Here is a 121,896-nt window from a genome sequence, read left to right on the forward strand (position 1 = left end):
AATTTCCCACCCACACACACACACACACACACATGCGCGTCTGGCATGGTTGACCTTTAATGCAGCTGCAGTTGCTAAAAGTCACAGAACACTATTAAAAGGTCAGAGAGTACCGGGGATTGGAGGAGGTTCCACGGCTGTTCCAAGGATGTACAGACGTCACGTGTTTTGGCTGAGCTGGTGTTAAAAGTTGCGATCCCGTCACCGATTCCCGCGGAGGCTGACTAACGGGCGCTGATGCAAAAGAGCTGGCTCGCCAGCGCTACGCGATTTTCCGTCAGAGCCATCAGAAATTTATTGTTTTACGAGAAAATGTATTTTTGAGTTTAGAGTGCGTGTGGGTGCATGTGCTATGAGACCACAGTCTCTGAAATTACGGGGGAGGGGGGGCAGGGGGTCGAACCACAGACTGCACACACTGAAACCCACAGACTCCATTCCCTGATCCATCTATCGCTCCAACCCTATCTCTGTTTTCTCGCATTTCCGCTCCACAGGGCAACTAGCGGGGTCACGGACCGCAATCTCTCCATCCATTTACCCATTCACTTCACCCTCCACTAGTATCCTTCCATCCATCCTCCTTCACATGACCTACGGCACCTCCCTCCCCATCAGTCTTTGTCAGACGCTCACCATCTGCGTTTGGTACACACATTTACGATTTTCATGCCGCGTCAACCTCAGCCGACTCTGGTTAAAACTATTATCTGCTCTGGTACCTCTCGTCTTTATCTAGTGGGGCCCCTAACCCCCCACGGAACAGGACATCCAACTCTGCCTATTTTCCCTAAATGTTCGCCAGTTCCTTCTCCCTCCTCCTGTCTCCAAACCTCAGACCGCAGAGTTTTAATGGGAGGGTTAAGAGGTAATTCCTATCACACTGCCATCATTTAATACCTAACTGAGGCTGACAGAGAGGAAGGTTACGAACCCAAACTCAAAGCCACCACCAACCCCCCGTCTCCTCTCCCTTCCCCTCCTGCTGTTACTCCCTCTTTAATGCTTCCAGGCGTTTCTGCTGTCATTCTACCTGCGTTCTTCCTCCTCTGACACACTTTCTCTTATTTTAATGCCTTGCTATTTACATTCCCACCACTCCCTTAATTGCCAGAAAAGTACAGCATGGACAGCGCCGAAAAAGAGCTGAAATTTGAAGAAAAAAAATAACAGGAAAAGTGAAAAATAGAGGGGAAAATAAAGAGCAGGATGAAACTGCAGACACTGTAATTTAGATTGTGCTGATGGGAAAGCAGGGATATGAAGAAAATGAGATTTATAATGTTAAGTTTGGATCACAGTCACCTTTTCCACTCTATTTTTGAGTTCTTTAAGAGCTCCAAGAGATCCGTATTTAACCAGTAATAAATAAAAGCTATCGAGACCAATTAGAGGTTTTATGGAATAGTAAGCCAGCTAGTGGAAGTAATAAGACTGTCACTCATGAAAAGCAGGACAAAGTCTGAGAAATATGACTAAATATGGTCGGAAAGCGTGTGTGCACGTGTGACTGAGCGCGCGTGTGTGTGCATCCGTCACTGTGGGTGTCCCCGCCGTTCACCAGGGGTTTCTGACTGCGTGTGATCCAGGAAGCCACAGTTGATGTAAATGACAATTTGCTTCCAGCCGTAAAATTTTTCTGTCATCTGCGCAGCAGTATATCACCCATCACCATGACCGAAACACGCCCTTCTTTTATTCATACGTAGAAATGGAAGTTTTTACAATCCCATCTTGGGAAAAGCTCAAAACAAAACCTACATCTCCACACACAGCATGCATTACCGGTAAATGCAATTAATCCACCAGTCGGCAATCAGTTTAAAATCAATTTGATTCAATTAATGCTTTGTACATTTAAGACTTTTTTAAACAACATAATGTGTGCCTCTTATTTGAAATGTAGGCTGGAAAAAGTGAGAAAAGTGAGAAGTTTAATGTGCAGAAGCCCTGTCCAAGCGTGTCCCAATACCCTCAGATCACTTATATCAATAAGGTCCAGGCACAACTGCTCTTATAGATTAAACATATACGTGCACAAGAATGCACACTATTGCAGTCGCAAGCGGTCAAATGAAAGCATTGGACTTGAAGGCAGCCCAATGAAAACAGCTATAAAATGTAGGTGTTTCAACCTTCAACCTCAGCTGGCTGGGATTCTCCGAGGATAAAACAAATAGAAAACCTGAGAGGGAAGAAGAAAGAAACGAGGGAGAGAGGAAAGAGAGTGAAAAGAGCAAGTGGGAGTCTTCTCTCCATCAGCATGACCTGCTCTTACACTATGGGAAACTTGTGTTTCTGAATAAAAATTCCTCACGGGTCCAAGCAAAACACTCACTCCAGGCGCCCTTTCACCTCTTAAAAATCGGGCGCAGCGATGCTGACACGCACTCTTTTTCACCTCCCCGCAGCAGCATAGAGCAGCACTGTGTCACCACGGCGAGGGATTTGAACCCTCAACCCCGATAAAAGTTCTGACACAGCACCGTGGCCGTGCATTCGGATGGATCACGTAACACATCAGAGGAGATGGAAAGTGGCAGGGAGAGTGAGAGCTCTGGATGGAAGGATGGAAATATAAGAAAGGTGTACTCACAGCCGTCCCAGTTTGGGGTTGGACTGGAAGAGAAGCTCTGGGAGGACCTGGAGTTTGTTCCTGTTCAGACGACTGTGGGGAAGAAACACGGGAAGAAAAGACACTTAAATCATCTCAGTAAACATGGCACACACACACACACTCAAACAGTGGTCAAATTTGTCCATTTGTGCTGACTCAGCTATCACAAAGAGGCAACAGCGCCACTTTCTGAGGTCAGCAGATCCACGGATCAAAAGGTAAGCCTCAAGCCGGCCTGGCTCCCTGATCATGTGACCTGCAGGTCATCCCGCTGTGTTTGCTCTGTGCGTGAGTCACAGGTTATCACACTCTGAGCTCGCTGAAGCCAGCTATCACTCTTATCCCTGCATGGGATTCGACCAGGGGAACAAGTTTGGGATCTTAATGTCCTCCTGTAATCCCCAGTGACAGACGTTCTCAGCAAGATAAATATTTTTCCAGTGCAATTCACTTTTCTTCCCTTTTTAGCTGCTCTGCTACCCAATGAAATTACTGTTCCATGATGGTTTTTAGAAGTGCGTAACCCTATTTTTACAAATAAAAAGTGCACAAAATGCAAATTTGCTTTTAATAAGGTTCACATCTTATAAAAACAGTCGGTGAGTTGAAACCACGATAGGTTCCATTAGCAATATTATTTACTCAAACATCAGACTATTTGTCCCTCGTCACACTTCCATCAGCTCAATAAAATGAGGTTTGGTGTGACCCTAATGGGTCAGACGTGATCCAGTTAATGGGAAAACCCCCCGAATGGTTCCTAACTGCGGTATCACAGTGGTTACACCCTTTATTTCACAAAGAAGCACAATACCACATTAGATATGACGCTCAATGGTAACACTGATGCTCTCATGCCTGAAAAGTGACATCAGTTATGAAGATTAAGGGAGCTTGTCTGAGTTATATATGTCAAACAAACATTATAAACATTACATTCTAGCCCACTGATCATTCATGTTTCTAGATTTTAACGCAAGCCTGTAATGCCATATTGAAAAATTCTTAAGGATTGAGAGGCAGAAGAGGATGGACAGGGGGAAAGATGGTGTTGACCAACAGCTACATGTGAGGGTAAGCTGATATACAGGGTGTGTGTGGGGGAACTGCAGCACAGATAGACGCAGACAGCCTGATCGGAGGGAGTGAACTTATCGTCAGGCAACCAAAGTGTTTGGCAGCTTGAGAGGAAAAACGAGAAGTAAAGGATGGGCGGAGGGTCGGGTGGGTCATAAAGTTGAATTTATGCTGGAGAGGACACAGATACCCACCTTTTCACCCCCGTGATAATGATAATAAGACCCTGACTCACTCCTGGGTGCACCAATGGAAACAGAGCTGCAGTCCAAAAAGAGTCATCCACCATTTGAAATAATTGACCCCTGCTCCTCCAAAATAACTGCTGCTACGTAAGTAAAGCGCACGATCAGCTACTACCGAAGCTGTGACTCATTACAGAGCATGCACTGACTAAACAGTTTTGGCTTTTAGCAGCAACGTCCTTTGTTTACTTTCAAATCATGATGATTTTATGCCATCAGGGGCCTCTGAAATATTGGAACACAAGCAAGGGGCACCTAAACATTACTTTTAGCTGACTCCGGCCCTCTACAACATGTCCAAAAAGTCCTTATAACTCACTCCCTTGACATGGACGAACGCCCTAAGCAGAGCAGATAACCGCACAAGCTGCACGTTTTTCACATTGAAACCCCATAAATCACACAGACTCAGCACCGCGACCTCTTCACCCCAAACTTTAAACCTGACAGGTAGGACATCAGAGAAGCTGTCAACGAAAGCATGTTCAATAAAAAAGCAAAAGGTTCCCAAACAAAACAGTCAAAAAGACAGTGTGGGTATCACCTGAATGCAGGTCACATCAATTAACATGAAAGTGCGCGTCAGTGCTGACCTTCGTGCAAACCCCGCCCCTTTTAAAGCAACCAATGAATGCTCCAGTGTGAGATTTGACACAGAACCATGTTGCCCCCTGCCTTCCCCTCACCCAGGACCTCTGACCTCCCCCTGACACGCATGTTACAGACACTTTTAGCACAAAAAGAACCCATCGCCTCTCACTTTCCCTCCTGGTTGTGGGGTCTCATGGTAGGAGATACAGATGCTGCTGTCACTCAGCACCCTAAGCTGCTAAATGTCCACATCTGTGTTAATATTCCTTCCATTTGGTTTGTTATGTTCATTCAGTCAAAGTCTATTTACCCGACGTTACATCATCAGAAAAGTTTTTTCCAGATTTACTTCACGCCCGTCATAAACACCACGCTCAGCAGAAATGTGGAAGCGCTTCCTCCTCCAGGCCTGTCCGCCTGTCATCCCTGCAGCTCACAGTCATAAACATGCAGGTGTGTGTGTGGGAAGTGTTGCTCGGCGCACTGACACCTCCATCCTGTTGACTGGAGCCTCAGCGTGAGATGACGGGAGCGCACACTCGGACGAGGCCGAGCGAGGGAATACTTGTGAGAGATTCCAAGGATGGGTGTGAAATGGACGCGTCTTGTGCATGTTTCCTTCAAAAATAAAATCCAAAATGTGCTGAAAATGTGAGTCAGTCATATTTTTGAGGCGGGGGAAAGTTTTTTTTTTGCAGACCTGCGTGAATGGGGTTGTATTTTAAATGCATTATGTTGCACTGGGGCAGTTTCACGCAGCGTTGAGGTGAAGACGGGGTACTTACAGTCTCTCCAGGAGGCGGAGGTCTTGAAAGGCTCCCCGCTCCACGACGCTGATTTGATTGTCCTCCAGATGACTGTGGCGGCGGGACAGAGAGAGAAAGACGCACAGAAGCATGTTATTAAATATCATAACTAAAAAAAAAAACAACAACGTAGGAGCAAAATCAGCAGAAACGTTTCAGAGGGACAGCAGAGACCAAACCGCAGGCGAAATAAATGAAAGATTAAAATGTCTGACGGCGGCTGAGGTCGAGAAATTCGCTTTCTCCACCAGACAGAAATGACAGTTTTAAACACGGAGGCAAACGCTGACTCTCCTAAAAACCAAAACAAAAAAAAACAAAAAAATCATTTATATAATCAAGAAATTAGAGCTGTGAGCAAAAAAAAGAAAAGCTGTCCTGAGGCAAAATGTCAGAAATTTTAAGACCTTTAGTATTTCATAAATGCAACTGTAGTGAGCCAAAACAGCTACTAAAACTGGATAAATCCCGTCTGTCTCGCCCATAATTTCAGTAGTGCTTGTAGCCCAACACCTATTCATCTTCCTGTCCTTCCACTCATACGTCTTGTGTCATGTTTTGGGGCCAATTTAAGGGTTTCCAGATGAGGCCGAATATTCGTATGGGTGTTTATGGATCCTGTCTGCCGATGTTGATCACCGGCGTCTCCTACAAGAGCCGGGACGAGATCTATGGAGCAGGAGAGGACAGAGGGGGGACGTCCACAGAAGACAGGAAGACGAATGAAGTAGAATCAATGATATACGGAATACGCAAAGAAAATGAGGAATTCTAAATAAGCAACGTCCAGAAAATGTCGGGCCTTCTGTGACAACTTTTAATTGTTTTGGCGTGACCCTACAGCGAATAACCAAAATATTTAGACACGCCGCTGGATTACGGCGATTAATCTGCGCTCCATCATATCGGCCTGTCACACAAAGACTGTGGTACTGGAATCAGCCGTTGGTGAGGCAGACAGAGAAGAAGCAGACCTGTGGTGTGTTTGGACAGCATGGTATCAAATTTAACCAAAAAAAAGGGAGCATTTTAAAGCATCAACAAAAAAAATTAAATATTTAAAACTTCTTTCTGATTAAAGTTTGGTTTTTAAGCTCAAACCAACGCATTGACGTGTGGATAATTTACATTAGTTTCATTTATTTCGATTAATTGCTTCATGTTTGAGGGAAATATCAAACTCATCATTATGATTTGTTTGTTTTCAAGGTATGAATTTATCTCTTTAGTATGAGCATAAAACTTGTAAAAATAGAGATAAAAGAAGATAAAACCGATGCCCAGATAGAGTTGTGATTCCACACATAGTTTTTCAGTCATGTCAACATGAAGTCAGGGTGTTTTTCCCCAGTTCACCTGCACTTTCTCACATCTGATCTCAAACTTCACTTGTAAACGCAGGAAAAAGTTACACCAAGACATGACTTTGAATACCTATCAGATTTTATTTGTCCAAATAGTGGGAAAAACCACATGTTTCATCGTTGTTTCATTCAAAGAGCTGAAGAAAGCGAGCGATCTGAAGCCAACACATGGCGTGGGGAGTCAGCGCTGGCATGTTGTTCAGATGAGGTATTGTTTTTTTATTCATCTGTATCAGGCATTACTCATCGACAAGGAGAGTCGGCGGGAAGAGAGAAAACATGTGTTGATATCATCTGTGGGGAGGATGGTGTGAAAAGTATAATTTAAAGGCAAACTCGGAGCACTTGGCCTCTGCAGGACAGAAACACTCCAGGGAATATTAACTTCGCTTGTTTAGCCACAGCGCGAGCGTGAGACCACTTGAACTTTCCCCGAAATGGTTGACGCGAACGTAAGACTTTAATTTGTGTGTCAGTTTGTTTAGGATTACTTAAATTCATCACAAAAATGGTGGAAGCTGACGCTGCCAAAGCTATTATGGAGCGCTGCACTTGTACAGCGAACTGGGTGGGTGAGCAGATCAGGGGGTTTCTGATTAAGCACAAAATTCAATGTTTGAGCAGATTCAAAGTGCAACCCATTAACAATAAACTTCCGAAATCAAAGTATCATCCTCTCCATTCCATCAATGCTAGCATAAATGCTAACGTGATATTAGCATGTTCCTGGGACTTGCAAAGCCTGTGCTATCTCACCTACCTTTTAAAGCTTATGGGATTCATTATGTTTGATTTACGTTGGTTCTGTTTTCTGTTAATCCGCCACGTGCCTGGTGCAGGATCTCTTTATAGGCCTTCGGCCTGCAGAATTGGACTTGCCACCTCCAGCAGCTCCGATCAGCCGTCCGGGGCCGTGTGCTGCGGATCATCAAAATGGAGGCCGATAGATGCGAGTGTGTGAAAACCTCTGACTTCACCCTGCGCTCTTATCTAAAAAAGATGTTTGAGGCATGTGGACTGGTGTGTGTGCGTGTGTGCGTGTGTGTGTGTGCTAACATGTGTCGAGGCGAGCGTGCACTTTCTCAGACGGTCTCCTTTCCCAAAGCCATCTCGCCCCTATTACTTTAAGAGATTTAGAGTGGTGAAATGTCACAGCAGTTTATCACCGACCACATTAAACAAGCTGCTGGGCAGCCACACCAAACACACATGCTCTCTTATTCACATATGCACATGCTATGGGCGTGCGCACACACACACACACACACACACACATGCACGACATGGCCTCTTTTACTTTTCTCAGCCGGTTTCATAAATATTTGTCTCTCTCTTCTCTCACACTTCATCATCCTTCGTTAATTCTAAAACACACAGACGTAAAGCCTGAAACATTATCTGGCGGAAGTATTAAAACCTCACCAAGAGCATAAGAAGTGAATGAACATATAGTTGAAGGGCTCACAAAAGCAAACACACAAACGCTCATCCATATTTCCACATCTCGGGCCCGAGTTTGTGCTGGGAGTGTATTTTTAACTGCCAGTCTTCTTAAAAAAGAGTGAAGAGGGAAGCTGCATGCAGCCAACAGTGATTATAGTTATTATAGGCCCAACACACACACACACACACATATACGCCCCTACATGCACACACATTTGGGCCCATTTGAAGCAGTGAGAGAGCTCTTAAAGTCAATTAAGACAGCTGAAAGTAGACGGGGAAGGTCACACTTCAAGTGCAGCCATTTAGATCCAGCGAGCAAGACGAGAGGAAGGAAGGCAAGCAGAAACCCGACGCTGTCAGCGGATTTATTTAAAAAGCCGTAACATAACAAAAGGTTAATGATTTGGAAAGGGGGGGGGGGGTGTTTACTGACAGCATCTACATGTTTAGTCTGTAGTCGCAGTCTTTGGGAGTCATTTTTCTTTGAAATGGAGCGGCTCAGCTCAGTTGCAGCCACCTTTAAAGGGCCCCTCGAATAATTACTGAACAGATAATGAGTTAGAGTGGCCGGAATTACCAGTTATGACACATCATTTAGTTTGGGCCGAACACACTACACGCTTTTGTACACAGTGTGGCCAGTGTGCGCAGCAGAAACGCAGGGGGAAGTGCACAGCATATGTTAATACACGCATGTGAGCAGACTTGTGAAAGACTTAAAGGTCGTGTTGTTTTGGTTTCGTATCCTAAATCGTATTCTTACCCAAAGGAGCACCAGCGTTTGCATGTTGGCGAGTTTAGGCTTCTCGTGTGGCTCTGCTGATTTCGCCACCATCAGATGTTCACGTACAGCACGTGGACATTTGCCTCATTCGGCTCTGCATCCATCTCGCCACCATCACTGTACATCAGCTCATAATTACACTTATTAGTTAACCTCGTAAATATTCAGCAATTGCCAAAATTGACTCCTTAAATAGATCGCTTGTGTTCTGTCCTGCTCTGACATCGCTCATTAGGATGGGAACGTATTTTATGGAGAGCTGTTTCCCCTATAGGCACATACGGGCCTGTTTGGGTAAATATAACATTTGTGTAATTACTCCGGCATGGAGCTGTTTGCTTTAATAAGCGTCCTCGTAAAGGAAACAAAATACGGGTCACAACAAGTGAAACCAAAGGTAGAAGCGGCACGAACGAGCATATCTGATATCAGACCGGTTTGATAATAACGACGTATTGAGTGTTTTCTGGTGTGTGAGAAGCTGACGTACGGTGATGTTTACACAAGGAAAACTATTAGGGTGAGGTCAGGAAAATATAACCCCTGTTAAAAGAGAGCGCTCACAGCTCTACGGACACCGCCGCAGTCTGGAGAGAAATGTTTCGTCCTGAACACTTTTGACATGAGCATTTCGAATGTTTAATTTAAAAAAAACCCAAACAAGATACCGTCCTCTAACATGCACTTAAGCCGCTTTTTTTTAATTGACTGTGACTCATCAAAGCAAACCTCAAAACACGAAACATGAGGTTGGAGGACCAGAATATCACGACGCCTTTGACGTCAGCTGAAAATCCTGACTCATCCAGTCACAATGGGACCGTTTTAGCAGAAACATTTGAGGAGAAAACTGAAAAATTAAAAGAGTGAGCCACGCTTACAGAATCCTGAGGTTCTTGAGGCCGGAGAAGTCCACTTTGGTGATTCTGGTGATGTTGTTTCGGTTCAAATCCCTGCAGAGAGAGAGAGAAACGGTTAGGAGATTGATTAGAAAAGAAATTTAATTCATCATATACGTGAATGCAGACAACGAACACTCCTACTGTATCGGTGCTGGGAGAATTCTGCACACACTCATACACACACACACACTGCTGCTATGAATTATAGCCATTTATCTAGCAAAGAAAACAAAATGGGATGAGTTTTTTTTTCCTTCCATCATCAGAGATTAAATGCTTATTGTATTTCCTGGCCGTCATTCAATCTGTTTTAGCCGTGCTATACTGTACACGCATGTCAGCCGCCCGTGTGTACGTAGAGCCGGTCCTCTTATACGGGTGTGCTGTTTATTGAAACGCTGTCGCGGTGGAGGAACTGGAGCGAGAACAAAAGAGATAAGCGAGCACAGGCAAACAACTAATTTTTCTCTCTTGTTTCACACACGACTCTCCTGAGCCACTTTGTAAGCTTTCACATGCACAGACACACACTAAGCCCGCTTTGGCTGAGGCGGCCCGCATGTGTGTTTTTCATAAAACACCTAAACATTTATAAATCTGATTTAAGACCATATTAGGTTTCAAAAGGCTTCTCAAAGCGTCCATGGCCAAGCACTGCTAATAGGAGCCATACCCTGGCCTGAGAGCAGGGAGGGCCCGATGCTGGTGAGGGCAGGTCTTCCCGAATATGGGCCCAGGTCTGAGAGCCCTACTTTAAAGGCTTCTTGGGTAATAAAATCACCTTTAAATAACTCATCTGATACAACAGGGGGTCACATAAAACGACTGCTGATCAAAGATTACCACCCACTACAGTGGAGACATAAATCTGAAACAACAGCAAACGACCCCAGATGGAGAAGAGAGAGAAAGGAGAGGAGAGGAGAGGAGAGGAGAGGAGAGGAGAGGAGAGGAGAGGAGAGGAGAGGAGAGGAGAGGAGAGGAGAGGAGAGGAGAGGGGAGGGGAGGGGAGGAGAGGAGAGGGGGGAGAAGAGAGGAGAGGAGAGGAGAGGAGAGGAGAGGAGAGGAGAGGAGAGGAGAGGAGAGGGGGGGAGGAGAGGAGAGAGAGAGAGGAGAGGAGAGGAGAGGAGAGGAGAGGAGAGGAGAGGAGAGGAGAGGGGGGGAGGAGAGGAGAGGAGAGGTGGGAAGGGGAGGAGAGGAGAGGAGAGGAGAGGAGAGGAGAGGAGAGGAGAGGAGAGGACAGGACAGGAGAGGAGAGGAGAGGAGAGGAGAGGAGAGGAGAGGAGAGGAGAGGAGAGGAGAGGAGAGGAGAGGAGAGGAGAGGAGAGGACAGGACAGGACAGGACAGGAGAGGAGAGGAGGAGAGGAGGATGGAATTGTGGTGACAAATTGACACTGTCAATTATGAGACTGTTTTTAAGCATCTGTTGCCACTCGCTAACACCAATAAATGCTAACTGTCATTAAGATTAAAATTAACATGCTGTAGATATGTCTATAATCCTCACCGGCTGACAAAATGTTATAATATTTTCTTTCCTTTCATTGGCTTCATTGTTGTTTTCTCAGCCCCTGCAATGTAGTCAACAGAGAACCGTTATGAAAAACAGCCGTTGTGCGTGTTGCATCGCAACAGCGGCACCTAACATCGCCATAACAACCAGCTGTGCAGACGGGGTCCTGAAACAAGAGCTTTGCATCCAGTCTGCTAACTGCTGCTGCTTGTCAGAGGTTTTCAGCATGGTTCCATCGTTTGAAAAAAACTGGTTGTCATTTTTCTTTTTCTTCTTTTTTAATTTCACGGGTAATTTTGAAACATCTCGTCTCTGGACCTCTGTTCCCCACCAGTCAGTTTGGATTTTCTTCCCTTTCCATCTCACATTTGGCTACAATCATTGAGGACTTTCCCCCCCTGCATCCTTTCATCTGTTCCACATCATCGTCATCACGTTTAACCCTCAGTTCCCAGCCTCCTCCTATTCTTTTTTCTTTTTAATCTGACTCTATTACAGCAGCTATGATTCCCTCAATCTCTTCCTTTCTTATCTTTCACAGTTGACTAAACACCTTTTCTTTGCTGTTTTCTCCTCTAATCTCCCCTCTTTTATCTCAATCTTTTACAGTTGGCTACATTTTTTCCAGTGCTTCTTTTTTCCCCTCTTGCCATCGTTGCTAATCTCTCCCTCCTTATCTCCATCATTCTCTTGTTCACAGTGGAATGCTCAGCCCTCACCAGGGAAACTAGCAAACAAACAGGCATGGGGATGTGGGCCCAGGTGGATGGCAGCGGCACTTTATTGGCCATATGGAGGAACTGTTATTTGTGAAAAATCATCAAAACAGAAGAGAAAGAAAAAATAAATGATGATATATTGGCGTAACCCAAGCTTGGCTGCCTACACCCTTAGATATCTATGATTCTTTCAGCCTTGACTAGTTCACAGGACAACAAGGCCTCTGTTCTAGAAATTCTTGAAAAATGTAAGAGGCGCCATTAGAGACCATTAGAATTGTTTATTTTTGTTTTTTTATTTTAATTGTTTCTTTGGCGCAGCAGGGTGGTGAAACAATTTAGAATCTGCAGACGCACCGCTTTTATGTACCTGATTTTCCTAAGTGCATGTCCACCCCACCCTGTAGTAAAGCTCAGCTTAGCTTTAAACTTAACTGACCAGCTGGCAGACAGACAAATAACAAGCGGTTCCAGGACAAAAGCTCCCAACACTGTTTGCTCCTCTTGCAGCCTGTCGTACGGTGTGCATGTGCCTTTTTGACAATGGGATAAGGCAAGAATGCAAACAGCAGGTGTTCCAGGTTTTAATATACAACGGTGAGGCACAGACAGCAGCCGCCCCAGACCACTGAAACCAGTGAACCGTACAGTCTGGTAGCCTTGAGCTTGAGTACCGGTCACCTTTAGACACAGAGGTCTGCTGTGTTCAGGGCTGATTCTTTTATGGCTCAGCTTTATTGGTGGCCTGAATTACCAAGAAATGTAAAAATGAAACGTTAGATGAACCACTTCAAAAATAACAACTTAATTACTTGACAGGAAGGGCCACGGGTCACATTTGGACCATTAACAGCATGCACCTTCTTTGCAGCTCAACAGTTTTTGGCCTCTCCTTGTGTCGCCCTCACAGGTTTGGTTCTGCAGCCTTATCTTTGGCTCCCTCCATCCACTCCCTTTCATCCTCTGCTGGTCTCTGTCTGACGCTTCATTTCCAAACGCTTCCTGTCCTCATTTCCAGTTATTATCCACAAAGCTCTTGTAGTTCTTAACTTTCTCTTTCATCCATTTTTGTTCTTCATCCCTCTTGCTTTTGGAGATAGGTATGCTCAATTTCACTCTCTAAATCTCTGTTACGTGAGGAATTCTAATTGCCTTCTTCCCTTTCCTGTGAGCTCCACGGTACATCTGTCACCAGAAGCAGAAGGCAGGCGTCAAGCTGCAGCAAAATTAGCCCTTGATATGACTGCAATCAATTCCACCCAAAAATTGTTGGACATGACATGTAACAATGCCTTCTGAGTCCATATCTGTCATTTTAATTGCTCAGAAAAGAAGGCTTAAAGGAAGTTCACCAAAGACAAGGAGGCTGATGGTGGGTAAAGGGTTTTAGTCAACAACAGCACCAAAAAACATTGATAGCTGGTTGTCATAGCTCTCCAATATCAGAGTAATCGTTTCTCATCCAAACGGATTCTTCTGTTCTAGTACTAAGTCCAACAGCCTTGAAATTTAAAGTAAAGGATATCCGTCGCTTGTCTGCGTCCCCACCCAAGAACCAGGCCTTGGGCAGGACACATGGGTCCAGCCAAAAACTGTAGGCAGCATAGCCTCATAGCAAGAAGTCCTCTGGTTTCTGGACTTTCCATGTGTAGTTTGCCTGTTTGCCATCAACGTGTATTCCGGTTTCCCCACATAGTCCCACAACACAAACATCAGGTTGAGTGGAGACTTAAAATTGTCCCTAGGTGGGAGTGAATGGTGTGTGTCCCAGATGGACTAAAGACCTGTCCGCGCTGCATTCCTTCCTCTCACCCAGCGAATCCTATGATAGACCCCAACACCCCTGTGTCTCTGACTAGCAGCAGAGAAAAGAGACGAAGGGATGGAAGTTACCTCATGTTTTGCAATGCGACATTGCTGTTGTGTAAAGAAAGGCTGACATATTAAAGTAATCCACCTAATTGCATGTTATTGTAAAACCCGATTAAGGATTAATTCTAAAATTCATCGCTCATGGAATCGTGGACAACGTTCAAAAGAAAAATGTGGAGTTCAGCCCAGTCCACCGCCGCTGTTTACAAACCAAGTATTGTCTGTGAGTTTTGGAAAATTTCTGCGCTTTCGATGCCGTTATGAGCCTCTGTCGCGGGGATGGTGGGAGGCAGTGAACGCTCCAGTTACAGACATGCTCTCACACAACAATCATCACAAGGAAGTCCGGGGCAAATCAAACACACACGAGAAAGTCGGTATTATGTTGAGTCAGGATCCTCAATCGAGTCGAACGTAAATAAAAGTATAGAGTGTGTCGCCATCAGGTTTATTCAGCACAGTGTGGCAAAAGCTTTGAAACATCATTTAGATGCTTCAGACACTGAAGTATCCACATGCAGAAACGCTGTTTACTGACGCACTTTGAAACCCTGCAATTTAGCAGTCACGGTTCAAAAGGAAACCTTGCTTGATTTTCATCCTGCTTTTATCATTACAATGTGGGCAGGGTATGCAAATCAACAATACTAAACTCTGTTTCCCCTGCACCCAGACCACCCACTCATTTGACAGAAGAAGGGTTTCGTAAGACTTTTGAGATGGCGTGTGCGCACGTTTACGCCGACCCCGAGTGAGTCCAGAAAGAGAGCTGCCCTCCAGGTCTGTCAGAATGAGACAAGGGTAGCAAACTAACAAACCCCGCGCTCGTGAAACGATGCCTGTTTCCAGCCTATTGGCCTGCTTTCTCACATATGTCAGACTATGAACAATGGCAGCTGAAAATATTCAAGTAATTCAGTGAGGATGGCCTGAAGATTTAGGAAGAGCATTATTAGGATGGCAACATTTGCTCCGACCCTTCAAAGTGTGACTATTCTCTTCATCCCAACATTTGTACAGCAACGCATCTGTTGTTCTCTGGTTTCTCAAACCGCCAGACTGAGAGTCAAAGCACTTGCATGTCAAGCCCAGGATTTATGATAAAAATACGTACAAAATCTCAAGTTTGTGGCTGAAACCCTGCAGCGTTGGCATCATAACAGAGCAAACAAAGCATGTGCAAGAACACTCATGCAAGAATGTCTGCTTTTCTACTTCTTTACTTTGGTACTGCTTTCTGGAGTCTGTATTGATTACAACTATCTAATTATCAGCAGTGAATAATTGCAGGGGGAAACATCTAAATTATTCAGGCCAGGTATTCACAGATCTGTTGGTAAAAGTAGAATTTAGACAGTAAAAGCAAATATTTGCCAGTGCAACCGAGGGAAACCTCTGCAGATAACAATGGATTGGGTTTATAGCCACGCCTGTAAAACACTGACCCCACTGTTGGAGATGATTTCTCGTGTAGGCTCTGAATGCTCCTCAGAAACATTCTGACACTTGACATTTAACATTTCACGTGGCCAAAGTTCCTCGCCACACATTGTACACAATGGGCGAGAACCCTTGGCTTATCACACACTTGCAATGCCCACAATGCCAAAAATGCTATGAGTAACCAAGAAATTCTGTCTCCAAAAGTGAGAAGAATAGGGTGAGGAAGAAGAGCGATGACAGCCCTGATAAAGGAGCCATTAGTCAGTGAAAAATCTGCCCTGCAGCACACCAACACTTTCACTCCATAAAGGGAAATCCTGATTGAATGATAAGCTGTGGAGCTCCTTCTTTTTCTTCCTGCTTCTTAAACAAAACTATTGTCTAAACTATATCCTCACACATTGTTTTATAAGGCTTTAACAACTGCTGTTTATAGCTCAGCCTTTAAAAAAGCTCAGCTGTTAATATTTTTAATCACTCAACATCCCAGACAAGTCAGACTCCTTTGAAATCTGGGAGAGTAATGTGTCGTCTGTCTAAACGTCGCCCTCTCAGTCTCCCTTCAATGGAGATGCCGCTCGACCCCAGGAAATGGTGTCACTGTTAACCACGCGGGCTTGACCACATTAGGGAGCAGTCTGCAAGTGTCCTTTTCCCTCAGAGCCATTGGCCAAAAGGGTTATAAAGCCAGCGCTGTATTTGGTTAGTTCTTTACTTTGCTGGAGTTTACAGGGCAGCATTTCTTTTGTCTGGATTTATTACCCCGCCGCTGTAAGTAAATGGGAGGGAGTAGAGGTGGAGGGGTAATTTGGCTGCCGAGGGTCTACTTGACAAGCACAAGGACTGCTGCTTCCTCTACCAGGAGCCAAGACTGAGAAAAATGAGACTTCAGCACATGAGAGAAGGGAAGAAGAGATGTAAAGATGGTTGACAGCAAGAGAGAACAGAGAGGTGGGAAACACAATCTGGGCCAGGCAGTAACAATCGGTCACTTATTCATCACTCGATTTAGATGAATAGCTGCTCAAATTGTGATTACACACAGATCAGTGGCTGTAGGACACAGTTCTGATGGAAGCCCGAGGAATAAGCTAACATTTCAGACAGGCAGAAACCAAATGAACGTTTAAATCCAATGTCATGCTTTTTATGCTATATATTCATCCACTTCCAATATTCATAAAAAGATAAATGGTACGAGAGTGCTCCGAAAACTAAGGATCCAAAGTGGTGATGGGCAGCATTATAGGTCACTCACAGCTTCGTGGCAGCGTCCGAAAAGTCCCAGGATGCTTTGACATGACATGTTGCTTTGGCGACAGTGGCCCCCAAAAAAACATTGACAAAATAAGTTAACATCAAACGACTCCTGCGCAGAGTAGGAGCATTTAGAGGGGACACAAACACACACACACACACACGCACACACAAACTCTGTGAAGTCATCCGGGGCTGACCACCTCTGCATCAGGTTTGTTTCTATCTCCCAGTCACATGTCATCATTTCCAATTACTAATAACTGCGTACTGAAGCCAGTACAAACACAAGAATGTGATTACTGTGTGTGTATTTGGGACCTAATAAGCAGTGTGCACTGAATAAATTATCCTATGTGTTTACATGCATGCTGATGTGTTTCGGTTGGAGGAAGAAATACGGAATACATTGAAATCCCTGTATGGGTGTTTTATCTGTTCTGGTTCCACGTTGAGTTCTTTGTGACAATCCATTTTTGGACCACGAGTGAGGATATTTTGGGAAAAGTGGGGAAAATTTGGTCATTGCTACTTCAAAGCAGTGTTTGAAGACTGCAAGAAATTCCTACATTAATACAAGGTAGGGCTCTATTTCAGTAGTTTTGACCTTCAAACCACCATTCCCGTCTGCGACGTAATTACTAAGACCTTCCAACGCGTTGCCATCGCCATATAAATGGTAACGCACACAGGCCATTTGACAATCACACAGGTTGTTTTAGCTAACCTCCGGGTTAGAAAAACTTACTTTGAAGAGAAAATGAGGCAAACTTTAAAGCAATCGCCAAAATTATTCGCTGCAAACATCAATTATGGTTAAGATGATTCCTCTGTGGTCCAGCTGTGACCTGATGGTACACAAAATGTTTCTGTGTGCGCTAAATAAAATGGTTTTGATTATTTGGTGTCGAGGGTTGGTTTGTTTACAGCCTCTCTGATTCTCTGATGCCTAATTTCACGTGCCTCTAAAGAGCGATTCCAGATTGAAGTCGTTACTCCAGTAAAACCTAATGTGATAAGTGGAATGTCGAGGAACACTGACAAAAACTGCATAACAACACCAAGTCTGTAACAGACTGTCATTTCCCGTGAAAGTTAAAAGCAGGTTTGTGTGTGTGTGTGTGTGTCGGCTCTCTGAAAGCCAAACCCACTGTCGGTGCCAGCGGGCTGACTGGTCAGTTTACGAAATGGTCAACTGACTGAAAGGATATCACCCACTGACCTAGAACTGCAGCCTACACACTGGTTACCCTCACTTGTGTCATTTGGAATCAAACATAGTTGGAAGGCACGCCGTGGTTACCGCAAGATGGCCGCAGATGACAGAAGTGACATCAAGAGTCTGTCGGAGAACAGCAAGTTCATTGTGGGTTTTTCTTTTTGCTTCTTAATTTAGATTTGTCTGCTAAAGCAATAAGACTTGGCTGCTCCTCAAACATATTACATCACCGCCATACCCATGATAATGCTACAGAACAGTCTTCGTCGAATGGCGGCCATCAGTCAAGGGTTATTAAAGTGTGTGAGGTTCCCTCAAAGAAGTTTACATTCAAGAAAATACCACAAGACAAAATATGTCAGTCAAGTACTTGACCAGGAGCATTATTGCATGTAAATACCAGCTATTTTACACTAAATTTTACAGAGAAGTCCAGTGTTGCAGTGTTGAGCAGTGGCTCATTGCAGCGAGAAGGTTGTGGCTTCAAGTCCCAGCCTGGTCTGTGACGGTTCCCACAACTTAAAGGGATGTGGGGAAACTGGTTACATGAAACTCCCCATTTAAACTGGTCTGACAGTAAGTGTGCATCAGCTTCCTCGATTGCTTCACTTCCATTAAGCAGACCAGTTCAGCTCATCGTGGTACGTCGCGGCTATAATGAGGAACATGACATCAGAGCAGTGCAACACGCCTACAAATTCAATGAAGAAGAGCATGAAGTGGAAGATCTCCCTGGGTCATCCATCCGTCAGTGTTGACAGTCTCTCTCTCTGTTGTATCCCACAAATTACAGCCTAAAGTTTGCAGTGTTGCATAGAGGTGATGATTTCTGTCGACAAATCTTTCGACGACAATGTGTACAAGTGCACCGGCTCTGTGCCTGAACATCCGTGTTCTTGGTGCCCCAATGGAAAAGTGCCAAAACATGAGGCTCAACATTGACTGTCATTTCCAATTTAAAAAAAAAAAAAAAGGGAATGCAGAAAAATAAATACCAGATTGAGCTGAACCGAGCTGAACTGAAGCACTTGGACGCACAGTTTATGTGTTAGCCCTTTGAGCCAGTTGAAGTTGGAGCTCCAGGCTTCTTGCCCTCACTTGCCCTCAGTAAAAAAAACGAATCAATACCCAACTGGAAAGCTATTTAACGTGCCACCTCCACCCAGATTTATGCAGCATATTATTCACATGTCATACACGTACAGGCCAAAAAGCAGCATCACTGTGAAATGCCCTGCAGATTGAGGGTGTGGTGGTTCCAGCAAGTATTGACCAATCAAAGCCAAGCTTTGATAAGCACCAGAAGCAGGAGCGTGGACATGAATGTGTGTGTGTGTGTGTGTGTGTTTCCATCCTACACACAGTGTGACAGCACTGTATTGTTGTGTGCTCTGTGGTAGGTTGGCCCACTGAGGGGAAATGGGAGCTGTGAAAACTCTGCTGGAGAAACGCTGCTGGCAAACTGAAGGTGTGTGAAAATGTGCTGGAGAAGGTGGAGATCAGAGGAGGAGGCGAGGGACAAGTAGAGAATGTGCGCTGAAACGAGTGCAAGAAAAAGAAAGGGGGGAAAGCACGGGGAAAGTCAAAAAGGCAAAAGATGAGGGGAGAGACGTCGCTGCGATGAGAGGATGAGAGGGAAAATAAAAGGAAGTAACAGAGGAAAAAGAACCATACGGTTCTGGAGAAAGCAGAGAAGGTGTCGCTCGTAAAAAAAATGGCCAAAAACTTGCCTTTAACGTGCTGTTAGCGGGGGGAAGAAGAAAATCGCCTTTTAAAATCAAAATTAGCTTGTGTAAAGTTGGCTCTGGCAGCAAGCTGCTCCGAGCGGTGAACTCACTCATAGGTCGATGCACACATGCGATAAATACTATGATGCACGCAGACACGCATAAGCAAAACCACGTGCACTCACACTGGTGGTGCAGAATGCAGCTCAATCAATTCAACAGCCACCTGGTGGATCTGCTGATTAATTTTACCCCATTTCTGCAGTCAAGGCACCCAAGAAATCATCACTCCAGGGGATGTGTGTGTGTGCGCGAGTGTGTGTGTGAGTGCTCAGCCTCTGCAGGGCAGGTGTGATTTAGACACAGGAGAGCTTCCAATTCATTTTCCCTGCCATTGTTAAGTCTGTTAAGCCTCCCTTTGAAACCCTCCACTCAAATTAGATGCAAATGAGGTCTCAAGTGGCTTCCCAAGGAGGACATTACGGCACTGACTGGCCTGCGGTAATCTGTGAGGCTGCCTGTTGGTGTATGCGTGTGTGAACAGATGAGGCCACCGGTGTTTTTCTCTCGTTAACCTTTCCACATACCCTGTTTACAATGGCGAGGGAAACTTGGCTTTTTGCACGGATTCATCCCACAGTTATGACAGGTGGGCTTTGGTTCGGGTTTTGGCTCACACCCGTCACTCCCAGAGTGGCAGAAACAAATTCTTCGGACTAATTAATTAACAGTGGGGATTTTTCTCTTTTCCATTTCGGTCAATTTCCTTTAATCTAGGCAGCTGCTCAATGGAGTATTTTCCATTGAACACATTTTCGATCATATACATCACTGTGTCCCAAAGTTATTTCATCGTGGACTTTCTTCTTGTGCCAAACTTCCCTCAGAGTGTGTCATGTACTTCTTCTTAACAGAGATTTTTCTACATGTGTTTTCAGTCATATTCTCAGAGCCTGTCTGAATTTGTTTAGATTTTGTTCATGTGGCTGGAGATTTTCTGCCCGAGATAAGGCAAGAGTCGTGTCCCTAACTCAAGCGTTGCATGTGCTGCGGTTTCGGTGCACAGAACTCTGACACTGAAAACTCTATCAACCCTTGTTGATGGATTTCTACATCAGTTTGGCTGTCAGTCATCCAATGTTTCCCACAAAAATGGATGCATAGAGACATGACAGACCACAATGTCAACGTCATTTTGCTGCATTTAATGAACTTGTAATGGTCCTTCCCTTTACAATGGTAAATGAAGCAGTCCTGACTGCCCCCCCTTAGACTTGTAATTGTCTGAATTTTACTGAATCGAGTTTTAAATAGGTTTCAATGGGAAAGAAGGCTGCAAACAGACCAAGGCCTTGGTATTTAAAGCATATTCTTTTGTGTCATATTCTGCCAAATGTCTTCCATGCCAGTGTCTGGAACACTGATCCTCAATGTTTACACTGCCAGGGTTTACAGGATTATTATACTGTTCATCTCTGACCCCTTACGAAACGTTTGTTTGCAGTCTAGGCTATTTAAAATGGTGACTGATAAAGTTAAAGAACCCAAAAAGAACAACTGCTCTGCAGAGCGAAGCACCTGGCTCGAGGCAGAATGCACACAAATTCTTCACTTGTAACTGTTTCAACTGGAATTCCATCCATTTTAATGTCCGCCATCGCTGACTCCCTTAAATGTATCTTCAGAGAACGAGAGAGGGAAAGATGAAGAGATGGAGGGGGGAGCGACTGTGGGCCGGCTGAAACACTGACCTGGATAAATCAGGGAAACATAAACACAGTTTCTGGAATGAAGTGGTGGGAGGGGGCGCTGCTACCCCAAATATTCCACCCTCGGGACCCCAGCGAGAGGCAAGGGACCCCCTTATCCTGCCTCCCCATCACAGCCTGCTCTAATTATTTATTTTCCTAGGGTGTAAATGTCTTGAGGGGATTGCTGTGTAAAAGCCAACAGGTCCTGAGAGGTCATAATACTCCTGTGGGATAGAAGGTTTGGGGTTCCCTGTTCGAACAAACGTTTACACTGATACACCGAGGCGCACATGTTTAACACCGTTATAAGTGTAATGATACACACAAATGCTGAACACCTTCCAAATCCCCAAACACAGTGACAGATTTCCGTCTGCACCCTGTGCTGATTGTGTTTGCTGTCTCAGGGTCAGGTCTGTTGTTGATCCCCTGCAGAGCTGTTGGCCGCTCTGCTATCAGGTTTTTAATGGCTTCCATGCCTTGAAAGCATAGGTGTGTGCTTGTGAAAAGCATGCATGTGTGTGTGGCTGCGGGAGAGCGTATGTGTCAAGATCGGGGTAGAGGTGGCACCGCCATCTGTCAGAGGTCCGTCTCTGCCTCAGGAATGAATCTCATTTCTGTCATCAAGTTCAAATCAACCACTAAAGCCAGCTCTCTGAGTAAAGTCGGGCTTTGGAGCGTGGACTGAGCGAGCCTGTCCAGGCTGAAGAACCTGGGACAAACCTTGGAAGGCAGCGTGAACTAATCTGAAAAGTTTGGAGACCCTTGTTGCTTTTCCTCACATTCCATCTTGGCCTGATTACAACTCGCAGCCCCGCTCACAAGCGCATTTTCCTCCAACACTTCTGTGCACTGAGGTCATCGCAGACTTGTTTTCTTGTTTATTTGCCCTGTTGACTAGAGACTACAGCAGCTACAGAGTTCAGTTCATCACAACCCAAGTTATTTCAACCATTTAAAAAAAAAAAAAAAGTTTTTAAAAGTTTAGGAGTATAAATTGATGCAAAGTTGACCAGGAACATTTTACACAGATCGAGAATTTATCTAAAAAATAATTAAATAAGTGTCTGGATTGAAGGGACGTTTGACATGCATGGATACACTATACAATGCGGCTTATTTATAAGGGCGTAAACAGCCTTGAATATACAGCCTTAGAATAACTGATTTCCATCAGAAACAGACAAAGAGAAGTTTTCTGCTCTCATATACGTCCATTATTATAATATAATTCCAACGCGATTTGACTTGCAAGGCTGTCATTTAGACAGCGCGCACCATCGGGGTATTTGGGCATCATGTGATCACTTAAAATAGATTTAAAACAAAGTTGCATGAAGTGAAAACTAAGTCATTTCACTTACAGGCGCTCGGCATTCCTCGGTATTCCTTTAGGCACCGTCTTTAAACCCAGACCCTGGCAGTCCACATGTGATCCGGAGCAGCTGCATTTATGCGGGCATCCACTGACCGAAGCAGCGCACACCAGGAGCGCGGAAACCAGAGCCAACCCTCGGCAAAGCGCAGCATGCTTCCCCGGCCCGCTCGGACGCATGGTATCCAGGAGCAATTACTTCCAAAGCGAGAGTGATTGAAAAGATGTTGCAGTTTCAACAAGTCGTGATGGAAGCAGAGATCCCGATACTGGCCAAAGATGCCGTTGAAGTTAGTAGGGGGGAAAGGAACAAAAAATCAGTAAAGTTGAGCAAAGTTTGTGTTTAAATGCTCAGCAAGTAGGAATCTCCTTTAAACGACCTCTTTCTCTCCATTGAACAGTCGGGAATAGAACGCTGGTCTGAATGTGACAGCAAAGTTTTCTCTTAAAACATCTCCCTCTGCGCGTCACTCAACTCGATGCGTAATCGTCTCCCCAGCGTCCGCCACCATTCACAAACTCTCGGACAAGTTCCGACACACAGACTCCCAAACTTCCCCGAGTGGCAAAGTTCAGCCCCTTCCAGAGAACATCCCTCCGCGGATCGAGAGTTGGAACCAGGAAAAAAGTTGAGAGGCAGACGCGCAACAGTCTGGTGCGGCTGGAGAGTGAGAGGCAGAGCGATCTGAACTCCGGTTTCCCCCAAAAGTCTCTCTCTCCACGTCTCTCTCTCCCCCTCTCTCTCTCTCTCTGTCTCTCTCTCTAACTTTCACTCCTCTTATCTCTCACAAACCGTCTGTTGTATAAACTCTGACACTTTCCCACACAGAGGAATAAAAACTGCGCAGCCTGCCACGCAGCCCTCTCTAGCGCATAAATTTCATACATTTCTTCAGCTGATTTTCCCAGAAACTCTTCCTTATGTCCGGCCCCTGCATCAACTCTGCGATCATATATCGCTGGTGACTGGAGGCATTTACGAGCCTTCTCTCCGATGGATCATCATTAGAGAGTTTTGGTGTCACGCTAAATGCTGGATGCTTCAGCTACACATGACATTACAAGAGAAACTGTCTGAGAAAGACTTTGATTTCACAGAGTAATTGAACTGGGTCTCGTCCCGTTATGGCATTGATGAGTTTTACTGTTTTCATTTTCTCTCAAGGCTCTTGTTGTAATTTAAATGTCGACTTGTATCTATACTGCCTGGGACGCTGTTAATGAACCTTCCAATAATATAGGATACTTTCACAACCCCTACTAACATTTGAAGCATTATTTTACTACAGCTTCCTGCCTGTGGTCATTAAACTACACATTTGCTCCCTTTGAGACTCGGACTTTAGTGCAACAGTGATGTGCACAGAACATTAGTGACTTTGTTAACGTGCACCTTCTGCAGGCTGCCACTGTGATGCCGCCCTCTATTGGTCGCTCGGGGAACCTTCATGAAATCTCAACTCGGGGATTAATTACTTGAATTTCTGCATCTGATTCTTCGGACTAAAACATTCGATGGCTGCACAGAATTGGCGCGTTGGTTGGGAAACCACCTATAGAATCATTCTAGCCTTTTTTTCCTGCAAATTTATCAATTATTGTAACATACTTTGCAGCTTTATAGTTGTCATCACGACTGGTTTGCGTATTCATAACTGGGAGTTGCTGTAGCCTCATGTGCAGCTTTCATCCATATAAATACATTTGCTCCCCACATGTACCGACTTTTTTAATCTAACAAAAAAAGGGCTTATTGAAAACATCCCTCGTGCCTTCTTTTTAAATAGCAACTGAATCCAGCTCCTCCTGGGGTTCTCCCCCGCTGCCCCCTGAATTACAGGGAAATAAAATCCGCCTTGAGGTTCTGGAATCTGCCCTGAGGTTTCATACCTGCTAGTCATGCCCAAAGAGGCCTGAGGAGAGAGTCCTTCGTGGAAAACAACCCTCACTCATCAGCCAGTGCTAGACCGTCTGGATTTGGATCATCCAGCAACCACCATTCAGCGATAGCAGTCGAGGCATGAAACAAATGTAGATGCACACCCCCGAGACAAATCCAGACCATTAATATTGATTCCTACTCCTTCTGTGGCTCTGAAACGGGTTGAGCTATGCTAACAAGACCACAAAGAGGGGACTTTCGGGGAATTAAAGTGGATCATGTTCTTATCTTATAGATACAGCAGTTCATTCAGTTTACATCAAACGGTGCTTTTGTAGTTCGTCTTATCTCTCTGCAGAGCAAATCGGTATAAACTCAATCAATCAATCCAGACTTTCCCAGGAAAACCTGTGTGAGTGCAACGATATGATACGTCTGAAAATTATGAGAGCGCTGCTGGAAGGAAAGCACCAATTTAAAAAGAGAAAACTACTGTATATTCTATAAGATGGACTCCTGATATAAGAGAATGCTATTACCATTACTGGTTCACTGGTAGAGGTGCATGGCGTGGGAGCTGAGCCCAAACTGGTGTGATAATGCTGACAGCGAGGTGGAATAAGCCCCTCACACATGGACTTGTTTTAAATGACAGTTGGTCCAAACGGAGAGCAATTATTTTTCCATCATAATTTGGAATATTTCAATTTACCGCCAAGCTCTGCTGATGTTTTGGTCGTAAATTGAAAGTTACGTCTCAATTGCGCTGTTTGGGCTGCACACAGTTGCTTATGCCAAATGTATATGTTTGAATTTAGTCCAGTAAAAGAAGTGTTGTCTATCAAAACTGTATAACTGTTTTATAGATGTTGTTGGGTTTGGGTTTTTTATCCCAGGTGGATACAAACACTCAATAAAAAAAAAAACTGCTTTTATTAAAACATTATGGGATCCCTTTGCTTAAGGAGGATAGAATCTGACATTGGTAATGAAACTTGAAAACAAACTTGTTGTTTATTTACACCTTCAGGGGAGCAAAAATATGCTAAAGTTACACTATAGACATATAATTAACTATTTAATTTATCATTACAAAAGCTGCATTCTAATGAGTAAACCTAGTGGGTTTGGTGAAATTAAATGACTTTTCTGGCACTTCTGATGATTTTTTCGGCTCGTGCTGTGGTCCTTTTAATTCCAAGTAGGTGAACGGAAATGTGCCTGTTCATAATAACTGGCATATTAAAAGCAAATATTTTAGTTTTCTGTCTTTAAAAATAGATAAAGTGAACCAAATTTAACATGACTGGAATAAAACAGTCGCCCTGCTCCTATTTGCTCTCTAGATTATTGTAATTTTGGGCTGTCTACAACTGACTCATTTCACCATCGCTCATTTTGTTTAGGCAGTCACCTCTGAAGTGGTCGAAATGACCTCAGCACGCAGTGACTTGACATTCATCTTTTTTCCTTGTTGATATATTTTCGTCATTCCATTGTTTTGTTCCATTAGTCTGTAACACAAGATCATATTTATAGAATAAATGGTGTCTCATTTTGCAGCTGAAGTCTGACAAACCCGACAGTTTCGCTGCCTTAATAGAACAATTTGCGGGAACTTGGGGGAAAGCCGAGTGTAAAAGTCTGAATGAAGCATGAATGTAGCCATTCGCTTTCGGGCGATATCAAATGTTGCAAGGTTTGCATTGGCAGAGGTCTATAGAATCAAAATAGTGACTAATTCAAGCATGAGACCCCATCTTGAAACCAAAAAACAAGGCCATATAAAAAAAGTTCCATCCCTGAGCAATGAAAGTTTGGGCAAACAAGTAATGAAAATTGCACCGCCACAAAAATAAGAGAGTGAAAGGCCTAAATTGGAGGAGTCATCATGCTTTTCCCTGAGACAAACCACAGCTTATGGAACCGCTCTTCGACGGCTTTGTTTGGGCTCACTGGGATAAGATGCATGTCATTAAGTTTTGAGGGTGAGGGTTTGAAACCCTGGTCTGGGCCTTTGATTCCTGATCCCTCCTCCGGCCTTTTCTCCCAGCGTCTCCGTCGTGCTTTTGGAAAAACCAAAAGCATGCGGCGCTTTACAGCCCGACACATGAAGCGATTGTGAGCGGAGTTGGCGACAGCGGGATTTCTCCCAGCGCATGGCTCCTTTCCTCACTCCTTCCTCGTGCCCTCCCACGGGTGCCCTTGTTAACGTCTCACTCTTTCTCCTTATTTCAACATCTCCCCTTCTCTTCCTCCCTCTCATCAGTGTCTTTTCTCTCTTCCATTCTCCCGTTGCCATCCGTTCTCTCGACACCATTGTTCCACTTTTATGAGCTGACAGACAGCGTGCAACTAATTACCGTCATTATATGATGAACGGCTGAACAAAGTGACGACTCGACGCTTCATGGCTGCGAACCGCACCAGTTTCCTCCTTTCTGATGAGTCAAAGCTTAATTCACTCCAGTTTTTTAATTATTTGCATGTATATTGGCTGACAATAGGAAACAGATTAGCATCCATCCCGTATGTGGATCCGGATGTGTGGACGGAAAGTTTGGTGGATAATAATTCACATGCCATTGAATCGACGTGGATGTTGTTATAGTACAATTATCTGCTTAAAGTGTCTGCGGTAATTAATGAGGTGATTACTATTAACTGTGACGCGTTTACAGACACTAGGGCACAAGTTTCTGGAATTTCTTGTCATAGTTGGCTCTGTTTTTGGCTCCATTCCTCATTTATTTACCTATCGATATCTTTTCTGTACATCTTCGGCAATATTACCAGAATTTCTGCTCTATGACTCAGAGATCGCTCTAAATCCTCTGATGCAATTGATACATGAAAAGAGGAATATGTTGTGATATCTCTTTATTATATTGTTAGTTTCTGCAGGAATGCAGCCACCAAACTCAGAGGATCTCTGGAACTGCAGCCTTTTTCACTTCTATTACATGATTAATGGCATTATATTTCATTCTGACAGTAAGGAAAACACATTTGTGTTTGTATTTTTGCTTTCTTCTTCTTCCTTTCGTCTGCACCACAACTAGGTCACAATAACTGGAGAGCTCATCCATCTGAAGTATCTGCAGATGCATTTATGCTCTGTCTGCTGGTAAATTGAGGTTTTATTCTGTTATTAATCTGTCTAATTTTTATAGTTTTTAAGGGACAGATTATGCACACATGAGCGATCAAACGTATCCTTTACCCGGACAGATCTTTGGCTGGGCACAATTGGATCGCACAGATCCACTTTAAAAGGAGAGAGAGGAAACCTCGAGAGGAGGTTCCTAAGATGGATCTCATGACAACCATATGTCACATTAAACACGCATAATTATATAAAGTGATGATGAACGACCACATTTAAGGCACATTTCTGTGGGAAAACACTTCAGAATGAAGACCAAAAAAAATGTAAACGTGATTTTCATTTTAAAAATGTGACATTTTGCAACATCTAAAGGACAAAAACACGAACAGAAATATTTTTAAATGGAATTTATTCGCTCTGACGTCGCCAATACCTGCAAAAGGAGATATAATTATCAAAGAAATGCAGAGAACTCAAAAACGTGTGTAGAATGTGAAGCAGAGTTGATGTTTAAAATGAACGTGCTTGTATACAGCTCAACATTATTGCTGTCCAGACACACAAACGGGGCTATAGGTCTGGAGGTTTACATGATGACGACACACACGTTTCTAAAATGGTACATAAATAATGCCACATGTTGCTGCAGCGTTTCTGTTTCGATGTTAGGACTTTGCTGCTACCCATGTCGTGTTTGATTGATGGCCTAATTTCCAAGAAAATCACACGGAGGCACACACACAGACACGCACGCACACACACACACCACAACCTGACAGCGTGGAGGTGTGATCAAAGTCTTATTCTGCTTTGACGGGGCCAAATATCCGTGGACAGGCCCAGTTACTGGTTTTATAGATTCGGGTTCTGGAAAAAAGCTGCAATCGCTGGTAACATTAATAAAAAATGAGCAAACAGAATTTTCTTTTATTGTCATAACTGATCCAGATCACTGAGAGCAATGTTGTCGTTAGCTGCTTAATGTGTGGTTTCCTTAGATTCTAAAGTGCTTGTTATTCGCTCTGTGAAGAGTTTTGTCTCTCTGAACGGGTCAACAGCAGCGCAGTCCAGTAAAAGAACGGCTAATTTAATGCATCTATGATTCAGCTTCTTTTCTATTAGATTAGAACATTATTTACTAGCTTGAACAAAAATAGAACCAGTGGCTTTGGAATATGACTTAGAAAGCATCAGTATGATTTAGTTCAAAGGTGTTCATCAAGGCCATCACACACACACACACATACACACACACACACATTCCCTGCAGCTCCTGATTATACTTGCACACAATGTTTCATCAGTTTCTTCTTAATGTAAAATCCTGATGCCTTAATGAAAACTGTATGAACTTCTGTCACAGTAAAAGATCTATTGATGTAGGTAAGAATATGGAGAACATAAATTCTAGAATTTAATACCACTGTTCACTGGCCTCAATTAACCCAAAACACAAGGTTCAATTAGAGTGGAGTGAATTTGTACGAATGTGTGTGTCGTCATCTGTTTTTAAAGTCAATTTAAAGTTGAAGCTAATTATATGCATTGAGATTTGCAGAACGGTGAGGAACGGTGTGTGTGTGTGTGTGTGTGTGTGTTCAGCTCAGAGGTTAACCTTTTCCTTTTCCTCCCTAACAAGGAAAGGTCAAAGGTTGTGATACAAATGGAGGGAGAGGAGGAAAGAAGGATGAAAGGATAAGCTGTCAAAGGAAGCAGGAAAGGAGACTGGAGACTGATTGGAGGCCAGATGTGTAATGAGGTCTATAAATAACCTGGTACCAGCTGACAGAGGACCGCTCTGACTGGGCCAGACAACTGCCAGCGTTTACAGTTTGTGTCCTTTTGTTTCATAGTTTCATGTTTAATTACTTTAGAAATAGAGTGCCGGCATCTGGAACGAATCCGGGTTTGAGCAAGATAAATCTACACGGACACAAATGAGACAGATTTAAGACAGGTTAAATCTACACTAAATGTAAAATGAAAATAATGTTAACTTATTGTCCAATTCTCGTTATTTACCAATATATGTGCCTTCTAATTGGTCTTTACCATCTGCTCTCTCCCTCTTCTTTGTTCTTGGCTACTTTGTTCTTGCCTGCCTGCCTGTCTGTCTGTCTGTCTGTCTGCCTGTCTGTCTGTCTGCCTGTCTGTCTGTCTGTCTGCCTGTCTGTCTGCCTGCCTGCCTGTCTGTCTGTCTGTCTGTCTGTCCGTCTTCCTCTTGTGAACATTCTCTTTTTCTGCATCGAAGAAATGTTATCAGTGAGGAGGTGCTGAATACTGAGCACCTCTGTAACAACAACACATTCCTCTTTTGCCTGTGTGTGTGCATGCATGTGCATGTGCGTGTGTGTGTGTGTGTGTGTGAGTAATTTATACAGGCAAGCAAAGTCAATGGATGTGTTTTGCTCTCAAAGAAAAGAGGCTCCGTCTTTATCACGGTCCAGGTGTGTGTTTCTGGAGATATGAAAGTGATGCAAATTTAAATAAATACCTCTGTTTCTGTGTGTGTGTGTTTGTGAGTGTGTGTGTCTTTGTGAGTGTGTGTTTGTGTCTGATGCGAATAAATTCCTCCTCGCCACCTCCAAACTCCACCGACTCTGCTGTGAAGGCCAACCAAAACAGACATAAATCACGCCCCAATAGAAGAGCCATGCCAAAGCAAAGAAGGCTGCTGGCATTCATGCACGTGCGCATGCATACGTGCGCATGTTCCAGCGTGCATGAATGCCTCAAACTAAAATATGGCTCACTCTATCTGATGTAGCGGAAATATTTATGCGCAGTTTAGCGTTAATCTCATTTCCATATTTAGTCTTTAACATTTTAACATAGACTTTAACTTATTTTTAACATTTCAGATCTGCATCAGAGCCAAAAATTTGCTGCTGCACAGAAAGATTGATCGTTAATGGGCATTTGTTCGACGCTTTGACGTAAATTCAAGCGGGCTTTATCCTGTTAAGCTGTCACGATGCATCTCGGCTTGGTTTTCAGGACGTTAGCTGATCCAGCCTTCACAGGTGTGTGTGTGTGTGTGTGTGTGTGTGTGTGTGGTGTGTGTGTGTGTGTGTGTGTGTGTGTGTGTGTGTAATCTTATCATCTCACAGTCCTCTCATTTCTCCCCTTGCTGTGTGATGCTATCAACCCATTTATGAGAAATGCTTTATTATAATCATGCAGGCTCTCAGCTATGATTTGCATTTTTTCTGAAATACAAAACAAAACTTGTATTTTTTTCCTCATTTGAAAGTAAATCAACATTACGGGGAGCAAAAACTTTGCAGTTAGACTGTATCTGTAGGTCCGAATACAAACATCCTGAGTCACATGACTATCCTTCTGTCATAAACCAACCATGTGCTGCTTCTCCCTCAGAAAAGTCCTGCAGCCCTGAATATTCAGGGGACCTGCTTCATGGTCAGCTCTAAAATATTGCTCTTGAACTGGGCAGCTCCCGAACAAGAACTGGATATATGGTCCTTGTTCCTCTGCGCTCGTCCCTCCGGCATTTCCTGTGGGAGCCCAAGGGCAGACCGGGAGTCAGGGTTCTGCTGCCGGACAGACATCAGACCGATTTTCTCCACATCTGTGTGTTCTTGGTGAACTGTAGCATGTAGAATCCGGATAGAAATTTATATTTTTCCTTTACGTTTGACCATCTATTGACATGGCCTTTGCTACAAAGCTAACTAAATTAGCATTCTATGTTTGGCCACGTTTATCATGGACAATAGGACTCATTGCTGCCTCAAAGCTGCTGTATGAGCTGCTTGTTAATGGATTTTCCAATGTGATGGGTTAAAGATAACACAGTTTTGTCCACAGGTGACAATAAAGCGATGAACTTTTGAGTGTGAGGTGTGCACTCTAATCCCCTAGAAGGGATTAGAGTCCTCCTTGGCACTGCAGTTAGAACAGCAGATGTAGTTTGGGCATCTTGCAAGGATTCCAATCCCTTCTAAGCTCTTCTGCACACTGGGAGAACGATATCCCGATAGACCCAACTCTCAATGAAGGAAAGTTGGTAGGGGAGGGCCTGGAGATCCCCCAGGTGGAGCTGGAACGTGCTGCTGTGGAGAGAGACGTCTGGAACATCCTGCTGCGCTCATGAGCAAACACAGAGCAACACCAAGGAGTTGCCTTTTTAAATAAGTTTACTACACAACCCAATATCCTTAATATATATCCCAGCAACTGTTTTTAATGTTCTAAACAAGCTCAAGTAACTCCCTTTGTAGCTCTGGATAATGTAAAATTAGATGTGTTGCATGACTGCAGTTTCTTTTGTTGCTGTACCAACCATGTCAGAGTTTCTACAATGAGAGTCAATCGGAGCCAAGCTGAGCTGAGGTTGGAGCTTAATAAATGCTATTGTGCTCTGTGAGTGTCAATAGAGCTCAGTGAAGACGATCAGGTCGCAATCATCGTGATAGACGCGGGACTCAGTGCATCTCCAGAGCGGCTGAAACCAGTCAGACAGAAATAAAACAAAACAAAAAACACTTAAGCCGTGACTTGGACCTGGCTGCCAGGGGATTTAAGTTCCAGTAATAAAGTTACTCAATCTCCAGGATTTCAGATTTGACTGGAGCCACAGTTTTGCTTTTTTTTTTTTTTTTTTTTTTCAGCTTTCACGGTAAAGCGAGGCACAGAGGGTTTTTATTACCGGGTTATCAACCCCGCCTCAAATTCAGCCTCATTGAAATCTTTATAAGATTGACTTGGCTTTAATAGAATAAATAGCTGTAATTTCTACTGTTTTTCCTGCAGAAGTCCTGATACATCAAAGGCACCGGCCCGCTGGTAAGAGGAGACTCTGTCTCGCCGGGAGTCGAGCTCCCATGGCAGGACGCATGCACAAGTGAACACGCCGGGCTCCACGCTGCTAGCTTATCTCTGATCCACCATCTCCCTTCCTGTGGTTTAGATCTGATGGAGCCATTTCACTTCAAAGTTTGTGTGAGTGCACATACTTTCTGCGCATGTGTGTGCACGTCGATGTAATAGAAAGCACCTGCTCTCGTCGAGGAGGGGGAAAGTTTAGTGTGAAACGCGAAGGGGATGCGGGTGCATGAGATGCAGAGGTGGAGGGAACGGTTGAGGGAACAATGGTTCCTTCAAATGTGGTTTGGTTTTAGCTGTGTACAGCAGCTTTATCGATTTATGACCAGTACAGGAAATTCTTGGTAACCTCACCAACTGAACAAATCACACAGCGACCATGTTAAGAAGTACTTCACCCGACACATCGTACTTGCTAACACTAGTCAGTGCCTAATTTAGCAAGGCAGGCGACTTTTTGCAGAAAAAGCTGTTATTAGAGTTTTAAAATGATTGGAACCCCCCCAAAAATTCCTTCTGGGAAAAGATGTCAAGTGTGGAGTTCAGTGGTATACAAGGATCTATTGTGTTGAACAACAAACATGAGTCTTCCAACAACTTTTTACTGTCAAATATGTTCAGAGAGGAGCTGAAATCCAAAGAAGACGAGGCCAGTTGGTTTCATCCAACAACCGGTATTTTTCTTCCATGCGTTCCATTTTTGGCCTCAAAATTGGGCATATCGAAATTTCTTTTATGTGCACCATAATATCATTTGAATTAAAGTATATTGTGCTTGAGTCTGCCTTTTGTTCGACACACAGTTAAGGTTTAATGGGACTATGAGAGGGAAATGCAACTTTCATGGAAATTTTCATTTCATGGTCGGAGAACGGGGAGTTCTAACAATGAATCTACAAGGTGAAAGAGGTTGAATTAGAAACGAGACATATGATTGAAAGCGTGGATGGAGAGAGGAGGAGATAGAGGAGATTTGACGAGGGATGGCGGCGATCAGATAAAGCCAAATAAAGATGAAATTATGGAGTGTAGAGGGAAAGAATAAGAAAGAGAGGATTTGAAGCTTTTGAGATGATCCTACACCCACGGGGTTGGATGAGGGGATAGATGGGGGATGAGGAGAGTAGAGCTCAGCTGAGAAGGTAAACCAGACAGTGGGTGAAGCCGATTTCGACCGTTCCTGGAGATTTAAAGGGTCTTGGAGCAGTTTGAAAGAGTTTGATGTATAGGGATAAAGCAGCACTCTTTCATGGCCAATTCTCTTTGTTGTTGTTATCTTACAGGATCGAGACAGGAAATATTGAGGAATGAGAGAGTCAGCTTTGTGTCAAAGCCCGAAAAGCCGGAATATTGGAACTGAATGACATGTGCCAGCGCGCAGAAACCACCAATAAAATCTTAATGAGGTTAAGCAGTTGATCTGTTTATGATCAGGAACGTGCCACAGTTGCTTTATTAGGCTCTGACAGAGGCTACTGTCCTTGTCAAGTCTTGAAGCACCAACACTGCCTGAAGTTTATCCATTTATATATATTGTTATATGTTTTTGCCATTTGGATAAAAAAGTCAACCTACAATGGAGGCTGTAAACGGAGGCTGGTGTTTTGGCCACAGTGATTTGTTCAGTGTCTCTATTAGCTGCATGATTAGCCGTATTTTAACAGGTAAAACAAACAACATAAACGAGATAAAATGTGACCCTACCAACATTAATCTGTGCATTTAGCTTTGTTTTAACTCGCGTTTGATTGTGCCATCATTCTTGGCATCACGAATATCAATAATTCTCTTTCTAACAGTTTTGAATACCATCAACCAAAAGCTGCGTCTACACAAGTCGGCCTTCTTAACTCGTGTTTTTCGAGCTGTATGCGTGTTTGTATTAGAGATAAACTGCTCTGTCATAAAAACTGATATATGAGAATCCCTTTGACAAGCTTTTTAATCAGGGTGGAAACACATTAAGTCACACTTGGATTTTAACCTTTTTAACAAGGGGTCGGCGGAAGGAAGGCCTTGTGTTTAATTGGGTGGCGTTGATGGGAGCTTTTCCCTACATCCCAGGAAGGGATGCGTTTCGTTCCCAAACGAGTCCCTGTTGGACAGAACCCTCCACTTGGAGGTAAATCATGACCGGAGTGTTGAGCACCGAGAGGGTTCAGACCCAATAATGAATTTCTGGAGATAATAACAGTTTAGAATAAATCTAAATATGTACACGCTCCTTCGGGTTCCTGGAAGGAAACGCGGCGTTTTTCAATGTGCAAGCGATTAGGAAAGCAAAGCTGCGTAATAACAGAGTCTCTTCTTGTCGTGCCAGAACGAGATGACTGATAACCCTGAAACATCAATAGCACCCTGTGAGTCACACACTCAATTAATGGCCCCGATGACATGCGCGAACATCCAGGCAGTGTTTTCCTGGGGGTTGTTGGGGTGTTTGTTTAAGAGAGGGAGAGTGAAAGACATACGGAAAAGGAATGAGCACGCAAGAGGAGTGCAAATGCTCTCCAAAAGTGAGCAGCAAAGCCAAATAACAAGCGTCCAGTTGACGGAGCAGAGAGGCCCTTTTTTAAAGAGGCCTATTAGATTTTACCGTACTTTGCTGCGAAAAAGAGCCAAGAGTTTTGGGACGAAATTATACGTTTCCGAGCGCACTTAGCGAGAAATTCTGCCACGGGTAGCAAAAGTGAACACGCTTGTCTCGAGTGCGGAGCAGCCGGCTATTAATTTTGAGGGGAAAAGCCACGTAGTTTGCTGCTTTGCCCAACACAATGTGAAGTAAATTACCGGTTGTAACACAATGCACAGCTCACATTGATAACAAGGCCATTCAGATACATAAGCTAGAGTCAAAGGGTTGGCCTGGGCCCATTTGTGCTCGCACAAGTCATTATCAAACGCACACAAACACACACACTCACTCACAACAACGTCAAGTTTAAGACCCCCATAAATCTGGCTACTAACGTCTGCTGAGGCCAGATTTAATGATAATAGTTACATTGGTTCAGCGTGGGGGCCCAATCTTTACTGTCTGACTTCATGTTTGGGGTAATAATGATCATCTGAGCGAGGGCACGGCGCTCTGTTGGCTCCATCTGAACATTTAGGTATTAAACGTATCAGCAGATATTTGATTGATTGCATTGAAAATGAAAGAATCTTGTAATTTCTTGCCGCTTGAAGCAGAAAGAACTTTATTGGTCATGAAAAGTAAAAAACAGAGTAAAAACAGAGACCTGTATCTCTAATTTGCTAACTTGCTTATCATAGTTTGTTAACTATTCACTCAGTGTTTCGATTGCAATCAAAGTAAAGTATCCATCATGTATATATAACTTATCTGGCAATATCAGGATTAGGTGGTAAAAATGGCGGGAAAACAGCTCACACCGCTCTGCTCCAGCCTTTGAATTCCTTTCCCAGGATATTAATGAGGAAATGACACATACTTGTACAGAAAGAGAGAAAAGAAGGAAGGAGGGAGTGAGGGATGTAGGTTTCAGAGGGGTAAAGGTTGGTGATTAATCCCGCTTTGAGCCGTCTCCACCGGGAATTCCATCAAACGGACACGGAAAAGGGGATTTTAATTGCCGCTCTGTCCGCAGTTCCCGAAACGCTTACCTTCCCTTTACCCCCACCAACACTACTTTCCCTTCACCTTTCCTTATGTTGTTGGTGGCGGTGGTGGTGGGAGGGGGGTCCTGGCAGGCCTCTCACTGCACACACACACACACACACATAGACCCACACACACACAGAAGGGGAATTAGTTTCAGATGGGGGGGTGAAAGCAAAGGTAGGTGCACCGCCCTCTGAGTGCAACTCCTCATCTCTGGGTCTAAACGTATGTTTATCTTGCTGTCACACGTGAAATCACGCTGGAGAAAAAAATCCCACCTGTATTCAGTCACGGCCTAATCCGGGATCCTGGTAGAACATAACCATCAGCCCCGCGCTGTGTGTTGGTAACCTAACACAATGGATTGACCCTGGAATGGCTGCGAGATTCATCTGCAGGGATAAAAGCATCTGTCGAGTGCGTTGCTGCCACATCTGGTGGATGTGTTTCATCCCTCTGCTGCCGTGAGTGGAGACAGGGGACCCATCTGAGGTCCCCGCAGATCCCCTATAAAAATGACGAATCATCTCATTTCGGTATTGTTTTAGCTAAAATGTAGCTGCACCTGAAAATACGACTGTACCAAGCAGCTACTGTACCTGTCCTCCACTTGAAATTTACAGACCCTCCACTCCCTGCGGGTGGATGGTTCCCCGTTAAATATCCGGAATTTATGATCGTCCATACATTCCTGAAATAATGCTGAAAGGCCGTCCACATATTTTACTCTTTATGTTCAGTGACAAACCCTCTGAAACCAAATGCCCGTGGAGCTCTTGAGCTCTCCGAGGTCTGAAAAAATAGGCGGGCGACTTTATCTTTGGGTTGGAAATCGACAATTTATGGAAACAAATATCAGGGTCACCGTCCACAAATAGCTGTATTAAACTGTGACTGATTTAACTGTGTCACTAAAACTTTCTTCTATTGTCTGTCATACCATCAGGCCTTCATGTTGCTCGTTGTTGCTTGTTTTTTCTTCCTGCTAAATGATTTGATGGTTTCGAATTTCTGCTGTGATAAAGCTGAAGGACAGGACGGAAAAAAAACTGTAATAAATCTGTACTGCATTAAAAACTAAACAAACTGTAACTTTTAATATTATTTTCACCAAAAACTGCCTTTGTGCAGCGTAAAGCCAATAGGGAATTGTTGTTTTTATTCTTTTAAATTGTATCAAGCAGTTACAGAGAAAATTACTGAAAAACCTGATTAGAAAGAACAAATTATGGGAGTATTTTTATTTGAGTACATTTTTGGAGCAACATGTTTAAAAAATTTCCCTTAATCAGTCAATCCCTTAATCAATGAACGGACTCACGACGACAGCCTGTTAAGTGTGAAATATGAACTACTTTAGTCACCGGTGCTCTTTATTAGTGGATTATACATGAGTGGATCGAGTGTCCCATCATCGTCTTTTCACCTCCTCCCACTTTACCTGCACAGATCAAACGGGATCAAAGCAAACAGGTCGGGGACGGAGGGCTCTTTAAGGGGAGATAAGATGGGGGGTGTTTGATTACAACCTCAGCTAGAGGCCTGACTGTTTATGTCATGGATAAATGGCTTTAACAAAGTTTGGTCTGAAGAAACCACCAGGCAGAAGGCCCCCCCCCCTCCCACACACACACACACCACACACACACACACACCCCTTCCCCCGCTGCATCATATGGCCTTGGTTAGAGATAAGGAGACGCCTGAATCCGTTGTGAAGCTGGAGACAACTTGACATCAGCTGCACACCGACCTGTTTGTCATTCCTGTGAGAACCAACGATCTAAATCCAGTTTTCCACCAGGAAGCCCTGCACCCTGTGCAAGAAAGAAAGGGACCATTTCAGATCTTACGAGCACAATTTTGAGGGAAAGCACATATATGTCATGGTTTTGTTTTTCATACCACGACTCTGAGGTGTGGAGGAGGGCACTGTAGGAGTACTGAATCCCAACTGTCTCGGTCTCTTTCCACTTTAAGACCTTGGCATACTTGTCCGTTTTAAATGTTTTAGCTCTACTCTGTTTTGTTCGTTGTTAATCTTGTCTGATATTTGGTGGTTCTGAATGGAAGCTCAAAACAGAGGAGACTGAAAATGGGTCACAGGAGACCTTATTAAACCTTGTTGCTACTCCTTATATGAACGTAGGGGTCCGCTGAGTCCAGTTCTTCTTGAGTTGAGATAAACACAGCCGTAAATTTCTTTCTTTTCTCCCTCAATTCTTGTTTTTTTTCCCTCATTGTTTTACATCATCAGGCCCCGAAGCCTTGAGCCACAGTAAGAACATCTATTAAAACAGTGGCAAGTCCAGTAAATATCCCACGTCCAACCGCAAATATTTGTTTTCAGAATTCTGCCATTGTTGAAAGTTTTATCTCCACATTTACAATCCAGACATGAGCTTTTCTGTCCGTTTGGAAGAAAGGCAGATGTTTTACACAAACAATTCCTTTAAGTCCATATTGTTAGTGAGGCCTTCAATTTCGTCAAAAATATAATGTGAACTTCTCCTTTCAACCAGTTTTATGTGGGACAGCATGGAAAAATGGACGGGGAAGGTTAGTGTGATGGTTTTAGTGCTGAGACAATAAGGTTAACTACATTGTTCTAGTTGGAGATGAGTTACATTATGATTATATATGAGTTACACTTCTGGGTATGTTTGTGTGTCAGTTGTCTGTATGAGACCTATAGAATTATTGCATCAGACTGACTAAAAAAGGGCGTTAAAAGTCAGTGTAAACACGTATCAAAACGTCACCAGAGAAGCCTCACAGAAGCTTCCAGAAAACACGGCGAAAACATCTCAGCTGCATAAAAAGTTAGCGCAAATTTGTAAGTTGCTCATTGTGGAGCCATTTGATCTTAGAGTTGCTAGCTCGCTAGCTCTCTACCGACTGCTGTTGTGCTCGTCAGAGAAATGGCCCGAGACTGCAACTAGTGCAGCCAATGCAACTTGATTTCATGAATTGATTAATCAAAAGACAAATAAATAAAATTGGTTGTAAAATATTTTCTCTCAGTTGTGCGCGGGTCCAAAAAAAAAAAAGATGGAAACAGCATCCAAACAACTCATTATATCCTCGGTTTATGTATGTGGCAGCAGAAAAGCCCACAGTTACCAAGATTACTTTTGCCTTATTTATAATGAAAAGCGCATGTGGAAAATAAAAACAGCATTCATTTCCTTGCAAAGAAACTCCAGAGTGTTGCGTGTTATCGCTGTGGCTGCTGGAAAGTGATAGCAGACACCCCCCACACCCACCCACACCCACCCCCCCCATCAGAAACAGAGCACGCATGTTCACATGACGCCATGTAGCACCCGAAACATAATCATGGAGACGTGGGGAACAATGTGGAGACATGTCTAATTAGAAATAACCACAAATTAACGCCGTCAATCATGGGATTAAGTGAGATTTCACAACCAGACCTCCAACATCACAGCGCCCACCCGACAGCAGGAAAGAATGCGCCGGCCCCGATTTATGTCGAAAATATTTAATCTTTCATAGTTTATTTGCTTTTGTTGCTCGACTTTAATCACCATGCCAACAGCAACCATTGTTAAAAAAAACTGAGAGGCTTTAAATCTTGTGTGGTCCACGACGTCGCCCTTTATGAACTGATGGCATTGAAAAGACAAGTGTAACTGGGGCCCCGGATGAATGTGTTGTTGTTGGACTCGCTCCTCCGCATCAGGAATGCTTCTAGTTAGCAGCCGACAAGAGTGTCAGATCATAATCAACAAGACACCTGCTGGGACTACCCAGAAGGCCCTGCTCATATGGGCCGCATTACCGGTCTCTTTAATTGGCTGGATCCCCTGCGAGAGCCAAGAGTTCTGCGCTGGGATTGGTGGAGACGCAGTCTTCCAGTCTGTTTAAACACGCATACACGAGCACTGCGCCGTCCATTTCCCCCGCGTGTTTTTGCATTTAATGTGGACGCGGGGGCCTTTTCACTCACGGAAAACCAAAAGACAGGGCTGCGTGCAGGACAACCCTCCTCCATAATGTAATAAATGCACTCCAGCCACGAGCATGTGGGGCCGCAAATGCAAACTGGAGCCATCATGTGTTTCCACAATGGCTTCGCACCCTCGGATGAGGGTTGGAATGATCTCCGTAACGTCTCGCAGTGCCAGTCCCACGATCCTCCGGGAAACGTTCTGTCCGTCCCTCCAACAATGGCCACTCTTTGGGTACATATTTTACAACCAAGTGGTGTGATGTGCATGACACAATGCCAGCGCGTACACGGAAGCACATATGCGCTGTTTCCACACATGCACACAAGGATAAAAACACAATAAAAGTCAATAAAAGTGTTTTAGGATGCTCTGGAGAGCCGCATTTTAAGACTCTCTTCCTGCTTTCGCTCCTGGATATGCAACATTTAGGATTGCAATTCTATTTTCTGCCTTTTATTTTCTGTGTGTGTGTGTGTGTGTGTGTGTGTGTGTGTGTGTGTGTGTGTGTGTGTGTGTGCATGTATGTCCTCCGGCTGTGCTTTTGAGTCAAGAGCACAATTAACGACCTCTGTTCTCTGGTAGCCAGCAGCCAAGGTGGAATGGTTCGAGTTAAGAGGAGAAATGGCGTGAAAAGAAAGAGTTTAAGAAAGAAAAGAAAAGCTAAATGCGCACTGGCTCCATGGTAGTCTCCTGTCACAGCAGAGGCTAACGCTCCTGTAAGCACAATTTCCACCCCACTTAGTCCCAGAATTTAACGCAACGCTTGGGATAAAGTGATTTTTGTGGGGTTTTTTTTTTTTTTTTTCAACAACTTGTACAAACACTAAAAGCATGCAGACACAAGCCCCTTTTAAAATGTTGTACCTGTATCTTTGGAGCCATGTGAGAAAAAATGTGAATATATATCTGTTTTCACGTAACGTTAGCATCATGCTGCTAACCAGAGCAAAGCTAAGCCGTTGATGTAATCAAAATTAGCCCAGTTTAGCTCATGTGATTAACATAAAAATCTATGTTTGATGAATGGAAACTTCAGATCTTTCAGAATCAAATGGGGTTCATCAAGCAAAATGCCGAGTTCCTGCGAAAACATGCGTGTGAACAGAATTAGCTGCAGCAGCCGCGCAGTCCGACCCTGACCGCAGTCGGCACGCTGCCGCAAACTGTGTTAAATGCACTTTCTATTAACTTTTACTGGTCACACACATACGAAGGCGTTTAATTGAGTAGAATGCGAATGATTTGGGGCTATTTGTTTTAGCTTTGGCCTGCGTCCATCGAAACCAGCTGCATCTGTTAAACCTGGATGCGGTTTGTATGGGACTTCATTTCAAAAAGGAATGTTTAGTTATATATATTTGATCCTCGGATATTCAAGCAATGTTTGCCAAAACCTTTTTTTAAATATTAGACATTAATCCAGAAAAAACAAATGATCATTTGAATTGATTTTAAATCCCACAGGAAAAGATCGACGAGGTTTTACAACTGTTTTCGCTGTAGGGAGACAAGAATGTCGACCCCCCACTGCAACTCATAAATCTGGTAAAAGTAAGAACGAGAGATCGTCCTGTAAATCCCACAGCCTCAGAGCACGAGAGGTTGAGAAATTAGCCAATCAAGGATCAAAAACACGATTCCAAAATCCGCAGACCTGCGAGATGGCGACAGGAAGTGAAAATAAGACTCATTTGAGGCCGACAAAGAACAGAAAGAAGGAAAACTGCTCATAACAAGATTAATGAGTAAAGGACGAGGCCGGAGAGCGTTCCTGTGAGTCTGGAATTAGCAGGAATCATAACAGTCATACATTCACATCAGCCGACACACACACACACACACTCCGCCGTCACCGATAAACTGGACACGTTGATCACTAGTTGCAAAGTGAAAAACAGGTTCACATCCAGCTGGTGATTTATTCTGCAGGGTTCAGCACACGTTTTGCCTTCATTATACGTGAATGATGCAGGGGAAAGTCAAGCTCCTGCTATTTCTGGACCAACACTGCTGCTAAAAAAAGAGCATGAAAGCTTGAATAGAGCTTGAACTGACTAAGGATCATTTTCGGCCAGGTCCCGAGCGGCGGGGCCTAGCTAATGCTAGGAGAATGTAGGCGGTTTGGAGCTGAAAGGCATATGAATACTTAATTTTCACCCAGTGCTACGTTTTAGATGAAAATCTAGTTAAGTATAAAACATTTAGAACGTGGCTTAATGTATTTCCACTGCGGATTTATACGTCGATCACAGGCTTTGAAAGTAACGCTTGTTTTTTGGCCCCGCTTTCTTTGGAGCCCCTTCAGTTATTGTTTCAACACTGGCGTTCTCACTGCTGCTGCGAAGCTCCGCAGTATGAATGAAACCACTGACCACATAATGACACCGAGCAACTTGTGTTTCAACTTAAGCCTCCACAATAAATTCTCTTAAGAGGATCCTGACGTGTATTTGGTGTTGGTGGAGCTCCTCTTTGGGCCTGTCTGTGTCAGTGTTCCTCCGCCGCTTCTCGCTTTTACTCCGCTTCCTGTTGCCAAAACAGCAATCGGTGATGTTGTGCAAAGAAAAAAAGGTGGAAAGAAAAAACGAAGGGGGCTGTTTGTTTGTCTTTCTCTGCGCCATCTCTCTTTAGATGATTTATTTGACTGCGTTGCAGCGCTCGGCTCTGGTTTCGGGCAGTTCAGCCAACGTAAACCCTGTCACAACTCCGAATTCCTGACCAGGCAACAGCTTCCAGGCCGAGCTGCAGCGGATCAGGATAAATACACGAGATAAGCTGAGCATAGCTGGCGTGTTTTATCTGACGGAATGGCCAGTCTAAAGTGCCCATCCTGCCAGAACAGGGCGGCACCCAACCGCACCAATACGCCCAAATATAATTTACCGACATCATGTATTCTGCTAGGGGTGCTTCTATTTATGTGGCTTTGTCTGTTTTACACATGCAAGGATACAAGTTGATGTCAGCACGCCAACCCCAGCCCTCACCCTAATGTAGCGTACCTGCCCTCACCTGAGTCTGGGACTGAGGTCCCACACAGAGACGCATTAATGGGTTTAGGTTGGACGGTTGGTCGTGATTCATCAGGTTCCCCCACGCTGTCCTCGTTCACCTCCACTGTAGCAGCAGCATAAATCTGTAAATAAGGATGTCAAAGGTTCTGGCTTGGTTTCTAAGAATCTGCGGTTCTGTGAAAAGCTTCCGCTGCTGTGCGACGTTAGCTTATACGTTATTAAGGAACCCTTTTTCTGTAATTTATACGAAGGTTCTTTCAAACAATTGTTGAATTATTCCTGGATAGCCTTACCCTTTGGAACATCAGCTCAATCCGGGGACTCTGCCAAAGTTTCCAATGACCCTTGAAACCCCAAAAGGGTTTTTTTTTTTTTTTTTTTTGGTTTTTCAACAAACTGGGACAGAGGCTCAAAAATGAGCCGGCTTCCATATTTTACCAAACAAGCCATAAATGTACAGGAAGCACATATTTGTAAATCAGTGGTGCCAAGTTAGCCAGTAGGCCAGGAAAATCTGAATATTCCAGAATTGGGAGAGTTTCATCCTTTTCCAAGAAGAACAAGCGCCGTGTTTCAGAACGAGCTCTATTTTCACGCTCAGCCGAACCACACGGGTCAATATTGCTGCAGAGAAAAATCGCTGCACGGTTATTGCATAAATATTTTTACAAGGTCTGAGAGTTTGTGCAACAGAGATTTAGAAGGTTGTGGATTGTTGGCAGAAACCGGCGGGACAGAAATCATCTTCTAACTCATAGCGCTCACTTGCCGAGGAGAAGTAGCGGGAATAACCGCAAGTCAAGTTTGTGCTAACTTGATAACTATTAGTCATGCTCGCGTGGACCACCCTCGTGGTGCATTCATAATTCTTTGGCTGTTCCCGATCTGCCGTCGCCGCTCACTGTTGCACTTCTGACTTATCTGCACTTTAATTGGTTGAGACGCGGAGATTATCGGGTTAGACAGGCGCTGTCATAACCTCATCGCCGCGGAGACGGACGGTCGATCTCAGCATCCCGGTCCGCGTCAGTATTTCACAGCATGTCATTTAGGATGCGGCCGAGCGTGGCTGCTGCAGCGTTCCAGTGTCCGTCACCTTGTCAGTCAAGGCCGTTCCCAATAATACATCATTTGTGCCGAAGCCGCTGGGAGTTATTTGTCGTGGTTTGTCGTTTCTGATGAATTTCCATGGCGCAACAAGCCCGGTGTAATCCGATCTGACCTGAACGCTGATGTCAGGGGAAGGAAGAACCAAGTTATGGATGCAGGACGGTCCTGCACTGCACGGTTAGGAAGACCGAGAGTGATCAGGAATTCATGTGTTTGGCTTATTTTCACCTAAATAGTGTAAAAACAGGTCAAGATGTGCACGTACAGCAGCCTGGCTGAGTGTTATTAAAGTGTTATAACTGCATATTATGAAGGAATTATGAAAATAAGATGGAGGACAATGTTGCTGCTGGTTAAGGCTTGTGGAGGACTTGGCCTTGACCTGTGTTACCAAGACATTTTAGAACGGAACAGATCAGAACAGAACAGATCAGAACAGAACAGAATAGAACAGATCAGAACAGAACAGATCTGAACAGAACAGAACGGAACAGACTAGAACAGAACAGAATAGATCAGAACAGAACAGAACAGAACAGATCAGAACAGAACAGAATAGATCAGAACAGATAGAACAGATCAGATCAGAACAGAATAGAACAGAACAGATCAGATAAGAACAGAACAGATCAGAATAGAATAGAACAGAATATAACAGAACGGAACAGAATAGAACAGAACGGAACAGAATAGAACAGAACAGAATAGAACAGATCAGAACAGAATAGATCAGAACAGATCAGATAAGAACAGAACGGAACAGACTTGCATCGTGGAACTATTGTGCAGAGTATTGTGTAATTTTTCTGCCTGGCTTTGACGGGATCACTGTTGGGATCGGACAGATGAAGCTTCTGACAGGCTGACAGGCAGCAGTCAAACCGGGATTCAAGGGGAAACCGGGGGACAACGGTGTGTGTTCATCCATGCACGAGTGTGGGTGCACGTAGACTGTTTTGAATTGAACGCACGGGAGCACCTGATGCATACCTGAAATAACAGTGTGTGTGTGTGTGTTGTGTGTGTGTGTGTGTGAGGCCTGAAAGCTCCCACTTTGTTTTCCTTCCACCGTTTGATAGAGCTGACAGGAGAGCATTGTTCCGGGCTGCCTGGTTACGAACGAGCGCCTCTGGCAGGAAATCTGCATTTCTGAGCACTAGATACACAAACGATCGTTGGGATGAGGCCTTCCATTGTTTGTCGTTCCCTGGCCTGATCAAGTCACACACCTGTGATAACCTTTATTATTTAGAGCCCAACGCTAAAGTTGTTACCGTTACACCACGTGACAGAAACTTTAGCGTTCATAAAGAAGGGGGAAGATTCAGAAAGCTCAGAGGAAAATGAATTTGATCACTTGTCTACGGCTCCAACTTTTATGACTTAATGTCTTTTCACTGATGCGGAACCATGAAAGTCATTTGCTTTAGCTGAAGGGAGCAGACGTGAGAAGGCGTGACAGTAAACCGGCGATTTAAAGAAGGGCTTCCACGTTAAACGTGGGTTTTCTTACCTCACCGAGCCGTCGGCAGCATGAACGTGGCTTCACTCACCCTAAATAGTGCACTAAATTCCTGCTTCCATGTGTCCTCTTGCTTGAGATATGTCATTTGCACACGGGAACACATATTTATGTCAAATTATAATGAGTTTCATATGCGGTCTGTGCATTTATCCCATAAAACCATAATGTTTCTCAAATGTGTAACTTGTAACTCGTCAGTCTTCTTTTTGATTTAATTGTAATTTTTTGAAATTTATGGAAAACACGCCATGTACATTGCTTGAAAATGTGATGTATCTTCACAGTCTGCTGAATTAGTTGTCATGGAAACCCAAAATCTGTGACTGAGAAACGCCATCTGATTAAAGGACAGCCAATATCCCCAAGTTGCTGGTTGCCACGGTAGCAAACTGTCACAAACTGGCCTGGGATCATGGAAGTCACGCTAATCACACAAAGTGCTCTCAATCAAGTCCTCAGATTACCTGGTGCCACAGCCGGTTTGGGTTTTTCCTCCATTTCTCTTGTTTTTCCCACCCTCACATCCGTCTCCCGGCCCCCAACTCATCCCCTCCTCACCCTTTTCGAGTAATCCGTTTAATTTTGTTTCTCTCACACTTATTGTTACACTGACCATTTTCAGTGTTACCCAGAAGAATTGAGTTTAGTGATTTTGGGGGTGGGTTTGTTTCCTTTTTTAAAACAGATGAGAGACGACTCGAGTTGAGAGGAAGTGAAACCTGAAACGACGCTAGCTTTGCAGATGATGAATGAACAACAAAGATCCATAACGGGATTTAAATCAAGTTTGTGTTTTGTTAAAAAGAGATAACCCTTGGTATTATTTCAGGACATTCAGCGTTCTGAAATACAGAATCTCCTCGTATGGCGTGGACCAAACTGGTGGGAGTTTGGCCTGACAGACGCTCTTTCCTTTGGGCAAAACCACATACGTGTCGACTCAAGATGGAGGTCAGCAGGTCATGTGGTTTTAGGTTCTGAATCAATACGAATCAGTCAGAAATGACGTTCATATCACTTATTGAACACCCACAATGAATCAGCAACATAAGGAATACATTTCCTGGAGTTTAGCTTTGTTCTTAGTACAACCAAGAGTCCGATTACTTCCACAAATATCGACAGGGTCAGTGTAGCGATAAGAGTATGTAAAGTCCACATCGCCTCACTGGGCCTAAAAACATGAAAGAAGAAGTGACAAAGGATGGACAAACTACAAAATGAAGATATCAGGGGTGATAAATGTGTGAGAAAAGAGCAAAAAAGGTGAAAATGTCAGGAGGGAGATTAAAGCCAGGCAGATCAAAGCTGCTGTGATTTGTGTCCCTTTGTTTTAGGTCCCTTTGTGGAAATGACGTGAGTGTCATAACATTTACGCAAGAAGGGGTTCTTAAGAGCGACGACTCAGCTCTAAAATTAATCCGCACTGTTGTCTGGATGACCGATGATGTTTCCACCGCGGCTCAGCTTTCTTCATGTGCTTCAGTTCATGTTGCTTTCAGCTTTATCACCACACTGTATATACATGATGTGGAAAAGGGAGTCGTTCACTCTCACGTGTTTAAACCCAGCGCACGCCTCATCCTGCATGCACGTTGTCTCCGTGTGAAGCCGTGTCGGATTCCCTGTAGGATGAGTGATACGGACCACATAGGAAGGGAATGTTTCTACTTTACATCCTTTTTAAATAATGAAAAGTCAAACCCAAAGTCTACACTAAACACCTGCCAACGCCCTACACACACACACACGCACACACACACACACACACACAGTTTTACAGAAAGATAACAGCCTCACTCATACGAAGCTCGTTCTGACCACCCACCACTCACACTTTTGCCAGACCATCCCGCTAATGGCAATTAAATCCAGTGTTCCACGCAGTGTTCAATCAGCCACTTCTCAAAGACGATCCTAATCAAAATATTGTCTGAAGCTTAAAGGTTTCCATTTAAAGGATTGTTTTACTAGCTAAGAGTCCTAATTTTTCCCAGGAAGTTTCAAGGAAAATGTGCCAGAGGCGATTAAAAGTTGCTAAATTCAGACGCAGCGAATGAAAGAATAAGCAAAGATGCGCTGGAATGTCGATTGCGGAATGTTAGATGAGTTTAAAAATCTCACCTCACATGAAGGTTTTTCCACTGAAACCTTGTTCCAAAAAGGCAATTTTTTGGTTCCAAACACATAAAAGGAGGGATAAAGCGGTCCCCACGCATTAACAATGTACGTAAACATCTCAAAGCATCTGCTTTGTGTTAAGATTTGTCATTTTTCATCTGAAAACAAAAACGTGTGTCAAAGAATCGCTATTTCACTGTAAACAGGTGTTATGTGGAGACAGTGACACGCTGATGTCATGGAAATGTGTTTGCATGTGTAAGATGCACGGCTGCTGCATGGGCGGAGGAGCATTCTCTATATTCAGATTCCATCTAATCAGGGCTTCGTTTCACGTGTTTCCTGTTGCTTTTGCTGCCATCAAAGACAGAAAATGTTCCAGATATTGTTCTTTGCACAGAGGAGTTCGCCAAACACACAAATTCATTTCCTTTCCTCCCCCTCCTCCTTTTCCCTTTGTCTAATTCTCTTTCTGGATAAATGTTTCCCCCTTTTTAATGGAAAAAACAGAACAAAAAATAAAGAAGAACAGAGATTTTTTTTTACCTAATATAGCGCCGTTTGTGTGCAACACTCCGTATTTCCTGCTTCTTTCCATCATGTCCTGGTTCCTCTCTCAGGTTTCATCATTCCACTGATTATCCTCATCAAAGAAAAACTAACAGATTACACCCAGATGTAAGAACTCCAGAGTTCAAGAGGCTGGGTGGCTGCACGTTAAAGGATTCTGGGCAGATTTACCCCCACTTACAGAAACACAAATAACATAAATCCAAGCGCACGTCATTGTTGTTCCTCGGAGGGCCGACTAATCCAAAAAAATGCATTCGAGGGTAACAATTAGACTCATTAGTTAGGGAAATCTTGCAGGCTCCGTTAGCGCTGATGTAATCCAAACAAATAGCTCATGAAATATCCCCCATTTACATTCTGATCCAGTTCAAATGCACAGCTGCACCCAGGACAACTGTCGGTGGTGTTGAGCTGCCAAAGGGACATAGGGGCCTAAATTAACGTAAGAAAACTACCAAAATGGCCGACACTGTACGTGGTCAATTCATCGAAAATAGATGCTGACACAGAAGAAAAAGTAGAGCAGGAAAACAAGGTGGGGGGGTGGGGGCGGGGGGCTCCTGTAATCCAGGACATGGCCAACAGCCTCAGGTATCTGCCTGGAAGCGCCGTGGATAAATATTTAGCTTAAAAATGACAAGAAAACAAGCTATTTTATGGGTAATGTTTATCAAGCTCATATTTCAGCCTCACAGAAACAGCTGCTGCAGGATTCCTCACATGGTTTCATTTTGAAGAGAAATGTGTGCGGACTCACCTGAAGACGAGAGCGGCGAGAGGCGGGGAGCATCACTCAGAGTTTGTATTTGGGCTCCCCCGGTGCCTCGCTGGAGATCACAGGCACATCCACATGATTAAGTGAATTGCGGCGCATTTACTTCTCCAGCTATGGCGCATATGGCTTTGGTTGTTGGGACTGTTTGGGTCTGCAGCTTCCAACTGCAGGCACACTTTTATTCAATCACAGAGAGTTGTTTAGAAGCTGCGAGGCCACTGGCCGGACCACAGTTTCAGGTTTGTTGCTGTCAAAAGCAAAGAAAACAGAGGTTTGTCATGAGGTGTGCTGAGTTTAAAAAGGCTTTTTCTACTAGAAAAGTGCTTCCTTGGTTGATTTGACTTGCAGTGTTTCAGGAAGTCTGGAGAACCGCTGTTGGAATGGATAAAAAGGTACAGCAGGGAAGAGGCCATTTAACGTGAAGGGTTGGTGTAGTACGTTTGCAAAAAAGCTATTTTTTTGCCTGGACATAGTCTTATTGGTATTGAGCAAATCTAAGCTTAAATATTTGCGATAATAAGAGGTGGTTTCCCACTATTTCTATACAAACAGCCCCATCTTGTGGTCAGCCTCAATGCCGGAAATCTCTGAAAAGCTAATCTGCCTCATCTATCTAGCTCCCGTAATAGTTCCTCTTTGTGTTTTGCTTTCTCTTGGATTAAAATCCTCGTCTGGTTCTCAGCTCTGGCACTTTGGGAGAACGGCAGCGGGACATCCTTCAAACTTACACAGGACAAACAAAGCCCCATTTCTGGAAGGGAACATGAAATGAGTCCGGGGTTAAATGACCCTCATCGGCATCATTAAGGACAATCAACAGGTCACCATTTAACCTGCGCACGCTTAAGCCCTGTTTACCTTATACACACGTAATTACACGTCCGCTGTGTTTGCATGTGCAGCATGATGCATGAGTCCGTTCCTCTCCTCTTTGTCCTTTGCTCCTGCCCTGGTCCCGCTCAAGGTTTCTTCCTGCCAGTATTGCTTGTTCAGACTGAATCCTTTCTCTAGTTTTGCAACCTCACGGCCAGTAACCAAAGTGGCTTCTGATAATATAATAATCAAGAGATGATCACACAACTGTTTAAGCAGAATGTTTATTCCCTTTTGATCCTTTTTCACCGTTGTTCCCAGAACAAAGCTCGGACCTTGTAAATGAGACCTGCAGCACTCTTGTGGCGTCTTTCAGAGTTTCAGGACGGACATCTGTGTGGTTTCTTGGCAATTGGATCTTTGCTGTCACTGAGATCCACAGAATGAAATACAAGACACTGGTGAAACGCTGCTTATACTCAGCACCACCAAGAAACTTCAGATTCCTCAGCCTGCATTTCAGAACTGTAAATGTCTTCTATCTGATTTTTTTTCTCTGTTACACCACACTTGTGCATCAACTTCCTCGTTTTCTACGCGTCATTCATATCAACAATAGAACCCGACATATGAAGTCATTAAATGAAGAGATCGTGTGATCACTTTCACTTTCACTCCCTTGAACATTGGTTGTTGTGCTGAGGTCCTACTAATTTGGTTTTAATTGGTTTGCTTCAAACTGTGTCAGTTAAATCCACAATTTCATCATTCCATCATTATTGCTAATTAATAGTGTATTTCTAAGTAGACCGCTGAATTCAGATACGTCTCTGATTGAAGTCAGACAGTCTAACAAAGATGGTGCAATTGGAATGAAAGTTTCCAAAGAAACTTTCACATGACGCTTCAGAAAGGGTCCGCCGTGTCTCTCAGCTTGTCTCCACCTCATGTTGAACCTCTTGCTGTTGGATTATTACTATAGAAAGACACTCTTCCCATCTTTGAACCCACTGGTTCATATTGTCTTTGGATTAAAATCATAGTTTCTCTCACATGAGAATGAGACCACGTCTCCATGACAAAGAAACTATCTCATCAAAACACTCCAGCAGCTGTGCAGCCATATTTCGCATCATTGTCCTGTCCTTCCCCAGCTGGCCTTTGTTTCCGAAATGGCTCTATTATGAATGATAGCCTGGTTTTTGCTAGGTTGTTTTTTTTCCTTTTGTCCCTTGAGTACTGATCTAATACAACTGAAAATTGGAAAAAACGTCTTACAGTCGTTCCAGAAATTTATGTTGTGTGATGTGGATCCCAGGATTCTCATTATGAATGCAAGAAACTTGACATATCATTTGAAAAATGTTACTATTTACCTCTAAAGTATTAAATTCTAAAGGGAAACATGGGCGAGGTGCAGAATCTGATTGCGTTTTCAATTTCCTGCCAGAAAAATCCTGTTTTTGCATCTGGAGAAAGAGGTAAATATCTCTAAAAGTTTCATTATCCACAGACCAATGTTGTTTTTAATGTGAAACAGAAATCAGTCAAAGAAATGAATGAATTATGGAGCATATTATATGAAATAAAACACAGGACTCCAAATGCTTTCATACATTTGCGTGTGCACACCCACACACATATCCTCATCTTTCTATCTTTCAGAGACATTAGACATTTCCCAACTCGCCCTAGTAACCATAACCATCCTAACCCCGACTCCAAACCTAACCTAAATCCAACTCTATCCTTACTTTAAACCATGTCATAACATGTCCTTTGAAGTTGTGGGGACCAGCCAAAATGGCCCTACACAAAGGTCCTTGATTTGCAAGTAGAATGAGTATTTGGGTGCTCAATATATAGCAGATACAAGCACACACACACATGCACGTAAAGATGTTTTCAATACCTTGTCTGCTTGTCACTTGCAGGAACAAACAGGAGCTCTTTTGTGAGAGGTGTGGCATAAAGGAAGCCGATCCTGGATTAAATCATCAGACAAGAGATGCTCATCAAGACGCACAACAGGGTCTTTGCATGTGCGATACACTTGGGAGGGAGGGGTGACAGGAAGCGTTTGTTGTCTTTGCATCTCCCTGAGTTTGAAAGGGGAAGGTGGTGCGTTTGTTTGCACATGGGATTGTGTATTTGTGAAGAGGAGCTGAGGTGGAAAAAAGAGATTGGGCCTGTTTCGTCTTATCATTCAGCAGTTACGCCATGTTGTTCCCAGAGTTACCACCATAAAGGCCCTCTCGTCTAGATAAGAATAAACAGCTGAGCATGCGGAAACTAGATTTTCCTCCACTGTCCAGGATAAGGATAAGTTGAGATCTTTGCATTCACACAGTTATGTTGTTTTCCACAAAAATCCCCTACATTTTAACTTTATCTGTATAATTGTACCCCTTCCGCAGGATCTTTTCCCATAACTTCTCTAATGAGTGACCCAAGACTGCAATAGCACCCCTTCTGGTAGCAGAAGGCATTGCACAGGTAAATTTTGCTGCAGTGCAGGGTCACTGAGGGTTATGGGCTGTTTGGCAGCACCTCTGGTGTCAACAGCTGAATCTTCACATTGTTTTTAACCTCTTCTTACCCTGCCTACCACAGCAGCAACATTTATACATGCTCACTTTCTGATACTAACTTATTTGAGGTAAAAGGCTGTTTGTTCTCTTATCTAGAGTCAGAGCTGTTGCGCGCTAATAAGCTTCTGTTATAAAGAGAGCCATTAGAGATTAGCATTTAGCTTTTACTACAAAACAGCAGGCAATGAATAGCTGCTTGCACAAAGACACCATTAACTATTATTTTGTAATTGGAGTCAATGGGTTGTTGTTTTCTTTACAACTAGGTTTTTTATATTAATGTGCGATAATTTAAAATTTATCTGGATATGCTAATTAGCACCATGACTCATCAGCAGCAGTTATTGCCAATTTGTCGTCTATCAAAAGAACTGAAAGGAAAGTGGTTGTATTAAAATTGTTTAAAGCAGAGAAACACCATGGGGGGAAGAGTTTACTTGAAAAGATCCTGAGCCAACAAATCAAACTTAAACAGAAGGCCTCCTCCAGTATAAAAACAGAATGTTAAAGTACTAGAACCTTGGAAATCATCTAATCTTTGCAGAAATTCCTCAGATTCCACAGCCAATAAATACGGTTGCTCATCCCAGCTGATAACAGTGACACGGGACCCTGGTGGATCTGCCAGATTGAATCTGAACAAAACGTGTAAGCAAAACACAATAAACCAGTTTTCATCAGTGGAATAATGTCCATGGATGAGATGAGCTCCCTTTGCCAAAGAGAAAGACATGATTGCAATGTTTGCATTCTTTTTACTGTTTAGACGTGTGCTGAGGAGGACGGACGTATCGGTGGAAGGATGCTGAGCTTGGAGGCCCAGAGGAGGACCAGAGAGAAGATTTATGGATGTAGCAAGAGAAGGTCAGGTTAGAAGTTCTGCTGAGAGGATTCTTTCTTTTTAAAAGGAAAATCATTCATTCTGCGATGCGTTGTGTTGATTTTTAACGCGATTATTTGAACATTTTTAAAAGTCAAAGAAAATTATTCTTCCACCCATTGAGGAAATCCCTAAAATCTACTTTTGTTATTTTGTTCTTTTTACTTTTGCTTCACATTTTAGCTGCAGAAGGGTTGTGGGATATTCACTGTTGCTATTTCGCTTTCATGAACTAAAAACTACCAGTTGAAATGTTTAAAGGAAGCTAAGCTATGCTTTAAAGTTCGAGTGACGTTAACTCTACCTTTACAATGTGTGTTATGACACTTTAAGGATCTTTTCTGATATTGTGAAATGCCACAACTTGAAGCATCGCTAACCTGCTGCAGCAGAGGGTGAATCATTGCTTCACCTGTGGGGAGATGAACACTCAGGCATCTGGAGATGTTCCTGGCTGCAGAGCCGGCGGGACACACAGGTAGAAATGTAATATTTCCTCTCTGAGAGCTGGAGTTTTTAAAAGTGGGAGAAGTTCGGACGGTGAGATGTTTTACTTTCACTCGTGCTGAATGATTCACTGCAGCTTTTCCACATCGGCGCTTCCCTCCTGAACTCCGGTTCAGACAGTTTTCTGGCGTTTCCTGGCAGACTTTGTGTATCCTCCACGGCGAGATTTCACTGCAGGTTGTCAAATATCGCCTCTGCGCTCTCCAGCTCACAACTTTCTAAGACCTTTAATGTTAAACAGCAGCGCGAACAGACGTCGCTCTCGTCCTCCCGTCTCGTAGATGATGGCTTTTCATAAACGCTCGTAACATTCGGATGCTGAGGGCCACTGAGGAGACCGTGCTAAATGCCAAGGAACATTATAAAACGGGGATATTTGACAGCTGGCTCCAACGTGCCCGGGTGTCTTGGCTTCACAAACCCCAACTGTTGCTGCACAAGTGTTTGTAAACTCCAACCATGAGCAAGAAGGTGTGAGAGAAGTGTGAATCCAAATGATTTAACAGATTTGTACAAATGAATTGCAGGAATCTTATTTCACTGTGTGCAATTTGTTTATTGTGTGATAAATACGCCCTCCTGCTGTGTTGACGTCCCTGTTATAGCATTTCTAGAACTATAAGAGCATCTGCACTCATTTTAAATAGTCAGGAACTAAAAACAGACCATATTCTGTTGCTTTTCTTCCCAGTCTGATTGTTCCCTGACCCGAGGTCAGCCCCCGATAGCCTGCACCCCTGTCGCTGCTACCTAAAGTCACATTAACCACCAGCGCTCGCCAGTTTTGTTCTCTCATGTAGCGTTTCATGCTTGCACAGCTGTTCACGTCGCATTAGGCTTCCTATGTTCCCAGCCTGAAGGCCAGAACTCTCCCGTTAGCTTAATGGGCCCCCGCGGTCACCTGAACCGAGATGTGTTCGTATAGACTGGATACGTGCACGAGCTAATGTGCTTGTGTTAACTTGCTGCAGGGGGTCAGACTACCTGTCATCCAGATGTGGAAAACGTTCTGTGAAAAGGGATTTATTTTTTATTTGTATTTAAAAGTAAATATTGCATGCTTTTACTTTGAAGCTTACAATGATTGTATTTAAAGGGTGGATATTTGGAGATAAATGGAGATAAATGGATTGCTTGTTCCACCTGCTAACAAACAAATGAAACCGTCCAAACAGCGAACTAACAGGCAGAAAAAGCAGAGAATGCTTTTGGGGTTTCTGCCTTGAGGTTGTCGCCATGGTGATCGATGCCTTCCTCTTTAACTTTAATGTATGGAGCGCTCACCTTTTATGTGCAGTTTTCCATCCTGTCCTCACCGTCCAGAATCTGTCTTCCAAGTGTAGCACCGACATGATAATGTGAAACATCCCAGAAGTGAAGAAAAGGAAAAATATCTTTGAAAAATGGGAAGTGATTCCAAAGGCTGTCAAGTCTCCCTCTCTCTTCCTCTCTCTCTCGCTCTCTCTCTCTCTCTCTTTCCCTCTCTCTTTCTCTCTCTTTCTCTCCCCCCCTCCCCCCCCCGCAGCCGTTTTCCATTATCAGTGCCCAAACCAGCTTGTTAAAAAGAGCAAAACTCAAACCGCAGTTTTCAAAATTACAGAATTCCATCATAAATGCCCAACTCTCCCTGCGGCTATACTGGGTTCAGGCTTGAGGTGAGACCAACATACTACAACTCAAACACACAACCACACACACACAACCACACACATGCTATATGCTATACGCCAGCAGAAACACCAAAAGGTCAACGCAGCGAACCAATTGCTGCAGAGTGCGTTATTGGACGCTTCAAACGTGCACACATTTGTCATAGGAACACCACGGGGTTATACATTCTGTGTAAACATGCAACCTATATTCGCACACGTGCACGCAAGGGTGCCGTCATAATCCTGTGGCTATATTGCCCTCTTCTCCTCAAAGAGCCACTGCCTGCATCAGCCAAGGCTGCTGCATAGCAACCGGTCAGACGGCCTTAGCAACGTCAACACTGTGTTGAAAATGGCAACAAGTTCGACATCAAAATGTTTGTTTTATTCGCCACTTAGATGCCGAAAATGTCGTGCGCTTCAGAACTGCTTTGGTCGTCTGCAGATCCGCGTCAGAGGCTGAACCGGGCCACACCGAGGGCCCGAATCAGCTACCGAATTAATGAGGTTTCCTGCGTCCGTTCACCGGTGCGAGGCCTCACCCTCACCTCACCTTCTCCAAAATTCTGTAATTGTTCTGGTCTGTTCCTTCATGTTGGTGAGCGTCCACGTTCAGTGGGCACTGGAACACGGAGCCGTGGGCCGGCGGGCTGGTTTTCCAGGGGCAGCTAATGCTGAGATGAAGCATCTGACACAAGGCTGAAGAGTTAGAAAAACAGCAATCCACAAAACCCCTCACAAACACACACACACACACACAGTGGAGTTTTATCCTCCATGAGTAATTCTATGTTTTGCTTTAAGGGAAATTGGGGCACTTTGGCCGTAATTGTTCCAAAACTGCCAGCTAATTACGACCTTCTTGAAAACAAAGCGAGCAGATTGGATGTGACGTTCTGCTGCGCCTGCAGAATATAAACACCCTGTCGCACTGGCTGAATCCCAGTAAAACCTAATAACAAAAATAACCGCGTCAGGAGCGGTGCCCCAACGGAGCGGGAAGCCGCGATCACAGATACGTGACTGCTGACCTCCAGCGCGGGGAGGCTCGGGTTTGTCTTTGGCAGCACCAGATTTCAAACCTGGTTCAGTTCAATTCGACTCCAGTCACCTCAAGGTCACCACAAAACCACAATAATGGAAAAATATGAGAGAACTGTTTGATATGTCCTCCCAAAATGCCCTGATGTAGACACAAAGCTGCATCGGGATGATATAGTGATGAATTTACAATATTGAAGGAAAAAAATTATGTGAAATCTCGATTTATTATTGTAAAAAAAATTAGAATTCACCTGGAGGTCAGTGCTGGTTTTCAGCAATTCTACAAATTTATAGATTTCTGGAACTATTTGATATTTGAGGTTTGGGGTGCAAACACCTGGGAGGAAAGGTTTTGGTCCAACAGCTCAGATTTAGTTCGTAAAAAAAAATACAAAAATAAAAAAAAGCTATTTTTGGAAGGAGGAAAAAAAATGATGTGATGAGTTTGAAAGTATCTGATTGCGAAATAAGTGCAGTTTGAGAAAGGCAGCCTCCTTCCAGTGAGGGATGTTACATGGCAGGTTCTCAGCGGCTGTCTGACGTCCAGAGAACATGCAGGACGCACCTTCTGACTGATGATGTTGCCTCCTCTCAGAGGAGCTGGCAGCCGCCCTCGTTGTTGTTGGCTGACCAGAGCCGAACGTCTCTGCTGACTGGAAACAAACGCTCCTCTGCCCTCAGCTGAGCCATTTCAGGGCCCGCGTTACAACGTAAGTGAATTAGCGAAGTGAAATTCACTTCTCACTAAGTACTAGTCGTCGGATTAGTGAACATTTTGTAATTTAAAGTGGATTTTCTTCTAAACCGCAGCGTCAAACTAGCCAAGGAGGAAAAGATGATAATAACAGATTTTTTTTTCTTGATTGTTTTGAGAGTTACCAAGAGTCACAAACAAGGTGGAAAAGATGGAAATGTATGATTAAATTGGCTTAAAAACTCCAAATTGGAATATTTAACAGGGTGCATGGAGATGGCTAATAACAAATAGCGACAGTCAGGGAGACTTCATAACATTTACCCTGAGCAGCCTTTGTGGGAGGCCAGTGTGGTTCACCAGAGTAAAATATGTTAAGACTGTGTGTTTTTCCAGCCGTGCATGCGGAGCTGGAAATTTCACATGTACAGCATTACATAAGCGTTCGAGGAAAATGTATTTCAAGTATTATGGCATCCGTCAGACAATCAGCTGCTGGCAAAAAGGACAGAAATGGAAAACCATTAACCAAGCAGGAATTAATGAATGTGTAGAGGGGGGAGGGGGGGGGGGGGGGGGGTAGAGAGTACAGCATCAGAATCAGCTCCAGCCTGTCACAGTACATGGATTTCAATGGAGCATACTCACCCATATTCCCACTATCTGTCATGATGATTTGAGAAGAATGGCAACTACAGCTGCCTGAAACAAAATCCCTCATCGCTCACTTGTCCTCTGCTTCCATCTACTGAAGAAAATGTGGAATTAAACTGTCAGAAAGTGATTAATTACCATTACCATTAAAGGAAGCAAATATGGAGTGACATGGATCGCGAGTATCATTTTGTTATTTGAGATATTTATAGTATTAGTGGGTCTTCTCTGCAGCAATGATCTTTTTAAGGTTGATAATTAAAAGTCATTAAGATCATTTGTCCATGTAGACCATTTATGAACAGTCACGGTGCATAAAACAGTAATCTTCTGCTTACTTTTTGCTTTGTTTTCAGATTTTTAACTTGACCGTCAAAGTTCCACAACACTACTGGCTTTAAAAACACCCCTCTGTTGGAATTACAAGGACAAATATGACGCATCATCCAAAATATTTTCAATAACACATTGACATTGAATCTCTTGACTATATAAACTATCTTTCTGTCTTTAAACGTCGCACTGACTTCACTGTAAATTCTATTTTTACCAATAGAGGTCACTGTTGTTTCAAAGTGATGATTTTGTCATTACTGTTGTTAGAATTGTTTTGGTTTATTTTACTTGTCTTTTTCCATTATTTACATTTAACCCGTTAACCCAAAATTTCAAAACCTAAAAATAATTTATACTTGGTAGTAAGAGATGTGCAATTTATTTGGCTGATTAAACCTATTAATGTTAAGAGAACAGGACCCGAACACAGGCCAGGACACAATGGTGGAGTGGTCAGACAGCTTTATTTACAGGGGGGGAGAAGCACACAAAGAACACGAAGGCAGCCCTCCAGGCCTGCATGGCACCCAGGGCACGGGCGCAGCCCACCTGGGCACAGGGAGCAGGAGCGGCCCTCCAGGAAACACAGAAACATCAGGGGACCGAAGCGTCCTCTCGGACCGCCGGCGTCTGCCCTTCCCAGGTCTACCCGTGAGTCCTCCTGGACTGCAGAGAACTCGGGAGTCCGGCGCGGCACGCTCGCCCGTCCAGCAAACGGTATGAAGACCCCAAACGTGCCCAAGAGACACGGAAGGCAGGAGCAGCTCCCCACAACTGCAGGAAACTCAACACACGACAAGGGAACCCGAACAAACACCCACACAAGACAAACAGACACCCTGGCACCGACAGGCAGGCACAACCTGCTTAAATAGGCAGCAGATTTAAATTGCCTACAGGTGCCCCTGCCCGCAGTGCCAGCTGCCACCAATTGTGCTCCATTCCAACCCCTGCAGGACAAAGCCAGACACAACCCAAAAACCCCAACAATTAAAATGTATAGAAATGTATTATGTCAGTGATCTATATAGAGGGACATATTATAAAATGTAATATAATTATGATGTTCAAATAAATTACCTATTAAAAGAAATAACGCGTTCGTCGATGCAAAGTGCTGTAATAACACGTAAACACCGCGAGGTGGCAGTGTTGGCTCATAAAGTCCAGATGAGCAAAGCGATTCGTACCGCAATACGTCCGAAACTAAAATGAAATGAAATAACAAATAAAAGAAATGTTATTACATTTTTTACTTATTAATTTATTTTACTAATAACTTATTAAGCAGCTCTCGCATCCTCTCTACATTTTTTTACTACCACTTTAAAGAATTTGTCAGTATTTCTCATAGTACCAGTATTAACAATAGTAGTTGCTTCTTAACTGCATCTGCTGTAAAACATTAGTTTTATTATCATGCTGTATAATATGATTTATTAAAAAATGTTGTTATGGATACCATTTTTATTATTGTTGTTATCATTATAATATCGGTGTGGGTTTTTAATAATTGAGTTCTTATGATTTTAGTTCCTCTCCCCCAAAAAAAACCGCTCCAAATTTGTCCGCCACCCTCCCGCTCGCTGATTGGTCGGTTCGCTGATTGGCCTCTCTTCTGATTGGCTGAAAGTTTCCTCCTCGCGCTCCGCGTCGAGCCCTCCGCTGTTGTTTCGCCTGCGGCTGAAATGTTGGACGGCGACGCCGCTGCGGGCTGCGCCTTCGGAGCGGTGATTTAGCGGATAATTGCGCGGCGAGTCGGCGGAAAACACGCGCTGTTGTTCGGAGCTGCGCGTCCTCGTCCTCAGCCGGAGCCTTTTCCACGCGGCTGTCATTCACAAATACTACAGCCTGACTTCTGCCCGCTCACGTGTTTGACCTCACCGACGTGTTTTCCACCTTTTCCACTCCATTTTCCTTCATTTGCATTTATTACGCATTTTTACTCTGTGGAGATATTTTTTATTTTTTATTTTTTTGAGTCCCGCGGTTGCAGACTCGCCTCCTCGCGGTTTTTAGATTAATTATCTTTTAAGAATTATCTCAATCTTGTGAAGTTGTGGTGTAGGTGCACGGGTGCAGATAACCGGATTCATCATCAGGGCTGGGAATAGTTACAGTAAGTGAACCAGCTTTATAATTATGTCACAAGTGTGCAGATTTATACTGTTTCAGCGGTTGTAACTTCATATTAAGAGAAAAATGACGTGGTTGCAATGCTTCATTAACGTCAGGGGATTTAGATTCATTGTGTGTGGATTCCTTTTCAATTGGGATTCAGTTAAATTGAGTCAAGAAACCTGCCTCTCGTGATTATTGCGTTTGTGGGAAGAAAAACAACAAAAAGAATAAGATCACTTGTCAATTCTAAAGAATCTATTGATTTTGAGCAGCACTGGACTCTTTCCTGTCAGGTCTGAGATTGACAGACAGCAGTCAGAGATAGAGGAGAAGTCTCAGTAGGATCAGATTTATGTGGTGGATTTGAGATTTAAACCACTGAGCAGGTGGATGGAGTCAAGCTTTAAGGAAAACAGCGGGGCTGGTAGCACCCCTGGACTCCTGGACTCCTATTTTCGATCGCAATCTGCAAATATCCTAATTTCTTCACCCTCCCCTGCGACGCATGTTGCTGCGTCTGTGCTCTCCAGCTGTCAGACAGTCGACAATTAATTATGCTGTAATCTCATCAAGCTGGAATCAGTTTTGACAGCAGTTCAAGGAGACGGACACGAGCGGAGCTGCTGGATGTGAAGGCTGGAAAAAAAACTAATCAGATTTGGCCAAAACAGCTCCTTTTATTTCCTGCTGCAAATAAGTAATTGAGCTGATTTGTGTGGAAATCTCTGAGTCAAGCATAAAACTGTGATGTGTCCTTTCAGGTTAAACCGACTGAGGTTTGTCCCTAAAAGTGGAACCAGGATGGAGCTTTTCCTGGTGTTTGCGCTGCTGGAGATGGTTCTGATGTCCGCCGGTGCGAGGGGTGAGTAGCAGTACGGCGGGATGCGCTGTGGGGAAGCCTTTCCAGGAAAATGACCCGATAGAGGTGCATGTCCGGCTGTGTCGCTCCTAGAACCCATCGGAGTTCATTTGATTCTCAGGTTGAAAAGTCCAAACCCAAACGAGGGCTGACGGCTTCACGCTGTCGTGTGACCAAATCTCTAGTTTAATGGGGAAAATCAACAGACCGTCGGGAACCTGAATCAACATCTGATTTGTTCTGGGAGGCTGAACGAGGCCGTCAGAACCTTCGGTGGGTTCTCTCTCCTCTGAAAGCATCGCAGCTCGCTGGGAGCCGAGCTGCTGGGGGCCCAACGCGGTGGGCTGCACTTCAACGACGCCTTCAGATCGTCCGTGAACTTTTGACTTTGACAGGTTATTCAGTTACTGTCAGGCATCCACCAACCTGCCAGGCGGCCGTGTGCTTTTCCGCTCCTTGGTTACTTTGCTGGCTGATGGGTTTCTTTCATCCCGGTCTAAATCAAAGCGGCGGAGCCCCCGTTGGCCCCCGTCAGGCCCCCCGTCGCCTCAGCGGCGGAGAAAACGGGGCGCCGGCATGTGAATGAGAGGCCGCTCCAGCCGGCGGACGGTCGTGGGGTTGGCGCCCGCTCCAGACATCACACCAAGGACGGGTTCGCAGCGGGAACAAAGCAGCATTGAGCAGAGCAGGACCGGCCGGCGCGCAGACACGGGCCTGAAAGTAAACACAGGCCCACAGACTGCAGAGATGAGATTAGATTAGCCTATTAGGGATGTTTGCTGTGCTGGGCCACAGCATCCCCCCCCCACACACACACACCTCCCCCACGCTCCTGCAGCCCGTCAGTGTAACCAGAGCCTGCTGGGGGGGGCGGGGGTGCAGGAGCAGAAAAAGAGCCCTCCAGAATTATGATAAAAGAGGAGGACAAACAGGGATGGGGGGGATTCTGGACCACATGACTGCGTGTTTGTGCCGGCCGTCCGCTGGGAAACACATTTTGTAGCTGTGATGCTGTCGGGGGGGGGGGGGGGGGGGGGAACGGCGCCCCGTCGCCACCGCGGGGTGTTTGGGTCAGACGGCGATAAGAGCTTTACAAGCGAGGTGATGTAACTAGCTTAGCAGATGGCAGTAAAGGTGAGGGTGGTGCATGTGACGGGGACGGAACGCTTTATTCATACAGGCGGAGGCACCAAAGGGGCCAAATCCTCTCTTTATTTATAAAATCGATGGATGATCCGACACCAGGAGCAGGAAAAATATTCCCTTTAAATGACACGCAGTTGATACATTTGCCTTTTTGCAGCGTTGTGTGTTTTTTTGCGTGTGTGATACCGATTAGGACCCAAACAAGCAGCTGAAAGAGATCAAGTGCGTGTGTGGATGCGACGGATGCTCGCTCGGGTTTTGGTTCTGGCCTGAGGTTTGCACCGTGCAATTATACACTTGTGGTTTCAAATTTGCCTGTTGTGAGCCCTCAGCGTCTCTCTCATCTCCGCCACGTTTATAGCACGTCGGCTAATTAGTGGCAGCTTCACATTCCTGCCATTTTTAAAGCACGATATGTGAAGACTCACATTTATGTCCCAGACAAATGCGGATACCGAAAATATGCGGTAACAGTAAGAAGTTTTTAAAAAAAAGGAAAGATGCTTTGTACAGGGTGATCTGAGGATCTCCTAAGTGGTCCTGTAGGGGGGTTCCAGCGAAACATGGGACGTGGTTTCTCTCTAATTTCATCCATACGTAAAAAGGACGGCGACCAAACATCTAAATTATTATCATATGTGGGGGTCCCTGTGGCAAAATCTTATCATATTGGGGTCTAATTTGTCAGTTAAAGGATATTTGATGGGTGAGAAGTTCAGGGAGCTGCTGAATTTTTAGGTTTGGGATTGAAAACATGAAACTTTTGTCTCTGCTGTTGTGCACGGTCGAATTAAAGACCCAAACAGGCAACGGCACCAGCGCACAGCCTTTACTATCATCAGTGTGTTGAGCAGCCGTCCAGGATTGTGAAATTAGATCTTGTAGCATGCACCATCGATTGAGCCATGATTTGCATCAGTGCTATTTTTAGAAGCTAAGTAGAGAGTTTTTTTTTAAAAATGAAGTCACTGAAAAGGAAAATTCAGTCACATTGTGTGAAGTGTAAACAGCCGCATGCAACGGGGAGACGCTAGTGAGCGTGCACACACATTCTTGCGTCCCACACATTCATTACCGTGGAAGGTAATTAGCACGCTAACGCCAGCAGAGATATGCAAGAGAGAATCACAGGCACACAAATGCAACAGTTCACGCACAAACAGCTCCAAACAGCCTTTTTTTACAATGTCTTTAATCCCTTTGCATAAAGACAACTGATGATTATTTTATGTGAAATGTGTCAATATCATTTTAATTAGATCACTGACGTAAACTGCATTTTTTTTTTAAAAGTATAGTCATGACAACGAATGCAGTGGCAGCCCAAATCAAAAAAAAATAAATAAATGAAGGAATGAAGACGATTTAAATGCATTCTTTACCCCTTGAGTAAATAATTAAAACTCAGAAATCACCATAAGTGTGACAGATGACGCACTAATGCCTGGAGGTCATATTCATCAGGTGAATTTCACACTGATTTTCATGTCATCAGTGATTACAGCATTTTTTTTTGTTAATAATAAAAGCGTCCGGCGCGGCTCGGGACAGGAAGAGCTCTGTGTCCTGATGGGGAGAGCAGGCACCTTCCTCTTGCTTAAGTAAACAGCTGCATACCACAGACAGATGCAACTTTACCTCATTGTAAACACACAGTCATCGTCTCACATCGGTGACCCCCCCACCCCCACCCCCCCGTCCCTGATGCGTAAGCATGCAGAGCGTCCTAAGTCGCAGCTTACCATCGTAAATACCATTTGACATGCTGACGAGCATTATATGGACTGATGGCGCTGGCTAGCATCTGTCCGTCAGCCTCGGTCGGCAGCTGAACCCACACCACAGGAGAGAGACGGTGTATTTCAATGTTTAAAAACGATACTTTCCCTCTGGAAGAAATGGGGGAAATTAGGGCAGGAATTTTTTTTAAAAGGGCACTGAAGCCTGATTTGACTCTTAATGAATGAAGATGCCTTTTGGGGTGTTTTGGGGACATGCGGCGACCATCAGCCCTTCCGTGGAAGCGTGTCATTGGTAATTACATACAGATTAACAGACAAAAGGCCTCTTCAAAGGGCACATATGACTCTAGGAGTTCCTCTTGTTAAATCCTAATGTCAGGGCCAAATGTTGCCTTGTCAGGTGTTTGGAAAAAGTGCACTTTAGCTGAAAGGTTTTTGACGAATATCAGACATATTTGTAGGCTCGTTATCATTTTTCCTGTCTTCCGCCTGTGTTTTTCAACGAAAATATGATAAAAGGACTTTTCAGATGCAGGCCGCCCGTGTGTCTGGGTTTGGGGCTTCCAAATATAACCCAGGGAATGTTGGGCTGTGAGGGTCAACCTTTCTCCCTGGCACCCTGCTGTGCTCCCAGAGTTTTACACAGCCCGCTAATGCTAAAGGTTATTAGCCCGCACGCAGATAAACTCAGTGTTTGCTTTGGCTCTCCTAACGGTGGGGCAGTAATGGGGCTGTATTGACGCTCTCTGTGGGGGTGGTCAATGTGTCACGGGGATGTGAAGTTGAGTGTGTGTGTGTGTGTGTGTGGGTGGATGCAGCAGGTTAACAAGATAAGGTAGAAACAGGCACTTTAGGTTTACAATAGAAGAGGAAATAGTGACTTTTTACTGTGACAAAATCAGTTAATGGCCGTTAAGGCTGGATAATAAACCCCCCCCCATCTTTCTTTGTCTCTCAGCGTTGGGTTGGCCGTGGCGCCACGGTGCCATATTGTGGTTTCAGTGGGATTTGGGGGGTATGTTTGGTGTGTTACAGCGCTGGGGGTCAGAGGTCAACCTGTGGACCACGGAGGGGGTCAGAGGGACCGTGTGCTTGTCTGCGGTTCTCCTCCGGGTCTCCCGGACCGCGGAGCAAATTGCCGAGCATCACTTCAAACATTCCGGTCCTTCCCACAGGATATCTTAAATTTAATGCCCCGATAAAATGAGGAGGTTGGAAAATCACTGATGACATTAGAAGCACAGAGCAGGTTTCTGTGAAGGGGCGATAAGATGGATGGGTTCTCCTAAAAAGGAGTGAAAGGTAGTGTGTCACCCCACTAATTATCTGTTCTTCATCACCCCTGCTTCTATCTCTGCACGGCCTCTTGTGCCTGTCACTGTTTTTATCTGAGCTTTTAATTCCTCTGCCACTTTCTTTGTCTCCGCTGCTTCTTTATCTCCCTCCTGTCCTGTAAGCAGAGCCTTTCCAGCTATTTTATCCCCCACCTACCCCCCCCCCCCACACACACACACACACACACACACACACACACACAGAGTCTCCAGCTGTTTTTTCACTGGTGGCGTTACAAATGAGATGTTGAAAAGTGATCGCTGGGACAAGAGACACAGACCCTTGTTGAGCTTTTTTTTGGGGGGGGGGGGTTGAGCAGGGCCGCGTCTGTCTGTGTCTGTCTGTCTACTAAAAAAGGAGCAGCATTCTGACTTCAGTATGAAATGTGATTGACGTGTGATTGCGTTTTGGACAGTCAGCAGCCTCTCTCTCTCTCTCTCTGTGTGTCTCTCTGTCTCTCTCTCTCCCATGTTGTTTTTAGACATGCAGATGACCTTTGATCCCGGGAAGTGGAGGCTGATCGGGGCAGGATGTTAAAGGGGACAGCTTTTGGAAATACTTTTCCCAGCTCTGATAACTTTTAGCTGTGGCAGGTTGAGCTTGTGTTGCAGCCAATTCTTTAATGTGAGAGGGTTGTGCTGCTCTATCTGATCCTGTTCTATCCTAACACACCCCGGAGTGACTTTTGCTGGGTTACGTCATCAATGGAAACGCATAGAATGTCGGGCTCGGTGGGAAGTTCTCCGATTTTGTCACATATTGCGCTCCTTTATTGCTGACTTCTAAACTAAAAAAAGTTGCCAGATCTTTCAAAAGTGGTAGTTCTCAGTGCGTTAAGCTCCTCGGAGGAACGTTTTGACCCGTAAGTTTTGACTTCATTCATCAACATGACTTGACTCAACTCTGAAATGTATTAAATGCCCATGTGTGTCTACACCGCACAAGAACTCCCCACAGATGAAAGCCAGAAGTTCACAACCTCGAGTCTTAGCTGGCGTGTTGTGACACAGTGTTACTCAACTATTTCTGATCAGCACATGAAACCAAAGCGGACGCTTCGTCCCGCGCCGGTTAATCGTTTGCAAAGCTGCTGGGGTTTTTTCCACAAATTTCACCCATTCTGTGTGTAATAACATAAACACTCTTCCTACATTAGTGCGAGTGTAATAACCCTGATGGTGCAGCGCTGGTGCGTGGCTGCTAAGCCAGGTTTCCCACTACGCGGCCCGTCCCCACACCGCTCCTCTCCAGCGTGGGTATTATCCACGCTAATCCCTCTATTGTGCTGGCACCATTAACGCGCCGGGACACAACGGGCCCATTCTTCCACATGTAATTAACAAAGGTACTTATGGTCTGCTTTCTGGGATTCGCCAGCAGTGTTGGTGGAGCTTTAAAGAACCCAGCAGGGCAGGGGGGGGGGGGGGGGGGGGGGGGCTGGGCCTTCCACATCCCCTGGTGCTGTGGAGGAAGCTTGGTGATGTAGCCAAGCAGCTAAACTGGATTTTTTTTCTTTAAGTGCTGTTTTTGATGCTTTTTGCGCATGAATGTGCAACTAAATTAACTGTGTCGAACTTCGGAATGCTCCCCAAACGCTCGTGAAAAACGTCCTAAAGTTACACGTGGTGTAAAATTGAAGCAAGGGAGGATTTCTTTTATTTCCCTCACTCTCTGCTTTCACTTCCTTTGCCATGGTGGGCGTTTGGGTGCACGCAAGCGTCACAAAATCAAGGATTGACCTTAAACGTATCGGAGATTGAACCATTCGTGAACAGGGTGATTACGGAGCGGAAGAGCCGACTCAACCTGAACGGATCAGAGCGGTTTCACTTTCACTTCTGTCATCAGCACCATAAATCACGCCGCTGGTCACCGGGGCTGCTTCCTGATTGGACACCCTCATTCCATTTCTAGATTTGAGGAGCAAAACAGGACCTTGGTTCGACCCACACACCTTTGCACACATGTGCTCTCTCCTAACGTCCCATTCAGACCCGTTTCTGGTACCGGGGGTTAAGGTTTGGTGGATTTCAGGGTCACGGTTCGGGGCTGCGTTGTGGATTTTCTGTGCACGGTGATTTACTCACTTTATCAGTAGTGATGATGGAACAAAGATTTTCCGGTTGGGAGTGCTGCAACGATTGTTTAGTGTTTTGTGTGTCCACACACCTCCGTTTAAAATCTAAGAAACGGAGCGAAGGGAAACAGGAGAGAGGCCGACAGAGCGATTAGCCCGGGGTGACAGCTACAAGTGACATGATGACTGAGAGAGTTCAGGTGTGTGTGTGTGTGTGTGTGTGTGTGGGGGGGGGGGGGGGGGGGGTGTTCAGAGTGTCCACTATCAATCAGCACCTCTCAAGCTCCGTACTTGCTCAGCCTGTGCGTCATGGCAAATACTCCTTGTGCCTGAACACACACTCACACACTCCCGCTCTCACACAGCCGCGACACAAACGTCTTTTTTTTTTTTTTCCTCCAACTCGCTGAAATAATATGTGCGATTCTCTTCCAGCATGCGTGTCGTGCGTGCAGGTCTGAAACTCTGCGTGTAACGGGATCTGTACGTCGGAGCAGCAGCTTTGATTTTCTTCGCCACACTTTGTCCGGGTAGTTTTCCCTTCCCAGCGTTCGTTCCCTCGAAGGAAAATTTGAATAACGAAAGTGGTGGTTGTGCACAGAGTCCAGGCCAAGAGGAGACAGTGACCTGAGCTGAATAAATGGACTTAGTCACGGCTGAAGATTGGTGTGGAATGTTGGGGGGGGTTACATTGTGTGTGCACGGTGTGTGCTTGGTGTTGTGATATGTGCATGCTTGGAATGTCTGCCTCCCCACCCAGTGAACCAGAAAACACACAGGTGGGGAGGAAGGAGGAAATGTAGTGAAGATGAGAAGGAAATCCAGGAGGAGACGTGACCGTTGTTGTTTATTTTAGCGGAGCCCAGATGGTGGCACCCGGATCAATATTTGGGAATCATTCCATGTTCTTGTGAATGTATCATTCACGGAAGTAGCCCGTAAACGTATCGCACCAGCCAGTACCGAAAGACCTTGTATTGGATTCATCTGGACGGATAAAACCGATAAATCCTGTTCTCTAACCCCGGCTTTAAACAGAGTTTATCTTTAGAAAACGCTCTGGAGCACAAACGCATCGGTGTTCCTTGTTTTCCAGGGTCACCTACATGCAAAATCAAGCTGATTTATGACACACAGCCTGTTTACCTTCACATTACCACGTTTACATGAGCGCTGGAACGGTCGGTCTGCTTATTGGTCTTCTGTTCATTTGTACTGTCAATATGGAAGGCCCCATTACAACATATTTATCTCTGAAGCCGCCCACAGCAGGTGTGTGTGTGTGTGTGTGTGTGGTGTGTGTGTGTGTGTGTGGGGGGGGGGGGGGGGGTGTTCAGAGTGTCCACTATCAATCAGCACCTCTCAAGCTCCGTACTTGCTCAGCCTGTGCGTCATGGCAAATACTCCTTGTGCCTGAACACACACTCACACACTCCCGCTCTCACACAGCCGCGACACAAACTTCTTTTTTTTTTTCCTCCAACTCGCTGAAATAATATGTGCGATTCTCTTCCCAGCATGCGTGTCGTGCGTGCAGGTCTGAAATTCTGCGTGTAACGGGATCTGTACGTCGGAGCAGCAGCTTTGATTTTCTTCGCCACAGTTTGTCCGGGTAGTTTTCCCTTCCCAGCGTTCGTTCCCTCGAAGGAAAATTTGAATAACGAAAGTGGTGGTTGTGCACAGAGTCCAGGCCAAGAGGAGACAGTGACCTGAGCTGAATAAATGGACTTAGTCACGGCTGAAGATTGGTGTGGAATGTTGGGGGGGGGTACATTGTGTGTGCACGGTGTGTGCTTGGGTGTTGTGATATGTGCATGCTTGGAATGTCTGCCTCCCCACCCAGTGAACCAGAAAACACACAGGTGGGGAGGAAGGAGGAAATGTAGTGAAGATGAGAAGGAAATCCAGGAGGAGACGTGACCGTTGTTGTTTATTTTAGCGGAGCCCAGATGGTGGCACCCGGATCAATATTTGGGAATCATTCCATGTTCTTGTGAATGTATCATTCACGGAAGTAGCCCGTAAACGTATCGCACCAGCCAGTACCGAAAGACCTTGTATTGGATTCATCTGGACGGATAAAACCGATAAATCCTGTTCACTAACCCCGGCTTTAAACAGAGTTTATCTTTAGAAAACGCTCTGGAGCACAAACGCATCGGTGTTCCTTGTTTTCCAGGGTCACCTACATGCAAAATCAAGCTGATTTATGACACAGCCTGTTTACCTTCACATTACCACGTTTACATGAGCGCTGGAACGGTCGGTCTGCTTATTGGTCTTCTGTTCATTTGTACTGTCAATATGGAAGGCCCCATTACAACATATTTATCTCTGAAGCCGCCCACAGCAGGTGTGTGTGTGTGTGTGTGGTGTGTGTGTGTGTGTGTGTGTGTGTGTGTGTGTGTGTGTGTGTGTGTACTGTAGTTAATGAGTAACAGTTTCTGTCTCCTAAAAACTGATAAACGTCAGAACGAGGACGCTTGCACGCTCATGTTTTTCGTCGCTTTAGTGAGTGTCATAACTAAACCTCCCCCCCCTTTTGGACCACTTTAACTTAGCGGAAACACACTAAATAATAAGTAATAAAAAAAGCCATGCCATGTTCTGATGGTAGTGCATGGAGAGCACTTCCCAACAGAAATGGATCAGTAATGAGAAATGGAATGAGTCTCTATGTTGATGGCTGTAATTAGCATCTGTGGAGCAGCCTTTCATATGCTACAGCTCCCTATAGGTGGGGCAGACTGGGGTCAAATACAAGGAAACCAAAGGAGAAACCATTTGTGATCTGCAGCCAGCCCAGGAGAGAGTCTCCTTCTCGCCGAGGCTCACCACCGAGCGCTCAGCGTGTCACGCCAAAAGAGCGATAAGTTCCCACAAGGAAACGTTTCTTCAACTTTCCATTTCTGCTTAGGTTCATGTGAAGCTGTGGCGTCGGGGCCACAGCAGGCTCGGGCTCAATACTGTCGCCATGCTGTAGATCACAGGATTAAGACCTGACCTTTGGCCTGCCAGCATGGAGTCATGCTCATGGTGAGGTGGAAACATGCTGGTCTGGCCTGCTGTAAATCCCACTGTTTGGGTCACTTGGAGGTATTTGGTTTGCTTTAGGATTTAAACCCGCAACCACATAAAATAATGGTTGATTTTTTTCATTGACTGACGTCCCGCCTCATCCACACGACTCGAGGAGACAAAGACAGTTCGCGCCGTTAAGCTTCTATAATTAGGGACGTGTTTATGAAGCCATTTTTAGATCAATGTAGTTACCGTAAAGACGTTTACTGTGAGGGTCCGTTGAGAAGTTCACAGTTGGTGACTGTAACCAGACAGTGACAGAATAAATCAGTCAATCGACCTGACCTCAGATTCCTCACATTCACACACACACACACACACTCACACACACACACAGCACCTGCTGCCGCCCGCTCTGACGACACTCTCACAATAAAGCGGTTTAAGCCTCGTTTTGCGTGTTGAACTGTGAGTGAGTGAGAGGGACATGAAGCCGGATTCACTGTATCCTCTGATATGAACGCCCCTGCCGGGGGGGCAGTGATGACACACAGTAGGATCGATGCATTTCTAACGGCACCACACTGTAAAACACACAGTACTGTGCATGCAGTGTTGTATTACCACCCACCTGCCTCCCTGCCCCTCCCCCCCCCGCAGCAAGTGCTTTAATGCTGATTAAAATCTAATACCTGATTTACTAGTCTTGTAAGGAGGCCCAAACTTCCTGTTAGGTCTTTGTTTTTGACGGATCAGATTTCAACAAGTCCCAACTGCGAGTTCTTTTTTTTTCTCCTGACGCTTTTGCTGTTTTTATTTATTTACCACCCCCCCCCCTCCCCCTACAGGATGTAAACCTAATACTCAGGCAATGAAAGTAAAGCAGGCTGTTGTGGTTTTTTATCCAGAGTGCTCATTAAAATGTCACTTTCTTACATCTTCAGTATTTTCTCTGGAATTCCTGGAGTAGCAGGTAGTTGTTTGTGCGGATTAGGGCCCATCTCTTTATCCTTCCGGACTCCATCCCTTAATTCTGGATATATTTGTGTTGTCGTCTTGCCCTCATCAGTCTTTTAGTGCTTTTTTTTCTTTTTTTCTCTCCCACCACTTTAGCCATCTCGCTTTCCCTAATCTGCATTTATACAATCAGACTAAGTTGTTACGCACGCTCACACAAGGGCAGATCTGTGCATGATGTGGTTTCCGTAAAGCTCTTTATAAGCGTTAGAAGAATGTTGTTCAGGCTGCCCTCAAGTTCTTGGTGGTTTTCGGGACTTTGAGTTCTCTTTCCTAGTTTCCTTAAAGCCTCAGTCCCATTTTTTCCGGACTTCCCTTAATGAAGCTACCACAGTGTTTATTTTGGGTGTGCCAAGCGCAGGTTTCACAGGACGTCTTGACATTTTTATGGGGTTTCACAATTTAACAGAAATTCACAAATTCTCCAAGCTTTTTCTGCAGATTTCTGATTGAAACCCCAGCGGAGGAGAAACGCTTGTGTTTGAACTTTGGAAAGTGTTATAAACCAACCTGAGGAGATTTCTACAGTGCTCGGGGGTAGTTGTTTCACAGCTCTTAGCCTTAATCTTGGGCTGCCTAGCATGTTTTTAAACCCTGTCTTTGTCTTTGTTGAACCGAATGAAAGAACGGTGAAGAGCAGGAGAACAGGCAGAAAAAGTGTGCGTTTGTGTCTGTGTGTGTCTGTGTGTGTCTGTGTGTGTCTGCGTGTGTGAGATCCAAAGAGGATCAAATTGCTTTTTGACCCATTCAGCAGATTCCTCAAATCTTTTCTGGTTGCTGATTGTTTTTCTTTGTGCTGGTTTGTCAGTCGTAGACTTCAGGTAGGTGTGTGTGTGTGTGTGTGTGTGTGTGTGTGTGTGTGTGTGTGTGTGTGTGTGTGTGTGTGTGTGTGTGTGTGTGTGGTTTTCTAAACCAATTCCAAAGTTCAAATTTTCCTTCATTCGTTTCGTAAACTCTAATAAAAGTGCAAAAAAGGCAGAGATTAATGTTGGTTTTGTAACTGATCCCGCAACAATGGTGACCCCCCCTGACCCGCGTTGTCTGCCAGTGGAGCACAACTCACAGCCCAGCGTATGCACGTGCGCACACGCGTACGTCTACCTTATGCAGTATATCACGCCGCCCGCTGCTAAACGCTCTCCATCAAAAGCATTCCTCCGCCTCTGCCCCCCTCCCTCGCTGCAGTCTTGCTCCCGTGCCAACAACAACGTGCAGTTGGACTCTGCAGATCTGTCAGAATCTGAAACCAGTGTGAACGTCGAGGGCACGAAAAGGCCTAAATCTCCATCCAAGTTATCGGGTCCACACAAATGGGAGAGGATTTCTACAGTAAGCGCTCGTGTTCTCCTTCTATGGTAAAACGAATCACAAATCCATCTTTCTCAGCTGGTAGACGAGTTAGCGTTTCTTTTTTTCCCGTCTTGGCGGAAACGAACGAGGGAAATGGCACCCGCCATATCAACTGACGGCGGCCTCGGCTGTATACGGAGCCGAGCTCCAAAGAAAACCCGCCGAATTTTATCAGCCTTACAGCGCGTCGGCCGTGGTTGGCGTGTGAAAACGCAAAGGTCCGCTAGCAGTGTTTGTTAGCCGAAGCCAGAAAAACAAAGCCTGCGCTTGTGGATCACTCGGAGGAGCCTGACAAATCTGCAAAACCCCATCCTCGATGAGACGAGTGGATTGTGTTGTGGCCGGTGTGAAATGACCTCCTTCCTCACAGATGTGGATGTGAAGGCTCTGCCTCTGTGTTAGGCGCCTGTGTGTCTGACATGACAGGCAGAACGCCACACGTGCATATATAAGCTACCTACACACTCCCTGTGGATACACAAGAGTGGAAAAGGGTGCGTTTGCGTCCGGGATCAGACTGGCAGCCTTCAGGGTGCTCCGTGTTGTCTTAGCAAGCCAGGCGAGCAGAAATCTAAACTCCAAATGGACTCAAGAGACAGTTACAGTCACCTCATTGAGGAAAGGGTGACTAACATGAAAAGATGATTGTGTTAATGCTCTGAAAAAAGTAGTCCCAGGTCGAGCAGCCTAGCATGTGGACGTGCACGCACAGTGACCTGGTGTCGTACAAAAGAGGGGAAAATGTTTTTTACTCTGGTTTCGCCCCCAGAGACAGATGAAAAGTCTTTACTGAGTTCATGGGCCACTGAGGAGCAGGAGGAGCAGGACAAGGAGGAAGAAAGGTTGCTGGAGCATTTTACCTCCGTCGGGGAGGGTTGGTGGAGAGGTTAATCATCAGAAGTAGAGAGGTTTGGGTAGAGGGCGTGTGTGTGTGTGCGTGTGTGTGTGTGCTCACCAAGGACAGAAAGATGACATGAACTGAGGAGGATGGCAACAATGACTGCGATGAAAGAGAAAATAGAGAACAGGGAGTAGGAGCAAAAATAAAGAGGAGAAAAGAGTGATGACAGGAAAAAAGGAGACCAGGAGGAGGTAGTGAGGGGAAACGAGGGGTGAAGGGCAAGAAAGCGAGAGGCAACGGGGGAGTGGTAAGAGTTCAGAGGAATGAGATTTCAGTCGGGCAGAAAGCGAGAGAAAGAGCGGGCCCAGTGTCTCCAGGCAGTATTTTTACAGATAAAATATGCAACAACAGAGAATGAGAGACATCCTCACCCAAAACATGAGCGTTAATTCACAGTGAGCTCCAATCCAAGTCAGACCTTGACTTTTTGTCCAGTCGGGGCAGCTTTTGTCCAAAATCACATGAATTCCAAAGATACTGCTGGATGTTAGCTGATGTCACCACCAGAAATGCAATTTTCCCTATTATAAGACCCCCCAAAGTTCTGCAGAACCAGATCAAAAATACATAAGAACAGAATAAACTGGAACTGAGAAGAAAAGGGAGGTGAGGAGCAGAGTGAGCGGCTGGGCCCCTGATGAGAAAGCCATGCAGCTGAACACCCCCCCCCCCCCCATCCAGGAGTGAGGGGAAGAGGGGCTCCTGTGAATACCTCTGCGTGACTAATGTCTTTTTCACACATTTGACGTCAATCACTGCGTCTGCCTCCTGCCCCCATGTTAAAACAACTGCTAACGCTAAAAGAACGCGGCTGTGCGCTCGCTGGCGGTCGCTCTTGCGGTATTTTCGAGCAGCACGCGAGCCAACTGACCTTCCTTCCAATACAGAGCCTGGCTCCTTCAGAGCGCCACCCCAGGTAGACGAGAAGGAACCTCAGAATAATAGAAATGGCCTGTGTGCAGTAGGACAATAGATTGTAAATGCTTCTGCAGTAACTGAGCTGTGTTTGGGTAAACTGGCGTTTGTATTAATTGGATTAATTTGTGTTTGTCCCGGCTGTGTGTCCTCAGATGAGTCTTTATCGGGTACATTGTTCCAGTCACACCAGCCATTGTTGCTTCTTTAAATCATTGGTGGACTGCAGGACGTAGCAGGAAGGGGGTTTGTTTTCTGATGCTTCGCCTGACAATTGCCCTTTGTAGCCGGTTGAGGACGCTCTGTTTGCGACATGGTGACCTGCGATGCATTGTTCTAACCCAGGGGGAGTGATGAGAAAGTCAAGAAGAAGTACGACTCCATCCACTCCTACACTCTTCATTTCTCCATCTTCCTGTTTTTCTTTCTGAGCTGCACCCCCGTTCGCTATAAATCATCCCTTTCATCTCAGCCCCACTCCCTAAAATTTGGGCCTTTCCAATGTTCCTTACATTTTCCTTCCTTACCATCCTCAGTTGGATCGTTTTGGCTCTATCTGCTCCCTTTTCTCTCTGTCGCTCTCTAATTTCCTCTCCTTTTTGTCAGGCTGCTCTTTCACCCCCGTCTGTTTTTCCAGTGTGCAGTTTCACGGTGAACGGACTACTGAGCGGTCAAGGTCACGCCTGAATTTATGTCTCAATCCTGGGCTGATATTGGCTGCGAGTCGGCTGCCTTGGGAATCTGCTGCGTTGAAATGTCAGAGTTTTAGCTGAACCATCATAAACATCTGAGAGGTTCAAGGAGCCTCCTGCGTGTGTTAAACGCCCTATTCAGATGCTTCTGGGGAAATAAGTGGTGGTATTTATGGAGACCGTTTTAACCTAAACCAGTTGACACTTATTCCTAATTAATGCTTCCAATAATCCACAGATTTAGAGCTGTAACCATTCTCTGGGAAAAGGATGGGACTTTTCTCTTGGTTGAATTTGTATTTTCTGTTGTTGGGAGGGGGGAAAAAAGTCTCTTTTTCAGAATCAGGTCATTTTTTTGAGGTGGGAAAGTTGCTTCCTGGCTGTATTAGGATGGTTTCTACTGAATAATACAGCAGACATTGATCTGCCACTGCTGTGTGTGTAGTACACGTGGCCTTAACCACATAAAACAGTTAGCATGTTAGCATCACATTTAGCGGTTCAATAATTGGCTCCATTGCTGCACATGAAGAAATCTAATTGTTTGATTTCCTTGACTGTCTGGTTCTCATCACTCTAATCTCATTACTTGTAATCTGGTTTCTTAAGTCTAGACTCAACCTAATAAGAGTTCCCCTCCTAATCTTTCCTTCCAGGTCCGCCCAGGGTGTCGGAGCGAGTGACCCACCGCCAGAACGCCCGGCTGGGCCGCACCATGAAGCTGCCCTGCCCGGTGGAGGGCGACCCGCCACCACTCATCATGTGGACCAAAGACGGCCGCAACATCCACAGCGGGTGGACACGATTCCGAGTGATGCAGCACGCCCTGCGCATCAAGGAAGTGGAGACGGAGGACGCCGGGACGTACATTTGCAAGGCCACCAACGGGTTCGGCAGCGTCAACATCAACTACACGCTCATCGTTATAGGTGCGTCAAATACAATTAACCTGTGAAATACGCCACAACACACCGGCGGAAGACTTTAGAAGAAGAGATGTGGTTGTAAATGACTGAAAAGTTGTTTTGGCTTCCTGATGACAGGCTGGGTTATACCGAGTAAACCTGCATCTCTTTGCTCTTTTGATTGAGATAATCCTCTCTGGGTTCTCTCCCCCTTCATTAAAGCGTTTCATTTAGTCTACAGCACCCACACGTTCTTTTTAACGACGTGAAGTTTCAGGATAGTTGTCTTTTTTCCCCACTGACTCTGCTATGTGAGCTGCTAGGATATAATTTGTCAGGTTATACAGTAATCAAGTCTGCACAGGTCATCAGGCGCCGCTTGTGTGTTCGTGTAGGTGTGCGTGTGTTATGAATCGAAGAAGGGAGAAAAAAAAGGCTATATGGGTCGGAATGTTCGTCTCGGTTTGGACGAGCGGGTCTGCCCGTATGTGTTTGTCTCGAAAAACGATGCAATGTGGCGTCCGTGGTCTGTTGTGACCCCGCGGACTCAAATAAAGTTGTTTTCCTTTCTATACTGGGACTCAGCTCATGTCTGCGTAAGCTAAATACCTGCAGGGAAGAAGTGGGTGTGTGTGTGTGCGTGCGCGTGCGCGTGCGCATCATTCCATGGGTTTCTCTGCATCTCGTGTTGTGTGTCAGGTTCCAGTGATTCCAGGAATCCGGCCGACGCATCTCTCTCTGTCCCGCTGCAGCACTTCAAAGCTCTAGTCCCGATATTCCACCCGGATCTCCCTCGTTTTACCCGCTCCCACGGATTTTCCTGGTAACTTTGCGAACGTTAAACCCGTTTTGCTGACGGAACCGGCTTCGCCGCCGACGCGTCCCCGTCGTGCAGGCCGGCGTGCGCATGCATCGGTGCAGTGTGACATTCTGGCAGTAAATAATATCCTTTTATCTGCAGCAGTGATTATTGGTATGTAATCCAAAGCTGCATCGGTCTTGACCTGAACTTCAAAGGCGAGCTGGCATACAGAGGGCAGGGGGGCTGGGGGGGGGCTGGGGTTGGGGTTGGGGGGCAGCAGCTGCCGCTGAGGTCATCCAGACAGACAGCTGCTGCCTCCCTCTCCCTCCCACCCTCCTCGCCCGTCTCCCCTTCTCCCCTTCGCTGTCTCTTTCATTCACTTTCACACGAGTGCGCGCGCACCAATTTGATGCACGACTGCTCAAACACGACGAGCGGCGCATCGGTGACACACTTGTGTCCGTCCAGGTTAATGTCGCCCCCCCCCCCCCACCCCCACCCCCGCCCCCCTAACCCCTCCTCCCTTCCTCTGATTCAAATGGGGAGCGGTGCCACAGCGGGGGAAGCAGTTAGGGTGGAAACAGGCGTTTTCATAGCTTCAGCATCTGCAGTGATGTGGAGACTGAGGGTGTGTGTGTGTGGGGGGGGGGGCAGATGAATGCGAGCAATTGTTCCCGGCCGTGTTCATCGGTTAAGGATGAGATAATTCCCTTTGTACTCGTTAGTCGCGGGGTTGGCCTTCTCCCTGTATTCACGTTTGCTTTGTCTCCTCCTCTCCTCCCCTCCTCCTCTCCTCTCCTCCCCTCCTCCCCTCCTCTGCCCTCCTCTCCTCTCCTGTGTGGTCCAGCTCTACATATTCAACAATTCCTCCACTTTGCAGTAATGAGCCCACACCTGTAGCTTATTGCCCCCCCTCCATCTCCTTCACTTTCACACCTTTTTCTTATGACAACATAATTTTTCTTTTCCTAATTTTTAACAGTTTCCTACTTGTTCCACAGATATAATCACATTAGATTGCTGCTGTGTGTGTGTGTGTGTGTGTGTGTGCGTGTGTGTGTGTGTGTGTGCGTGTGTGTGCGCGTGTGTGTGTTTTTGGCAGAGAAAGCCAGAGTATGCTTTTCTGTGTTGTTTTATTCCGTGTTGGTTGGAAAATGTGAGTAAATACTGTTGTGTGTGTGAGTGTGTGTTTGTGTGTGTAAGTGTGTGCTTATTTGTGTGCGCATACATGTGTGTCTTGGACCACCAGGATCATGAAACTCAGATTATTGAAGGCCTGGGGTTTTTGCTTCCAGCTCTCATTTTATGTCGCCTGATGCTGGATTTTTAATGAAAGGCAGCATTTTTCCCCTGCTGTCGACGATTAAAAAACACGTTTCTCAAACCAGATGTGATGACAATGGGAGCGTGTCTGGAGCTGAGTCAGGGAAGCAGGAAGAGAAGGGAGGAACCGTGTGTTCTTCGAGAAATACAGAATTCCAAAATTCGGTGCGTCTGAATGGATGGAGGCCCGTCCGTAAGTAGCCAGCGTGATGATTTGTGGTAATTTAAAAGGCGAAGCCACAGACATCTGTAAAAATCCCAAATCTGACATCTGGTCCCGATTGTAGGGCAACGAGGAAAGATATAAAACGCAGTAGGATATAAATGATTTCTTTTCGCCAAGATTGATGGAAGAATATTGGAGTAGTGAGTTATGAGGACCAGAGGTGACACCTTGATGTCCAGTCTTTTTATATTCTAACATTTCGGGATCGTGTCTCTTTACTTTACGGCGTCCGTTAACATTTAAAACTTGCACATATTGTGAGACCGCAGCTGTCTTCCTGCCAAGAGCAAACACATCGTGTCGCCTTACACAGAAAATTCTTCTCGCTGTTCCAGTTTCTTCATCCCTTTACCTCCTCTGTTTTCATACGCTCTCAGCTTACACTTTTTAATTGAGATATCTGGTGCCTTGTCTGGAGAGGATGTCGAGGTGGCCCCAGGTCTGTAGGCTAATTGGTGTGAGTCATACAAACACTCTCACACACACACAGATGAACGTTTGTATTTATAGGTTAAGTCTCTTTTTCAGCTGAAACCAGCGATTTCCCTTTGCAAAAACGGTTTCATTGGAGAAATCCTGAGCTGCTGATCGGGATCTCGCGCTTCACTGGGTTTTATTCGGGGGTTCTGAGTCACACAGAGGATGAAATGTTTCAGAAAGGACGCCGTAAATGGCGGTGGGGTTCAGGCTCTATTTTTATAAACTATATTGTTGACTTTTGCAGCCAGAAATAAATTGTGTTTGCTCGTTTCCTTTTTTGTCTTTGTGGTATTTAAGTCAAAGTTGTGGGGAAAACAACAACTTTGTTTGTGCGACGCTGTGGAGAAGTCGCTCCACCACATTTTTGTTGCCTTCTTGTTTGCTCGGAAGTGTTTTGATTTCGTGAGAAAAAAGCAATTCCCATACAGTGGAAATGGAAGAGACGATTAAATGTAAATTTAACATGAATTAAAATATCCAGGGAGTAAAAATAAAGATCTGGGAAATGAATTTGTCTGGAATTTTGAGCAGGAAGTTCCGTCTCCTGTCTAGATTTGACTTCAAATGCAATTAGCGCCGTCTCAAATTTTAGCTGTTCTGGGAATTTGAGCTATTTTTGAAAGGTCTGAGGAGCTAAATGGTGCTTCATCTTGTGCAGTTTTTAATCCTGGAAAGAGCCGCTCATCCAGAACCGACCGACCCGAGAGGAGCGCGACGGCTGAGAGGGGAAAACGGCAAACGCACTCATGGTCCACCATTGCTGACCCAATAGTAGATGGAATTCTGTCTGGGGGGGGGGGGCGTGGTCAAGATGCCAGGTCACCACAGAGGCCAAATGCTTCCTTACTGTCCCGTCGGTGTGACCTGCAGGGCAGAGGTGCCTCAGAAATGTAACTGGGTGGATTTATGACAGATCTGCTCAGTGGATGTTGTAACAACATGCTAGACAAAGCCGTCGCTTCGGATGTCAGGGCGCCGCGGTCGTGTGGAGAACGGCCGTGTAAACATGCTGGTACGTGTGTGTGTGAAGGAACATGTGTGTGTGTGTGTGTGTGTGTGTGGGGGGGGGGGGGGGTTATTGACATGGGTTTTCCCAAAGTTTTCCTCCCGTTTTGGGTCCAGCTGAGCTTCAGAGCCACAGAGAGGATCTGTTGTATCTGTTGTGTGTACATTGACAAGATAAGACAGGAGAGAAACTTCATTTTCCATGCGGACCCACATCACATCACACGCACGCACGCGCCCGTACACGCCCCTCAGGGGCCCGGGCCCGCATCCTCTCGTTCTGCCTCGCTTCACCTCCAGCAAAGACGCGGAAAGTAGAGGGAAAGGACGGAGGTGGAGAGAAAGAAAAGACATCTTGTTTTTTCCTGGCCCTCCTGTCTGGAGACGTCAACAAGTCGGCATAACGACAAAAGAATGGAAGTCTTGGAAGTCCGTGTCCCGACAGGTTCTCGAGTGGCACTTGAATTCAAAACACAGCAGGGATCATCCCCGGCGTATCTTCTGTATCTGCAAACACAAACATCCGCCAAAGAGCAAATGGGGGAAACAGCGGGACTCGTGTTAGAGCCAGCGTCTTTTGAACCAACAGTGAGTTATAAAGTGCTCCGTTTTTGCTAAACCTTGTTCCAAACCAGGGCCAGAGGGGGCCACACAGGACACGCACTCATCCAGGAGCAGTTTAGAGTCGTAGGTGCGACTCTGATACATCTGTGGATCCGTTTTCTGGGCGTTGGGATCCCTAGACAGCAGACGCAGGAGCGCTTAAGCTCTTTAAAAGCGCCTTCAGTTCCTGGACTTTTGTTTTCTCACCTTTTTTCAGCTTCTGTTCGCATCAGGCACAACCCGCCTCCGTGTGTTTTCCCGACTCTCATCTGCTGATTGAATATCTGAGTGAATGCCAAGCGCGGCTCTCCTCGGACCCTAATGGGAGTCAGATCGCTTTAGCTTCAGCTCTCTGAACTGGATGCCATCTGTCAGTCAGCAGCTCTCTTTCTCAATGCTTGAGCAGTGAGTCAGCCCGAAGGAGAAATCCTCCCTAAAACAGACACCATCCACAAAGTTTCTCAACTTAAAGGCTGTTTAAAACTCTCTTCTTTCCTTATTTGAGTAGCGTCCCTCCTCAAATCGTGTTTAATGGATTCATTCTCAGCAGCTGCTGGCTTCTTGCTCTCCATATTGCCCCTGGCCTTCTGTTTTTAGGGTGAACGCGTCTTTAATTTAATCTGCTGCTGGAAAAGTGTGATGGATTTTCATCCTGTGTTTCCACAGCAGTCCCTTCACATGAGGTGTAACTCTACTTCTTCTCTTGCGTGCACTTTGGCAAAGCGGGCACGGCGTTAAAATATAAGTCACAAAAGCGGCATCTCACATGGTTTGATTTAGCGAGCCGTTACTGACATAATGAAGAATACGCTGCCCTTAAATAACACAGAGGGAATATTTGCGGATTTGGGCTGATTCAAAATAGCTCCAGTCCTCGTTTTGTAAAGATTTAATTTAGACTGGACGTCTCCAGCGGTAGATGGTAGATTCAAGGGAAGGGGAACAGTCCTATGAGAGAACGGATGAAATATCAAGAAAAAAAGTGTCTTTTTCACTGCCTTTACATTCTAATACTTCTCCGTTCACCCTTTGTTATGCAATAGCGGCTTTAGTTACATATCTGTTACATCAAATGATCTTTCATTTGTCCGAGTCTATAAATGGAAACTGCAGCCCAACACTGGATACCAAAGTTTCCCAACTGCAACATTCACAGAATATCTGTTAACATGGCTGTTGCTGACTTAACAGTGTAGCCGCTCTCGTTCCTGGGAGAATTTAAGATTAAGGAGTCTGATGATTGAAATCCCCCGTCTGGATTAGTGCAGCTCCTTAGGAGCGATGGCCACGGAACTTTAACGCTGGTCCGGAAGACCTCAGAGGACCCGTCATGGTGCGCTAACAGAACATTTGAATCCAGCTCTCAAATCCAACGCACGGATGCACGTCAGGGAGCCGTTACCTCTCAGTGCCCCTCGATTCTGAGTAGTAAAACGAAACCAGTAAGACCAGTAAGACAGTCATATCACCAGTTACACTTAAATATAAAGATTTCAAGTAAAGACCAACTAATGATCAATCGGGGAGGACGCTCAGGCGTTGCGAGAGCAACAGCCAAACCTCTCCACACACTCACCCCTCCTGGAGTGGTGCTTGTAGATGTAGATACCCGCATACCCCCCCACCACACACACACACACACGCCCACACACCTCCGTTGTCAACCACCCACCACCAAAAGGAAATGAGGTGCTTCAACATCCTTCCCTTCATAACTCCTGTTCTCTGACACGCAACATTAACACCTCCACAGTCTCCCAGTAGAAGGGTTGAGCTCTCCTAAAACTGGACACACACACACACTCACACACACACACACACACACACTAAGACAAAGGATAGATTAGAATCTTCTATCTTGAGATATTTTCCATCCATACAGATTTGTGGACAAGACAAGAGCATTTTTCTTTTTTAAAAGAAGAGAAAAAGAAGATATAACATTTTCTCAATGAAGCTGGGAGGAAGTGTGAGTGGGTGAGTGTTGGTATTCAGACCTGATCAGAGGAGTCAGCAGGGGACCCGTGTGGTGCTGAATAGACAGCTTAGTGGCCATTATGCAGGCTGGGGGATTTGTTCTGATCACTGTTGTACCACACAGGGGGTAACAGCACACACACACCCCTGGTACACACACTCATACACCAAGTTAAGTTTAAACCAGTGTTACCAAAATGTGGAGCAGGTTTTTAGAACACATTTTTTTAGTGTTGGATGGGGCTGGTGCTGGTTAACCTGATCCGTTTTCTTGGTTGACCCACCAGTTTATTCCAAATGAAGTCCACATTCGGAGCTCGTTTTACGGAACACAAACATCGTAGCAACTGACATTTTATCCAAAAACAAGCAGACGACCCATCTGTTTTAACAAATCAGTGTTGGTCAGAAGTTACTTTTTTTACACAATCTGTCTTGACCATACGCTATAATGCCCCCAGCGCCCCCCCCCCCCCCTCCCCCCCGCCCCTCCTTCCCCCAGCAGCTCCAGAATAGGCCAGTCCATTGACAGACCTGCTTGTTCACTGAAGGAGTCGTTACTCATTAGGGCCTGGACTTCGTGGCCGACCTGCAGGCTCCTTTGTCCCACTCGGCGTGGGTTATTAGGCTTTCCTGCTGTAACAACCCCCCCTCCCTGCTGAATAGACCTGAGAGGAGTGGAGAGCCTGCGAAGGGCAGGACACAGCCTGGCAATTAGTAAAGACATGTTTGGAGAGCGGAGGGAATAAAGGAGCGTGGAGAAAGAGAGACCCGTGCTACAAAAAGACTTCTTTTGAAGTTTTAGAAACTTTTGTCTGCTTCCTGCCGCTCCGCTCTTGTGCCGTCATCAAAGACAGGTTCTTCAACACACGCACTCCCTCCTCCTTCTCTTCCCTCGCTCTATTCTTTTTTTCCGCTTTTGCCACTCGTCCACCGGAGAATGAGGCGCGGCGTCGGCGCTGAAAGGCCCTCCATCTCTTGTAGCCGCTTTGAAGTCTTAATGACGACGTGAAGAGCGAATCGTTCTCAGAGATTCCTCCTGGATCTGCCTTTGTCATTGCTCAGATTCCAGCAGTCGCATCTGGCTTTTCCAACCTCAGTCAGGCGTCTGACGGCGAGCAGGTGGGAGAGTAAAGGCCCAGTAAAGCTTTCTTTCACCAGAATGTTGATCTCCTCGTGTGTTTATCAGTCATGACTGTATTTTATTTAGGTTTGATAGCGTCTTGTTGACTGCTGTGTTTCTTTATCGCACTTTTAAACAGTCGGAGGCCTTAACTCTGTTTTGCCACCGTTCCACATGGCAGGAAGTCTGATAAAATTCTTTATCAACTTGTATTTTCCTTAAACACTTGATGTTCCACTAAGTTTTTTAAACCCTGAAAGCACTGGGATGAAGTACTTATCAGTGAGTTTACAACTCAGCTTTGCAGCACAGTGTGGTTACGTACGTACATACATATTTGCATGCGAAGTAAACGTGAACAAGAGTGCGCCCTCTAGGGGCCAGAGGTTGCAAAAAACGTTTCATATTGGTACCAATATCTGTTACCTCTGACTGATTGGAGCTCTGATTCTAATAACTCATCTCTTAAGAAAAAAAGTTGTTGAAACTAGGAATCTATCAAGTTGGGGTTTAAACATCACTGGAGCGTCATCACAAGTTGCTGCATGACACTGTATCTCACATACATGCATGTGCAATCTGCCTTTTGTTTGTGTGTATGCGTATGTGTCCGCTTTTGCAGTTGTTCCATATCCAACTTTGACACATCCCATATTTTCTGGTACATTCACACCCTGCTGAATTTGTTTCCAACTCCGGGAGTCGATCAAAGCCAACGTCCTCAGATGATGGCCGCAGGAGTGGTGTTTTGATAGCAGCACTTCATCCCAAAATTGGTTGGGTTTAAGCCATCACGGCTGGCTGAGTGCGTCCGTCTTCGCTCTTCTCAGTCTGCATACCAAAGCTCTGACAGCAACTGACAACAAAAGTAAGAAGAAAAGACGGGAAATGAGGATGCTGTCTAATATGTCATCAAACTATCACAACCGGTGGCCTTAAGACAGTCAGGCTCGTCTCCTATTGTACTTTATGGCGGGTTGCTACTCTAAAAATGTGGTGTGCAGCTTTTAACTCGCCCATTTTTCTAAACATGCCATTGTTGCTGGAAGTCCTGGAAGTGTTTTCTCTCATGCATCCAGCAGTGATTTCAAGTTTTTCAAGGTGCAAATTGTGTGAATATACAGTGATTACGCTTGTGTCAATATATTTCTGTAACCACAGAAATATTGCAAGCCGGTACTTGATGTGTCGGGCCGCGCTGTCCAGTTTCGTCGGATAAACTTGGAACGGACGTGAACACTTTTGCCGCTCGCCTGAAACAGCAAACAGGCTGAAACGTCCTCCAGCAAACACGCGGAGCGCGTCCTGGGTGCTGGTGAAAAGCTGCGCAACTATTAATCCGTGAACAGCTTTGACAAACACAAATGGGGTTTGAACCGAGGAGGATCCGGGCTGAGTCTTGTTGAATCGGTGCGTCGTGACGTGCAGGTTTCATAGTAAATAGTTGTTCATCAAAGGCAGCCTGTCAGCATGCAGCCCCACACAGCGCCGTGCACGCCGGCATCTTTGAAGCTCAACGCCTACGCTTTAAAGTTGCCCCAAAGGGCAGGTAAACGAGCGCTGGCACACACATAGGCACGTACGCTCGGTGGACAAAAGACTGATGTACAGGTGTACAGGACAAGACCACACAGACTCGTTCGGAGGGCTCTGGTGTTCCTGTTGGGATCCAGTGGCCAGAGGATCAGGACCACAGTCGCAGAGAAACTGGGAAAATACTGACCTTTGTCTTAATTGGATGCATCAAAGCCAGAAAGTGTAGCACTTAAAATTTAAATCAAAAAGAGTTTAATGGTGCCTCAAAGCCCTGTAAGATCACGATGGTTGGCATTTTACTGCAGTCGCAGATGAATATGTGAACGTAACATGTTGATAACGGGGGCTGAAAATGGGCAATGTTAGAAAATAAAATGGAATTCTGTAATCACTTTTAAATCAGTTAAGTGACTCATTACAACTCAGGCCCATAAGGAGTTAAGGTCAAACTTGAAGCTAAATAAGGTCAACTTTAGATCATCAAACTGTCAATGTCTTGTTTTTTGGGGTTAAAACTTTCTGTGCACCTCAAATCTGGAGAGCAGATTATGAAATGTGTTGACGTGGTTTTGAACGTAGCTCATCTGCAATCAATCGTCCTTATATTAGTGCAAAATGGGCCCAGTTGATCATCAGAGCTCCAGCAGATCGGCCCTTGAAAATGAGATTCAGTGAGAAAGCACTAATGAGTGGACGTGTAACTGGATTATGATTCCATACTAGGAAGAGACGGGTTAAGGAGGATTGTGTTCAAAGACCTGAAGCGAACGCCGGCGGTGTGAGTTTCAAAGGCGGCACGTGGCGGCGGATGAGAGAGATTTGTTAATTCAGCAAGACAAAGCGCTGCCTTGATGTTTACTAGAGTTACACGGTGGCGGCAGCCACAAACACAGATTACACACACCTGTCCGCACGCACGGAAACACGATAATCATTCATCATAAACTCACTCATCAGAAAACAGTATTTATAGACATTTAATACACACACAAGCATTTTATAGCTGCTGCTTTGATGACAACATGTTCTTTTCGACGCACCATCTTGGGGTGAATTATTAGACCTGTCAGTGCGCCGCATCCTAATTTTAAACACGTGCGCAAACAGAGTATGAGTGTAAACACCATGGGTCCATTAGGCTGCAGAGCTAATTATGTTGGTTAACGTTAAGATGGGCTGGAATGAAACAGCAGACAGTTTGGCCTTGATTACACTGAAAAAGACGTTCCGTCGCCTTTCAGCACCTTTATGGGACTGGAGATGATTTATACAGATGTTGAGGATTACTCCTTTAATCTGAGCACTATTAGACGTTATTCCCATTTGGCCTGACGGGGGCCATCTGCAGCCCTTCAGGCTATTTGCCTTTAACTGATCGCTGTCTGCATGTGATTCATGAAGTCAGTGTCCATCCATCTGCCCCCCCCCACACACACACACACACAACCAGCAGCAGACATGAGAATAAGTGTTTCCATTGAGTCACCGCTGTCCTTGACTAGATCTTCCTCATCAGCGGCATCATTAGCTGGGCGGAAGGTCGAGGTTTGAGGCTGTTGTTACGGGTTCCAGCTAATTCAGACCCTTTTTTCTCTGTTTAACCCTGCGTGAGAGTGAACGTTGAAATACACAAACTTACGTACTGTTCACATGCCAAATGGGGAAGAAAAAGCAAGTTTTAAGGACAAAATAACACATGTGTATTTGTTTTACATCCATGCATTGAGAAAAGTGAACTTCATCCCAAACTGGAGGTCTCTAGAACTAATAAACTTCATCATAGTGCGGCGTTTACGAGAGACGCGAGTGTGGAACCACTTATGGCTCACGCCTGCGTGTGATTTCACCGCTCTGTTGATCCTTTACACTCCGACAGGGTCCGAAAAGAATACGGTGATTTGTTCTTATTCACACCGCTGCGTTTCTCAACGCGTTTCATCTCATAACCAAACCCAGGCCTCGCTGTTGCGCCACATCTGACCACCGAGGAATGAATGGAGCGCGCTTCGCTGCGCCTTCGCGGGGGCTCTTTTGGAAAATGGATGTGTTTTATTAAAGCTCCACGAAGGTGTGACCGGTTCCACCGCTATTAGCCCATCGAATAGAGCAGCTGTTTGGTCATTTGAAGTGGCAGCACAGTGGTTCTCTGAGCGTCACAGTATAATAGAACATTTTATTGATGCCGTAGTGGGAAACGGGCCTGTAACACCTTCCAAGGATGTCAGTGCCGAAAAGGGGATATGAGATCCTACAAGAAGGAATTTGTGGTTTAAATTGCAATTCTACCCTGATAAAATGTCAAAGCTCTGCCTTCCCTTATTTGCATTGCCGAGAGGCAGATTTGTTCTTATGCTCATCTCACAGATTCAGTTTAATTGCACCCAGTGACGGCTACAAACGGGCCAACGGAAAAGCAAAATCAACAGGCCCAGAGCGGAGCGCGGTGCCAGGAGACGGTCGCCAACCACAAGCAAACAAACGCAACAAAGGAGCTTTTATTCCCGGCGTCTTTTTCCCCCAAACAAAAGGAAATGAAGTCAACACCTTGAGAATTCGACCAGTTGATGCCGGGATGGCAAAACTCTTCCTTTATCTCACGTGTACACAGTTATTTTGATGCGTAACCCAAACGTTTAATCCAAAACTACCCCGCGGTTAATGCCTCATCCATCTGATGCCGCAGGGACAATGATTAATAAGCTGGTGCGTTTTCACAAATCTTCACAATTATTAGCGTTTTGGAGGGTTATTTTGAAGAGTTCTACTAAAAAGATTCCTGCGGAGCAAAGGCATTGCTGAGAGGGCTGGGAGTATTTTTCAAACTTCCTGGAACAGAACTTTATTTCTCATGGTTTTTAGCCAAAACTCGGCTCCCTGGGTTGAATTAGATACCTGGAAGCATCGGTTTATTTTTGGTTTTCGTCAAGAGGAGCTGGAAACTCGAGACTGGCATCTCTGCTCTCATTGACATTTTCTTTTTTGTTTCTCAGCGCCACTGCCTGATTCTCATTTAAAGCCAAGTACACGTTGAAGGGAAAAAAAACTCCCGCTTTGTAGCGCCGGGGAGATAAAAACAGAAGACGGCCAGATGTTTTGTGGCGACCGAATGAATATTTACTACTTTTGCAATGAAAGTTCATGTTTTATCTACAAAGACGTTCGAATTCTAGCTTCTGATTGAACACACAAGCAGCGGCCTGCTGTCTATCTTCAGCGGCGGACTATTCCTCCAGTCTGGGACCATTTCAGATTATTATATGAGCGGCTTTTCTGGAATTTGCTCCGCTGCACAGATGAAACGCCAGCGCTACGCCACAATGGTGGTCTGGGATCCATCACTGAAACAATTGGCCTTATCTCTCACTATCGTTGTCTCCCACAGTTGAATAATCAAGGTAAATAGCAGCGAGGAAGAGTATTTCAGGGGAAATAAGAAGTGCACCGCGCTGGATGGTAGACTCTGATCGGTCTGATCGGTCACTCAGTCCTCCAGCGCGTCTCCTTTATGTTTCGGTGGAATAAACCCACATTTATCCGACTCCTCGCTAAACTTTTACGACGGCAGCCAAATTCATCGAAAAGAAGGGGGAAAAAAATTCCCCCGGCCGATGATTCAGATGTGACTGAGCGTACAAACTAAATGCTGAGACGGGCTTTCCGTCGCGCCTGCACCCAACCGTAAATCCGCATTTACAGTTGGGAGGGGGGGGCAGTACATTAACTTTCTTGTTGCTGGGGTGTTGGGGGAGAGAATGGAAACAGCAGGTCCCTCTTTCTCCCCCCAGCATTACACAGTCACCCTCTGCCTTCGTGCAGTTCCTCGTACCTCATGCACGCAAACACAGGTGGCTGTAATTAGTGCATTGAGCCCGTTCGTGGCACCAGATCAAACCGCTCGGCTTCAGGAAACACAGAGCTGCGCTCAGGGCTGCGCACGCCATTATACGCACGCAGAAATGCAGGTACCTTCACTATTTATTTCTTTAAACTCTGCCGCCTAGATTATGCCCGCAAACAGTGGAGAAGGTTTTATCTAAGCACGCTTGTGTTTAGTCTGCAGCGGAACATGGCTCTGTTTGACTCCCACTGTTTACCCTCGAAGAGCGAGAACACGGCGACGGAGGGAAGTCGGGGATTATGGGGGGGTTAACATGTCCAGTCCACCTCAGGGGTTGTGCTCTTCACACCTCAGCTAGGGCGCAGCAGTCAGCGGCGTCACCTGAACACGAGGTTCTGAAGGCGTCTGGGGAGGAGAAGCTGTCAGCAGACAACCGTTGACATCTGACGGCCCAGCGTGCTTCACCACCAGGACATAAAAGAGCGTAGTCATAAAACGGTGGTTGAGATGGACATAAGTTCTTATTCATAAATGCAAATTACTTCAGGAAAATGATGCAGTTTGGATGAAGACTGGTAGGACGACGCAGTAATATAGATGGATGCACTACTGAGCCTGACCCTAAACGCATATTTTGTTAGGTCAAAACCTGGATAGTTCCAACTTGGATGAGACAAAGTTGCTTGGGTGTAGGTCCAACATGCGATTCTGGGGTTGGACGTGCACGAGCAGAGACCCTGAGGTGCCTCAGTCCCACCCATGTGTGGGATGTTGAGGTCAAGATTACCGTCTGTCTGGTTTGATATTAGTTTTGAGTGTTTATATTAGTTTTGATTGCTGGAACGAACGGGGCTTTGCAGTTTATCTCACCGCCCGTTCGTTCAAATGTGACGTCACCGCTGCACATTTTGTTCCACGAAAACAGTTTTTGGGACTGATGTGAATCAAGGACGAAAGCCCCGCTGGAGCCAGTAACCTTGGAAAAAGTGAAAGCAGTTCATCATGTCAAGTACGCTATGGATCAAGAGCTTGCATTACCTCCAAGTTTTTCAGTCCTTTTAGATAATTGTAACAAGGAAGTCGATTTTTTTTCCCTACCTTAACCAACAAACCCTGATTATCTTCCACTTCCTGATTAAATCTGCATAGAGATGTAAATAGCTCACACACGTGTTGTTAAACTGTCGTGTAAATCAGTGTTGACACTCATAGCGAGCAGCAGTTTACTGTTAGTTTATGATTGTCTGTTCCACGGCAGCGGTTAATAAATCTCCCTCTGCGCCGTCGCCTCTCGCCCGCCAACTATGTTCATCGCTCCTCCGCTGCCTCTTGACCTCCTTTTTTGAAGAGTCGGCCGTTTCACCCCTCTATCACAGCCCTTCCAGGTTTTCCTCTCCGCTGCTTTTAAATCGAGGACTGTGTAGCGATAATGATTTCCAACAGGGGACACAGCCGAGTGTGTGTGTGTGTGTGTGTGTGTGTGTGTGTGTGTGTGTGTGTGTGTGTGTGTGTGTGTGTGTGTGTGTGTGGTGTGTGTGTGTGTGTGTGTGTGTTGTGTGTGTGTGTGTGTGTGTGTGGTGTGTGTGTGTGTGTGTGTGTGTGTGTGTGTGTGTGTGTGTGTGTTTTAAGGTTAAAAATAATTACAGTCACAAATGTTCTGGAACATTCATATGCATGCAAACGTGCACCAGCACCTGACGAGGTCTTTATCCCCTCTTGGACCTGGTCAGTACAACAACAAAACTCTCTGCCGGTGCAGTTTTAATGGGCTATTTACTTATGCGATTACATGTTCTGCCATTCGAGTCTGGCTCTCTGACATAAAACTGAATGCCCAGCAGTGTTTGGCTGGGAACGGCTCCCGGCCTCTTTGGAGGGTTATTAAACATACAGATGATTATTACTGACACAGAACACGGCAGATCAAGGGCAAAGAGTGATGGAACTGATTGCAACGTTGACTCGGGCGTTGAAAGGAGCCAGAACCAACACAGAAAATATCAAAATAAAGAGAGAACCAAAAGTTCTATACTATTAAATTAGTTGGCCATTACAAAAAAAAAAAACATTCTACGTCGCCAGCTGACACATTCAGGGCAGAAGGTGCAACATTAGCTTATGACGTATTTAAACCGATGCGATTGGCTGAATAGATGCTTTAATTGTTGCTAGGAGTAACGATAAATAACTTTCTTTATAGCAGAACATTATAGCAGCTAAGGCTATATGAAGGGGATATAAAATAGAGCAGCTATCAGGTTTCTATTACCTAACTTGTCATTCCTTCTCCCTCTCAAAGACCAATTATATCGGTTGTTGGCTGCACCAGTAAAAAGTTTCATTTTTTACCCTTTTAATCTCATTAAAAGTTAGCAATGTTATTATTTCACACATCGAAGCACCTAATTTCTTTGGCTCTTTCAAGAGTCCATCTTTCTCCCTGAATACCTTTATTCTTACATCAGTTGCTAATCGGTGCCCTTTACACTCCCCAGTCCGATTTTGTGGCGTCTTCCCAAATAGATTAGGCTCATACCGTCTTTGGAGAATTACATGAGCTGATAATTACATCTGAAACAGGACCCACAGTGCAGACAGAAAGTTTCCAGAGAACATCTGCACTATTACACTCTGGATGAAAATCTTAACCATTTGCTGTCACGACTCTAGGTGGGTGTAATGTTGCAATTTGTGGCTGCTAAATTCCAAAAAAATATTCCCGAAATGACTGTGGCTGTAGGGAATACTGTAGTGTGTGCAGAACACGGGGTCAGCATGCGGTCTCTGTCTTGCTCGCTCTATTTCTCATATACAAAAATGTTGGATTCTTCGCCAGAATCAAAAACCTTTTGACTAATGACTGTTTAAGTCAAAGAAAGAGCCGCAAAATGTGTGGTTTCGTTGTTTCCAAAGCATTGTTGAACATAAGTTACAATGCTAGTATTTTAGCACATGCTGACAGGCCAACAAGCTGCAAAGAGGCTGAATGTTCTGCTTGTTGTCATAGTTTCTGGGTTTGGAGGAGGACAGATACAAAATTATAGTGGAGGATGGAATTCAGACTATCCAATATTTCTTATTTTTATCCTGTTATTCTGTCAAAATCAGGTTTGGTGATTATCATCAGGTCGACAGCGGTAAAGTTTAGAGTGAAGAGAAGAAATCGTCGGGTTTAGAGTCCCTCTAAGAAACTATGGGTCCTAATATGGGTCACAGAAGGGTGAGTGATGTTCCCCCAGTCTTTACTGATCTATCCTGATGTACAGAGAGAGGCCAGAGCTTGACCAGAAGGTCGCCGCTTCGAATCCCCGGACCGGCTTCACCGCTGTCATCGCGACAGTGTGACTGATATGAAAAGCCACTTCCAACTCTCTTTTCAGTGTTACATGAAATGTCTTCCCCTTTACCACCTCTGTCTGGATTCTGACATCACAAACGTGATGCTGTGACACCGAGTCTCCAACTCTCCAGCAGCATGTCCCCTAGCACAAAGAGGTGCTGTCCACATATCCAGTGTCGCTATATTAAAACCTAGAAGGACGTGACCTGTTAGAAAAAACAGTGGCCTCCTGGAGATACACACACACACACACACACACACACGGGCCTGTTCAGACTCATATTTCAGAGCGTGTCCAATGCTGCCTTTTCTCTACTGACCTAAAAGTAAATACAGTAGGGGTTACACAAATACACACATTCACACAAGGGGGACCTCCAGCCACTGAGTGTGTGAAATGTAACACACTGTTGAATCATTTGTCCCCTGCAGATTTGAAGAAAGAGGGAGGGGGAAAAAATGAGAAACATGTCTGGAGGAATGAGGAGAACGTGTGTCATACACTGCAAAGAACGAGGCGCTTTAGGTTAAAAGAAAGGCGAGAACTTTACTGATATTGTTGCATTTGTGATACAGTTATTAATCATATACACACGTTCACAGCTTACCGCTACACGCTGTGGTGGGTGTGTGTGTGTGTGTGTGTGGATGTGACTTTTTCAGAGTCTCCAGCCAAACGCTCTGGCGGAACATTAGAAGGTGGAACGGGATCTGAAGAAAACACTTTGTTTATTGAAAACAGCTGAAGTGGGGAGGGAATGTTTGCTGCTCTGTGTGTGTTCAAATTGGAACAAACGCCCGGTCGGCTTCCAAACTGGGCATCATATCACAGAATTTAGCAAAAGGGTTATTGAGAATCACTAATTCTGCCTGTGGGAGGGGGGGTTCGCTAATCACCCTCTTCATCGAGAGAAATATCTGAGTATTCTGGTTATCTTCCTCGGTGTCGCTGATATCTGCTGTCTAATCTGCCCTGTTGAATTCTGTCAACACGTTTATCAGATATTTATTTGGATGAGGATGAACTGAGAGGTTAAGGTCACCATAACCTTCCTCGCCGTACCATCACCATGGACATTATATCCGAGGAAGGCCTCAAGCAAATCCTTGAAAGCCACTCAAGGATGGGCTGATTAGAGTTTGGGGGTCAAAGGTTGAGATCACGGAGTCCTCAAACCTGCCATCAAAAGATTCCCCCTTTTTTTTAATCAAAACTTGTAGATGCTTTTGTTGCCAGACCTTTTCCCGTTGCCGATTAACCTCCAAGTCAGAATTATGACAGCAAGCTCGGAATTCTTGGAAAACCTTTTATACTTTAAGTGTAATAAGCAGTGGAAGTGGTCCAGCGCTATTAGGGAGTGGGGCTGTAGGAGGCCCACAGACTGGGGCTAATGGAACCGGGCTGGGAGGAGCCTTTTCCTGCTCTTAAGAGCGTTAAAAACCGTGTTCGCCCCCTCAGATCAGACACCCGCACCGCCCGGCTTCAAACACGCTGCCCTTTCCCAGAAAACGCCGTGCATGTGGCAGGAGGGGGAGGGAGGGGTAACAGGAATACCAGCACCTCAAGTTACCACTTAGGTGTGTAGTTAAATAACGCCCGAACACATGCAGCCACACATGCAGCGACACACCCGTATAGGGATACATATCTCACAAACGCATCGTGAGGCTGTGCACCGCGCAGAACGCCAGGACGCTATTAATACCAGCTCATGCCTTGCATTTGGATCTTAAATGCAGCTTTCATTCATCCAAATAGTGATGGTTTAGCGACATTTGGCGCTCAGTTGGTGCACATATGTGACGCCGAGTGGATTTAAAATCCAGACACCTCCTCACTGGTGTTACGAGTAAGCGTTTCCAGTGCAAGCGTGGCGTTCAGGGACCCCCAAGACTGTTTGCTTCTCGGCTCCTTTTGGGTTTAAAGTGTGTGACAACACACGTTACTGACTTTGACACAGCTCATATTAGAGTCTCGCCTCCCTCCCCGCGGAGGGGCCCGTCTGTACCGGGTTCATCTCCAACAGATGTTTGTATCTTTTTCATAATAAATCTCTGCAGATACACGGAGCAATGGAAACCGATACGGCGGCACTGAAGTGAAAGGAATGTGATACTGTAGGTAATCATGTAGGCGCATAAACTGTTCCGCCTGAGAAACTTTTAAATAGAATAAGCACGCTCCCGTCAGAATGACTGACACCCCCTTAATAGTCTCCCACTTTTGCTTATGTAGTTAGAAAAAGCAAGAATGTTTGAATGGATAAAAGTTCATAACGCATAAAAGTTCAAGAAAGTGACTCCACAACTGTGGTACTGATCTATACCCAGATATGCAGTTATATGTATATATATATGTATACCATAATTTCTGGACTACAGAGCGCACCTGATTAAAAGCCGCATAATCTAATTTTAGAAAGAAAATCAATTTTGTACGTATACAAGCCCCACCGGATTATAAGACGCAGGTATCCCACGTAATAATATGAAAAATTAGATCGAAAACATTCAGTACCTGTATATGTTTTTATTACCGTAAGAGACGAGTCACTGAGGAGTGACAGACAGGTAAGAAACAACAGCCACTCTTTTCACTTGTATGTTTATTCAGAGACCTTAAATCCAACTTTCATCACGTCAGGATTTTTAAACTTTTCTTTTAATTTAATCCGCTTAGCAACATAAATATATTGTACCGGTAAATGCTTTTTTCCCCCTAACGGTGTCTGTAATGCAGCTACCTTGAAATATACTGCCGTCTGATTTGTACAGCGGAAACACCGCGGCCGCCTGCTCTCTGTGTGTTGACCCAGTCTTCGTAGAATAAGCCGCAGTGTTTAAAGTGTAGAAAAAAAGTAGCGGTTTATAGTCCGGAAATTACGGTATATAGGACCCAAATCTGTAATTTAATCTGGTCTTAATTACAGTCACTTATGTTGTCAGACGTGTCCAAAACAGTAACATAGTTTTATACATGTGCTGTGTAATGTTACAGAAGAGCTCTGATTTGATTACTACCAACATATAGTTACAGTAACTACACAACCTACAGTTGATTAATTTTAAAGCAGCTTTGTGTCACTTTACCTCTAATTTTACCAGTGCGGTCGTTTTTAAATCTTTGCTCTTTGATTTCCCCCCATGACATAATTCTTGTTCTCTTCATACTACTGTTGGGAAGAAAAAAAAAGAAGCTGTGCGTGAAGATTAAACTTTTTTTTAATGTCGGAGATATTTCATCCCTGTCTGATTTACGAGGGTGGGCTGGTGTTTCGCCGATATCGAGGATTTATGTTGAACAAACACACACGTCAGGACCCAGTGGAACACGCTGAGCAGCAGCAGATCCTGATGGAAAACAGAGAAATCCTCCTTACTTCCAGACTATGTGACATTTGTTTCCAGTTTATCGCTCTCAGCTCGGCGTATTGCAGTAATTCATGTTAACCGAAGCAGCAAGTGGGTGCGGGAATTATGACTTCATCACAGCCATCCAACGAGCAGGCGGTAAAAAGCACCGGTGGATGTTTGTTTTCCCCGCGGTTAAAGTTCGCCGCGCTGGGTCGTTTCGCTCAGACGTTGCCAATTTAATAAAGATGTTCCTTGTCTTTGTCTCCCCAGACGACTCCGGTTCAAGAGGTGGAGCGGGAGCGGCCGACGGCGGCCCGGACGGTCCCCCGGAGCTGGCGGGGAAACTTGGTAACCATCGTCTAAACCTTTTCAGAAGCACAGTAGCAAGACAGAGTCTAAGGGAAGCGGAGGGGATAAGCAGCCTCATAAATAAACACACAACAGGCTGGTTGTTTGTGAAAACTGCATTTGACAGGGTGGAGACACGTCTGTTCGCACGAGGTGTGATTTGGTGGGACTCATTCCTTCACACACACCCCCCATTCTCTCTGCCTTGCAGCTTAACACGTCCTCGCTCGTTACCGTCATCAGTTTTCCCTTATTTGTGCGACGTGAAAGATCCTTTCGCATCCCCGGTGCGCAGCGCCGAAGATGCTCTGACACAAAATGTGCCAAGAAAAGTGCACCGTGGCTCGGTTTCAAGTGCCGAGACGCTGACTTTCGGGGTGGCCCGAGGACTGTACCAGACCACGCGGGACCATCTGTCGCTAGTAATTAAATCACAAGTGCCAGTTTAAATAACTGAGAACATACCAATGATGTATTGGGGGGGGTGCATTCGATATGCAGTAGCATTCAGAGGAGGTCCAGGCCAGCGGTCTCCAGCCATTAGCAGGCCTGAGCTACCACGCACATGCCGTAAGATGCTTTTTCCGTGGGCGTCGCCGTTTTGGTGAGACTAAAAGTGGGTTTTGAATCGCCGGTCTCACTCTTCATTAATTAATAAACCTTCAACCTGTCAATCTAGCTTAACGGGATATCCAATCCTCTCGCTCCGTCTCGGGTTGTCTTGCGACTTTGGGCGAGGCTGGAAGACCACCAAAGGGAGGGGTCGAGGGCGCGTTCTGACCACATGCCTGCACCACCTCAGCTGGTTCCTTTGGGCAGTGCCACTCCGCGTAATGGCCCAATTCCAAATTGATTTAATGTGGTTGATTTGCACGCACAATTGCCCTTCTTTGTGTGCCGCCTGTTTAAAACAGTATCCGTGTTTGGGTGTAAAAGCTTTCCACCCTTTGATCAGAGGCACTCACCCAAAGGGTCACCAGTATTTTTACACTAGGAAGTGTGGCATTAAAATGGCCCCTGAGACCCAGAACATCTCTGCCCTACTGCCACTGGATTTTCTTTCACCTACTCTCCTCTTTCTGTCACAACCTTCCTTCCTGGCCCTCATTTCATCTCTGTTTTTTCCTCTCGTCTTCTTATTTTTATGCCCTCTGTGTTACCTTTTTTATTGTCCTAAGTCATCTCCGGGATCCTGGTTCGTCTCTGCTGTCACTGTGGATTTACGAAGCTGTTCTTTTTAAACCGTCTGTCAGTTCTGCTTGTTCACCTGAATTTGAACTTCACTCTTTCACTTCATTCGTGTCTTGACTTCTGTTTCATTTGGGCTGGATTTGATGTTAGAAATCATTTTTATTTTAGCCAGACATTTGTGTCTCCTTGGTTTAATAAATTTCACCGTAAACAAAAGAGGACGTTGCCAAAATTGTCAATTATTAATCATTTTCTTGTGTTCCGCTTAACTTTTCCACTCTCCCTACCTGTGTTGACTGGCTCCACTCACAGTTCACCTTTAGTCCTCCAGCTTTTCTCAGACCCATTCGGAGGACAAAGTCGTTTCAGGCATGTTTGTTTTGTCATTCTGCCCGGTTTCCCCGTCACTCGGCACAGTTAGCAGAGAAATATATTCAGCTGAGTAATGCGGCCATAGTGAACTCCTCAAAATGGACCTGTCACATAACTCTCGCCCACTTGTTTGTTTACCCTGAGCTAAAATAATAGCCGTTCCCAAAGAAAGAGCCAGAGCTGCAGCCGTTCCGGGGTGATTTATCGTCTCGGTTGATGGCTATCTGCTGCGGCTGCACCGCGAGGGCCGTTAAATCGAATGCTCCTGTGAGCGATTTCCTCTCCCTCCCCACTGGATCGTATTTTTTTCTTTGATCTGTTTTCACTGCCCGCTGTGGGTTGTGCTCTTGAATAGCATGTTGAGCTCCGGCACGGCTGCTCGGGTGACCGAACGGACAGAGCCTGATGTTCGATAAGGTGTATCAGGTTAACTGGCTGCTTTGTGATTCGTAGAAGAGGATTTGCATGATTGGACGCCTGGTTTGAGTCCACAAGCTGCATTTTCATCCTTTGCATTCGTGCTCGTGTGTGCAGTGATGATACGCAGCTGTCTTCTGGGGTCGTTGTCGTTGCTGATTCTCATTGTTGCGAGATTTGGGGTAAAAAGACGTCTTCTTCAGGAATAAATCTGGGGTACGAGGAGCTGGATTGGTGGAAATTAATAATCATTTAAGTAATTTTGTTTAAATGGGGAAGAGAAAGTGATTAAAACACTTTATTTAAAATTGATTTATTATCATATTATTGCCGATTGCAGGACATTAGAGTATTTGGAGAGATCTCAACCTATTGTACAAAAAATAAAATGTATATATGCATTAAACATCATCAGCTTGTGAAACCCAAATTAAAGAGGCAAAATAGTCAAACACATGCTTTCTTCACTTTTTAACCCCAGGTTACAAGTTAGCCTGTGAACCAGCCTCCTCTCTTCTGTCTTTTCCCAGCATATTTTGCAAAGCCGTCTCCTAATCTGGGTGCTTTTCTCGTTCCGCAGTGCCTCCGCGCTTCACTCAGCCTTCAAAGATGCGAAAGCGAGTCATCGCCCGCCCGGTCGGCAGCTCGGTGAGGCTGAAGTGCACGGCCAGCGGCAACCCTCGCCCCGACATCGTGTGGCTGAAGGACAATCGGCCGCTCCTGGATGAGCAGAGTAGAGCGGCCGGAGAGGAAGGCAGGAAGAAGAGGTGGACGTTGAGTCTTAAGAACGTGACGCCAGAACAGAGCGGGAAGTACACGTGCCATGTGTTCAACAGGGCGGGGGAGATCAACGCCACATACAAATTGGAAGTCATACGTGAGTTATCATGCAGATACAGATGTGCAGAACTGTAGATCTACACAGGAAGATCACGGCAAACGATCCTCACGGCTGTGTAATTATAGAACGTGGAACAATAACACTGTAAACTCTGCATGTCCTGCCGTTAGAATGACTGTGTTTCAGACTTAATAGTAGGTTTCTGGACAATACAGTGATTACGCAGGCTGTCTAAGATCAGGGGATCAACAACACTATAATTAACTTTCCAACAATTTATGTGAGTTGCTTATAATTCGGGTCTGAAGCCAGTGATCAGTTCATACTTTCATTATAATGTGCTGATTATTTTGTTTTGAAAGGACGTGAATAGATTCCCATGTCGTCTGAGGAGACTTCGACAAGGCCGTCGGGTTTCTCTCTCACCACTAAATGTGTTGGAACGGTTCTAGGTTTACATTGGAGAATTGGTTGAATAAGGTGGTATTTCTGACCACAGGGACGGGCTCCAGCTCCCCCTCTGAGCCCGGTTGGGAGACGGAGCAGCCAACAGAAGACAAATGCAAGTGGTATTTTTATAAGGGCTGAGATTTGAAATCCTAAGACTTGATTGGTTAAATAACTACAGATCCAGCCACAGCACTGGTGTACTGGCTAATCAGTTGCACCTTGAGTGTTGCTTTAAAAATATCTTTTAAAGCCCCTATTCACTTCACTGGCATTTATTGATCACCATTATATTTGTCAATAAATATCATTCAGGCGAGTGAGCTGCAGTCAGGAGGTCTTCAGAGGTTTGCCAGCTGCAGTATTTGTCTTAATAAGGACTAGTTTACCGTTGGGAGCAAAGAGGAGTTGGTTTTTCTTGATCAAGAAGGTGGTGCTGGAGGGCTGTGTGTGTGTGTGTGTGTGTGTGTGTAGTATCAAACTGCATGTAATAGTTCTGTTGACAGCATCAGACTCACTTTACAAGCCACATCTGTTGCATATTGAAATACAGCTGTACTCGTCCTAAAACACACACACACACACACACACACACACACACACACACACACACACACAGTAAATCAAGTCCATGCCCGGTGATCTGTATGCCATGTCGTTTTCTTTATCAGTTGAGATTGGAACATCTGTCAGCCTCGGCTCCCTGGCGTGCCAGATGTTAAATCAAACAACAGATTTTAATTCAATTATTTTTTTAAATTAAATTAGTACTCAAAAACAACAATCACTTATCGGGTACTGTGAGTTGTGCAAAAGTACATTCTTTAAGCGTTCCTCTCGCGTGAGATTGCATTAACCGATAGAGAGAAGGGATTATTGTCCCTGGCAGGTGTGTTTTTCTTGCTGTATAAGCTGAGAGTGAAAAGGCAGAAGCTTCAGATGAGGGATGTGTGTGTGGATCAGCGCCACAGGGAGGATGTGGTGCTGAAGACAGACGGCCCAGCTTAAAGGAGTCTCCAAACCCATATGATGGTGTTGTTGGTGGGGACATTCTTCCATAGGTTCTGCTAAACAGACTGATGAAAAAGAGTAACTGTGATTTCAACATAGAAAAAAAGTAGATATTGATTATTTATCATCTTCTCTCTTCAGAGCGAACCAACTCTAAACCCGTTTTGACTGGTACTCACCCCGTCAACACCACTGTGGACTACGGGGGAACCACTTCCTTCCAGTGTAAAGTCCGCAGCGACGTCAAGCCGGTTATCCAGTGGCTTAAAAGGGTGGAACCAGGAGAGGAGACTAAATATAACTCAACCATCGAGGTGCACGTGGGCCGATTCATCATCACAGTTCACCGATGGTCTAAAGGTGTCTCTGCTGTAAGATGCGGATCAACTGAAAATCAACTTTTGTTGCTATTTCATCCAAAGGTCGGGGACCACCACTTTGTGGTGCTGCCTACAGGGGAGGTCTGGTCGCGTCCTGATGGGTCGTACCTCAACAAGCTGTTGATAACCAGAGCCAAGGAGGACGACGCCGGCATGTACATTTGTCTGGGAGCCAACACGATGGGCTACAGCTTCAGGAGCGCCTATCTAACAGTGTTGCCAGGTAAGGAAACAGACAACGCTGTATTACTGGCTGAAATGACCTGTAAACACTGAGTGAAGCATTGGAGCGCTCATTTGTGTCCACTTTTGCAGATCAACAGCCCCCAGGCAACATTATCCCCGCGGCGGGAACCCCCAGCCTGCCCTGGCCCGTCATCATCGGGATACCAGCCGGCGTGGCCTTCATCTTGGGAACTGCCTTCCTCTGGTTCTGCCACTCGAAGCGCCATTGCTCCTCTTCCTCTTCGGCCTCTTCCGCTCTTCCTGCCGGTCAGCGTCTGCCCGCCACCAGCCGGGAGCGGGCCGGCGCGGGCCTGCCTCCTCAGTCCGCCAGCAGTGATAAAGACTGCCTTACGTATGAGGAGTACGTCGCCCACCAGCAGCTGCTTCTATCTCAGGGAGGCACCGGATTGGCTCCGAAGGTCTACCCCAAGATCTACACGGATATACACACCCACACACATTCACACGTGGACGGGAAAGTACACCAGCACCAGCATATCCACTACCAGTGTTAGCAGTGACGCTAGCAGCACAGATTCAAGTCCTTGATCTATTCTCACAGTACACGCTGACTGCCTCGATACAAAAAGGACACGGAGGAAGAGTCGCCTACTGCGGTCGCGATATTGTATAAATCGACTCTTTCAAACATAAAAATGAAGAATGTAAAGAAAGATGATATTTTTAGCTTATCTGGAGTGCGATCCAGGTAGATTTATGAGAGGAGAGTCCTGTTTTATTCAAACGTTGTCGTGTGGAATCTTTTCTATACAGTTTGAGATCTGTCATTGATGAAAATGCCTTATTTTAAGACCACTGCAGCCTCAAGGTAACTAAAACCACAGCTCACCAACACTACACATCTCCAACCTGAGCTATCTAAATACGTACAGTGCTGTACATGTTTGTAATATAGTAGCATTAGTTCGAAATACGTCTCAGGCATCAGCCCGACTGAGCCTTACTTCAGCTCGAGCTTCTCCTGGATCAGCACGGAAGGCTGAGAGTCGCTGCTGGGTTCCGCTACTATCTAGGAACGATGCAAACCATTATAAGCTCTTTGGAAATGGCTGCTTCCTCTGCATTTCAGCGTCAGAACGTCGGTCTGATTGTGTTGTCACTCTCGTGACATGAATATGAGTGTTGACGCGCTCTGGACTGCAGCGCGTAGCGGGATTAAGGATATCACTTCTTGCACCATATGTCGAGCCCCCTTAACCAGCTGCACAGAGAAGAGCCCGCTTGTAACACGGTGCCTTCAAACAATCGTTTCCAGATTTCATGGATCACTATGGGATCATGGGCTATGTCCCATATTCTTGTTAATCTGTTATGAGATTTAGAGGGCTTAAAGCAGGGGGACGTCATCCTAAACTTGAACTTTAGGTTGAGACTTAAAAAGGCTCCCAGGGTGTCTTTAAGCACCTCAACACATGACCTCGAGGATGATGAAGGAGATTTTTGGTCTGTTGCTCGACAAAATACTCCGCTACCGCTTCAGCCCAGAGCTGGACGCCATTCCAACACAGGTGGACGAAACAACAGCATTCCAACAAAGTTGCTAACTGGTTACCAGCTGACCACTCAGACGGTTAATAGACGGTTAATATGAAGAGTTTTGATTCAGTCGCTAAAGAGATGTCGGGAATCACAGAAATGCTAGAGCTGATCTATTTTAAATCACAACAGCAGGTAAAAACACAGCAAAGCGGCTGATCACAGAAGGGAGTTCCTAAGGCAACTTCTTGTTTGCAGGAGGAGTTTATTATAGATCATAAATATATCAGAGTTTTGCTGTCTCTCATCGTTGTCCTGGGCAGGAAATAAAAATGTGAACTGAAGGTGTTTCCAGGTTTTCCGGCACACTAAGTAAATAACCGAGTCGTGTTTTCAAAGCCAGTATAAGCTCAAGTTGGAGAGAGGTCATATTTGCTGTGTGTTGTTGACTTTGGTGGTTATAGAAATCTGCGACTTATTAGGAGCTCAGATATCAAACATTCGCAAAATCCCAGTCATCATAAATGCTCTTTTCTCCTTATGTCACTGTTTGTTCATGCCTTTCAGCAAATGTTGGTCCCCTGTTTTCCGGTTGTTGCTTTTCAGATGTTGGCAGGTTTTTCAGCCCATGTTTGTCATTATTTAAGATGTTCTAGAAGAACAGTACAGTGCTACGTGAAGGTGATCATGTGACAGGAAGTGATGCGCAGATACCCGTTCTGCATGTCTTTTTGCACATAATCATCACTGGCCTTGCAGCAGACCTCTTTGAACCATTCTGCACCACTGTGAAGTCATTTATCGGGAAGTTATTTCTGCATAATTTAGCTCTTAGTGCATGGTCATGGAAGAGAGGGAGGTGTGATCGCATCTGCTGAGAAAATAAACCAATTCATTCACAAATATCAGGCCCAATCAGTCCATTTCCATGGCAACATTTCTCTGTGCTAAAGCCTTTTCCCTTTTTTTTCTTCATCTTGTTTTTTACTGTGTATTAAAGCTAAAGGACTGCCACTAGACAGACTGTTTGTGTGTATTTACCACTAGCATGTACATGTTTATGACATTATAATAGCGCATTTATAGGCGTGTCGTTTTGTTCCAGACTAGCTCCAGCAACACATTGGCCCACACAACCTTGTAAATGATCTCAGTATTGAAAGAGAAACTGTTCCTAACTTATTTTCGTTTAAACACCTGTGTTTTCTTTCACATCATTGGGCATTATACTGCATGAGTGGATTTTGTGTTATAGAAATATCAACGTTGCTGTCATTGTAAGATACCGTATTTATACATGCTGACAAATATATATGAAAATTTATCGATAATCGTTTCATTATCGGCGATCTTGTACAGTCTGTTTCCCTTTAGGTCCACCTTTTGTTTTGTTCCCCTTGATGTAATCATCTTATTGGTGCGAATAAAGAAAATAACTGTATCGCTGCCTCTCCCCCTTCTTTTCTGTTGTGTTTTTCAACGCGCAGATTTGAAATGAATGTCGTTCTGCGCATAGTTGAAGCTCTCTGATTGTGAGAGCCGCAGCCGGCGTTTCGTCCGTCAGCATGTCTGTCTGCGGAGATGACGGATGGACATGAGCTGCCTGCAGATGCGGGGCGTGAAGGCCTGGGCGCCTCCAGCGCTCCCTCTGATTGGTCCACACAAAGAGAAAGCCTGGAGGTGGCAACAATGTATGACACGGTGGCTAAAGGACATCACAAATGATCACCGTAAACACGTAATTAACGAACGTGACACTATTGTCTGGCCGACATTAGCTGCAGATAAGGAGGCTCTGTCAGGTCACACTCGGTGAAAACATCCATCTCAACGAGGGTCTCACATGACCACTTGTTACGTGATCTGCCCTCTCTGTTCTGCAAATAAACATGTTTTTAACACAGAGAAACTACTCTGCCCTTTTCCCCATCGACAAAAGGTCAAATGTCCAGCTTTCTGCCGCTGCCAGGATGTTTTTTTTTGCTTGTTTGTTTGTTGTAAATGCATGGAGTTAGCGTGCGCCCGCAGCAAAAATCACTCCTGGTTTGTCACCATGATTTTGCTAAACATCCGGGAAGAAACGATGCAAAATAAAGCTGACAGATGTCATCAGTGACCAACGAGGCTCATATGATGAGCACATTATGATGAAAAGAATGTCCAGGTTCTGTCTCTACGTGCAACTTTTGCCTATAAACTATAATGTCGGAACACTTTAAAGATGTTTACGTGGGTGATCACCGCGTTCCGACCAATGCCTAAAGAGATGTCATGGGGCTACGGAAGGAAAAAGGCTTCATAATGTGGAGGCAGATCACCTCGCAGGAATCCGTGGTTGGCAAATGTCTGCCATCTCAGCAGTTACTCAGGATGATACGGCCCGACCCGCTGAGGTTTTATGAGCCGTAAAAGTCCGAGCATCTGCTCAACTTGGTGAAACGATAACGCAAGTGCAGGATTTATGCTGAAATACATCTGCGAGATAAGAGGCGAAAAGAATTCCTGGATCTTGATTTTCGGCATTCCTTATCTTGCAGATTCTCCCGCTTTTCTTTTTTTTTTCTTGTCTTCTTGCGAATTGGATTGACTTGAGGTGCAGGGAGGGGTCGAAGACGGGGAGGACAGATGGAGGAGGACGGGATGAAGAGACGCAGGCACGAGGAGGACGACGCAGATGTGAGCCGACAGATGTTCAGCTCGCTGCTCCTCTGCTGCGATGAGAAGATGAGAACTTGGAGAAGAGATCACTGAAGCGAGACGAAAATGCGAGAGCGGCCTGGTAGCATATGTCCCATCTGTCCCTGCTTGGATTGACAATTTCAAAATTGTCTACTTGTGTTACAATGAAAATGTTGAGCGCTGCTTCTTATTTGTGTTGTTTGCTCTTTAGAAATTGCCTTAAAGAAAAAAATGCGACATGAAGGATGGTTGAAAGAAGAAGAAGAAGAAGAAGAGAAATCTCAGAAGTTACTTTAAATCAAAACCAAAACTTCAGTGATCTAAACTGTTTTTAATCTGGGTCAAACTAAAAAAAAAGGTATTATTGACAGAAACAGCATCTAAACAGTTTATCACAGGACATCCTTGGAAAAGAGATTGTTAAATGTCAAAAGATCCTGCCTGGATAAATACACATTAAATCATTTTTTGGTTAAAAAAAAAGGAAAAAAAAGGAAATGTTGTATAGCTGCAGTACATTTTAAAATAAGCCGACTGGCCGACACAGGAAGGGGGGGGGTTCAGTCATCCTGAGAGCTGATTTTCCATTAACACACATGTGAAGACCACCGCTGCTGTTTTAATGAAATAATTGCGATAGCAGCTTCGTTCCAGGAAGCTCCAAAAATGTACTTAAAGGTTTAACCACACGTCTACGAATGTGCCTTTGAAACATAAGGAAAAGAGGGAAGGGGGAGCCGGTGCAGGGGCACCGATATCTAACCGAGATGTAGAGATTTAGAGCGTTGACTCTGAATGCAACCTTTCAGGACCCAGCTTTGAACATTCTTGTGTTCCTCAACGATGGAGGGGGCCACGATTTTGACTGAATTGTGCGCGTTGGATAAACAAACCCGTCCCTTTCGGTCCTGGAGGCCTTGCGGGGAAGCCTGGCTGTTCACGCACGGAGCGGGCCCTCTGCTGCGGCTGGCTGGTTTAAAAGGGTGTGAACGCTGCAGAGGAGATTCCTGGGCGCTTGAGTCAACAGCAGCTGTGGCTGGCGATGAAGAGAAGCTGTCCAAAGAGCTTCTTTTTTTTCTTCTTCTCCTTCACTGGCAACTGCCTTTTCAGTGTGAAAGGACGGCTCAGGTGAAAAGAGTCAGTGACCATGAAGGCATCGCACACAGACACGCACCTGGGAGAGGAGAGAGCGCACATCCACTCGTGGAAGCCTACATGCAAACACGCCTCTGACACGGACACCTGGCTGACATGGAGGAGCTGCTCTGTTTGCATACCTCACCCTCGTCTTCCACTCATCCTCCACAGACACAAAGCCGGCATTAAAACTGCGAAAACAAAAACACAATAAAGGGGCTAAAAGGGGGCAACAGGCGGCTTCCATCCTTCTTCCACCCATCCCTCCCTTCCACCCTTCCTTTTTCTCCCTGCACCGAATGTTTACCTTCCCCCTCGGTGAAAAGAGAGGGATGTGGACAGACAGGGTGAGAAAAGAAAGAAATCTGGCAGCGGGGACGGCAGCCCGGGCCTTTAAAGTCTGCCACAGAGCCGTGACAAAAGCCTCCTAATCTCGGTGTTGTCTTTCGACCGCCTTTTTCTCCTCGCACATCCTGCCAAGTGCGTGCATGTGTGTGTGTGTGTGTGTGTGTGTGTGTGTGTGTGTGTGTGTGTGTGTGTGTGTGTGTGTTGCACAAGCAACAGTCCGTGTGTGGGTTTGGAAATAAAGTAGGATTAAAAGACGGCAATGAAAATATGGCGCGTGACAAGAGGTTGTTCACAGAAAGGCTGTGTGAGCGCGACAGGAAACAAATCTTTCCACAGCCGAGCTGACATCACACCACTACACCAGGGACGGGAGCATTCCTGCCTTCACACGTGAGCTGGGACTGAGGCCAGGACCCCTAGATCTGCTCTATCTATATCGGTTGACAACAATGATTTAAATGTGTTCGTTTATTTCTATTGAAAGCCACGTGGAAGGGGAGAAAGTGCTCATAGGTAGGGGGTGGCCTTGGGACACATTCAAGACATTTACTGGAATTTTGACCTTTTGACACCCCCCTTCCTCAGAATTAGGATAAATAAATACATCTGTTCATGTGAAGGGGGTGGAAACGACAGGAATTTGAAGGGGGGAAGAAGCAAAAGATTAGCTGTGGATTCAAGAAAATATTGTCGATACAAATGATTTAGGAAAACCTTGAATGAAAGTTGGGTACGCAGGCATCGGCGATCACGTTACAGTTGTCCAGACTGCCCCCCCCCCCCCCGTTCACCTTATAACCTTTTTTTCCCCCTGAATCTAATGTAAAAACTCAGATTTTCACATGGCCTGTAGATATTTGGAAAATGGTGGTGTTCTGTTTCAAAATAAACTCTGGCAGATCATATCTAATGGGATTATTGCTAGCCTCCTCGCGCTGGGCCCCAGACTGGTTTCCTTTTCTGCCCCCGTGCTTGGCCCTACGGATGGGCGCCGCTTTCTTTATGAACTGTTATGTTGGAGTGGGAAAGTCTTTGCTTTAAATTAATACAGCGGGACAATATTTGCTTGGTGAACTTTAGAGGGATTTTGCGAAGATGTAAATTTGGGATTTGGAGATTTATTGTATCTCGTTGGTCCTTAGATTAGGTTATTATTAACAGCTATAGGTAACGCATTATAAAATGATCTCTGTGTACGTGTTCGCGTGCTTGTTTTACCTCAAGCCCTCCTTCCTCGTCCTGTTGATCCCCATCAGAGGCAGCTGTCCTCCGCAGGCTGTTGCACACAGCACAGCCATGCATGCATTCACGAGCCATCATCATCCATATCATAAAGGTGCACTTTTTAACTTCAGCACCCCCCCATACGCTAATCTAGTTAACAATGCAAGTATAGTGTCCCTTTCATTACTCAAACACAAGAAAGGTGGGTTTTTCTATGTGACCACACTCTTAATAATTTAATTTGTGGGCCATTTTGGTACGATCCAATGAATTATAAATCAAATCATCATATTACAGTAGCTTTATTGTAAGCTAATCATCAGTGAATATACAACTACACACAAGATTGTCCAACTACTTAATCCTCACCATAAAACAGAACTGTGTGATGATCATAAATAAACCCTCTTGGTAATTTTAGAAAGAAACCTACATTACGCCACGTTGAGTTAAACAGTAAAGGTGTTGAGATGACGCGTTAAAACTCCGAAGCTGTGCAGGAACACTTAGCGAGCGCCTCGCAAAGACAAATAGCTCCAGTATGAAATCATTTAGTTCATGTCATGTCTTGCCCAAAGGGGATTACACTTACAGCACCAAAGGTACACGAGTGAAATAGTGAGTGACAAAGTGTGAAATCTGGATCAGATTATGAAAGAAGCCTCTCTTACACACACACACACATGGAAAAGATGGAGGATAGAGGGGGGGAGGGAGGGGAACAACAAGCTGTGGGAACGCGGTGGTGAATAATTACCGCTGACATCAGAATAGTTTTCTCCGGCTCTCTGAAGTGGCAGGGCTCATTTGTACAGCCTGGAGCAATACACAGAGGTGTGTGTGTGTGTGTGTGTGTGTGTGTGTGTGTGTGCACGCAGAGGAGAAAGTAAACGACAGAGATAAAGAAAGAAATGTGTGTATGTGGGAGACAAGAATGGTGTAACTAATTAAAAGAAAATAACAATATTACTATGTGAGAAGCAAGGTTTGAGTGTGTGTTGTGTGTTTGTGTGTGTGTTGTGTGTGTAAGAGGGACGTTACTCTGATTTCGTCCTCTCCCTGTTACTCTCTGACACCGTGACAGCTCGATCTGCCCCGGGGAGCCATTTCTCTCTAAATGGACCTTTAAAAAAACAGGAAATGACTTCAAATCCCAGCAGAGCGCAGAGGGAGATCAGGCACAGCGACTCTTCAAATGCCCCTAAACCTCACACTCGTACGCTAGGAGGCACCTGAAAATGGCGTGGCAACAAACCCAGAACACACACACAGTTACACCTGAGCCCTCTTCAATAGAAACTATTCAGCATCCTGTCAGCTGGGGCACAATAGAGGCAAAACTCACGGCTTGACAAAGACAGGGTGGACCTGTCTGAACACATCTGGCCACCCCGCTCCGCCGCGCCGGCTTTTCCTCGCTGGGATGGCTTCAGGTGATATCGTGTTTCTATTTGGACACACTCGGCTTTTGCCTTCACTTGCAGCTGTTTTGTAACAAGATTTAAGGGCGATACGGTGGTTCCTGTTCCCCAGCCTGCATGCTACAGGCTGCCGGTGTAAAACCTATTAATGAGGCTAATTTGCCGCCTAAAGGTGATGTTAGTAAAGTGCTTGTCAGTCAGCTGGCTTGTAAAATCCAGTGAATTGTTCATCCTTAAAGATAATCCCAGTTTATCTTTGTCAGGTGAATAGATGCTGCTGCGGCAGTTGGCAGTTGAAAGGCTGCCTTTGGCTAGAAATTAAGATTTGTGGGTTGAGGCCTGTAGCTGCCACTCAGCAAAAGTCCAAAATAACATCACAACATCAAAATAACACCTTAAAGGACCAAAACAAAAAACAGGTACATCAAGCTGCCATGTGAGCACACACGAAAATCAGAAACAGAGCGCAGCAGGAAGCATCTGTTTTATTTATTGCGGGACAAATTAATTGGACAACAGATTCCGGCGAGTTGACGACGTCCCGGTGACACATCCTGGATCACCTTGGATCCTTCCACTAACTGGTTGCTGACTCACTTTAGCTCATGGGAGTCATAAATACCTTGGGACAGATGTCCGAGCTGAAAGTTCGCTAACGCGAGCTCAGAACAGAGAAGGCAGGGGGGTTCTGAAGGAGGGGGGAGGCTTGAAGACGGGAGACTCCCACCTGGAGGTCTGGCTGTACGAAGCCTCCGCCGACCCTGGAAAAGTACTGAGAGAAGGTGCTGTTATTGACCTCCTCTCTGTTTGGAGACCTAAAAGGCATCATTCTGGTGGAATATGTACGCTTTGCTACGTGAAAGGCATCACCTGATACCAGCGGTGTGGTTGGCCAGTGAATCCCGACTGGATAATCTCAGACGGACGCTGCCTAAACGGCACATCAGAGAAGGACACGTTGGTTCTGAGCGCTAACGAAACAGGCGACCAAATGAGCTCACGCTGTTAATACAGAAAGTCTTCAGGAAACCAGAGTCTTTTGTTGGAGTGGTACTGCTTCAACAAAAAGGCTGAGAGAGACCTGCGCTCTTCTGGTACCTTCAGGTGCCACCTGGTGCAACAGGGTTTAACCCTTTAAGGTCCCAAATGACACAACCAAAGCCTGGAAATGCCATCGGGTTAATCCTAAATAAAACAACAACCCACATCTGCAGCTGATTACTCAGCGTAGGTGGCCGCAGCCCCGTTTGTTTGGCCGTCAAATGGAACAGCAACATTCCCGATATGTTTTATTGATGAATATGCAACCGCAGGCGCTCGTGTGGAAGGTGGAAACTTTAAGACTTTTTTGTTTGATTCTTGCTGCATCGGCGTTATTAAGGTGGATCAGAGAGCAACGAAGCGGCACAGTTATTCACATGAACAAGAGATCTTCACATTCTGGCTCTTAAAATAGATTTTACACAGCACAAACCCATTTGTCCAGTCTGAGAAGCACCGAATAATGGAACTCTGGGGAGAGGACTGGGCTAGAAGACAAAAACCATAAGATCTTCAACCTTTTTCGCGATATTTAGGCAGTAATAAATAATTAACGTTCAGGAATAAGACATACTTTCATGAACAGGCTCCTTTTAGATACTTCCATGCTTTCGGTCCTGCAGGAGAGCACAATTGATTAGCAGCGTCTCCGGTATTTTAGGATCAGTGCTTTTAAGGAGAGAAATCTGAGAGCTTGGAGGGTTGGAGTGAAATCAGACTCAGATGACTTTAACAACTAATGCGTATTCCTTAAAAACATCTCTAATTGTATCAAAGAACTCAATTACGGGGTTCTACTACTATTACATGCTACAAATGTATTTGATTATGGTGCTTCTATCTGCAGGCAAATCAGCAATTTACCCCTGAAATCAAAAGTGGTTGGAGTCTGCAGGCACAGCAGAGCAACGGCCAATTTGCTGCATAGCCGTGATCCATCCTGTGCTGCTATTGCTCAGCAGAGAATCTCAGAGGATAATAAAAACATCACTATTATTAAACTCAAGCAGCAAATCGCTCTTATGTCAACAGTGAGCAGAAACCCCGACAGAGAAACCTGAATAAGCTCAGTCGGTTCGAGTGTGTGTGTCTGCAGAGCCGCAGGGAAGGGCAAAGCTACACAGCGGCTAAAGCTAACATAAGACGTCGGGGCTCAACCCGAGATCTAGTGTGTTTGCACTGCTCCGCACCTCTCACACTCTCACGTACGCAGACAGGTAATGAAGGAGAGAGGAAGGAAAACAGAGGTTTTGGCAGGGCGCAGAGGTTAAACGTGCAGATGTGCGGGTGAGGGACAGAACTCACACGTTAGACATGGAGGAGTGTCTGGAGATGGGCAGAGGTGAGGATTTGGGGATCTGGAGACCTGCAGCAGGAGAGATAAAGAAAGAGGAACGTGTTTAATGCATTCAATGGTGTGATATCACTGCACATATAGGGTCTGAAAAAAAACACACTCAATAACAGAAAAATGTGAAACGTTCATATATTGAAAAAGGCCTGAAAGGTTTAAAAAGTGTCCGTTTATTAACAAAACCCAAGTCTAGATGCACTGTTAAAAACTGTTCGAATGACCCAAACGCACCACTGCTGTTGACATCATATATGAAGAGGTCAGAGATTACCTGAGTTATGCCCACGTGGAATGTGGGAACTGTGAGCCACCTGAGCCATCGAGGTAGAGTTGGCACTAAAGGACAGAAAAAGTAGTTTTCCCTCCACCATCTTAGAAAACAATGATCAATAGGCATCCTGCCACCAGCTGAAGAATCAGCTTCAGTTCTTTAAAAAGGCTTCACTTAGTTTGAATGAGGCTTCTGGAGTAAACGTGTCTGGAGCGACACCCAGTGGCAACGACCGGAATTTAACACTAAATTATTCTCATGCCCTTTAAATGTATTCACAAAAACATTTTCACACAAACTTTTGTTTTATTTAAGCCTCCTGAGCTCCTGATTCCCTTGCTTTATTTTTTAATATCGAAATTAAATAAAATAGAACCTCTTTCAGTTCATTGATAAATGACAGATGTTTTGTAAAAACCACACCGGTGATGATGAAGAGCATTTTCCAGCTTGGTAAGGGAGGCGCTCTGTTCATTCAGCTTCCTTGAATAGAAAATAAAGGTTAAATAAATACTCGGGAGACACAGTAGGCACTAAATACACCAGCAACTACTTTTATCTTACTTTGACATCTGCTGCATTTCTTGTTTCATCTGCACAAATGTGTCTTTTTGCTTCTCACTCTGCAATCAATGCAATTACAGTTTTTAATTGTAAATCAGCAAAGCCTCCAAAATTCATTGTACGCATCTGTAAGTCACCTTCTGTTGGTAGTAGCTGCACAGGCGCTTTTGGTGGCTTGCCTGGAACATCAGAACCTGCAGAAAATAACACCTAGGTGAAGTTTAAACAGGTGCACACGACATCGATCTTGCTTAAACTCGGTTTTCCTGTAAAATCAAATGAATAAATATGGCCGAACTTTGCTGATTTCCTTGCAGTGTTTGGCTGCCACCACACTGACGTCTGAGAACAGGGCCTTCACCTCCGAGCTGCTCTGAAACAAGGAGGATTTGCTGTCAGTCACCTGCAGGGAAGGTCGTTCCACATCTCTAAAGTGGCGAACAGGGATTCTGTGGAATTTAAAGCCACCTACTTGGTCAGAAAGAGATGAAACTTGGCACCGGGAGTTGCATATCAAACAGATCCCTTGCTTTCCTGAAAAAGGGTGACTAAATATCAGTCAGTGTTTCCAACACAGGTTCAAACGTCCACAATCTGGGTTACAACTGTGCAAAAACGTTAGGTTCTAGTTTTTAAAGTGAATTAATTAAGCAACATGCAACATGTGGACGGATCCGTGGCTCTTGGGAAAAGGGATGTAATACCGCTCTTCTTCCAACAGAGGTCCCCGTTTAATTAGCTTCAGAACTTGGGTTTAAATCCCCCAGAAGGACTTCGACTTCAGAATTGGGTTTAAATCCCCCAACTGGGGGGTCGTCGCCCACCTTTGCTGTAGCAGCCGTCGCAGATGACATGGCCGCATGTGGTGACGGCGAGTTTGCGATCGTCGCTGGGGGGGAGGAAGCAGGCGTTGCAGCTTATCCACGAAGACATTAGGAGACCTGTAATATCAAGCCGTCGCCCCATTTATTTATTTATTTTTTAAACACTTTAAAAAAACAGATATGTGACAAATTACGACTCAAGTGATCGCTGACGCACTTAGCCGATGTGATGCTAGCGTCTAGACCCGGTATTTAAGTATGTAAATAGGTGAACGTGTCATTTTTAAAGAGTCCTGAATATTTTAGATTCCGTGTTGAAAGATAGACGCTTTATAGCACGACAACGACTTTCATACTCAATTTACAAATATTTTTTTTTAGATCAATTAAGTTACCTGGTATAGCCTGATGTGACCGTAAGTGCTAATGCTAGCTGGCGAATCCTGGCTAATTCGGCGTTAGCTAGCATGTAGCTTTGTGACATTACAGATTAGGACAAGAGCTAAATTTAATCAAAAAAAAATTTTTTCTTTGCAAAGCCATTGCTGTTTTCATGCATAGAGACATCAATAAATTGCAGCAGCATATTTGTTTCATTTTAACAATTAACTTCAGAAACAAGGACATTTCAATGTCATATATCATTTATTTTCTTTATAAACCCAAATTTTCACAAAAGTATTACTTTTCTACGTATATGTCCATTTTCCATCTTGCAAGCAGAGAATCTTAACATGATATATATATATTTATTATTTTTTATTTTTTAAAGAAGGCCACAGGGGACATCCTCAGACAAGCTTTTTGGCAATGAAGAACTCTTTGAGACGTTTCATCTGCCAGAACCCCACTGACAGCAGAATGAAGGTCTGCATCAGGGCCCACCACAGAACTTTGCTGTTGGTGTCCTCGCTGATTTGCCGGAAGCTCTCCTCCTTCTCCTGCAGCAGAGAGGACGGGACATTTGTATTCCGGGATGGCGGGACAACATTACGGTCATGGTGAATGCAGAAAAGGCTGGTGTAGCTACCCTCTGGTACTCCTGCTGCCTGAGGATGTTGATCATCTGACCTCGGAGGTGCGTGAGGCTGTTCTCCAGGTTCTCCAAGCTGCCCTTGGTTTTGTCAGAGTTGTGATCCACCGGGTGTTCTCCCATCTGAATGTCCAAATGGAATCTCTAAACATCGTGGAGGAAACAACATAAGGGTCTTTTTTCCTCACTAAATCACTTTTTTGCCCCCGTTCTCACCAGCTTCTCGCCAGCAAAGACCGAAAAGCGCGTGGAATTGGTTTGGAAGCAGAAGAAATGCTGCCCGGATTCGTGAGCGCTGAAGGTGAATTTCCCAAATTTAGCAAAGCGTTTGGTCATCTGAACCTGGGAAGCGGGAAAAAAGTTGGGTTGAATCCGTTTTATCCTTGTCTGGCTGCGATTGAATGGGAAAACCGGTCAACACGTGGTTTATTGTGATTGTCCGACATGTTTGTGTGACCTTAGCTCGGTGATATACGTCTCCCCAGAGGGCCGTACCTCATGGTTGGGGTCTCTGACTTCCACGGTGACACCGAGATGAGGGGAGTGGCTGGGAGATTTGGGATCCCAGGGCTCCAACAGGAAGCGACCTGCAGCAAGAAGTTGCCTGGAGCTTTATTCCAGTTTTAATTAAGCATGTATTACGGAATCTTGCTCACAATATGTTCCTTATTACTGCTGCCATATGGTTGTAAATGGGCATCTGTGGAAGGTGCCTGCTGTAGACGGGCTTCATCCAAATTTTAGCCTCTGATTCTGAATTTTCCCTCCGCAGGACTCACCGGTAACGAGCGTGTCGACGGGAATCTCCTCGATGATGCATTTTTCCTCCTGCTCCCCCAGTTGGAAATACATGGCTGCAGCCAACACCAGGTAACCCTGCAGGAGGAGAACCGCTCGCAGACTCATGTCGAGGTGACCAGCGGCGCCGCTCGGCCCTGTTGACGTTCTGTTAGTGTGTCAGGTCCAGATCCAGGTCCAGGGTCGTCCCTTTTAGCTAACGCTCAGCACCCCTGTCGCTTGGCGTGACAGCTCAAGTCAAAGGTGTGTGAAACGGGCAGGTGCTGCTTTGAATGACGAGACCTTCTGGAAGCTGTGTGATTGGTTCCCCTGGGCCCACTGCAAGCCTGATAAGACTCATGGCGGGGGGGGGGGGGGGGGGTGTTTGGAACACACACCGGTTGTGTTCACAATGTGTATTAGAGCCGTTATGTTGCATTAGAATTAAAAGAAAGAGTCACTTTATTGCCGTTTGGCCTCTGAGAATCACACAAGGTCATCAATAAAACCGTCATAAATCGGGTTTTATTCCCAGGAAAATAGACTCCGTAACCAGAGCGAGCCGTCCAAAACTCTGGATGTTGGGAGGAAACCGTCGTCCAGACCGTTGCGTACCAGTAGTCGCCACGCTCCCACTGAAGATGAGGTCACTCGCGGAATAAACCCTCCGCACATCTGCTAAAGCGGTCGGTTGAAGTGAGCAGGAATTTCAGATTTCCGTCTCCTCCCACACTGTAGTGCTTTTACAGAAGTGACAATACTACTGTAAATCAGCGCGAGGGCTCCGCCCACCGTTAAAATGTGTGTGTGTGCTTAGAAAACATGGCTGAAATCAGGAATTGCAATTGGAACCCGAACCTCGCCGCAGAGTTCTCTCCTTTTCTGATCATTTCGCCGTTTGTTCGACGCCCTCGGCGCATCTATTGAGCGGAACTTTGAGTCGTAGCCCATTAAAACGTTGGGTTTGGACCGGTTTTCGATGTTTCGGTCTCTACTGGAATAATCTAGGTGGGATAAACTCGGTGACATTTCAGGGTTTGTCATCTAAATCAACATTTGGGGATTTGATTTGAATTCTTAAGTGTGCAACATCTGGTTTGTGGTTCCTCGTCAGAAGGCCCGCGAGCCAAGAGGTCCGAGCCCCGGCCATCCTGCTAAAGCCATTTCATCAGATTAATCCAGCTGGTTTAGCGTGAGTCATCCCGATGGCAGGGAATCCCAGATTTTCACCGACTCGGAGTTCAATATTTGGAGAAAAGCAAAGCAAAAATCGATCATTTCTAATGTTGCGTGTTGTGAGGCCATCGAAAGAGGCTGTTTTTACCTTTTATTCCACATACAACTTACACTTATTTCCCCATTTTTACAAAAAAAAGGTTAATTTCTGTATCGAGCCAGTATCCCAATAACAAAAGAATACACATTATTACTTTCATATCTAATATACTGTACACTACAGGTTAAAATCCTGTCAATAAATATGTTCTTCGATAAAATGGCAACGCTTATGTAAACATTATCTTTCCCATTGCTTAATAACCAATAATGATTTATGGGGCTCTCGAGGCTTCTGATCATCCTGCGGCTGTGTTATTTGTATTTTGCCTTCGATGTTTCTGACATATTCTGTAGTTTTTGAGTACTTTTGCGTCATTATGCATGGATTTATGTACAAATGATGATGGGGGAAGTCATAATGCCCTCTAAATAAATGTCAAACGTCTAATTAAAGCCAATTATTAAGGATCCTCTAAGAATTGTTCAGTCCCCAGACACTTCAGGTGATCGGTCAAAATAACAGACAGGCGTCTGATGGCACCTTTGCAAAACTACACCTCTGTTGAGCTGTCGGATGCACCCGCGCCCCCCAGGACTGAACCTTTTCCTAGCGTAGGAGGACAGTTTTCTTTTTTAAATCACATGTATCACATGTCCAGTAAATACACTGCGGTTGCTTTTTTGTTGTTCCTGCCTCTTCGTCCTTTCCTCCCTTTCCTGGTTTTCCTCTCTTTTCGCTCCCTTCTCTCCTTCCTCTCCTTCTTCGCCCTCCGCTCTTGGCCTAGTCATAGGCAGTTATCCGGGAAGCACTTCCTCTCCTCCTCCAGCTGGGGGCAGGCTTTCCCGCTGTTGGCACCGTGCATGAGGACGTAGCGCGTGCGGTGTTGCACGCCCGAGTCTCCACACTTGCCTTTGCACAAACCCCAAGGCGACCACACTGACACCTCACAGTCCAGGGGGGTATCTGTCGGTACAGGGGGGGGTATTGTTACACCACGACACCGGACTCTTTCCTGCACTTCTATTTATTCTGGGTCACATTCTGACATTTGAAGCACTGAAAATGAACAAATACTTCCTGTTGAGTCGGCTGCTAATCTAAGTTCGAGGAAGCGGTCAGGCAGCGGCGCGGCGGGATCGAGGGCAGAAACCCCGGCAGATTTTTGGCCCCCGCGTGCTGTTTGTTGACGGGTCGTCACGGGAACAGACATGAAGTCTGTGATGCTGAGTCAGGCCTTCAGTCATCCTGAGCGCTGCTGATTACTGCAGCTCTGCTGCCAGGATGACACGCCGCACCAGCCCGCCTCCCCAGATCAGGGATCCTCTGGTTCAGGAGGGGGGGGGTTACATATGATTACTCGCCTCCTCGCCGTCATGCTGGAGATCTGTCGCAGGCGGTATAAGAGACTGCTGCGGTGTTGCCATGTAGATTAGTGCACTGTTTTCCCAAGCTCTTTTACTTGTCCCCCCTGTCGTTGCGCTCGTTTATTGTTACCACTAATTAGTACAACAGGGAGTCCTAAAGTGTAACAGGCGGCCACATTGAGCTTGGCCTCATGGCATCGGCGTTTCTGGGCCTGCGCCCTATTTTGGGTCATCGCTAAAGCTGGAGATGTTTTCCTAAAATGGCCTTTAAAATGATCTGTCTCGTAGCAACTCACTGACCCCGGTCTTTTCTCTGTTTTCCTCTCACGGACTATGGTTTCTGTTGGCTTCTCCAGGTTCATGGCTAATTGAGTCTGTGCTTTCATTAGGAGCGGCAAAAAGACCCAAAAAACTCCTTAATGAGTGTTTCACACAGCCTCCAGGTCGTCCAACACACCCTTCGCTACTAAATGAATGGTCTAAAGCAACTTATGGCAGCATTATTATTATATTTACACATGAATATACAGCTGGGGGGGGCGGTGTCTCACTGACAATAATTGTGACGCAGCTGAGGTCTTCGTCCTACTGCTCTGACTTACTTATCAGCTTGTCCTCAATTTCATTTCCTGTCGGCAGCTGGTTGGACTGGGTGGGCTCCTCTGGGAGGCTGATGATCTGATTGGTCTTTTTGACCTTGGTCAGCGTTACCTTGGCAATGGGCGGCAGGTGCTTCAGGCGGGGGTAAAAAAAGGAGTTGGCAGGGTGACTGGGGAAAGAGGAAGTGATCTGTTGGAGGAGAACGGGACAGTTATTCTCTGGGGCGTCCACGTTTGGGCTCCGTCTTTTACCTGAGACCCACCTGCGTGATTTTGTCCTGGGGAATTGTCTCGAAGTTGGGAGAGGAAAAGGTGAACCCGCTGTCAGTTCCCGCGTCGTACGGGAAAAGCTCCAGCGACACATTTTCTTTCCAGTGGTCCCCATCACAGAGGTCAACGCTGTCCACGCCCACGAACCAGTCCGGGCTCGGAACGATCCGCACGATGAAGGACAGCTGGAAACAGAGAGCAGGAAGTGAAGCGCCGCCGCGCAAGGAAAAGGATAAAAGCGCCGCCTCCTGTAGCGTTTTACATAACGTTTGGACATAAATTATTTCAGAAGGTCTCCTCAGGGGACAAAAACCAACAACATCATCGCGGAGAGGTTTAGTAATATCCTTGCTCTGTTTGCACCATTGGCCGGGTTTGGACCTTCTCTCTGGTTCTCTTCCAGACTTCTGTGTTAGATTTCTCTACAAGCGGTAACGACATGTTTGATGTAAGGTGTTTTTTTTAAAATTTAAGCTGGTTTTAGAACTCAGCGGTCTCCAACTTGGCCAAACAAAACCTTTTCCTGAACTGTCTTGGAAAAATGTCTTTCCTCATATTGACTTATGTATAAAAATGTAAAGACAAAGTTTGGATGTCTTAGTTATTTGACCCAGTTGAATGGAAAAACCCCACATTGGGATGTGTGGTGACTAAAAAAAACAGGGCTATTTCTTTAATCTTTGACCCAGACTGGGGGAAACGGTGTGTTTTACATTACTTACGTAGGAATGCCTTGCAAAAACCTCAAACTCGGTGTTCATCTGGCCCGTCCCTCCCACGACCGCGGGAGCAGAGAAGACCCCATAAACGCTCTGGATGCGTTCGCCGGCTGCCTCCACTTCTTTTATCAGAGTCCAGGCCTCTCCTTTCTCTGAAAACTCCTTCACACCGTTGCTGGCGAAGCCATTATGCTGCCACATGTGATAGTCAGAGCTGTGAGTCACCCCTGATCAAAGAGAGGGGAGAGATTTTGTTACAGCAGGTGTTCTCCTGGATCTTATGTCCTCACTTTTGCCTTTTCAGCAAAATAATCAGTGCATAGCACGTCTGATTCTACTGTTGTATTGACCTCTGTAGGCTGGGACTGTCACTCTGTGGACTTACCAACTATGTTTGACCACTGTGCAGGGGGGCGGTAGACCGGATACTGTTTCGGGAAGGCTGACCGGGACCACTTGCCATTAAACGTTAGCTTATAATGTGCGGGCTCCGAGGCCGTGCACATAGGGACATCAGTGGGGACAGGCATGGGCTGAACACCCCCGCCCAGTGTCCACAGCACCACCAGCAGGTGGGTGAACGCCTCGAAAACGACATTCATAGTGGCGTGCGTGTTCATTTGGGCCAATTCGCACAAAGGACCTGAAGCGGTTGTAGAAAGAAAGGAGAATTTTGGTTACAGAGCAGAATTTCACAGCGGATAGTTGTTTTTTATGTCTTGCTTGTTGTGGATTTCTTGTCAAATCTGAGCTATGACAAGACTTTGCAAGTGTCTGGACACAGAATCTAACAGTGAAGGGTCTCGTAGGTTTTGATTACATGTAGGGTTGTCAGGAGAAATGATCTTTTCATGACTGTCTAATAAGATAGGTCCTCCCAGCTGACGTTACATATGTTTAGACTTGATGTCTTCATGACTGTCCTCTATGATCTAAAACATCTCAGAGACAGCAGCAACATATAATAACTCTTTTTTTATCATTACATTGTTTTTCATTCATATTAAATGTCCATCATTACCTATATTTAAACGCTGTATTCTCAGCAAGTGTGTCTAGCATCTTTTTATACATCCCTTAAAATCACCACCTTCCCTTATTTGCATGTCGACAGTTCTCCCATTTGCTGGAACACAGGCACAAAGTCTCTGACAGCCGGGATTTCCCTCATTTGTGCAGACAAATGGAGAGAATTCACACACGTGTAAGCATCAGACGCCGTTGTGTGGCGACGGGATGAGGATGTGGCGGAGCAACGACTCACCTGATGAATGAAGCAGATGATTGGAGAGGAGGGCTGGAGATGAGAAGCAGGGGAGAGGAGAGCGATGGATGGTGGCTGTCGGAAAAGTGACTGCGAAGCTCCAAGTCCTCTTTTGGCTATTTATGTCTTCCAGGAGACTCACCCCTCTTCCTCCCCCTTCTCCTCTCTTGCTCCACTCCCCTCTTCCACTTGCCTCGGCTCTCTTTCAATACTTTATATCTGCAACTCAATCACAGCCATGCCCTCTTCGTGGCCTTTGACTGCCCCCGCCACTAGTACCGTGCTGTCTTTACCACTGTTTTAAAGAAGCCCATTAACTGACTAATGTGTTCAGCAGTTCTGCATGCACAGCCAGTGGTCCTGTTAACTGTGGGGGTAGAGTGTCACCAGTATGAATAATAAGGCTAATAATGCATTTCCAGATCTTTGAAAGGGCTCCTGCTGAAGGTCTGAGTTGAATCTGAACTTCTAAATTGAACAAAGGTGCTGATTTTTGACGTAGCTAGACAGTCATATTGCCTTTGTCATAGTCAGTTTTCTGAACTCCTTTAATTGGATTTTCACAGTCACATAAATGTAGGTTTAAGTTAAGATGTCCTCTAAAATGTCATGGAATTATTCACGTTAGAATCAAAAAAGGAGTGTTTGAGGCGCTGCTCAGACTTAAATCTACCAGGAGATACAGCTGGATATTTGATATTTGCAGGATATTTTGGAGAATATTCCTGTTTCAGTACACTGGGTGCACATTCACAGCAGCTCAAAAAGAATGTTTTCTAGTTAAAAAAATAAAAAGGCACATTTTTGAACCTCCATTCAAACAACAAGGTTCCTGTTAATGAGCAATCTTTCTATATCTACCATTTAGCTGCTGA

General features: G+C 45.2%; 5 protein-coding genes and 1 long non-coding RNA gene across 7 annotated transcripts in view; 2 read left to right on the plus strand and 4 right to left on the minus strand.

Annotated features, from left to right (window-relative positions):
- Window positions 1-23,404, minus strand: part of slit3 (slit homolog 3 (Drosophila)) — a 159,240-nt gene extending 135,836 nt beyond the window's left edge. Inside the window, exons 1-4 of the mRNA XM_057043058.1 lie at window positions 22,699-23,404; window positions 9,812-9,883; window positions 5,316-5,387; window positions 2,597-2,668 (exon numbers count right to left, since the gene is read on the minus strand). Of these exons, the coding sequence (XP_056899038.1) occupies window positions 2,597-2,668; window positions 5,316-5,387; window positions 9,812-9,883; window positions 22,699-22,889 (407 nt within the window). The 5' untranslated portion in view covers window positions 22,890-23,404. The remainder of the gene's footprint in view (window positions 1-2,596; window positions 2,669-5,315; window positions 5,388-9,811; window positions 9,884-22,698) is intronic.
- Window positions 23,405-30,324: 6,920 nt separating this feature from the next.
- On the plus strand, window positions 30,325-33,952 carry LOC130531664 (uncharacterized). Its single transcript, XR_008952170.1, has 3 exons — window positions 30,325-30,723; window positions 32,474-32,662; window positions 33,829-33,952. It is a non-coding gene; the product is annotated as an uncharacterized LOC130531664 (long non-coding RNA).
- Window positions 33,953-60,093: 26,141 nt separating this feature from the next.
- On the plus strand, window positions 60,094-104,294 carry fgfrl1a (fibroblast growth factor receptor like 1a). The gene is made up of 8 exons (XM_057043295.1): window positions 60,094-60,555; window positions 61,319-61,419; window positions 76,269-76,541; window positions 96,395-96,472; window positions 99,033-99,329; window positions 100,893-101,065; window positions 101,174-101,354; window positions 101,447-104,294. Exons 2-8 carry the CDS (start codon window positions 61,359-61,361, stop codon window positions 101,869-101,871), a joined length of 1,488 nt encoding a protein of 495 aa, XP_056899275.1. The 5' UTR covers window positions 60,094-60,555; window positions 61,319-61,358; the 3' UTR covers window positions 101,872-104,294.
- Window positions 104,295-110,128: 5,834 nt separating this feature from the next.
- LOC130531583 (probable E3 SUMO-protein ligase RNF212) lies at window positions 110,129-114,178 on the minus strand. 2 transcript variants are annotated; one of them, XM_057043651.1, is made up of 13 exons: window positions 114,112-114,178; window positions 113,717-113,833; window positions 113,365-113,426; window positions 113,191-113,265; window positions 113,030-113,086; window positions 112,893-112,951; window positions 112,752-112,811; window positions 112,329-112,393; window positions 112,009-112,069; window positions 111,278-111,320; window positions 111,137-111,191; window positions 110,533-110,593; window positions 110,129-110,434 (listed from the first exon to the last, which is right to left on the minus strand). In XM_057043651.1, exons 2-13 carry the CDS (start codon window positions 113,823-113,825, stop codon window positions 110,326-110,328), a joined length of 816 nt encoding a protein of 271 aa, XP_056899631.1. In that variant the 5' UTR covers window positions 113,826-113,833; window positions 114,112-114,178; the 3' UTR covers window positions 110,129-110,325. The 2 variants fall into 2 exon arrangements, with proteins under 2 accessions (XP_056899631.1, XP_056899630.1); XM_057043650.1 differs by lacking the exon at window positions 114,112-114,178 and having other exon boundaries at window positions 113,717-113,999.
- Window positions 114,179-114,342: 164 nt separating this feature from the next.
- Window positions 114,343-115,940, minus strand: si:ch211-255i20.3 (transmembrane emp24 domain-containing protein 11). The gene is made up of 5 exons (XM_057043652.1): window positions 115,529-115,940; window positions 115,245-115,336; window positions 114,966-115,091; window positions 114,747-114,893; window positions 114,343-114,657 (listed from the first exon to the last, which is right to left on the minus strand). The coding sequence occupies exons 1-5, from the start codon at window positions 115,653-115,655 to the stop codon at window positions 114,508-114,510; spliced, it is 642 nt and encodes a 213-aa protein (XP_056899632.1). The 5' UTR covers window positions 115,656-115,940; the 3' UTR covers window positions 114,343-114,507.
- Window positions 115,941-116,840: 900 nt separating this feature from the next.
- Window positions 116,841-121,172, minus strand: spon2b (spondin 2b, extracellular matrix protein). The gene is made up of 6 exons (XM_057043649.1): window positions 121,022-121,172; window positions 120,143-120,400; window positions 119,761-119,984; window positions 119,032-119,223; window positions 118,772-118,958; window positions 116,841-117,768 (listed from the first exon to the last, which is right to left on the minus strand). Exons 2-6 carry the CDS (start codon window positions 120,375-120,377, stop codon window positions 117,590-117,592), a joined length of 1,017 nt encoding a protein of 338 aa, XP_056899629.1. The 5' UTR covers window positions 120,378-120,400; window positions 121,022-121,172; the 3' UTR covers window positions 116,841-117,589.
- Between the last annotated feature and the right edge of the window lie 724 nt (window positions 121,173-121,896).

The sequence above is a fragment of the Takifugu flavidus genome, chromosome 9 (assembly GCF_003711565.1).
Source record: "Takifugu flavidus isolate HTHZ2018 chromosome 9, ASM371156v2, whole genome shotgun sequence".
Lineage (NCBI taxonomy): Eukaryota > Metazoa > Chordata > Actinopteri > Tetraodontiformes > Tetraodontidae > Takifugu > Takifugu flavidus.

Bases quoted from the DNA above. Each gene is read 5' to 3' on its own strand.
- LOC130531583 (XM_057043650.1), bottom strand. From the start codon at position 113,858: ATGGGGCGACGGCTTGATATTACAGGTCTCCTAATGTCTTCGTGGATA. The intron at 112,952-113,029 runs GTGACTTACAGA...CATTGATTGCAG, and splicing joins GCAGCTACTACCAACAGAAG to AGTGAGAAGCAAAAAGACAC. The intron at 112,394-112,751 runs GTGTGGTTTTTA...TCTGTCCTTTAG, and splicing joins AATGCTCTTCATCATCACCG to TGCCAACTCTACCTCGATGG.
- fgfrl1a (XM_057043295.1), top strand. From the start codon at position 61,359: ATGGAGCTTTTCCTGGTGTTTGCGCTGCTGGAGATGGTTCTGATGTCC. The intron at 61,420-76,268 runs GTGAGTAGCAGT...CTTTCCTTCCAG, and splicing joins GATGTCCGCCGGTGCGAGGG to GTCCGCCCAGGGTGTCGGAG. The intron at 96,473-99,032 runs GTAACCATCGTC...CTCGTTCCGCAG, and splicing joins GGAGCTGGCGGGGAAACTTG to TGCCTCCGCGCTTCACTCAG.
- si:ch211-255i20.3 (XM_057043652.1), bottom strand. From the start codon at position 115,655: ATGAGTCTGCGAGCGGTTCTCCTCCTGCAGGGTTACCTGGTGTTGGCT. The intron at 114,894-114,965 runs GTGAGAACGGGG...CACGATGTTTAG, and splicing joins TCTTTGCTGGCGAGAAGCTG to AGATTCCATTTGGACATTCA. The intron at 114,658-114,746 runs GTAGCTACACCA...TCTCTGCTGCAG, and splicing joins GGCAGCAGGAGTACCAGAGG to GAGAAGGAGGAGAGCTTCCG.
- spon2b (XM_057043649.1), bottom strand. From the start codon at position 120,377: ATGAACACGCACGCCACTATGAATGTCGTTTTCGAGGCGTTCACCCAC. The intron at 119,985-120,142 runs GTAAGTCCACAG...CTCTTTGATCAG, and splicing joins ACAGTGGTCAAACATAGTTG to GGGTGACTCACAGCTCTGAC. The intron at 119,224-119,760 runs GTAAGTAATGTA...CTCTGTTTCCAG, and splicing joins TTTTTGCAAGGCATTCCTAC to CTGTCCTTCATCGTGCGGAT.